The 121,896-nt window shown below is 44.2% G+C and overlaps 1 protein-coding gene across 1 annotated transcript; it reads right to left on the minus strand.

Moving 5' to 3' along the window:
• Positions 1-44,566: 44,566 nt before the first annotated feature.
• Positions 44,567-121,094, minus strand: LOC141092987 (uncharacterized). Its single transcript, XM_073579369.1, has 5 exons — positions 120,896-121,094; positions 61,079-61,211; positions 57,622-57,810; positions 54,452-54,622; positions 44,567-46,136 (listed from the first exon to the last, which is right to left on the minus strand). The coding sequence occupies exons 1-5, from the start codon at positions 121,040-121,042 to the stop codon at positions 45,670-45,672; spliced, it is 1,107 nt and encodes a 368-aa protein (XP_073435470.1). The 5' UTR covers positions 121,043-121,094; the 3' UTR covers positions 44,567-45,669.
• Between the last annotated feature and the right edge of the window lie 802 nt (positions 121,095-121,896).

The raw sequence follows: 121,896 nt of genomic DNA on the forward strand, positions 1-121,896 counted from the left end.
GGCAACAGGAAAGTCCCCTAATTCCTCACCCCTGACCCAGCGAGCATAGTCAAGGAGGGCCGCTCAAGACTTGTCTGGGGGAGAAAGGGGCCCCATAGTCTACTGGCGGTGCCAGGAACCAGGCCATATGATAGCCGATTGCCCCCACCTGGCTGAGCCCATGGACACAAACTTTGGGTACCGCCAATCACAGTAAGGGGCATTTATGTAAGGTTGATGTGAAGAGCACCCCTGCTGTGGCCCTACTGGACTCATGGAGTCTCGTGACCCTGGTACAAACCAGCGAGTACACTGGCTGGAAAATCGGGGGGGCTGTGTATACATGGGGACTTAAAAGACTATCTTACTGCCATAGTGGTGATAAACATGACAGTAGGGAGGCAGTGCCATGAGGTGGGGGTGGTGATTAGTTTACATTATGAACTGATACTTGAAAGAGACATTTCTCTTATTTTCTGTACTTTGGCCAACTTGTCCCACCCAGTGAACAACTGCTGGCACCGGTGGCAAACAGGTTACATTCTCCAAAAGTGGGGCATGAATCTCGTGGCCCAGAGGAAGAAGTGCTGGTGGTAGGGGTAACCTCCACTTCGGCCGGAGATGTGGAAGACTTGCCGCTGGGACCTGAATTCTCAGACTTAAATGTCTCTGGCAACAATTTTGGTACAACGCAACTCCGAGACCCTACTTTTGGCTCAAACCAGGGGAAATGTACTGTTTATTAATGGGGAACCCCAATGACCTGGGGCAGCACCAGTGTTGTCACACTCTGAGGTGAAATGGGGCAATGTTAGAGCAATTACTGGTACCTCAGGCATATTGTAGGCTGGTAATAGACCTAGGGCATGCGCATGTACTCGGTGGGCATTTGGGCCAGAAGAAAACCCTAGACTGAATTTTGCAGTGGTTTTACTGGCTAGGAGTCCATGAAGAAGTTAAACGGTATTGTAATTCCTGTCCAGTCCCCAGCCACACTTTTGGAGTCCTTTGGTGCCTCTACCAATTATAGAGGTACCTTTCAAAAGAGTGGCAAAGGATCTGGTTGGTCCTGTCAATAAGTCAACAAGGGGACACCAACACATCCTAGTAGTTCTAGATTATGCCACCCGGTATCCTGAGGAAGTTTCGCTGCGTCACACATCAGCTAAACTCATAGCAATTCCTCAAGAGATTTTAACAGACCAGGGAACAACCTTTCTGACAAAAATTATGAAAGAACTCTGCAGCTTGTTAAATGATAAACAGTTGCACACACAGGAGCCCAGTGACAAGCCATATCGAAGGAGGTGAAGACTATGCTGCAGCTAGGGGTCATTGAAGACTCACAAAGTGAGTGGGCCAGCCCAATAGTCATAATATCTAAGCCTGATGTGACGCTACAGTTCAATAATGACATCAGAAAACTTAATGAAGTTTCAAAATTTGATGCCTACTCCATGCCCTGGGTAACATAGTAACATAGTTATTAAAGTTGAAGGAAGACTTTAAGTCCATCTAGTTCAACCCATATCCTATCCTAACTTGCCCTAACATGTTGATCCAGAGGAAAGCAAAAAAAACCCATGTGGCAAACAGTAAGCTTCACATTAGGGAAAAAATTCCTTCCCAACTCCACATACGGCAATCAAACTAGCTCTCTGGATCAATGCAATATTAAGGAAACTAGTGTATATACCCTGTAATATTATACTTTTCAAGAAAGGCATCCAGTCCCTTCTTAAATTTTATTAGGGAATCACTCATTACAACATCATATGGCAGAGAGTTCCATAGTCTCACTGCTCTTACAGTAAAGAATCCGCGTCTGTGAGTATGCTTAAACCTTCTTTCCTCCAGACGTAGAGGATGCCCCTTGTCCCCGTCACAGGTCTAAGAGTAAAAAGATCATTAGAAAGGTCTTTGTATTGTCCCCGCATATATTTATACATTGTAATAAGATCACCTCTAAGCCTTCGATTTTCCAAACTAAATAACCCCAAGTGAAATAACCTGTCTTGGTATTGCAGACCCCCTAGTTCCCTAATAACCTTGGTCGCTCTTCTCTGCACCCGCTCCAGTTCAGCTATGTCTTTCTTATGTACCGGAGTCCAGAACTGTACACAGTATTCTAAGTGTGGTCGCACTAGTGATTTATATAGAGCTAAAATTATGTTCTCCTCATGAGCATCTATGCCTCTTTTAATGCATCCCATTATTTTATTTGCCTTTGCAGCAGCTGCCTGACACTGGCCACTAAATGTGAGTTTGTCGTCCACCCATACACCCAGGTCTTTTTCAGTGACAGTTTTGCCCAGTGTTTTACAATTAAGCACATAATTATACATCTTGTTCGTTCTACCCAAGTGCATGACCTTACATTTATGAATTGATAGAGCGGTTTGTGCAGGCACGGTATTTTTCAACCCTTGACCTCAGAAAAGGATACTGGCAGGTGCCCGTAGCAGAGGTGGCTAAGGAAAAAATGGTCTTTGTGATGCCTGAAGGGCTGTTTCACTATAAAGTATTGCCTTTTGGTTTGCATGGCGCACTGGCGACATTCCAGCGGTTAATGGATATTATTCTCAGTCCCCATCGCCGTTATGCCTCTACCTATCTTGGTGATATTGTTATGTACAATGCAGACTAGAAAAGTCACATACCAAAGGTACAGGCGGTGATAGATTCCTTCCAACAAGCAGGGATAACCACCAACCCAAAGAAGTGTTCCATAGGGTTAGAGGAAGCTCGTTACTTGGGTTATGTCATTGGGAAAGGAGTCCTCAAACCCCAAGTAAACAAAGTGGAGACAATTCAGAACTGACCCTGTCCCCTCACAACACATCAGGTGAGAGCTTTTTTAGGTTTAGTGGGATATTATAGGCAATTTATTCCCAACTTTGCCATCTTGTCCGCGTCTTTAACAAACTACTTGAAAGGAAGGAAGTCTATGATGGTCCGCTGGAATGATCAGATAGAGGAGACATTTGTAAAGTTAAAATCGGTACTGTGTGGTACACAGTTCTGGTTACACCCAATTTCAAAAGAGTTCATCGTGCAGACTGATGTGTTGTGAGTTCATTTTCCCCTTCACCATTGAGGTCTGATGAACTCCCTCTTCTGGTGAAGGAAGGTAGTGAGGCTGATTACAAAGCACCTGAGCAGAATGATGATGACTGGGTGACTGGGATTGCTGACTGGATATAAGGCAGCCAACGCCCTTCTGCCTTGCGGGTGATTACTCTGAGGCATTCTTGGAGACCAGTCTGATTCCTGCTCCTCAAAAGCTAAGTTTGCTGCTCTACTTTTTGCATTTGTGTTTTGGTTTTGTTTTGCCTTGTTTTTCTGGATTTCTGCCTTTCCCTGCTGGGTGAGCTGAATTCCTTTTTGCTCTGTCTTCAGATAATACCTGATACTGGTATAGTCTTTTTGAAGCCTAGCGTCTTCAGGGCTTTTTTCCCTATCAGTCTGTTGGCTCTTGTTTTTGAGAGGGTTTTGGCGGATTGCAGACATCAGCTTTTCTTTTCTGTCCTTTTTAGTTTGCTCAGCCTATCTTTCTATCTGTGTGAGTGTTTTTTCATCTTGCTTCACCGTCATTATATGTTGGGGGCTGCCTATTGCTTTGGGGTCTGCTCTGGGGCTGTTTACATTTCACTTTCTGTCTTTAGGCTATGTAGTTCTCCGGCTGTAATCGAGGGGTCTAGGGCATCGTAGGAACCCCCCACGGCTACTGCTAGTTGTTGTTGTTAGGTTCAGGGGTCTGCAATACGATAGTTGCCAACTTCTCTGGTTTTCTGGACTTAGCTAGTATTTCTGTTTTTGCCTCCTACGGTGACTCATTCATAACACTGATGCCTCAGAGATTGGTTTTGGTGCCGTGCTGTCTCAAGAGGTTAACGGGAAAGAGCATCCCGTTAGTTTCCTGAGCCGGAAGCTTACTCCAGCTGAAACCAGGTAGAATATTGTGGAGAAAGAGTCCCTGGCCATTAAGTGGGCACTTGAGTCTCTTCACTATTATTTGGGGAGAACATTTTGTTTGGTGACCTATCATTCCCCTCTTATGTGGATGAGTTAAGCTACGCAGAGGAATGCGCGGGTCACCAGGTGGCTTCTGTCTCTGCAAAATTTCTAATTTTCAGTAGAACATCGGGCAGGCAGACTACAGGAGAATGCAGATGCCCTGTCCAGAGTCCACTGTATGTCATGTGTCCACCCCTATAGGGTTGAACAAAGGGGGAGGTATGTGGTGCAGTGAAAGGTGTAGTGCTGGATGGAAGATATACAGGGTGGGCCATTTATATGGATACACCTAAATAAAATGAAAATGTTGGTGATATCAACTTCTTGTTTGTGGCACATTAGTATGTGAGCGAGGGGAAACTTTTCAAGATGGGTGGTGACCATGGTGGCCATTTTGAAGTCAGCCATTTTGTATCCAACTTTATTTTTTCCAATGGGAAGAGGGTCATGTGACACAACAAACATATTGAGAATTTCATAAGAAAAGCAATGGTGTGCTTGGTTGTAACATAACTTTATTCTTTCATGAGTTATTTACAAGTTTATGACCACTTATAAAATGTGTTCAAAGTGCTGCCCATTGTGTTGGATTGTCAATGCAACCCTCTTCTCTCCCTCTTGTCCCACTGAAAGCAATGTTGCAGAGCATATTTATTTTTCACATGAATAACATATTACTGCTGCAGTCAGCATATGTTATATGTTTGCTTAGTAACATGTTTAGCTTATTTTCTTTATCATAGACAATGTGATAAAGAACTGCATAAACTAGAAATGGAGCACGCTTCATTAAAAAACACCTGTGGAGATACGGGGGATCGGTGGGCACCCTGGTCCGCTAGCATGGACCAGGTGTTAGGCTCTGGGATTTTCCCGCTGCATGGGATAGATCCCAAGTCTTGTCTGGCCCTGCGGTGTCCCATTCGGGTCCAGCCGCTGAGAATGCTTCTCAGCGCAGGCATCAGTCCCAGTGTCTTGCTCAGGTTCTTGCCATGCATTTGGTTACTGATGACTCTCCAGCTAAGCCTTTAGTACGTGTAAGGTCGGAGTTACACTACCGTACAATACGGCCAAGTGCTATGTGATAAAACATCATATAGCACTCGGCTCAGTGTTCTCATTTTCTCATTCTCAATTACAGACCCTCATTTATAAAATTTGACATTGATCACTTTATGAGGTAATAACTCTGCAACGTTTCAACGTATCCCAGTGATTTTCATTGTTTTTCCATGACAAGTTGTACTTCATGTTAATGGTGAATTTTGGTTGATATGATTTGTGTTTATTTATGAAAATATCAAAAATTTGACAAATTATGAACATTTTGCAATTTTCACATTTTTAATTGTGACGCCCTTAAATCACATAGTTATACCACACAGAATAGTTAATAAATAACATTTCCCATATGAGTACTTTACATCACCATCATTTTTTAAACATTTTATTGCTGTTAGGAAGTTAAAAGAATTGAAAGTTTATCAACAGAAAGGCAGATTTTAAGGGACTCAGAAAGATAATTGGAGGGATCCAATGGCTGGATATCCTTAAGGACAAAAATGTCCAGGAAGGATGGGAAATCTTGAAAAATGAGATTCTAAAAGCACAATCGTTAACAATTCTGAAAAGAGGGAAGAATAGGAAGCATTTGAGGAAACCAGGATGGATGAACACAGAACCTAAACACATGCTAAGAAAGAAATGTTTATGAAATGGAAAGAGGGAGGTATATCTAAAGAAGATTATAATGCTGTCTGCAGAACCTGTAGGGGACACATCAGATTAGCTAAAGCTGACAATGAATTAAGGCTTGCAAGAGACATCAAAAGCAATAAAAAAGGATTTGGGGGATATGTCAAAAGTAAAAGAAAAGTCTAAGATGCTATACAATTCTGGGATGTATTAACAGAAGCATACTGTCTAGATCATGTGAAGTCATTATTGCCATCTACTCCTCTTTGGTCAGACCTCATCTGGAATACTGTGTCCAGTTTTGGGCACCACATTTTTAAAAAGTCATCAACAAACTGGAGCAAGTTCAGAAAAGAGCGACCAGAATGGTGATCGGTCTACAAACCATGTCCTATGAGGAATGGTTACAGGATTTGGGAATGTTTAGCTTGCAAAAAAGACTGAGTGGATACTTCATAGCTGTCTACAAATATCTCAAGGGCTGTCACATTGTAGAAGGATCGTGCTATAGAAAAAGAAACGTGGCACAACTGGTGCGGTGCTCAGGTAGGGTCCCAAACCAATAGTGCAAATAAGCAAAACCTGGTACTCAACTTATTTTGCTGGTTTAGTAGAAATTTTATTGAATAGTCAGTGGTACAAATAATAGACGTTTCGGTCTAACTCGACCTTCATCAGTATACTGACAAGAGAAAAAACAGTACAATATACGTATGACTACAATAGCCCTTACATGGGCTAACAATAAATAAATAGGATATAATCATTAGAGAAAACCTATAACCGTCACAAGAAGCGTATATATGTATATCAAAATACCACACAATGCACTTAGATCAAAAGAGTTATACAAAAAAATTAAAAAATTAAAAATAAAGGAAATGAAAAGTAGTAGCCTACCCGACTGCTATAGTGAATAAGTCCTGAATGAGGGATCTAAATACTATTATCCTAACAAAGACACAGTGGGTAAAGTACCATATTGCTGACCAGCTAGATAGTTCAATATACAAAGAATACACTGAAGTCATAGAAATATATACCACATATGCCCACACATAACACACATATGTCAAAGGATTACCGGCGCCATAGTCATAATGGACCGTACTTATTATTTAGGGGAGATTCAGAGACAGATGAATAATGATAAAATATACCAGAAATTACAAGGGGACCCTAGTAGTCAAATTAGACGACTCATTTTTGATGTTCTATCCAGATTTCTTTCAACTGGAGTTGTGGATATGAAAACATGTACATTTTTGACCAAACAACATCCTATTTTACCTGTTTTCTATGTTTTACCTAAAATCCACAAAGACTTACGACACCCACCTGGTCGTCCAATTGTGGCCTCTACAGAGTCCATTCTCTCTCCATTATCTATATTTCTTGAAAAAATCTTCACGCCTTTAACACAAACAGCACCCTCCTTTATTCTTGACACAGGCAATTTTCTTCAAACCATTCGCACACTAGGCCCTATACCAACGGAAGCCATTTTGGTTTCCTTAGACGTGAAAGATCTTTACACTTCTATTCCCCATTCTGCAGGCATAGAATGTGTACGCCAATTGCTCATGTCTTCACACATGGACCCCAATAATATTGACTTGTGTTTGGAACTATTGACGCTTGTTCTAACTAAAAAAAATTTTATGTTCCAGGACTCATTTTATTTACAAAATAAGGAAGAGGAACAGCATCCGGTCTGGGTGAAAAATTGTATCAAAAATGTATTCTGCCAGTACAAAATACAACGTTTCGGCCATATTGTGGCCTTTTTCATTTTATTTACAGACCCAGGGCACAGCAATGGGCTCAAATGTAGCGCCTCCGTATGCAAATTGTTACATGGCACAGTTTGAAACCCAGTGTGTATACCCCAGTGAACGCTTCAAAAACCATATATTGGTTTGGAAGAGATTCATAGATGATATTTTCTGTATTTGGGATGGTACATGTGAAACTTTGGATATTTTCTTCCAAGAACTGAACAACTATTGGCCTGGACTAAATTTCACCATGACGAGGGATACTAAAAAGGTCAATTTCCTGGACACCTTAGTAATCAAGAACCCTGATGGGACTTTCACTACTGATCTTTTTGTCAAAAAAACAGATCAAAATAGTCTACTACATTTTCAAAGCTTTCATCCATCATCTGTGAAGAAAGCTATACCTAAATCTCAGTTTCAACGGGTCCATAGAATTGTAACCAATTTAGAGGCCCATACTGAAAGAGTCAAAGAGATGAAAAAGAAATTTGAAGAGCGAGGTTATCCCCCAAGATTGTTACAGGAGTCCATACACCCTATCAACACAAATAGGAAACAGACTCAAGATCACATACCTTTTGTGCATACCTTTCACCCATTTGTTTTTTTAATACATAAAACCATACATAAAAACACGTCTACCTTGAACTGTCCTCCCATCTCTCTTCTTGCTCCCTCTTCGACCGCTTACAATCTGGCTTCCGGTCACACCACTCCACTGAAACTGCCTTTACTAAGGTCACCAATGACCTCTTAACCGCCAAGAGCAAGCGACACTACTCTGTCCTCCTCCTCCTGGACCTGTCGGCTGCCTTTGACACAGTGGACCATTCCCTATTATTACAGACCCTCTCATCCCTTGGCATCACAGACTTGGCCCTATGCTGGATCTCATCATACCTAACAGACCGGACATTCAGCGTCTCCCACTCACACACCACCTCCTCACCTCGCCCCCTATCTGTCGGAGTCCCACAAGGTTCAGTCCTAGGACCCCTGCTCTTCTCCATTTACACCTTTGCCTGGGACAGCTCATAGAATCTCATGGCTTTCAGTATCATCTCTATGCTGATGACACACAGATCTACATCTCTGGACCAGATATCACCTCCCTACTAACCAGAATCCCTCAATGTCTGTCCACTATTTCATCCTTCTTCTCTGCTAGATTTCTGAAACTTAACAAGGACAAAACAGAATTCATCATCTTTCCCCCATCTCATGTGACCCCCCCAACGAACCTATCCATTACAGTAAATGGCTGCCCACTCTCCCCAGTCCCACAAGCTCGCTGCCTCGGGGTAATCCTTGACGCTGATCTCTCCTTCAAACCACATATCCAAGCCCTTTCCACTTCCTGCCGACTTCAACTCAAAAATATTTCACGTATCCATTCATTCCTCATCCAAAAATCTGCAAAAACCCTAGTCCATGCCCTCATAATCTCTCACCTTGATTACTGCAACCTCCTGCTCTGTGGCCTCCCCTCCAACACTCTCGCACCCCTCCAATCTATTCTAAACTCTGCTGCCCGACTAATCCACCTGTCCCCCCGCTATTCCCCAGCTTCTCCCCTCTGTCAATCCCTTCACTGGCTCCCCATTGCCCAGAGACTCCAGTACAAAACCCTAACCATGACATACAAAGCCATCCACAACCTGTCTCCTCCATACATTTGTGACCTCGTCTCCCGGTACTTTCCTGCATGCAACCTCCGATCCTCACAAGATCTCCTTCTCTACTCCCCTCTTATCTCCTCTTCCCACAATCGCATACAAGATTTCTCTCGCGCATCACCCCTACTCTGGAACTATCTACCACAACATATCTGACTTTCACCTACCATTGAAACCTTCAAAAAGAGCCTGAAGACCCACCTCTTCCGACAAGCCTATAACCTGCAGTAACCACCGATCGACCAAACCGCTGCATGACCAGCTCTACCCTCGCCTACTGTATTCTCACCCATCCCTTGTAGATTGAGAGCCTTCGTGGGCAGGGTCCTCTCTCCTCCTGTACCAGTTATGACTTGTATTGTTTAACATTATTGTACTTGTTTTTATTATGTATACCCCTCCTTACATGTAAAGCGCCATGGAATAAATGGCGCTATAACAATAAATAATAATAATAACCATTAGGCGACATTGGGACATCCTTAAAACAGCATACCCAGGGATCAAGGAATTTCAAAATCCTTTTTTACCCTGTTTTAAGAGGGCACCCAACATTAGGGACTCACTAATAAAAGCTGATGTAGGCACAACACATCCCAAAACTACACAGAGATTCCTACAAAATCCAAAAATGAGCACGTATGCGTGTCTACATTGCCACCAGTGCAACAACGTACTAAAAGGAAGTCATTTTTATCATCCACATTCAGGACGCAGATATCCATGTAAGGATTTTTCTCATGCGACACCTCGTACGTGGTGTATTTGATAAAATGTCCCTGTGGGTTGCTTTACGTGGGAGAGACAACACAGTCCATAAGAGACCGAGTCTCCAAACACAAATCCACTATCAGGTGTAAGAACCTGTTATTACCACTCCCACAACATTTCCATACAGCGGGACATAATGTTGCCCAATTACGTTTTCAAGTTATCATACATGTGCCCCCTCCGAGACTTGGGGCTGACCGTATACACCTCCTGAAACAGAGGGAGGCATATTGGATACACGAACTGCAAACTCTGGCTCCAAAAGGATTGAACAGAGAATATGATTTTGCCGGTTCCTCCTCCTCTCACCTTCCCCTTACTGTTGGGGTTCCCCAAGGATCGGTTCTAGGCCCCCTCATCTTCTCCTTGTACACTGCCCCTATTGGTCAAACAATCAGTAGATTTGGTTTCCAGTACCATCTCTATGCTGATGACACCCAATTATACACTTCTTCTCCTGACATCACGCCAGCCTTTCTAGAAAACACCGGCGATTGTCTAAACGCTGTGTCTAATATCATGTCCTCACTATATCTGAAACTGAACCTGTCAAAGACTGAACTCCTGGTGTTTCCTCCCTCTACTAATGTACCTATACCCGACATTGCTATTTCTGTGGGTGGTTCCACTATTACTCCCCAGCAACAGGCCCGCTGTCTTGGGGTCATACTTGATTCCGAGCTTTCCTTTGCCCCCCACATTCGATCACTGGCTCGCTCTTGTCATCTGCACCTCAAAAACATTTCTAGAATTCGACCTTTTCTTACTTTTGACTCTGCAAAAACTCTTACTGTTTCTCTTATTCATTCTCGTCTCGACTATTGTAACTCTCTTCTAATCGGTCTCCCTCTTACCAAACTCTCCCCTCTCCAATCTGTCTTGAATGCTTCAGCCAGGATCATATTCCTCACCAATCGTTACACCGATGCCTCTACCAAGGGCTTCACAGAAGTTTATAACGCCCGGATGTGAAAATAAAAAAAATCATATTTTTTCCACAAACATGATCTTTTAGTCCCCAATTTTTTTATTTTCCCAAGGGTAACAGGAGAAATTGGACCCCAAAAGTTGTTGTCCAATTTGTCCTGAGTACGCTGATACCCCATATGTGGGGGTAAAACACAGTTTGGGTGCATAGCAGAGCTTGGAAGGGAAGAAGCACCGTTTGACTTTTTCAACGCAGAATTGGCTGGAATGCATCAGACGCCATGATGCATTTGGAGAGCACCTGATGTGCCCAAACAGTGGAAATCCCCCAATTCTAACTCCAACCCTGACTCCAACACACCCCTAACCCTTATCTCAGCCCTAACCCTAGCCCTAAACCTAATGGGAAAATGGAAATAAATACATTTTTTTAATTGTATTATTTTTCCCTAACTAAGGGGGTGATAACGGGGGGTTTGATTTACGATTTATGGCGGTTTTTATATTTGGCAGCTGTCACACGCTAAAAGACACTTTTTATTGTAAAAATAGTTTTTGCATCACCACATTTTGAGAGCTATAATTTTTCCATATTTTGACCCACCGAGTCATCTGAGGTCTTATTTTTTGCGGGACGAGTTGACGTTTTTATTGGTACCATTTTCGGGCACGTGACATTTTTTAATCGCTTTTTATTCCGATTTTTGGGACACAGAATGAACAAAAACCAGCGTTTCATGAATTTCTTTTGGGGGGTGCGTTTACACCATTCCGTGTGCGGTAAAATTGATAAAGCGGTTTTATTCTTTGGGTCAGTACGATTACAGCGATACCTAATTTATGTCTTTTTTATGTTTTGGCGCTTTTATGCAATAAAAACAATTTTATATAAAAAATAATTATTTTTGCATCGCTTTATTCTGGAGCTATAACTTTTTTATTTTTTCGCTGATGATGCTGTATGGCGGCTCATTTTTTGCGGGACAAGATGTTTTCAGCGGTACCATGGTTATTTATATCCACCTTTTTGATCGCGCGTTATTGCACTTTTTGTTCGGCGGTATGATAATAAAGCTTTATTTTTTGCTTTGCTTTTTATTTTTATTTTTTAAGGGGTTCACTAAAGGGACAGTTTTATAGGGCGGGTCGTTATGGAAGCGGCGATACTAAATATGTGCACTCTTATTGTTTTGTTTTTTTTATTTCCAAAAAATGAATTTATTAGGGAATATTTTTTTTTTTATTTAGCGATTTTTTTTTTTTTTTTTTTTTTATAAATCATTTTTACACTTTTTTTTTTTTTTTATTACAATGTCCCAGGGGGGACATAACTGTCACAGGCAATAAAGCAGACTTCCTCATGCCTGCGCTTTGCAGGCAGTGAGGAAGCCAGCTCCCTGCAGGAAGGTCCCCGCCTCCATTTTGGATCCGAGGACCTGCAGGGAAGGAGACCCCCGCAGCAGCGCTGCACATTGTGCTGCTGTGGGGGTCTCAGGGAAGCACGGAGGGAGCCCCCTCCCTCCTGATGCTTCCCTAAACCTCCGGTACACTGCGATCGTGTTTGATCGCAGTGTGCCAGGGCTTAACGTGCCGGGAGCGGTCCGTGACTGCAACTGACACATAGTGCCGGGTGTCAGCTGTGATCAGCCACTACGTGAGCGCCACTGATCGCTATGACGTACTATCCTCTCCATGGGCATAGGGTCCCGGGTCCCATGGACGGGATAGTACGTCAGATGACAGAAAGGGGTTAAAACATTGTGGAAGGATAAAATGAAAATGTTATTTTTTCCCACCAAGATGTTGCTTTAGTCACAAATTTTTCATTTTACAACTGGAGAAAATAGACTGTACAATTTGCTGTGCAATTTCTCTTGAGTATGCCGATACCCCAATTGAGGTGGAAAATTACTGTTTGGGTACACAACAGGGCTCGGAAAGGAAGGAACACCATTTAACCTTTGGAGTGCAAAATTGTCTGGAAGAGATAGCGGATGACAAGTTGCATTTGCTGAGCCCCTGATGTGCCTAAACAGTGGAAACCCACCACAAGTGACCCCATTTTGAAAACTACACCCCTAAAGGAACTTATCTAGAGGTGTAGTGAGCATCTTGAACTCACAGGTGCTGCATGAAATTTTTAAATATTGGACCGTGAAAATTTAAAAAATTGTTATTTTCCCAAAAATGATATTTCGCCAAAATTTTTTCATTTTTCACAAAAGTAACAAGAGAAAATGGACCACATTTTTTGTGCAATTACTCCTGAGTACAGATACACTCCATTTGTGCTCAGTAACCACGACACATGCAGTGGCGGTGCTGAACAGCTGATCAGCAGGAGCGCTCCAGGTATCTGGATTCCCGCAGCGATAAGTGCTATAGCGTGCCGAATAAGGAGGGAGCCGAAGATATTTGCTCATCTCTAGAAGTGAGCATTTTAAACTCACTGGTATTTCACAGAATTGTATAACATTGTGCTGTGAAAATTCAAAGTTAATTTTTTTTTCACTACAATGTTGTTTTAGCCTCAAGTTAACATGCAAATTAACATGCAAATCACCCTTGGGGTAAAGGGGTTAAAAACCTTACCATGTGTTAATGTTGACATCAGTGTGTGAATAAGGGCAGACAAACGGACTGGGCCCATCCAGTGGAAAACCAGTCTGGGGAAGCCTTATATGCAATTTCCAGCTCAGGAGAAGGAGGCAACACCCCAGCTTGCATAGAATGCAATAATACAAAAAAAGAAAAAAAGCACAAAGATTGAGCTTGACTTGAGTTTTACACATGCACAACATAAACGCATGTTCACATTGGCCACAAAACATATAGAACCTAGTTTCTATGGCTGGGTTTAACTGGTCACCATACCTGGCACATCAAGAGGTCACAGACAACCATCAAATTCTTGTGATTTTATTGCAAGGGTGCCAATAGGTGTGAGAAAGGGAGCCCACTCCCTCTCACAACCTTCCAAATCCTGAAATTGCTATAGATCATAGTATCTGAAGGGTTAATCAGACAGGGGCGGTGCAGACACTGGCCCTGGCTTATACCGCAGGTGCTCAGCTGTCAGCTGAGCTGAGTTCCCATCGGTGATCATGGGGGGAAGTGCTGATATTTCAGCACTTACTGACAATCACATGCTGCAATCGGTCTGTCAGATTCATTCCACAGCTTAAAATCAGGCCAAATAATTAAAGCAACCCTTCTGATTTCAGGTTTAAGAGCACATTGAAGTCTAGGGACAAGAGAGGATGGAGAATGAGCGAGGAATTCAGATATAAGCCAGATTGTGTTGTAGCTTCTAGCACATGTATTTCACGTCAGTGTTAGATTCACAGTTACCTTGCTCAGTACAGTTATTGTCCTTCATCTGTATGTGTGCTACAGAGAAAGAAGAGCAGAAATCCATCTATTTGTGTGTATCCTGGGTATAGGCGAAGTCGTAGCAGCTAGTATCCACCGGCTAGCTCAGGGAGAACAGAAAATTAGAGTTAGAGCCTTCAAAGGAGAAAATTGGTGAAAAATGCAGGAAACAAGTCTAATAATATCAGATAATATAATGGTCAGCAGCACTGGAGATCTTTTCCATGTACACAATCCCAACCAAATTACAGAAAAGAAAAGGGAACTGGGAATTAGAGAAATTGTGTTAGTAAGATAAGAAAGGTGGACACAAGATATGTAACAACTCATTATATATGAATTGTGATTTTCTTGAACGAGTAAGAGGGTCACTTCGAGGGTTCATATATTTATGTATTTCACAAGTAGTATTTTGTATCTGTGTATTCTGCATTCACAGAATGACCACATGAATTGACACAGGAGCAGATTTATAATGTTTACACATAGGACTTTGTCTAGCCATTTGTCACTGCCACTGTCTGCAGGGACTGAATCTGTCACTTGACATTGTCCCTAGCACAAAATAAATGTGCACTATGTCTACTGGCCCTGTCAGGTCAGACAGCACATCCCAGAGTTCAGAGAGAATAGAAGAGCAGACGTGATCAGATCTTCCGCCAACATCCGAGAGTCATGAGGCTTTGATCCTAAAGCTTTGAAGCAGAAACACATTGATCCTCATCTGTCTCACAACAGACCAAAGTGACCTAATGACAGCAGTATGTTTATTAGGTTAACGGAATAATTACATCCAGCAGCAACAATAATTAATGAGTCTTTCTTTATATGCAAAACAGTTAAAGACGTGTGCTACTGACCTAATTCAACTGTATATTTAATATTTGTATGAAAAACTATTCAACCAAACATATTTCGATCGATAGATACCAAAAAGTGCAGTAGCACACTTTGTGCATAAAGATACGTGCAAGCATTGAATATATGAATTTTTAGCTGCATTAATGCTATATAGATTGTATTTGTAAATTTAAACTACTTAGTAGAGATGATTGAACTGTTTGAAATTCAAAGTCACCATCTTCACTGAATTTTCCCTAAAATTTGCCAACCTCTAATTACCTTGAAAATAGGTGTATACCTATTGGAGGTCTCCTAGAACTGTATTGTACCTCTTTTGAGCTCTTGTAACTAGTGTTAAATAATAAGCTATTTAACAACACACTGCAGTATCATATTTGTCAAGCTACTTACAAATGGTACAAATGGTCTAAAAATTATCCCTTTTTTAGAGCAATAGCCTGCCTTGCTGGTGATTATACACAGGTGTTGCAAAGGGAAGAAGCAGTGTCTTTTTCATATGGTGTGGTGCAAAAATAGTTTCAATAGCCTTTTTCTTTACTAAAGAAAAAAGCTTTTTCACAAGGTATCCAAAATTGATCCTTTTATTTACAGAGCAAAAACAGTTGTGTTCAGCACATTTGAAAGTGAAGTAGTAATGGCTTCTCAACTCTTAGTGAAAAAAACTATCCCTTTTTTGGACTCTGCAACAGATTTGCTATTCTCAAAATTTAAACATTTACAACTTGATAGCCTTCTAAAAATTATTTCTTTTAGTAGCAGGCTAGCTGTTTTAAGAGTGAAGAAGTAATAGCTTTTTGTCAACAAGCCTTTCCAAAAATTAGCCATACTCTGTGAGCTGTTTAATGCTTGTGTACCTGAAGAGAGTAAGTTTCACACCAGCAGTACAGTCTTTCACTATAAGGCCGGGGTCAGACTTGCGAGAAACTTTCACGAGTCTCGCACACCAATACCTGGCACTGCCGCCGGCACTCGGATTGGAGCATTCAGCTGCATGTATTTCTATGCAGCTGAACTCTCCAGTCCCAAGTGCCGGCGGCAGTGCCGGGTATTGACGTGCGAGACTCGTGCGAGTTTCTCGCAAGTCTGACCCGGCCTAAAACGCAGTGTGCAGCCAGGAGATGTTTGGCTGGCTTGACTGTGCAGTGGTAACAGCAGAAGCTGATTGGTAAGGAATTAGGAAGGGGCAAAAAATGAGATGTTTCTCAGTGTAGGGCAAGCAAAGGCTGCCCCGACAGAAACAATACAATCTGCATACTGTGTTTCTTAGTTATAGTCAGTAGATGTATGTCTGAAGTGGCTGTTCAGTAGTAGTTGCAGAACCCGCGTGCTAGAGAGTCAGGACAGGGCAGGCAAGGAGATGTCTGTCATTGTAGGGCCAACAACGGCAACCCTAGCAGCACTACGGCATAAGTTAAATGAAAGACGAGGAGTATATTCCCACTCAGTGTGGACCATGAACATTGTTGATAGCCATAGGCTATAGAAGATAGACATTGACAATGAACAAGTATGTAAATGGTACAGCATCAGCCATAAGGTGAATGAATGTCAACCATAATCTATGCCTGATTAATTTTGACAAATGTAAGGTTTTTTTTAGGTTTTTTACAATTTCAACAGGTAACCTGGTCTCTTTAGGCATGAGAAAGCCATCAGCTGCATACCCTCTTTTTATGGTACGCTGGTGGTTGGTTATGACAATATACTAATAGCAAACTGAGCCAGTTATTGTCACTGGTACAATCTACTAATGGGATTGGGGCTCAGGGTATCTGCCTTAGAAAAGAAACAATGTATGTATGACTGAATATCCTTGTTCAGCCAGTGCATCTCTCTTTTGATGGATAGAGTCAGGTTGGCAGATAAAACATCTGTTCTGTCATGTCAAAGATACTATTAATTTTAGAGATATTCGGGTTAAATGAGTGTCTGGAGGATCCGCCAGAGAAAAAAACCTTACAAGCTCCGTTTTGAAATCTTTGAGGATGGTGACGGACAGCAAATTTTGGCGGATCCTCAAAAAAAATGGATGCAACGGACGGCAATCCGTCTCAATCCGCCATTAATGCAAGTCAATGGGGAAAAAAAACGGATCCTCAAAAAAAAATTGAGGATCCGTTTTTTTAAAAACCTGGCGGATTGTGACTGATTGTAAAAAACTGAAGTGTGAAAGAGGCCTTAGCGATGTACCAGCGATCCCGACCAGCGATATGACGCGGTCAGGATCGCTGGTACATCGCTAAGTGGTCGCTAGTGAGCTGCCACACAGGCAGATCTCACCAGCGACATCGCTGGGGACGGGGGTCGCTCCTTACCTGTCACACTAGGCGATCCTGACGTCCTCCCGCCCGGCTCCACGCACCGCTCGTCTCTTCACAGGAAGCCCAGCAGGAAGCTGACGACGAGAAACAGTCCAGGACGTTCTCGCGCGATCAGCGATAACCAGCGGGGGAGCCGGTCGTAGGTAAGTATCACATGCAAAACAGAAGCCGCGGAGACACCATCACGTGTTTCTCAACGCAAGCAGTGACCAGCCAGGTCTTTGCCCGGGAAGGAACAACCACGGGAAGGGCAGTCTCCAATGAAGGAAACCACCTATGCCAAAACATGGTATCCATCCACATACAGCTGTTTCGGGGTATTGCCCCTCATCAGTGTGGAGTAGGAAACTGGCTGGTAGGAGCAATGCCTAGTAAAAAGACTATGAAAAGGAGGATGAATGAACTCATGGAGATCAACATCCAACACTGCGGAGACACCATCACTGCGTTGAGAAACACGTGATGGTGTCTCCGCAGTGTCGGATGTTGATCTCCATGAGTTCATTCATCCTCCTTTTCATAGTCTTTTTACTAGGCATTGCTCCTACCAGCCAGTTTCCTACTCCACACTGATGAGGGTCAATACCCCGAAACAGCTGTATGTGGATGGATACCATGTTTTGGCATAGGTGGTTTCCTTCATTGGAGACTGCCCTTCCCGTGGTTGTTCCTTCCCGGGCAAAGACCTGGCTGGTCACTGCTTGCGTTGAGAAACACGTGATGGTGTCTCCGCGGCTTCTGTTTTGCATGTTTTACATATTTCCCATAAGGGATGGGGGCAGTGCTCTAGAATCACTGCGTTGAGAAACACGTGATGGTGTCTCCGCAGTGTCGGATGTTGATCTCCATGAGTTCATTCATCCTCCTTTTCGTAGGTAAGTATCAGACACAGCGATGTCACTAGCAATATCGCTATAACGTCACAAGTTATAGCGATATTGCTAGCGATATCGCTTAGTGAGACAGTACCTTTAAGTCCTAGCACTGCAGGTCTTGATTAGGAGTGAACCCAGTGTGTTGCTTGCTTATAACCAGGAAATGGTTTCAGTATGTTGCTCCTTGTGAGCCCCAGTCTCCTGGAAGTTTACACAGAGGCAAGTGTTTTAAAGCTTGTGAGTGACCAGCCAAGATGTGAAATGTAGCTGGAGAGAGACAACTGAGGGCCTCTCTCTGGAGTGACTGAGGAGTCAGCTGAGGAGCTGAGCAGTCTTTGGTCTTAGAGAAAAAGGATCATTTAATGGTGGACAGTCTACTAGAGTGTGGGAGCTGGAGAGATCTGCTACCGACCTATGTGGGGATGACTCTCATACATATGTATCATCATAATCTATCATGTTAATTACAAAACATTCATATTGCCTATAGCCCAAACCTTGAGCGCCATCTTGTGTTTATCAGTTAATAATGCATGTGATTTTTTTTCTCTCCGATAGACAAGGTTTGAACATTTCAGCTGATTACAGCTATTAATTGCAAATATTTAGAAAAATTAAGTAACTTTTTGTTTTTGCAGCAAATTATTGAATAAATATCCCTGTCCATTATTTTAGTTTAAATTGAATCTGTCAGAATGATTTTTTTGTGCCAAATTATTTATATTTTCATATTGCTCTTTAAAAAGACAAGTACAGAAAAAGCTTTACATGACCAGTTTGCGCCTCCAAATCAGTGTTGGAATAGATATGCCAATGAGACTAAAATACTATGACAAATCAGAAGCCTCTGTCACTCCAGCTCTATTTTAAGCCCAGCACTTAATCCTCCTGCTTGACTGACAGTCTCTATGCTGTGTGACGTCAAGCAAAGGAGCTGTCAGTCAGGCAGAAAGATACATCACTGGGCAAGGAAAACAGCTGGAGTGACATAGTAACATAGTTTTCAAGGCCAAAGGAAGACCTTATGTCCATCTAGTTAAGCCTATTTTTAGTGCAGCTGTTCAACATTGTTGATCCTGGGGAAGGCAAAAAACCCACAGAGTAGAAGCCAATTTTCTCCATAGAGAAAAAAATTCCTTCCCCTAAGCTAGGTCAACCATCTACCTATAATATTCTGTTATTCGTAACCTTCTATACTGTTACTCACAAGAAAAGTATCCATTCCTTTCTTAAATTCATTCAGTGAGTTGGCCATCACCACTTCCTCAGGAAGAGAATTCCAGAGCCTCACTGCTCTTACCGTGAAGAACCCTCTTCTATGCTGGTGCAGAAATTGTCTTTCCTCCAAACGAAGAGAATGCCCCTTGTTCTTGTCACAGTCCTTAGTATAAGCAGTTCATTGGAGAGATCTCTGTATTGCCCTCTGATATACTTGTACATATATTAAGTCTCCCCTAAGTCTTCTCTTTTCTAGAGTCAATAGACCTAATTTTGATAACCTTTCTGGGTATTGTATTGAACCAACTCCATTTATCATTTTAGTAGCCCGCCTTTGAACCCTTTCAAGTTCAGTAGTCTTTCTTGAGCACCAGAGTCCAAAATTGCACACAATACTCCAAGTGTGGTCTGACGAGTGATTTGTACAGAGGGAGAATTATGTTTTCATCTCGTGTCCCCAGACCTCTTCTAATGCATCCCATGACCCTATTTGCTTTTGTGGCAGCTGCCTGACACTGGGCACTCCAATTTAGCTTCTTATTGACTAAGATGCCTAAGTCTTTTTCCATGTCTGATTTCCCCAGCAGTTTCCCATTTAGTAAGTAATTGTAGCATCTGTTTCTCCTTCCCATGTGCATAACCTTACACTTATCTGTGTTAAACCTCATTTGCCATTTTTCAGCCCAATTCTCCAATTTACTCAAATCTGTCTGTAGTTGCAAACTGTCCTCCTTTGTGTTAACTACCTTACATAGTTTTGTATCATCTGCAAATACTGCTATTTTCCTGTGTAAGCCATCCACTAGATCATTAATAAATATATTAAATAGTAGGGGGCCCAATACAGAACCCTGTGGTACCCCACTAGAAGCCCTGGCCCAATCTGAGTATGCACCATTAATAACCACCCTTTGTTTTCTATCACTAAGGCCTGTTTCACACTTCCGTTTTTGTGTCCGCCAAACGGATCCGTTTCCGTTTTTTTGACGGAAACTGATGCAAACGGATCCGTTTTTTTAAAAACGGATCCGTTTTTTTGACGGATCCGCGGTAACCGTAATGGAAGTCTATGGGACAAAAAAAACGGATCCTGCAAAAAATGGCGGATCCGTTTTTTTACGGAAAACAACGGATTTTGACGGATTTGAAAAAACGGAAGTGTGAAACAGGCCTTAGCCAGCTACCTACCCATCTACACACATTTTCCCCTAGCCCAAGCTTTCTCATCTTATCATCTTACTTACCAATCTTTTATGTGGGACAGTGTCAAATGCTTTAGAGAAGTCGAGATAAATGACATCCAATGATTCTCCTTGGTCCGTTTGAGAGCTTACATCCTCATAGAAGCTGATCAGGTTAGTTTGACAGGAGCGATCCTTCATGAATCCATGTTGATATGGAGTTAAACATTTATTAACATTGAGATATTCCATAATGTTATCCTTAGAAACCCCTCAAAAATTTTACCCACAACAGATGTTAAGCTTACTGGCCTATAGTTTCCAGGTTCCCTTTTACACCCCTTTTTGAATATTGGTACCACATTTGCTTGCCGCCAATCAAAAGGAACAGACCCTGTTTCTATAGAGTCTTTAAATATAAGGAATAGAGGCCTGTCTATCACATTACTTAACTCCCTTAATACCAGAGGATGAATGCCATCAGGGCCTGGTGATTTGTCAATTTTAATCTTACTAAGGTGGTTCTGCACTTCTTCCTGGGTTAGGCAGGTAATACTTAATGGGGAGTTAACATTATCACTGCATTTCCCCTGGCAAATCCTTTTCCTGTGTGAACACTGTTGAGAAAAAAGTATTTAAAACATTTGCTTTTCCCACATCGCTCTCTATGATTTCAGACCTCATTGTTCTTTAAAGGGCCAACACCATCAGTTTTAATCATTTTACTGTTAATATAATTAAAGAATAGTTTGGGGTTTGTTTTACTTTCCTTAGCAATGAGTCTCTCAGTTTCCACTTTTGCTAAATGTATGTTTTTTACACATTTTATTTTTTATTCTCTATAACTTTTTAATGCTTCTTCATTGCCTTCTTGTTTTAGCTTCTTAAATGCCTTGTTCTTGTTATTTATTGCCCTTTTTACATCCTTATTTAGCCACATTGGTGTTCTCCTGTTCCTAGCCCTTTTATTTCTGTATGGTATGGCTAGCTCGCAGTGGGTGTGTAAAACTGATTTAAATATTTCCCATTTATTTTCTGTGCTCCTATTTTTGAGGACATTGTCCCAATCAATTCGGCAAAGGTCCTCTCTAAGCTGTCCAAACTTTGCTTTCCTGAAATTCAGCGTTTTTGTAACCCCCTTCCAGGGCACCTTACTGAAGGACAAGTGGAATTGTACAGACTTCAGTTCTACCATTGTCCATCAGCCTCATTTGCATATCATTCCAAACACTGATTTCTCAGTAATGGAGGAACAGACTGGCCATGTAAATGTAAGGGGGTGAAGCACAAGAATAATCAGAAGGGGGTTACCTCATCTGCTCCGTGTCTGGAACCACATAGCTGGGCAGCAGGTTTGCCGAGGGGAAGACATTTAGACCTGCACCGACTACATCATGTAACTGCCAGAAGGAGTGGGGAAGGTGAAGGGGTGCTGGACAGGAAGGAGTGCAGGCAGAAGGCACGAAAGCAGAGCGTGCACGGGTCAGAGCAGCGTGTGCAGCAGACAGAGCAGGTCGCAGCCACGTGCACCAGAAGAGAGAGAACTCCTGGTCAGAGGGCTAAGACAGGAGTACGTGACATAGATACTGCTGTCTGTGAGTACGTGGATGCGGAGTCCCCATTGTCTAGAGGAGTGCGTCCTCCTGACCGTGCAGAGACTGTGACCCGCGCACACAGCCCCGGTGATGGCGGTGACAGGACAGAGCCCCTGATTCTGGCTGAGAGACTTAAAGTGCTGAACATTGTTCCTGCGGAGAGACTGTTAGTTGGAAAGCAGAAACTCAAAGAAGGGGAGACCCAGTTTGACTCAGTGTCCCCCTGCCTTCTGCTTTAACCCCTGAAGCCCCAGTTACCTGCTAACAGAGACTGCAGAGACTACTGCGCTTACGGAGACCACATAGACTACAATTGCTGCTGCTGATGGTGCCTACGTTGGAGAAGACGACTCTTCTATCAAGATTTCATCAGAACTGATAAGTTTAAAGAATACCCTTTTAATTACCGTTATACTGCTTGACTGTTTGATAACTTTGTCTACTTTTCATATACTGTAATTTCACTATTATCTTGCCAGTTTAACTCCCACTGTTTCCTCCCTGCGAGGAGATTCTGTCCCCAGTAAATAAACCCTTTAACTTTTGGTCTTTCTCTGTTCCGTGGTGACATACTCAGCACCTGCACGTTATTACACTTGGCGTAGTTGGCAGGATGTCACATGGTAGCGTGGAAAGGGCAGAACAAGCAATTGGGGGAGGCCCCAGGTCTAGCATTTCCCTGGGAGCCATGTTGAATAATTTGCCAAACTTTTCTGGGAGCAATGTGATGTTGTGGAGTTGGACGGAGCGCATCCGGTGAATGATGCAGATGCATCCCATGACACTGACCCTGGAGGCAGAGATTGCGGTGATGGCCCTGGAGGGAGAGGCGTGGGACTCTGTTATGCTTAGGCTCCTCCAGGCGAGAGATACCCTGGACAACGTTCTGCGTATACTTGAGGAGACGCATGGGGATCCCACTGCGCATGCGACTGTTTCACTGGGTGCAAAGATAGTGGGAGACTGTGACGCAATTTATGAATGCCCTGCAAGAGCTCCAAACCGTCATCATACGGAAGGACGGCGTAGGTGTAGGGTCAATTGACGTTGTGCTTCGAGACCAGCTGGTGACAGGTTTGCGCGATGTCTTGATGAAACAGACCCTGCGAGAGCGCATGCGGGTAAAGCCAGATATTACTTTCTCTGAAGTTGGCAGTGAGGCGCGAGCAAGAGCAGGTAGTGACAGTGCCAGTGGGGAAGGTACGGAGCCGGGAGGTAACTGCCACCACAGACACTGTCCCTCAATGGGTGGAAGACCTGAAGAAGGAAATTGTACAGGTCCATAAAGAAATAGCGGCGTCAAAAAGAACTCTGGCGGTAGAGTCCGGCTCTTTGGTACGAGACAGAGAAGTTGCCCCCCGACGTGAGACTGGTGCTACCCGGAGGAGAAGCTCACCTACGTGTTATACCTGTGGAGAACCAGGCCATGTTACCCGGTGGTGTCCCCGGCAGAGCCGACCATCCCCGCGTCATCCGTTAAACTAGGTGGCTCCGAGCCAGAGATATGCTGCCCGGAGTGTGAAAGTTGGATAAGGAGTGTCAAAAGTCCCACCAGCCTTGTTTCTACATGCCCCCTGGTCTGGGCCAAAATCAATGGAAGAGCAGTGCGGTGCCTGATAGACACCAGCTCACAAGTGACCACCATGCCTGAAGGATATTTCCGCCGACACTTCTTGGAGGCACTACGGCCAGAATGGGGCCCAGTGATCAAGCTTATGGCGGCCAACCACTTACATTTCCCAGTCGCAGGAGTGGTATGCATGAATATGTAGGGAGAAGAGGAGTAGTGCTGGTGGATGGAGAAGCAGCTAAGGACCATTCCGTAACCCTGGGCATGAATGTGCTTAAAGATCTCGGGAGCCTTTCTTCAAAGAGTCCCCAGAACAGTTCCTGCAACAATGGAGCGACCAGACACCTCAGAGAAGTGTCTTTCAGCAGCTGATACGGGCAGGTCAGGTCCAAGAAGCAAACAGTGACGGGAATGAACTCGGCAAAGACATCGCCCCCGACTCGGTTAATCGAGTGTTGCCCCTGGACAGACCATGCTCCCTTTACCTGTCCAAGCTGGTATCCCCCTGGAGGGGGTGGAGGTACAAGTTGAACCCAGCAAAGCCGACCAGCTGCCATTGGGAATATTGGTTGCATGGACCTTGGCTACTGTGCGGGATGGCACTGTCCTTGTACACTGTGTAAATTTGGGGGAGACTGATGTGACTTTGCCCCCCAGGAGTGAAGTTGCCCACATCCCAGGCTTGCCAGAAGAGCTGGTTCCATTTGAAACAGTACAGTTAACTGCAAGGGCAGAAGATCCGTGGCTGGTGACTGTCAAGGCAGAGACAGCACCAGACCCCAGGTTGCTGCAGGAAGGGCGACGGATACTAGAACACATGCGGGCAGAGCTCTCAGAGCTGACCCCTCAGCAGGTTCCCCGGGTGAAAGCCTTGTTAGGAAAATAACAGGAAGTGTTCGCCAAAAATGAGGATGACTTTGGGCACACCACGGCCATCACCCATGAGATACCCACCAGGGATGCGGCACCAATCCGGGAGCGGTATCGCCAGATACCCCCACAGATGTATCAGGAGGTAAAGGGGATGCTGTCACAGATGTTGAAGAAGGACGGGTCTTGGTGTGGAAGAAGGACGGGTCCTTACGCTTCTGTGTGGACTACGGCCAGCTCAACGCTTGTACGATGCGAGACTCGTATCCATTGCCGAGGATAGAGGAGTCCCTGTCGGCGCTAGGGAATGCCCAGTACTATTCCGCGGTTGCTGGCAAGTACCAACGTCTGAACAAGATCGAGCCAAGACAGCTTTTATACTTCCGATGGGATTATGAGTTCAACCGCATGCCCTTCAGTCTAACCAATGCCCTGGGAATGTTTCAACGCCTCATGGAGAGATGTCTGGGAGACCGGAACTTTGAAGCCACTTTGATTTACCTGGACGATATCAATGTCTTTGCCCCCACCTTTGATGAACATCTGCAGAGACTGGAGCAGGTTCTGAGTCGGCTACAGAGGTACAGGTTGAAAGTGAAACCCCAAAAGTGTCATCTATTTCGTACCCAGATTGAATACTTGGGGTACATTGTCTCCGCTGAAGGAGTGAGGCCCTCTCAGAAGAAAATCGCCGCGGTTCAAGAGTGGCCGACCCCAATGACCGTGAAAGATGTGCATGCTTTCCTGGGACTCACAGTATACTTCCGGCACTTTGTAAAAGACTTTACCCACATCGCAAATCCCCTTCTGGAGTTGTTGAGGGGAGTACCCTCTTATGCAAAAAAAAAGGAATATACAGTGGGGAGAGCATCAGGAAGAAGCATTCCGAGCCCTGAAGAAAGCTTTGACGGAGGCCCCTGTGCTGGCCTATGCTAACTTCACACAGCCGTTCATCTTGCATACCGATTGGAGTCTACAAGGGATCAGGGCAGTGCTTTCGCAGATGCAGGATAGGAAAGAGCATGTCATAGCATACGCCAGTCAGTCCTTAGGGTATGTGCACACGGTGCAGATTCTGCTGCGGATCCGCAGCATTTCTGCAGCTGCGGGTCCGCAGCAGATTTAGGTGCGTTGTACAGTACCATTGTTTTCAATGGTAAACTGGAAAACGCTGTGCACATGCTGCGGATTTTTCCGCGCTGTTTTGCTGTGGTTTACAATCCGCAGCATGCCAATTCTTTTGTGCAGAAACGCTGTGGTTTCACACCTCATCCATTATGAGATGTGAAACCGCAGGCAAATCCGCAGATAAACCGCAGGACTTTAGTCCTGCGGATTTTACTACAAAATCTGCACCACCAAAAAACTCCGTGTGCACATACCCTTACATGACTCGGAAAAGAATCCAGATAACTACAGTTCATTCAAGCTGGAGCTGTTGGTGCTGGTGTGTGCGATGACTGAGAAGTTTGTGGAATATCTGGCCGGCTCAGAAGTTCACGTGCATTAGGATAACAATCCGTTGGCTCATCTCGAGACAGCAAAGTTATCGGCCCTAGAACAATGTTGGGTAGCCGGCATGGCAAGGTTCCGATACAGGATCTCCTATAAGAGAGGAGCAGAGAATATTCATGCTGATGCCCTGTCTCGAGTGAATTATTGCAAACCAGCGCCCAGTCAGGATGAAGAGCTGGAGGCTGTGGAAGTCCCAGAGTTTGGAGAAACTGCCAGGATGGTGGCAGCTACGCGGGAAACAGATCAGGAGGAGATCCGTGTGAGTTTGCTGGAGCAGCCCACAATGAGTGGGTTCGAATGCAGCATGAGGATCAGGAGATAGCTCAGTTGAGAAGGTGGGTCACCTCTAAAGAGTTGCCCAGCCATCATGAAAGGAGATCTGCATCACCTGGAATGCTGAGTATGCTGCAACAATGGGAACGGTTTCAGTTGCGAGAGGGAATCATGTTTCAGAAGATGTTCCTTCAATCGGACTCAGCCTTGTCTGGCAGACGGTGATTCCCTCTTCATTGGCAGACCAGGAGGCTACGGAAGTGCATGAAAAAGGAGCACATTTTGCTCTGGAAAAAACCTTCCAATGGTTGCAGTGCCTGTTTTACCATCCCAATCTGAGGAACATCATGGAAAGAGTCTGTCAGCAGTGCTGGAGCTGTGAACTGGTCAAACCCCCTGAACAGCGGGCTCCCACAGAGACGGTGAAGGCTTCTGGATCTTTGGATCTGCTGGCCATAGATTACCTGACGATCGGGCCAGCATATCAGGGCTCTGAGCACTGTTTAGTGATGATAGACCACTTTACTAAATTTGCCGCAGTGACGCCTACACAGCACCAGACGGCCGAATCTGCTGCTCACGCAATCTGCAAGCATTTCATACAAGTCTATGGGTGCCCCCAACGTATCCACTCGGATCAGGGGGCCTGTTTCCTCGGGAAAGTGATGGAGGAGCTGCACAAGCTGTATAAGATCAATAAGTCCCTGACAACTCCCTATCATCCACAAGGGAACGGAGCTTATGAGAGATCCAAATGCTGCAAACCCTGGAAGAGGACTAGAAGGCATGATGGACTGAATTTTTCCCTGAGTTGGTGTGGGTGTATAACAATCGGAAACACAGCACCACCGGCTTCACACCCTACTCTCTGTTCTTCGGACGACCCGGGAAAGAGTTGGTGGAGTTGGAATTAGAGTCCGAGGAGGACTACCCATGGGCGGGGGTGTACTCCTGGGTTCGAGAACACCGTCTTCGGTTGCTGACTCTCCATCATCTAGTGCAGAACCGGCTGCAGGAGTTGGAACATCCTCAAGTCACTCCTCAAAAGGGGACAGCTCTACGGCCTGGAGACCAAGTCTTGGTGAGAGAAAAGCACCCACACAACAAATTGGAGTAACAGTGGGTGAAGAGCCTGTACAGGGTGAAGCGGTGACTAGGCAACAATGGTCCCATCTATGAGGTTCAGCCAGAAATGGAGGAAGGGGCCCCCACTCGCATGCTGCATCAAAATATGCTGCGACCATGTTTGTCTTGAGATCCCGAACCAGTGCAAGTGGCTCCAGTGCCCCCACAGGCTGTTCCAGTGGTAGATATTGATGCTGAAGATGAGGAAGACTCCCAACTTCCCCCCGGGGGACACAGAAACAGGGCCGGTGCCTGAAACTACCAACATGCCGGGAGTAACCCCGACTCCCGTTCTTCCCAAAACAACTGACAACGCTGCTCCTTCTGAATTGCGACGCTCTGAACGTTCAAGGGTTGGTGTACCCCCCGTTCGCTATAATCAAGATCAGTTCGTCTGGCAGCAGATTGTGCAGGGATTGGAGGACTGTCAAGGAGAACTCCAGAAACTTTCGCATATGGAATGGTGAGCAAAAAGAGAGGGGGAATGTAAGGGGGTGAAGCACAAGACTGCATCATGTGACTGCCAGTAGGAGTGGGAAAGGTGAAGGGGTGCTGGACAGGAAGGAGTGCAGGCAGAGGGTGCAAAATCAGAGCACACACGGGTCAGAACAGCGTGTGCAGCAGACAGAGCAGGTCGCAGCTGCGTGCACTAGAAGAGAGAGAGAACTCCCGGTCAGAGGGCTAAGACAGGAGGACGTGACATAGATACTGCTGTCTGTGAGTACGTGGATGCAGAGTCCCCATTGACTAGAGGAGTGCGTCCTCCAGACCGTGCAGAGACTGTGACCCACGCACGCAACCCCGGTGACCGCGGTGACAGGACAGAGCCCCAGATTCTGGCTGAGAGACTTAAAGTGCTGAACATCGTTCCAGCGGAGAGACTGTTAGTTTGAAAGCAGAGACTCAAAGCAGTGGAGACCCAGTTTGACTCAGTGTCCCCCTGCCTTCTGCTTTAACCCTTGAAGCCCCGTTTACCTGCGGTTACCTGCGGTTACCTGAGCGTTTCAGAGAAATCCTTCTTCAGGGAGATAGCTGAGCGATCTCCTTATTTATGGGGCAGTATCATGATACTTAAAAATTTATGGGCATGGTGTCGGGAGTCACTGATGAAGATGGAGAAGTCTGCAGAGGTGACCTTTGGGCATGCAATCTCTTCATGCCATTTGTGCTACATCGAGAGAAAAAATGATGGGAACGAATTCAATCAGATATCATGTATAAGGTACCTGGATATAATAGTTTATTTGTGATACTGACTACATTTCATCAGTCCTGCAGTGTCGATATAATTCAAAGTTTGATGATGACTGTTAATAACAACTCTTAGTATCTCCTAACCATTGTTAAAGACATACTGGGACTTGTAGGTTCATGCGATACAATTGTACATGGGGCTGACTGGAGATTGCAAATGATCACTATCCTAAGCTTGATTATTATTTATTAATGTACTAATGGTGGTTCTGGCGCTGCATTCATGTGCTGACGGTGGTTCTGATCTTGTACACATGTAGCAATCCAAAACTTGAAACATGGCTATGTTAAAACTTAAAAGTCTTCAAAACCTAGAGTTTTGAGATTATGAAGAGGATTTGGCTAGATTGTGCTCAGTTTCTGCTCTAAAAACTCAATGTAAGTTAGCGTATGTTCACACTTATTTATTGGAGCAAAAACTGAGCAGAAACTTTCCAAATCCTGCTCAGACACTCAAAACTTGGTTCTGGTGATGTATTGATATAAGTACCGCTTTAAAATTTTTGCGGCCCTTGGGATCAGTTCAATATGCATTGCGGCCCGAGGGCCCAAAAATGTTGTGCACTCCTGCATATTAGCAACAGTGTTATAACTATATATATATATATATATATATATATATGTGTGTGTGTGTGTGTGTGTGTGTGTATCAGTGTCCAGCTGCAGCAATGAGACTCATGGGTCTTTCCCACCTGGTAATCAAGTACCTGCACGGACTGGTTTAGGAGTAGATCCTTCAATAGGAGAACAAAGAGGAAATCTGGATAGTGATGATAACATATTAAGTGAGGTTAATTTAAATAATGTCTTTAAAACATACAATACACAGTTTTATCCAATTAAATCCAGGCCACCTTCTTTAGATTTTTTTCAGGAAGCTATAGAGAATGAACTGGTTTCATTATATCATGCTGAGGGTTCAGCCCGGGTTAAATACAACTTAAGTATAGCTGAGCACAGGGCGATCCGTGAGTTGAGGGTAAATGGTGACCTCCTTGTCACTTCTGCTGACAAGGGGGGGGGCTATTGTGATCCTCAAATCGGGACTTTATAAAAAAATGAATCTTTCCAGTCTAGAAGATACTAATGTTTATAATGAATTACAATCTAATCCGACCTCCTTTTTCAATTTAAAATTATCCCAGCTGCTTCAAGAGGGTGTTAATGAGGGTGCTATTTCTGAAAAAATACAAAAGTATATCTATTGTGATTCACCTATTATTCCAGTGTACCACTCACTTCCCAAGGTACATAAAGAAATCTTTCCCCCTCCTTTTAGACCAATAGTCTCAGGGATAGGCTCATTTAGTGAAAGATTGGGGGAATGGGTGGATCACTACCTCCAACCTTTGGTACCTTTGACACCAAGTTATTTGAGAGACACAATAGTCACTGTTTCTATATTAGAGAAAATTCAATGGCAGGCTGACTATTCTTGGCTCTCTTGTGATGTAGTAGGACTATATCCTTCTATCCCCCATCATGTTGCTATAAGCTGTGCCGAATACTACCTATCTAAGTACAGCAAATATCCAGCTCATATTCAAACTTTCCTTTTGAAGGCCATACGATTCTTATTAACGCATAATTACTTTTCCTTTGAGAGGTATTTTCTCCAGATATAGGGCGTGAGTATGGGTGCGAAATTTTCTCCGTCCCTAGCCAACATCGTTATGTCCGTTTGGGAGGAAAAATATATTTATATTGAGGATAATCCCTTTAAGGACAACATTATATGGCTGGGCCGCTATATAGATGACTTGATGTTTATCTGGAGGGGTGACACCCTATCTTTGGATGAGTTTGTTGTTTATCTGAATAACAATGATTTCAATTTATGCTTTACTAGCTCTAGTAACATGTGTTCCATCAATTTTCTGGATTTAAAACTATTTGGAGACAGCAGTGGGAATAAAGTTACTGTGACCCCTTATAGGAAAGCCACGGCATGCAACAGCATTCTTATGGCAACTTCTAACCATCCCAAACATGTTATAAAAAATATTCCAGTAGGTGAACTTACTAGATTAAAAAGAAACAGCAGCTTGGATATGGACTTTGAGATGGAAGCCAACAAAACCTGCACTAACCTATTAAAAAGAGGATATTCTAAGTGGTCACTTAGCAGAGATAGAGGAATTGTTAATAATATTGATAGAAGTTCACTTCTTCAGGAAAAAACTGAGAGACGTACAATGAACTCATTTGATTCGAAGGTGGTATTCAGTACTAATTACAGCCCACAATACAATACCATAGTTAGCATTATAAAACGGTACTTGCCACTCTTAACGCCGGATGATGTTTTAAAAAATATTGTGAATAATCATAATGTGGCGTTTGTAGCTAAACGGGCACCTACCTTAGCGTCTTTATTGTCTCCTAGCATGTTTATTGATCAGAATAAGAAGTCTAATAATTGGTTAAAAACTATACAAACTGTGGGTTTCTTCAAATGTGGAGCTAATGTCTGCATCTGCTGCGGCTTTGCTAATAAATTAAAAGGAAGGTTCTAGCTAGAGAAAGAAAATGGATTTTTGAAATGGGTGCAAGAACTCCTTTAGGATTTAATAGCCGCACAGATATTATTCTACATTATTGAGGTTTCAGTGGAGCTTATTTTATTCATGTCTAATATAATAATTATTTTTTTTTCGTTTTTTTTTTTCATCCTATACATCATGTCATTAACTAGGACGTTTATTTGTATTTTTTATTACATAAGAAAAAGTTGTCTTTTTTGTAGCAATGCTGTTAGTTAGAGTTGAGCGACTTTTGGTTTTTTAGGGTCGCGTTTCGTTTCGTGAAACCCGACTTTTCCAAAAGTCGGGTCGAGCAAGATCGTCCGATTATAGGGAAAAGTCGGGGTCGTCCCGAAACACGAAACCCAATGTAAGTCAATGGGGAATAAAAGTCGGCAGTGAGAGGAGGACAGGAAACACACCTACAGTGCCCATTTGAATGCCAAAAGCATCAATTCTTCTTACTTAAGCTTGTCAACCTTAATTAACTTCATAATACAAGTTACGCACTGAAAAATGGGGGTTATTTGGCTAAATTTGTGGGGGGGGAGGGCTGGCTGCAGGTTTTCATGTGCCCTGGGCGAAAGAGCGCCCCTTTAACACATACCACAACTCATCATGCTCCGATACGGCAGAGAAATAGCGGTATAGTACAATGAAAAATACCTCACTTTTTACATCTCATGACGAGGCCCATCTATTTCTCCATACAAAATCATTGGTCCCATATAATGTTTGAAACAGTATATGATGAGCTCCACATAATGCTACAGTATATGTTGGTCCCCATGGATGAAGCTCCACTGTCTTATGGGCCCAAATAATGCTCCAAACATAATGGGCCCCATTTCTAATGCTCTAGTGTATAATGGGCCCTGTAAATGCTGCTCCAGTGTCTGATGTCCACCTTTGGAATGTTCCAGTGTATGGTGGGCCCCATCTATCATTCTCCAGAGTATAGTGCTCCCCAAAAATTGCTGTCCCAACATTGAAAACAATCAAATAAGTCTCCTCGCTAGGGAATCCCTGTACTTGTCTGGACAGGTGCTGTAGCTTGCTTAACAGCTCGCCAGCCGTTCTCACGCCCAGTATGGATTGCACGTGATTGCACAAAGGTTAGAAAGGGTACCGTATCCCTGGATAACATGTATGGATAGCGTACACATTCAAAATATATGTCTATACAGCATGAGGCAGGCTCAGACGGTGTTAGGCCCAGTATGGATTGCACGTCATTGCACAAAGGTTAGAAAGGGTACCGTATCCCCGGATAACATGTATGGATAGCGTACACATTGAAAATATATGTCTATACAGCATGAGGCAGGCTCAGACGGTGTTAGGCCCAGTATGGATTACACGTCATTGCACAAAGGTTAGAAAGGGTACCGTATCCCCGGATAACATGTATGGATAGCGTACACATTCAAAATATATGTCTATACAGCATGAGGCAGGCTCAGACGGTGTTAGGCCCAGTATGGATTGCACGTCATTGCACAAAGGTTAGAAAGGGTACCGTATCCCCGGATAACATGTATGGATAGCGTACACATTCAAAATATATGTCTATACAGCATGAGGCAGGCTCAGACGGTGTTAGGCCCAGTATGGATTGCACGTCATTGCACAAAGGTTAGAAGGGGTACCGTATCCCCGGATAATATGTATGGATAGCGTACACATTCAAAATATATGTCTATACAGCATGAGGCAGGCTCAGACGGTGTTAGGCCCAGTATGGATTGCACATCATTGCACAAAGGTTAGAAAGGGTACCGTATCCCCGGATAACATGTATGGATAGCGTACACATTCAAAATATATGTCTATACAGCATGAGGCAGGCTCAGACGGTGTTAGGCCCAGTATGGATTGCACGTCATTGCACAAAGGTTAGAAAGGGTACCGTGTCCCCGGATAACATGTATGGATAGCGTACACATTCAAAATATATGTCTATACAGCATGAGGCAGGCTCAGACGGTGTTAGGCCCAGTATGGATTGCACGTCATTGCACAAAGGTTAGAAAGGGTACCGTATCCCCGGATAACATGTATGGATAGCGTACACATTCAAAATATATGTCTATACAGCATGAGGCAGGCTCAGACGGTGTTAGGCCCAGTATGGATTGCACGTCATTGCACAAAGGTTAGAAAGGGTACCGTATCCCCGGATAGCATGTATGGATAGCGTACACATTCAAAATATATGTCTCAGGAGGCAGGCTCAGACGGTGTCAGGCACAGTATGGATTTGACGGCCCAGATTACACAGCGGAGGAGCAGGGAGAGGTAAAGATTGCAAATGCTGGGGCCCTGGCCAAGCAAGGGGGGCCCACTCGTGGGCGTCGGTACTGGCACTGGGCCCCTCATAGTACAGCGGTGTGTCTGACGGCGGGTGTGCACCACCACCGTCAGAGACACTTGATTGCACTATGAGGGACCCTGTGCCAGTGCCCGCGCCCAAGAGTCGGCCTACCCACCTGTCCAGGGCAACGGCACTCGCACGGTGTCGTGCGGTAGGTGGTGACCCCGGCCATGGGGGGGGAGGCAGCACAGTTATGGAGTTTTAGAAAGTGGCATATGTTGATGTTGGACATTCAGCTGATGCAAAAGGCGAAATAGGTGAAGTACCAGGAAGAGGTGGACCAAAGCAAGCCATTTTTCTGTCACCCCATGTGTCATCAGGGGAAGGTGGGACAAAATCCTTGGAAACCCATGCGTGGTTCATTTTAATGAAGGTTAGATCATCCACATTTTGGGTTGACAGACGGGTCCTTTTTTCTGTCAGGATTGATCCAGCTGCACTGAAGACTCTTTCCAATAGCACACTTGCAGCTGGGCAAGCGAGCTCCTGTAAGGCATATTGGGCCAATTCAGGCCAGGTGTCCAGTTTAGCGGCCCAATAGTCAAAGGGGAATGACCTGTGTGGGAGAACATCGATATGGGAGGAAAAGTAGTTTGTAACCATAGTTGACAACTGCTGTCTCCTGTCACTTTCCATCGATGCAGTATTACCAGTTGTGTGAGCGGTATTTGAAAAATCAGTCCACAACATTGTCATGAAACCCCTGTCTCCAACGCCACTTCTGCTGTGTGCACCACGAACACCTCTGCCAAGCTGCCCCCGGCCCGTACGGCTCTTGTGAGAACCATCACCGCTGCTGTGTGCTGGGAATGCCTCAAGCAACCGATTTACCAGAGTTGCTTGTTTATTAGCCAATATTAGGTCAAGGTTCTCCTGTGGCATGATGTTTTGTAATTTGCCTTTATAGCGTGGATCCAGGATGCTGGCCAACCAGTAGTCGTCATCGTTCATCATTTTGGCAATGCGGGGGTCCCTTTTTAGGATCCGCAAGGCATAATCTGACATGTGGGCCAATGTTCCCGGTGTCAATGATGCACTGCGAGTGCTGGGTGGAGGAGCACTTTCTGGCAAATCCACATCCCTCCAGTCACGCACAAACCCTGTACCAGACCTTGCCACGCCAACATTTTCACTTGCCCCACGAGATGCATCCTCCTCCCCTAAGTAATCATCCCCATCATCCTCCTCCTCCTCCTCCTCTTCTTCCTCCACCTCGTCCAGGAGAGGTCCCTGAGCAGACAATGGCTGAATGTCATCAAGGATTCCCTCCTCCTCTTCCTCCTCATCAACATTGGCTGCAGACGCCTGCTCCTTAAGGTGCGTCAAAGTTTGCATGAGCAGACGCATAAGTGGGATGCTCATGCTTAGGATGGCGTCGTCTGCGCTTACCAGCCGTGTGCATTCCTCAAAACACTGAAGGACTTTACAAAGGTCTTTCAGCTTCGACCACTGCACGCCTGTCAACTCCATGTCTGCTCTCAAAGTGCCTGGCTGTGTATCCTCCCACAAATGCATTATGGCCTGCCTCTGCTCGCACAGCCGCTCCACCATGTGCAGGGTGGAGTTCCACCTTGTTGCAATGTCGATAATGAGGCGGTGGTTGGGAAGGTGGAGCAATCGCTGCAGCTTCTGCATACGAACGGAGTGTACAGGCGACCGGCGGATGTGCGCGCACAGTCTTCGCACCTTCTGGAGCAGGGCTGTTAACTCCGGATAATTTTTGAGGAAGCACTGCACCACCAGGTTCAAGGTGTGAGCCAAGCAAGGTATGTGGCTGAGTTTTGAAAGGGCTATGGCTGCCACAAAATTACGGCCGTTATCACTAACTACCTTGCCTGCCTCAAGATGTACACTGCCCAGCCATGACTCAGTTTGTCGCTTCAAGTACTCGGCCAGCACCTCGGCGGTGTGTCTGTCGTCCAAACACATCATCTGCAACACAGCCTGCTGACGCTTTCCACTAGCTGCTCGATAGGGGGACACATCGTGTGCAACAGTGGCAGCTGCAGATGGAGTGCTCGTACGACTGCGCTCTGTGGATGAGCTTTCGCTTCTGGAGGAGGAGGAGGAGGGTCGAACGCCTACAGCCAACTGTTTCCTATACCGTGGGCTAGGCAGCACTGTCCCACCACCGATGTCCCCTGTGGACCCTGCATCCACCACATTAACCCAGTGCGCAGTGATGGACACGTAACGGCCCTGGCCATGCCGACTGGACCATGCATCAGTTGTGAGGTGCACCTTTCCGCTCACTGACTGCTTGAGTGCATGGACAATGCGGTCTTTCACATGATGGTGGAGGGCTGGGATGGCTTTGCGAGAGAAGAAGTGGCGACTGGGTAGGTCATAGCGTGGTACTGCATAGGCCATGAGTTCGCGGAAAGCTGTGCTTTCCACCAACCGAAAGGGCATCATCTCAAACGAGATTAGTTTGGCAATGCGGGCGTTCAAACCCAGTGTACGCGGATGAGAGACTGAGTACTTTCTTGACCTACTCATAGTGTCTGGGAGGGTGAGCTGGACTTGAGAGCTGCATATGGTGGAAGTAGCGGTGGACAGGGCGGACTGAGAGAGGGTTGATGATGGTGATGGAGTTGGTGTTCTTTCTGATGGCCTAGAATCAGTATTTCGTTGATATAACAGTGGGATTCCCTGACTGCTGTGGCCTTGCAACGACACCTCAACATTTGCTGCTGTGCTAACCGGTGGGCTTACAGTGGGGGAAACAATGTAGCGTTGCTGACTACCTTCGTTGTGATCAGTTGCACATGTGGCACTTGAGGTTTGGTGTTGTGTCCACGCTTGCAAGTGCATGCTGGTTAAATGTCTAAGCATGCAACTGGTATTCAAATTTTTCAGATTTTTCCCTCGGCTAAAGGTCTTTGCGCACTTCTTACAGATAACCTTGGCCTGATCATGAGGATTTTGTTCAAAAAAGTGCCACACTGCACTCTTCCTACTTTGGCAGACATTTTGCGGCCTAGCACACTGTGATCTTTTGACCCTCTGGACAAGCTGTCCAGCAACTCTTTTGATGTTTGGAACCTGTCTTTGGAGTGCTCTGGGCCTGCCAGATAACAGCTGTTGCGATGTCGATGTCTGCTGTGGATGCTCCTCATCTGAGCTATTGGAAGCAGCACCCTCTTCCCCCAATGGATGCCAATCTGGGTCAACAACTGGGTCATCCATCACCTCCTCTTCTATGTCATGTGCACCTTCCTCTGTGTCACCGTGTATGGTGGTAAAGTGTGCGGGAAGGGGCACCTGAGTCTCATCAGGGTCAGAATCTGGCTCTGTACACTGCGAGGACAATGTAGTGCTCTGAGTGAATGTACCAGCAGAATCATCCATCAGCGGCTGTGCATCAGTGCACTCCATGTCAGATTCATCTTGGCCTGGGTAATTCACCATTTCACTTGATAATCCAGGCATGGTATGTGAAAACAGCTCCATGGAGTAATCAGTAGTATGGCCTGCGTCATTGTCACGGGGGCTTAGTTCAACTAAGGCTGAAATACCCGGGGCCCCTGTGGTGTCCCTTTACTAGGGGAAACCCTGTCTGACCCTCAACCCAGGGTTTTTGCTGAAGGTGCAAATGCCTGAGCCTCCGACCTTTCCTTATCTCCTGCTCAGCCCTGCACTTAACCCTCCACCCTCCACCCAGTGAGAAGTCACCACCAAAGCTCCCACACAAATAATGACAGACAGGGAGAACTTAAACTGCACTGCGCCGCACACACACAGGAATAAACAGTAATGTGAACAGGGCACAACTAAACACAAATATGGGAAGGAGAAAGGATAACGACGGATCATACGACACCAGATATGAATCTCTCTCTCTTGAACACCTCCAGTCCAGACCGGAACCACTTGGTATGAAACACAAGCTATAATCGGCGACGCCCATAGGCCAGCATGACTATTTAAAGACCGTGGGCGTGACTAACCATCCAACCTGGTCTCCAGCAGGATTAACCCCCGAGAGTCTGAAGATCAGGCCGGCGCCACCGAGGCTATAGTGGCTGGAGGTGGAACTACCTCTGCCTGCCGGATGCTGTGGTGTGAACAGCGTCCGACATGACAGTACCCCGTCTTCTACGAGGGACCCCAGGGCCCTCAAGACTCCTAGGACCCGGCTTGTCCGGATGACGACGGTGAAAAGAACTGACCAGCCGATCCGCATGTATGTCTGAGGCTGGAACCCAAGACCTCTCATCTGGACCATACCCCCGCCAGTGCACCAAATACTGAAGAGTACGGCGTACTACTCGAGAGTCCACTACCTTGGCGACCTCGAACTCTAACTCGCCATCCACCATGACTGGAGGTGGCATCGGCGTTGTGTCCACAGAGCCTACCACCTTTTTCAATAAAGCCCTGTGAAACACGTTGTGTATCTTGTACACTGCGGGAAGTTCCAACCGATAAGCCACTGGGTTAATGATGGCAGAAATCCTAAAAGGCCCAATAAACCTTGGACCCAGTTTTAAAGAAGGGATTTTGAGTTTTATGTTCTTCGTAGCTAACCACACCCATTCACCCACACACAGGTCCGGACCTGGCACGCGTCTACTGTCAGCCACCCGTTTGTACCTGGCACTCATGCTCAACAAACGCTGTTTCACCCGCCTCCAGACTGATGACAATTGGGCTCCTAGCTGATCCTCCTCCGGGACACCCCCGGAGTCACCCTGACGTAAGGTACAAAACTGAGGATGTTGACCGTACACACAAAAGAATGGAGACTCTCCTGATGACTCTTGGCGGTGATTATTTAATGCGAATTCGGCCAGAGGAAGGAAAGTAGACCACTCCTCCTGGTTGTCGGACACAAAGCATCGTAAATACTGTTCTAGATTTTGGTTCATGCGCTCAGTTTGTCCATTAGACTGTGGATGAAACGCCGATGAATGTGACAACTTGATCCCCAACCTTGAGCAAAAAGCTTTCCAAAACCTCACCACAAATTGCGTACCCCTATCAGATACTATGTCAGACGGTACTCCGTGGAGTCTGACCACCTCCTTCACAAATACCTGAGCCAACGTCTTAGCATTGGGCAAAGAGGACAACGCCACAAAATGCGCCATCTTTGAAAAACGGTCAACCACCACCAGGATGACCGTGTTCCCTGCCGAGGCTGGCAAGTCAGTGATAAAATCCATGGAGATTTCTGTCCATGGCCTATTGGGTACCCCCAGAGGCTGTAGCGTGCCAGCAGGATGGGTTCGGGGTGACTTAGCCCTAGCGCACGTGATGCAAGCTGCCACGTACGAGACCACGTCCTGCCGGATTTTGGGCCACCAGAAACGACGCGATACCAGCTCTAAGGTGCCCTTCACCCCTGGGTGACCAGCCAGTACCGAATCGTGGTGTTCCTTCAACACCTTAGGCCGAAGATGCAGGGGTACAAATGATTTGTTGGCGGGAAGTCCTGGTGGTACCTCCTCTTGGGCCTCGGCAATCTCCGCCTCTACCTCAGTCGTGAGAGCCGAGACCACTACCCCTTTCTGGAGGATGGGTACTGGCTCTTCCCGAGGTTCTCCCCCCGGAAAACACCTAGACAAAGCATCCGCCTTGGTGTTTTTAGCCCCGGGACGGTACGTCACAAGAAAATTGAAACGAGTAAAAAACAATGCCCAGTGAGCCTGCCTAGGAGACAGACGCTTGGCCGACTCCAGGTAGAGCAGATTCTTATGGTCGGTGATAACTGTGACCTGGTGAGCCGCCCCCTCCAAGAAGTGTCGCCATTCCTCAAAAGCCAGTTTGATGGCCAACAACTCCCTGTTGCCGATATCATAATTCCGTTCGGCCGGCGACAACTTCTTGGAGAAGTAGGCGCATGGATGCATCTCGCTCAAGGACGAGCCTTGAGACAGTACTGCCCCCACTCCCACCTCCGACGCATCAACCTCTACCACAAAAGGTTTAGACACGTCTGGTTGCACCAGAATGGGGGCTGAAGCAAAACTATTCTTCAAACGCTCAAATGCACGTATAGCCACCTCAGGCCAGTTCGCCAGATCGGCACCCTTTTTTGTCATGTCCGTGAGCGGTTTGGCGACAGTCGAAAAGTGTTTTATAAATTTCCTATAATAATTCGCAAACCCAAGGAACCGCTGGAGTGCTTTCAGACTCTCCGGCCTCTCCCATTGCAACACCGCTTGCACCTTAGCGGTGTCCATTTTAAAACCAGCTGCGGACACAATATATCCCAAAAAGGGCAACTCCTGGACAAAAAAATAAACATTTTTCCAGCTTAGCATAGAGCTGGTTCTCCCGGATCAACTGTAACACCTGCCTAACATGCTGCAAATGAGTGTCCCGATCGCTAGAATAAATGAGGATATCATCCAGGTATACAATCACAAATCTCCCCAGGACATGAGCAAAGACATCATTAATAAAATGTTGGAAAACGGCAGGCGCGGTGGTCAACCCAAACGGCATAACCAGACTCTCAAAATGACCCTCAGGAGTGTTAAACGCCGTCTTCCACTCATCCCCCTGACGGACCCTTATGAGGTTATACGCCCCCCTGAGGTCCAGCTTGGAAAACCATTTTGCCCCCGCTACCTGGTTGAACAAATCCGGGATCAACGGCATTGGGTAGGGATCACGGATAGTAATCTGGTTTAACTCTCGGAAATCCAGACACGGGCGTAACCCCCCATCTTTCTTCTTAATGAAGAAAAACCCCGCGGCTACAGGCGAGGACGAAGGCCGGATGTGACCTTTGCTCAGACTCTCCGCGATGTAGTCTTTCAGAGCTTGTCTCTCAGGACCAGAAATATTAAACATCCTGGCCTTAGGTAATTTGGCCCCGGGTTTTAACCTAATAGCACAGTCATAGGCTCTATGTGGAGGCAGTTCTGAGCAACCCTTCTCAGAGAAAACATCCGCGAAATCCTGCAAAGCCTCCGGCAGGCTGGGCGTCACGGCGGACACACATGTGGCCAAGCAATTGTCTTGGCAGAAACCACTCCATTGTACTATGTCCTGAGTTTTCCAATCAATTACCGGGTTGTGCCTGGACAGCCATGGAAAACCCAGGACCATTTGAGCTGGGAGATTACGGAGGACCCTACATGTAACCGACTCAGAATGTAGGACCCCAATGTGGAGTTTCACCTCTGCCACAAACTCAGTAATCTCCCCTTGAGGGAGGGGAACAGCATTAATGGTCACCACTTGTATGGGGTGAGGAAGTTTTTCAATCTTAAACCCGGCGGTGTGTGCAAACTCCTCATCTATGAGATTGGTAGCGGAACCGCTATCCACAAACACTGATATAGGTAGCTCTCTGCCGGCGACAATAACCTTGGCAGGGAGCATACATTGAGATACCATCATGGAGGATATGCATACGCTCAGTTGGGTCTCCTCCATACCCTCTGAGCTTAACAGTTTTCCGCCGGTGTGACCCTCTTAGGTAGTACCGGGCAAACGTTAACATAATGACCACCTTTACCACAGTAAAAACATGCTCCGGACTTCCGGACTCCCGGAGCGCGAGGCTGAACCTGTGCCACGCCAGCAATCTGCATAGGTTCAGGGGACTCATCTACTTCAACCACACCTGCACCTCTGTTTTCCCCCAGAGGTAGCGTCTCCTGTGCCCCCTGACGAAAACGGCGATCAATACGTATCACCAAACTCATGGCAGACTCCAATGATGCCGGAGTCTCATACATCAGGAGGGCTTGTTTCACCCTCCCTGATACCCCATGAATAAACTGGCTCCGCAGTGCTGGGTCATTCCACTGTGTGTCTACAGCCCAGCGGCGAAATTCCGAACAATAGTCTTCTGCCAAGCGCTCCCCCTGGCGGAGGGCGCGGATTTTAGATTCCGCTAGAGCCAGTCGGTCAGGGTCATCGTAAATGAGCCCGAGGGCAGAAAAAACATTATCGACCGAATGAAATGTAGCAGAGTCAGGTGGTAAGGAAAATGCCCATGCTTGGGGGTCACCACTCAGTAATGACAACACCAGCCCTACTCGCTGGGCCTCATTACCTGAGGATATTGGCCGCATGCGGAAGTATAATTTGCAGGCCTCCCGAAATACGACAAATTTGCTGCGATCGCCTGAAAATCGTTCTGGCAGCGGAAACTTCGGCTCTGCACCGATACCTGCAGATGCCGTTTGCACCTTTGCTACTACCAGGCCCTGCTGCTGAACTGCCCCATTCAACTCGGAGACCTGTATGGACAGCGCCGCCAACTGGTGGGTTATGGAATCTAATGGATCCATGGACTCCTGAAAAAATGTGGGCCGATTATAATGTCACGGGGGCTTAGTTCAACTAAGGCTGAAATACCCGGGGCCCCTGTGGTGTCCCTTTACTAGGGGAAACCCTGTCTGACCCTCAACCCAGGGTTTTTGCTGAAGGTGCAAATGCCTGAGCCTCCGACCTTTCCTTATCTCCTGCTCAGCCCTGCACTTAACCCTCCACCCTCCACCCAGTGAGAAGTCATCACCAAAGCTCCCACACAAATAATGACAGACAGGGAGAACTTAAACTGCACTGCGCCGCACACACACAGGAATAAACAGTAATGTGAACAGGGCACAACTAAACACAAATATGGGAAGGAGAAAGGATAACGACGGATCATACGACACCAGATATGAATCTCTCTCTCTTGAACACCTCCACTCCAGACCGGAACCACTTGGTATGAAACACAAGCTATAATCGGCGACGCCCATAGGCCAGCATGACTATTTAAAGACCGTGGGCGTGACTAACCATCCAACCTGGTCTCCAGCAGGATTAACCCCCGAGAGCCTGAAGATCAGGCCGGCGCCACCGAGGCTATAGTGGCTGGAGGTGGAACTACCTCTGCCTGCCGGATGCTGTGGTGTGAACAGCGTCCGACATGACAGTCATCCTTCAATCTTGGTTGGGGTGAAGGACACAAGGAAAGGTGTGGTTCATGAACATGAGCCTCCAATGACGACTCAGTGCTTTTACTCAGTGCAATGTAAGACAAAACTTTTTCCTGATGCTCTGCCTTTAAAAGCGGTTTGCCAACTCCTAGAAAACTAAGCGTTCGAGGCCTTATGTAGCCAGACGATGACGCAGGGTCAGCACCTCCTGCATTCGGTCCTATTTTGCTCTTGCCACTACCATCAGATCCACCACCAACACCATCATTACCAGCTGCCAACCCCCGCCCAATTCCACGGCCTCTTCCACCAGCCTTCCTCATTTTTGGTAGAAATGTAGACAAAATCCAACAAACTATATAGTAATGTAAAATAAGGTACAAGGTGTCTATAGGACAGGGGAGTTTTAGAATTTCTGCACACACTTGTGGACAGTGGACACTTGTGGATTGTGTGAGGCCCACTGATATCTGAGCGCTATGTGACACGCTCGATGGCACAGCTGCCTGTGACCAAAGTGACGAGAGGATAATGGAGATTTTGAATCTCTGCGTACACTTTTGGACACTGGACACTTGTGGATTGTGTGAGGCCCACTGATATCTGAGCGCTATGTGACACGCTCGATGGCACAGCTGCCTGTGACCAAAGTGACGAGAGGATAATGGAGATTTTGAATCTCTGCGTACACTTTTGGACACTGGACACTTGTGGATGGTGTGAGGCCCACTGATATCTGAGCGCTATGTGACACGCTCGATGGCACAGCTGCCTGTGACCAAAGTGACGAGAGGATAAGGGAGATTGGATTGCTTTTAAAAAAGCAGTTTGCGGAGCAGTGGGTAAACAGCAATGCCAGCGTGTCAGGAAGCCTTAAAAGGCAGCCCAACAACCAACACCACTGATACACCACAATATAGCCTCCCCTTGCACTGCACACACAGTGACTTGTGTGTTGTGCAGGCCAAATCGCTAGCAGCAGAAGCAGTTTTTTTGTCTTCTTCCCTGCCTAACGCTCTCCCTACAGAATCAGCAGCAACCTCTCCCTATACTAAGATCAGCAGAAGTAAGATGGCGGTCGGCGTGCACGCCCTTTTATACCCCCTGTGACGCCCACCAAAGCAAGCCAATCACTTGCATGCCCTTCTGAAAGATGGTGGTGACCCGTGCCTATGTCATCACGTTGCCCACAGTGTCCGTGGATCCTGATTGGCTGAAAAAGAGCGCAAAACAAACTTTTGAAACGCGACTTTGGCGCATAAGTCGCCGACCTCGTGGCCCACCTCATCCTAGGGTCGGGTTTCGTTTCATGAAACCCGACTTTGCCAAAAGTCGGCGACTTTTGAATTTTTTGACCCGTTTCGCTCAACTCTGTTAGTTAATCCACAATAGCGAATTGGTTAAACCCTTTTTCTGCACACATGTTTGTAATTATTTGCACTAATTTTATTCAGGATTGCCTTTTATATGGCTCCACATACAAGGAGCAGATTAGGTTTGGACCGTGAAGAAGGCGGATTAGGCCGCCGAAACGCGTAGTCCCATTTGCGCTTATTTCTGCCATGTACTCTAGTTTCTGATTCTTGTGGGTCGTTTTTATACCTTGTTGAAGAAATAAAGAAAAGCATCATTTTACTCCAACCCTGGTTTGCTGAGTTCTTGCTGGATTTCCTCTTTGTTTTTTATATATATATATATATATATATATATATATATATATATAAAGTATAAAAAGTATATATATATATATATATATATATATAGTTTAGATAGTGGTGGGGGGAGCATAATGGGAGGCCTATCTCATGGAGTTTGTGCCCCTGAGCTTTCAAAACCCTAGCAGTGCCCCTGCTCTATATGGAAACTGTAAAACGATGAATGAAGCTAGGAATAAGCCTTCTATCAGTTTCAAATTGAATTGTTTATTTTGGCTATGTACTTAGTTATACAAAACATTTCTACTAAAATATTGACAAGTGTGTGCAACTCAAAACAAAGACAGCTTACCATCAAATCACAAATATATTAATGCAAAACAACCAAAGAATACAGGAGGGCATCATTGACAAATGCACAAGGAGTGCACAAAAACTGATGTCACTATAATCAATATCCAGAAAGCAGAAAAGACACCCCAACAAAAAGTAGAAAAACTTCTGGTGGATCCAATAAACACACATATACAGCATCAATCTTTTTTAGAAATAAACATACCTGAAGATGACACCACAAACTATAGTTGCAAACACCTAGAACTGCACCAATAAGGCATAAATGGTAGAAACGGCTTATAATGAAGTCACAACTAGTAAAGGGGCAAATTTCGAAGAGACAAATCCTTATCCCTTTGAAATAAACAAAAATCCAAGTGTAATAATAAAAAATAAAAGAAGCGTAAAAAAAATATACAGTGAAAATAATTTCATAGTATACCCAAATCAAGGGGGCAGAAAAGATCCCAATCGTATAGCTGGCAACTCAACGTCCTCAGGTGCCTCAGTGTCTTGATGTTGTATTTATTTTTGCTCCAGTTGGCATCATGGTAAGCTATAGCTGGCATTTATGCCTTATTAGTGCTGTTTAGGTGTTTTTAACAATTGTTTCGGTTGTGAAATTCATGTATGTTTATAGCCAATATATAGATCGATAGGTAGTTATTGATTGGATGTCTCAGAAACTTTTTCTTTCTACTAGTAAATTTATAAGTTTACTAAACATGCACATATGTATCTATATCTATCTTTCTATCTATTCAGAATTACAATATATATCAGCAATACAGTATTATGATTACAATTTTCTGTTCCTCATTTTAGTTTTGTGTAGTGTAAATCATCTGAGAATCAACATAAATAAATTTGACAGAAAATTATTAAGACATGTCAAAGAGTAATGTTCACTTCATTTGAAAGCTCCTCACTTTAGTTGTAGTTTTATTTGTAAGCAATTTGTGATTTGCCTTTTCCGCATTATGGCATATAAGGCATGCCTTGGCTTTTGCTAGTATTGCAAATTAGGTCTCCATCCATCTCGGAACTTCATAAACTTAACAACATTAAGTCCATTCATGCCCAGGCAGCTGGTCATCATTTCATGGTTAAGGTCGTACACCAATTGACCATCAACTTGTGCTGATTTGAAGGCTTCCTCATACTGATTCATGTTCAGTAATTTCAGACATTGGCACACTTGGCTGACAGTCAGATTCCGCAAATCCTTTGGGATATCATTGATGGATGAGAAGGTGTCTTCAGACGGAATCAAAGTTTTAGCAGCCTTTTCAGAACTCGTATAATTCGGCTTTGGCAATGGTACTGGATGCATTTGGTAAACATTACATTTTACTTTGTTCTCCAGAGGTATTTTCTTGCTTTCGTTCAATTCACTAATGTCAATGTATATTGGCTCGATGGTGTTGTAGCTATGATCTTGTGGCGAAATATCCTTTTTATCTAGCATATATATTTCTGTGAAAAAGAAAAAAAAAGACATGACAATGTAACGTGCATATATATTATCAATTCACGTCTTAGATGTGTATGCAGTATATCTTTGCCAATGCAGTGTTCCTCATCACCACTCCTCAAGGTCCCTCAACAGATTATGTCTTTTAGGATTTCCTTAATATTGAACTGGACAAGCCCAAATATTCAGGATATTTTTTTTTAATATTGCTCCTGTGTTTTGTGCAATACTAAGAAAATCCTGAAAACATGATGTTTGTTGGGCCTTCAGGACTGGAGTTGAGGAACACTCTGCTAACGTATAAGTTATATAGTTACAGAACTTGAAAATGACAAATACCAACAAACACAATGGGCCTTATGAATTGTGCAGTTGTGAGCAGGTTGCGGGATGCAGTGAGGCACGAGAGGCAGAGCAAGAGTTAACAACTTTAATTCAACAATGGAATATTCCACACAGGGAGATACAGTTGAATGAAAGAACAGTTCAAATGCAAAAGGATATGCAGGGTTGAGGAATAATGGATAAAGTAACGGCAGTTCTTTTGGATAACTTATCGTGTCAGCAGTTTTTCAGGCTGTGGAAGCTGTTGGGAAGTCGATAGCGCCAACAATGGCTTGTCTGGTGCTTGTCCAATGAGGACCTGTGGGCAACAATGTCCCGTCTCCTGGTGGCAGCGGTCAGTCTCCAGTACCTTCCGCTGCGCCCCTAGTCTATAGATTGCTGCAGCTGGGACAGTGAAGGCCGCAGCACTGTCCAGGTCCAACGTAGACCGGCAAGTGTAAACTGGCAAATCAGGGCACAATCGTCTATCCCGTATCCGGTCTCTCTGGCACTGTAGTCACGGACGCAGAGCGTACATCACTTTGCTCTTAGGTAGTCACTGGGCACACTTCACTTCTCTCTCTGTTATCCCAGCGGGTGATGGTGGGAATCCACGGACACAGGCCGGTACAATCCCATTGCTCACTGCCAAATAACTTGGTGTTGTTTGTAACGGATGGGGGTATTCCAGCTGTTGCTTGTTTTGTACGGCGTAAGTCAGGTTGAGCATTCAACTCAGGTTGAGTAGAGGAGTCAGGTTGAGTGGGCGAGGACAGGGATGTGCCCAGGTTCAATGCAGCAGCCATCTTGAGAGTTTCAGGCTCCTGTATAAGGGAGTGTCTCAGGAACGTTTCGCGCTCTCTCCGGGTCTCATGACAAACAAAGATGTAGCATGTTTCGATGGACCTCTCGAGTGGGGGCACCTTCTTCCCCTTCAGGTTGAACCTCATCGACAGGACCATTGGATCCAATCTGGTGATTCACCCGGTAAGGGATTTTTTCTCACCGATACTCCAACTTGCCCCGAGATCGCTTGTCTTGAATCAGTACTCGGTCTCTGGCCTTGAGAACTGTCCCTCACAGGGGCATTGTTTCATGATGTTCAAGCTCCCAAAACTGTTCTGTACCAGTCGATGTAGAGTCTGTAAACGATGTCGATGGTTAACGGACTTATGTGGACACCCCTGTCCGTGGGTAGTCCTCCTCTGGGTCCAATTCCAGCTCAATGATCTCTCGCCCTTTTCAGTCAAACACCAGGGTGTATGGCAAGTATCTGGATCACTCCCAGGGCAAGTGGGGTTCTTACTCGGTACCAGGCTGGTGTCTTAAAGGGATGTGTCGTAGTGGCAATGACCCAGTCCATGGCCCTGGGTGTCTATGTAAAATTAGTGGAACAAAGTTTATGTGTAGATTAGTTCGTGACGCCACCTGTGGTATCTGGTCAGAGGTGACCAGTGCTGCAGTGCAGATCCTCTGAGACAGATGGTGGGATGCAGCAGAGGTGTAATAGCTCTCCACAGGCAGAGCTGTAGTCCCAGGGCAGTGGTAGTAGATGTTGAGGTAGATGGTGTAGTGTTAGACACAGAGATGTAGCAGTGCTGAGTAGGTGATGCAGGAAGAAGGCAGAGACACAGCTGAATGCAGTTCCAAAACTTTACTCACATTTCTGGCATACACAGGTGCCCGCTTCAGTGCTGTGCCTCCAGGTGAGGGGCTCAGCCAACTCCCAGGCAGATGGAGCACACCCTTCCAGCACTCCATTCCAAATGTGCCTTTTCTGAACGTCTCCTTACTAGTGCTAATCTGAGTATTTGCAGTTATGAAATACACTCAAATTCTTCTTTCTTGCGGTTACTTAGAACTCCACTCGCATGACAGGTAGCTGTAGCCTTCTTCGGGGACTCCTTACTATCATGTCCCGGCTCACACTCGTGGCTACTGTGTCGTTGAGTCTTAGATGGGAATAAAGTGGTCACAACTTCTATTCCTCCGGTTTCTGCTGTAGAACCATTAGCATTCACACAGTCTCGGATACCGGCGCCCGGCCTTTGGCAGATTAACTTAGGGAAGGGCTCTGCTCTAGCCCTAGTCCCCCAGCTCTCCTCCACATGTTCCGTCATTATCCATCTTTCTTCTGAAGAACTGATCTTTCTCTTTCTTTCCTTGTCAGCAGCTCCAGCTCACAGGAGGCTGCTGCATATCTGTCCTCTCACTCCCTCCCTCTCTCGGGAACTGAATCTAACTTCCTATCAGCTTTCTCCCCCTCTTGTGCAAACTAAGCTCCACCCACCTCCCAGCACCCTTCATGAACCAAGCAGGGGTCATAGAGGGTGCCCTGCTGTTCTAAGGTTTCTGTGCTGGGTGCAGGTGCTGGAGTCTGGTCAGGTGTCCCCATCTTACCTGGATAGTGGGGTACCACACCTCAGGAGGAGGTGCAGTACCTCTGTGGTGACTGAAACCTCAGGGGCACCACATATCCAGTTGTGCTGTGCACCCGATTGTTGTACACCCAGTCTAATTCTGCCCCATACTCAGGCCAACGGACTTTCCTGTCCTCTTCCAGCATTCTTAGCATCTGAATCAGCGTCCTATTGAAACGCTCACAGGCCCCATTTCCTTGTCGATGGTAGGGCGTCATTTTGGATTTCTCACTCTGATACAGGCGATGTAGTTCTTCCATCACTCATCTTTGGAAACAGGTGCCTTGGTCAGAGTGAATTCTCTTTGGACAACCGTATAATCGGATGACGTCCCTGAAAATGGCCTGTGCCGCTGATTTGGCAGTCTGATCCCGAGTCACAGCTTCCACAGCAAATTTGGCTATCACCAGACAGTGTTCATATCCAAGGTGAGCTAGACCCACTGTCAATTAGTCGATCATCAATACCTCTAGGCATTGTCACGATGGTCTGCGTAGGGGCCCTTGTTGTGAGCTCATTTTCGGGTTTGCCTCTGGCTTCTGGTGAGGGTTATGGAGCTGGCTGTGCTTACAGAGGAGTAGTGAGTTCTCTATCTGGACTCCCTCTGTTGGTGAAGGGAGGTAATGAAGCTGATCAAAATGGCAGAGACCGGCCACCTGAGGAAGAGGACTGTGATTGGACATCAGGAGTTTCTGATTGGATTTAAGGCAGCCGACTCCCTAGTTTCTTGCTGGTGATTTTCCTGACTGTGGCTTCTGGTTTCCAGTTTGGTTCCTGCCTTCCTAAAGCTAAGTTTTCTCTGCTGTTGTTCATATGAGTTTTTGTCTGGTTTACTTAGTTTTTGTGTTCAGCCAGCCCTGGCTGGGACTGGGCTGAATCCCCATTTTGTCTCTGATCAGTTGATCACTTTTGCTCTGTCTTCAGAATATACCTGAGTGCAGATATAGTGATTTGAAGTCTAGCGACTTCAGGGCCTTTTTCTATCAGACGTGTTGGACATTTTTTGGGGCAGGGTTTTTGCGTGATTGCAGACAGCAGCTTTTCTTTCCTGTCCTTTCTAGTTAGTGAGGGCCCCATCGTTTGCTCAGCCTATCTTTCTATCTGTGTCTGTGTTTTCATCTTGTTTCACCGACAATACATGTTTGGGGCTGTCTATTGCTTTGGGGTCTGCTCTAGGGCAGTTTAGAGTTTCCCTTTCTTTCTTTAGGCTTATTTAGTTCTCCGGCCGTGACGAGGCGTCTAAAACCACCGTAAGTACGCTCCACGGCTACTGCTAGTTGTTGTGGATAGGATCAGGGGTCTACAATCCGCTAGTTACCAACCTCTCCGGTTTTCTGGCCTTAGCTTGGTTTTTGTTTTTTCCTCCCCGGTGACTCATTCATAACAGGCCCTCTTTTCTGGAGGCTTAGCTAGTTTTCAGTTTCTGCATTGCTGACAAGCTTCACCTACTGCAGTCTTTAGCTAAGGATGGTAGACCAACTGCTGCAGCCACTAGAACATCTTCTCCGGGCAAAAGTGGGCCCCTCTCTCATGAGCTTCAGTGGCCATCTCACTGAACAACTTTTTGGGAGCACAACTTGCCAGGTAATTCCCCTCTCTCAGGCTAACTGCACTTTCTGGTACAACAAGCCATCTTTCAATTGGAGCCTCTCCCACTGCTAGAGGATCTTCAGTGTTCCCGAGGACAGGGCGTCTCTCTCTCTCTTCGGCTGGGAAGTTGCTTCAAGGCCACCCATTGTTTCAACTGAGCGAGTTCCCTATCCTCCTGCTGAAGCCATACCCAGTCATCACGGGGTTGTCCCACGGTGTGTTCTCTGGATGCCTCCCCGATCTGTCCCTGCACTGCCTCCAACGTCCTGGCGGAGTCCCAAAATCTAAGGATCTCTTCCGTCTCCAGCTCTTCATCCCGGTTATGCCCAGGTCACTCTGGATAGAGCATCGTCATATGTATTCTCAGCTCCTCTCCGATATGCGATCTTGTATCGATACTTTGCAATATGGGTCACCCATCTTTGCTCCAGGGCCCCCAGTTTTGCATTTTCTAGGTGGGCCAGATGATTGTTATCGGTACGTACTAAGACTTCAAACCCGGACTGGTACTCGGCAAATTTCTCTGTCATTGCCCACACTAATGACAGCAGTTCCAGCTTGAAAGAGCTGTAATTATCTGGATTTCGTTCAGAGTCATGGAGAGACAGGCTCACATAAGCAATCACTTGCTCTTTTCCATCCTGCATCTGTGACAATACAGCTCCTAGTCCGTGTAGGCTTCCTTCGGTGTAATGGGTGAAAGGTTGAGAGAAGTCTGCATAGGCCAGTACGGGTGCTTCAGTCAGAGCCATTTTCAGAGCTCGGAAAGCTTCTTCCTGGCTATCTCCCCATTGGATGGTCCGGTTCTTTGCACCGGACGGTACTCTCTTCAACAACTCCAGCAGTGGATTAGCAATATGAGTGATGTTTTTCACGAACCATCGATAGTACCCAGTAAGTCTCAGAAAGGCCTGGACATCCTTCACAGTCTTCAGAGAGGGCCAGTCCTGTACTGCTGTGATCTTCTCACATGCCGGTCTCACTCTTCTGAGCCTGTGGACTGCATCCTGCCGACTATGCCAAGTGTGAGCAGGTTGCGGGATGCAGTGAAGCACGAGAGGCAGAGCAACCGTTAACAATTTTAATTCAATAATGGAATACTCCACGCAGGGAGATAAACAGTTGAATGAAAGAATAAACAGTTCAAATGCAAAAGGATATGCAGGGTTAAAGAATAATGGATAAAGTAACGGCAGTTCTTTTGGATAACTTATCGTGTCAGCAGTTTCTCCGGCTGTGGAAGCTGTTGGGAAGTCGATAGTGAAAAACGGGCTATTTTATTGCTGGAAAGAGATAAGGTATAACAGTTAAACCGAATCTAACCAGCTAAATCTGCCAATCCAATCATATGGTCAGAAAAACCTGAATCATAGCAGTTAAAAACTGCAAAATACTATTATAGCCCAAAAACCTCAAAAAACGAAAAAAAAAAAAAGGGAAATGGACATAAAGAAGATGTATAAAAATTGATAATATGTGCTACCATCTGATAACAATTTCACGCAGCCGATGTGAAGAAAAGAGTGACCTGGCCCTATACAAAATGACTATCTGAACACCTACCTAGGTGCGGAGGTTGGCACCATAAGAAATATGAGAATGGCACCCCCGCTCGTGCGATGGCGATCCCTAATCTCCTATATCATCCTATAAGACGACAGATTAGAAACAAAGGGCCAGATGGCCTGTATCCATTTGCTTAGAATATCTTCATGAATGCAGTAAAGCAGATTTATACAATCATATATGCATGTGAGGAAAGGTGGAAAGTCCAGACAGTCTGAATAGATGCATAACACTCACACACAGTAGAACCAGTTACATATAAATTTGTAGCAAATTATGCCCTTTCCCAAAACCACTATGCTATGTATATGAAGTATATATAAATTGTCACATCAAGTACCCAGATATAAAACTGCCCATTAAACATAATGATGAATCAATGGTAGGTAAACAGGAAAGGCTTATCTGATAACAAATTGTCAGAAATCATGAAAGCAATCAAAGACAAAGGGATTGGAGTAAAATATCTGGTGTAAGTTACACCACAACTTTTTCATTCGTCATTCGGGCTTTGCCACGCCCAATCTCAGCTCCACCCGCTTTAGCAGAGCTAACCCAGACGGGCATAAAACTGCACCAGAACTCTGTCAAAAACACTTTCATAAAATAAAATTCTTCATGACTATACTAGGACACGTAGTTCCACTAAATTAAGTTCAATCAACATGAATTATAAATTTAAGAGTTTTGCAGCACCACTGAATTTCACATTGCTGTTACAGGACCTGTAAGTATCACTCATTTCTGAGTGATAGGATACCTACAGGGTTCTAACTAGTATGCAGCACTGTCTCTCAACAGTCTTTTAACTCCTTCATGCTGCAGGCCATTTTTGTTTTTGCATTTTCTTTTTTGCCCCCCTGCTTCCCAGAGCAATAACTTTTTTTATTTTTCCATCAATATGGCCATGTGAGGGTTTGCTTTTTGCGGTACGAGTTGTACTTTTGATTGACACCATATTGTGTATTGGAAAATAGGAAAAAAATTAACGAAATAAGTGCAATTCCACAACTGTTTTTTTTTTTTACCATGTTCACTAAATGCTAAAACTGACCTGCCATTAACAATAATAATCATCTTTATTTATATATAGAGATAACATATTCCACAGCGCTTCACACATTATCATCACTGTTCCTGATGGGGCTCACAATCAAAATTCCCTATCAGTATGTCTTTGGAATGTGGGAGGAAACTGGAGAACCTTGAAGAAACCCACACTAACACGGGAAGGGCATACAAACTCCTTGCAGATGTTGTCCTTGGGGGGATTCGAACCCAGGACTCAAGTGCTGCAAGGCTATCCACTGAGCCACCGACCTGCCATTCTGATTCTTCTGGTCATTACGAGTTCACAAACACCAAAATTGTCTAGGTTCTTTTTTATTCAAAGAAAAATCCAAAGTTTGTTAAAGAAAAAAAATTGCGTTATTTTCCGAGACCCGTAGTGTCTCCATTTTTCGTGATCTCGGGTGGGTGAGGGCTTATTTTTTGCGCATCGAGCACCCATTTTTATTGATACCATTTTGGTGCAGATACAAACTTTTGGCCCCCTTTATTACATTTTAATGCAATGTGGCAGAGACCAAAAAAAAACACAATTCTGGCGTTTTGACATTTTTTTTCAGTTCGACATTTACCGATCGTATTAATTCTTTTTATATGTAGAGAAAAATGTCAGGGCACCAATTTCTGAAGCTTTTTTAGTGTCTGAATGACCCATATAGCTTTTTCACAACCTCATGCACAGAACTTTTCAGGGTGGTGTAAGATCCAAAACATATATTAAACTTTTAAAGAGAGGAAGAAATGTCAGCACTCACCCAGTCAGCAGGTAAATCAGTCCATTTTTATTTTCTGAACATCCTGAACAATACCATAAAGTGCGGTAGTGCTAATATTGCAAATGCAGGTGCAGGGATTTCAGGAAGAAATGTGAGACATGGCGGACAAAGACCGTTTTGCGCTTCACTAGCTCTTCTACAGGTCCATAATAATATTAGAGATGACAGCGGCATTTAACACGCACCGGCAGGGTGGCATGTCATTCCATGCACCCATCGGTGCGCCCGTGATGTGATTGGGGGCACTGATGGGTTGCCGTGACAGCTGGGGGTCTGCTGAAGGCCCCTGTGCCTTTTCATTACAATCCTGCTGTGAAAGCCAGCATTTAGCCGGCGTTCATAGGAGATCATGATTTTTACTTCAAGTCCCCTCAGAGGACTATTAAATACAGTAAAATGTGAGGAAAAAATGTTTTTAAATATTAATAATAATATTGTTTTCTTTGGTATATTTTGTGGCAAGGAAGCATTATCATAGATTGGTAGTTGATGTAATCACATGTGAATGTATCAGCCAACCTATGTGTAATCTCACAGATTCATTAAACTGGGCATCCACCAAATACAACTTACCCTCACATGTATCATTTAGAGTTTTTCCTTGGGTTGTCACTTGTTTAGTGAATAAGTCACACAACATATTCCATTTTGCATTGTCTCCATTTTGGAATCCCACAGCCACCACCAGTTTCAGCTCCGTCATGTACATTGGAATAATTATTGGATCTTCAATAAATATTTTTCCTTTAAATATAAGAAACAAAAATCAAATTCTTTAAGAAAACTAATGTCACACTTTTTACTATTTTGTCCAATCTTCTAAAAATTCTATCTACCTCCCAAACTCCCGCAAATTTGACTTCTCCTTTGTGCTTAATAACTGCAACCAGGGTCAATATATATTTAATAATCTTATTTTCACTGTCACATTGGTGTGCACAGTTAGCCCATACCTCTACTATTGTCTATGTCTACCATCCGCTGGAGAAGTGTGAGCATTTAATAGATAATTAAAATTATTAAAGAGAATCTCTCAGCAGGTTATTGCTATGTAATCTAAGGACACCATGAGGTACGGGTTAAACACAGAATTCAAAGATGTGTCACTTATCAGACTGTGTGCTGCTGTTTAGTTACAGTGAAGGTTTTATCACCATGTGATTATTACTGCCAGGTGTTGTGAACTCATTTTCTGGTCTGCCTCTGGTTTCTGGTGAGGGAGCTGGTTGTGCTGACAGAGGAGTTGTGAGTTCTCTTTCCGGGCTCCCTCTGGTGGTGGCAGGAGGTAGTGAAGCTGATCTAATTAACAGAGACCTGCCACCTGATAATGAGGAAGAGGAGTGGACATCTGGAGTCTCAGACTGGATTTAAGACAGCCGACTCCCTATTCCCATGCTGGTGATTTTTCCTGCCTTCTGAGGTCTTAGTTTCCAGCTCAGTTCCTGCCTTCCCAAGCTAAGCTGTCTTTGCTAATGTTCACATTTGATTTGGTTTGGTCTATTCAGTTTTTTGTGTGGTCAGCCCCGGCTGGGGCTGTGCTGAATTTCCACTCTTATGTCACTGTACATGCCAGTTTGCTTTTTGTCCCTTATTAGATTGGTCTCTTTTTGCTCTGTTCTCAGAATATGCCAGAGTGCTGATATAGTGGGAGAAGTCTAGTGACTTCAGGGTATTTTTTGCTATCAGAAGTGTTGGACATTTTTGCAGAGTTTTTTGGCGTGATTGCAGACAGTATCTTGCCTGTCCTTTCTAGCTAGTGTGGGCCCCATCGTTTGCTCAGCCTATTTTCCTACCTGTGTTAGTGTTTTCATCTTGTCTCACCGTCAATACATGTGTGGGGGCTGTCTATTCCTTTGGGGTCTGCTCTGGGGCAGTTTTAGATTTCCCCTTTTCTTGCTTTAGGCTTATTTAGTCCTCCGGCTATGGCGAGGTGTCTAGAATCATCGTAGGTATGCTTCACGGCTGCTGTTAGTTGTGTGGTTAGGATCAGGGGTCTGCAATCTGCGTAGTTACCAACCTCTCTGGTTTTCTGTGACTTTGCTTGGTCTTGTTTTCCTCCTTGGCCACCCATTCATAACAGCCAGGTCTGATGATCACATGCTAGTGTGATTCTGCCCCCTCCTGTGATAAGCAGCTCACTGTCAATAGACAGTGTAAACGGAGAGCCTGGTGTGGGTGGAGTTAGATTTCTCAGCTCTGCTGCATGCAAAAGCTAAAAACTCTGCTTGTATCACAACTGTTGAACGCAGTTAACTAAGTAATATATCGTTGGATTCAGGGTCTATTTACCTACATCATGTTACTCTCAGATGAGATAGCAAAAACCTGTTGACAGATTCCTTTTAAGCATATTATGCCTCCTAACGTGTCATTAATCGAAAAACTTATACCAATGAATATGCAGTTGTCTTAAAAAAAAGCTAGAGTCTTATCTTGATCTGAAATTGTCTTCTTTTAAAGGGAACTACTTATACCACAGGCATACATGTACTATTCAAATGCATCCATTATTATGACCTTTCCATCTTTATAAAATTCTGCATATATCCCTACACTATTAATCCTATAAAGAACAAAAGGGTTTGGGGGATTGGCCACGTAGGGGCTTCTTACCAGAATATCCTTCAAATTTCTACCTCTCCTTGCTGTCAAGAGTGGACGATCCGGAAGCACCCGTTTAAGGGTAGGTTCTGTTTTGAGCACTGACCAGTGTCTTTGTAGAATCTATACGAATGGATCCCCATTGATCGTTAAATGTAGTAATAAAATGCACTGGTGGATCTTTTTTGACACTGGTTCCTACAGAGAAGTTGATCTCTCGGTGCTCTCCTAGCCCATTGATAGCCCTGTCTAATGCTTCTCTTGCTATATCCTCGATCCCGGAACCTGCTAGAGAGGTCACGAGCCTGGGCCTCAAACATCCCATCCAATGAGCAAATGCCTATATTATTTATGTAAGTGAGTTTGACTAATAAAGCCTTTTTGTACTTTACTATAATTGATTTGTATCACGACCAGCTTTACCCTCGCCTACTGTATTATCACCCATCCCTTGAAGATTGTGAGCCCTCGCGGGCAGGGTCCTCTCTCCTCCTGTACCAGTTATGACTTGTATTGTTTAAGATTATTGTACTTGTTTTTATTATGTATACCCCTCCTCACATGTAAAGCGCCATGGAATAAATGGCGCTATAACAATAAATAATAATAATAATAATTTGTCTCATCTCACTTTATATACATTTTTCGCTTTAAGGGCTATTGCTCCTTTGTTCTTTATAGGATTAATAATGTTTGTGGAGTTGCTCTTGCTCTCTTGATAGGGCTTCGGCTCAGAGATAGTACATTTATGTGTTTCCAACATGTCAGTTATTGTTCATTATATACCGCTACACTGTCATAAGCCATGCTTAGAAGTGATAGTAATGTATCAACAGGCGATCTGTTGACAAAGTGAACATTGAGCCTCATGGAACTTGAGAAGGATAAGCATCAGTGATAAGCGAACCTGCTAGAATAAGTTGATATCTGAGCATGCCCCTGTGCTGACTGTCCTTGGCGTGCATGAATAATATGTTCGTCTCCGTGCTTGCATGTCTCACGGCTGTTCGACATCACTAATTAGGACGTATCAGTAAATACATACTTTTTAAAAAATTCTACAAAATATTAATGAACCAAACACGGCAGATAGGTTTTACTATTTCTAAAATCAAATTTTATGATTTGTTGCATTCAGTTACCCTTGTCAATGGGATGTCCAAACAGGAAATTTTCCTCATATCTGTCTTGCAATGTTAGCTCGCTAAGTAGTTCGTCTTGTGACTTGACATTTCCTTTTTGCTTATAGGATAAAGCAGAGGATGATCGGACAGTAAGGGGGAGAACATATCTAGACAATATGTCTTCCAGAGTCATAGGTAGCCTTGTAGCTGTAGAGAAAATAATGTAGAGAAATAAATAATAAATATGTGCATGCACTAGGAATAAACACAGGTAGGTAGGTGCTCCTAATACAGCCCGTGAACTTTTCCACATTTTTTAACATTATGCCCACATACTTACATTTATTTTATTGGAATTTTAAGTAATATTCCAAATCTAGGTAGCAAGTACTTGTTAAGTATAAAAGAAATGATACATGGTTTTAAAAATATAAATCTGAAAATTGTCATGTGCATTTGTACTCAGCCCACTGTAATCTGATACTCCAAAATAAAATTCTGAATTACCAACTGCCTTCAGAAGTCACATAATTAGTAAATTGAGTCCACTTGTGTGTAATTTATTCACCTTATAACTACACAGTTGTTCTGTAAAGGTCTGGGTCTCAGAGGTTTGTTTAAGTACATTAGTGATCAAACAGCATCATGAAAACCAAGGAACACACCAGACAGGTCAGGTAGAAAGTTGTGGAGAAGAATAAAGCTGGGTTAGGTTATAAAAAAACATAGCCTACAGTACGCTCTGAATATCTCACAGAGAACTATTCAACTCATCATCCATAAAAGGTCCTTCCTTTTATGGCACAACTGTAAACCTACAAAGACATGGCTATCCACCTAAACTGACAACCCAAGAAAGAAAAACACTAATTAGAAAAGCAGCCAAGAGGCCCTGGTCACTCTGGAGTAGCTGCAGTCTTTTGGGGTATGTCTTTACCAGTTTTGCACATCTGGAGGCTGACATTTTTGCCCATTCTTTGCACACTCTCTCTAGCTCAGTGAGACTGGAAGAGGAGCATCTGTGAACAGCAATTTTCAAGTCTGGCCACAAATTTTCGATGGATTTATGTTTTGAATTTGACTGGACCAAGAACTTGAATATGCACTTAGCTCAAAAAGATCTAGTTTGGTCTCATCTGACCAAAGCACATTCTTCCACATGCCATGTAGTGGACACAGCTTGCATTTGTAAAAAGGTGCTCTTGTTAGATGAGACCAAATTAGAAGTTTTGGGATTAAATGCAAAATGCTGTGTGAGGCAGAAAATTAACTCTGCACATCACCCTGTATACACCATCCCCATCGTCAAACATAGTGGTGGCAGCATCATGCTGTGGAGATGCTTTTCTTCCGCAAGGACAGAGAAGCTGGTCAGAGTTGATGGGAATATGTATGAACTAAATACAGGGCAATCCTGGAGGAAAACCTGTTAGATTCTTAAAGCCTTAGGTATACGTTCCAGCATGACACTGACCCTAAACATACTGCCAGAGCTACAATGGAATGGTTTTGAAAACCTACCAATAGGGGAAATAACCACAAATAAATCAAAAAGATTTCATAATAAAAAATATTATTTTATTAACACATATAAATGAAAAACACTTTAGAAATTAGGGAATGGTGGAAAGCGGTAAAGCTATGCGTTTTGTGTGCAATAGAATGGTTTATGTGTTTTCTGTGATGGATTTGTGTCATGCATATTTTTATATTTTCACATTGATGTCATAATTAATTTCATTATGTGTTCGTAATGTCCCACTCCTCATTGGTGTACTGGGATATTTAGGGCTGTTGGGAAAAATTTCTCATCAAACTTTGATAGAGAACACCAGATTGTGTTCGAAATGCATAGCTTTACCTTTTTCCCCAAGCCAATTTTTTAAATGAATTTTTAATGCTTCAAATAAATTTTAGTAACCTTCCTTTTTTGTTTGATATAACCAAATAACACAGTCAAACATTGCACAAAATAATGTTAACACAATTCCAAAATAATGGAGACATATACCGTATATACCCGTGTATAAGCCGAGATTTTCAGCCCATTTTTTTGGGCTTCCACCTCTCAGCTTATACGCCAGTTATATACCGAGGGGTGGGCGGGGGAGGGGGAGCAGGGGTGTCAGAGACCATACTCACCTCTCCTGGCACTTCTCTGCAGCTCCTGCTTCTTCCTCTGCCGTCTGCTTCCTGCATTCAGCGGTCACGTGGTACCACTCATTAAACTCATGAATATGCGCATATTTATGAGTTTAATGAGTGGTACCATGTGACCAGCTGAATGCACGAAGCAGACGGCAGAGGGAGAAGCAAGGACTGCCGCTGCAGAGAAGACCTTGCGCCAGGAGGGGGTGAGGGGGTGAGTATGACAGGGGCAGAGTGATATTCACCTGTCCCCGTTCCAAGCCATGCACTGCTGTGTCTCTGGGTCCTCCTGCTGTGACAGCAGAGAGCACAATGAGGTAGTCAGTGTGCGCCCTCTGCTGTCACTGCAGAGACCCGGGAGACACAGCGATGGATGTGATGGAACAGGGACAGGTGAATATCGCCAGTGACAGGGTCTCAGGACACCGGTACCTGGCCCCCAGCGACGGAGAGGTGAGTATTTTCTTTTATTGCAGCAGCAAATAAGGGGTATTTATGGAGCATCTTATGGGGCAGTATTAACCCTTGTGCAGCAGCATATGGGGGGTATTTATTGGGCAGCATTAACCCTTGTACAGCAGCATATTATGGGGGGTATTTATGGAGCATCTTATGGGGCAGCATTAACCCTTGTGCAGCAGCATATTATGGGGGTATTTATGGAGCATCTTATGGGGCAGCATTAACCCTTGTGCAGCAGCATATTATGGGGGGTATTTATGGAGCATCTTATGGGGCAGCATTAACCCTTGTGCAGCAGCATATGGGGGGTATTTATGGAACATATTCTTGAGCCAGCATTAACCCTTGTGCGGCAGCATATGAGGGGGTTTATCTATGGAGCATCTTCTTGGACCACCATTTAACCCTAGGCTTATAGGTGAGTCAATAAGTTTTCCCAGTTTTTTGTGGCAAAATTAGGGGGGTCGGCTTATACACGGGTCGGCTTATACACGAGTATATACGGTAGTTCCCTAAGGAATAATACTATAAAGTGCTAGTCCCTATTATAAATTACCCTGCATAGCATGGTAGGCACACAATGTTGGGCATTTGCCGTTTTGCCTTTCTTATTTACCAGTTTTGAGGGTAGCAACAAGGCTACATTGAATTTTCCAGGCAGCAGATTTAACTTGTATGATTACGATATCACTATTATAGAGGTTATTTTTATTTTATTTATTTTTTTATTTGATATATTTTTGTATTATTTAAAAGATTTTCTGAAATTAATTATAATAAGGGAACCAATATAAGTCCTAATTATTCACCGTAACAAGCTCTTCTTATTTGAAGCTAAAAAGAAAGATATCAAATTGTCACTTACTTTTACTAGGACCACTATCTTGTCCAACAATGAATTTCAGCCTTGTCAGATTAGTGGGTAAGGAAAAAATCTTTCCACTCTTGGTTTCTGCAGCTATTCTTTGCTGTGTGCAATGAGAGTGGACTCTGATTACCTGCAAGGAGGAAAGAGCACTTCATTAATTATTCTAAAGCTCTGATGGTATTCATTTTTTAACCATGTGACCTGCATAGTGGATAAACCTACACACCAAACTTGGTGAAATCTGGTCCCTAGTAAAGCCATCCATAATAGATAAAGTCAGCCAAACTTTTCAACTTGTGTGGAAACAGGCAATCATCTAATCTCCGCTAGCAAAATGTAAAAATTCGGCCGGCGGGTCCCATTTCCAAAGTGCTGGGAGATCGAGTCCCGCCAGTTCGTGGACATTCCCCGAGTCCCCGCAGTGCTTCTCACCTTTGTCCAAATTCCCGCAGCGCTCCTTCCGGCTGCAGCCTCGGCCTGGCCTGTCTCCTCTGCTCCCCTGCTTCCTGGTTGCAGGGGAGCGAGCATAGGCCCACTGTCTGAACATTTAAAGGGCCAGCGCACTCTTTTTCCTGAAGTGTCCTCCCAGACAGTCGCTGTGGGATCTATGGGTATTTTAGGTCCGCACTTCCTTTTGGAGGTACCTGGGCAATTTTGTGTCTTGTTTTCCAAATTGCCTTCCCCAGGTCGCAGTCCTGCACTTGTGCTTACCTGTGCTGTTTATTTTGTTGCATGCATTTAGACTCTGTGCCTTTCTCCTAGCACTGTCCTGTCGGTCCGCCACCTTCCCTTGGATTCTGGCAGTATCCTCCGGTCCTCCTGTTACCTCTCCTCCAGTTTCCTGGACCTCCCGCTCCCTACCACGGTGTCTCTCCATCCCACTCGGGTTTGACCCTTCGGTCTTGGAACGTTCACATTCCAGCCTTCCTGGCTGTCTTGGGACAATTCCTGTATAGGGGGTTTGCTCTCTGGTACTCCCTCAGAGGTATTTGGTGTCTCATAGAATCATAGAATCATAGAATCGTAGAGTTGGAAGGGACCTCCTGAGCCATCTGGTCCAACTCCCTGCTCAAAGCAGGATTCGCTAAATCATCCCAGTCAGATGCCTGTCCAGCCTCTGTTTGAAGACTTCCATTGAAGGAGAACTCACCACTTCTCGTGGCAGCCTGTTCCACTCATTGATCACTCTAACTGTCATAAAGTTTTTTCTAATATCTAATCTGTGTCTCCTCCCATTCAGTTTCATCCCATTGCTTCTAGTCTTTCCTTGTGCAAATGAGAATAAAGTTGATCCTTCTACAATGTGACAGCCCTTTAGATACTTGTAGACAGCTATTAAGTCTCCTCTCAGTCTTCTCTTATGCAAACTAAACAATCCCAAATCCTGCAACCTTTCCTCATAAGACAGGGTTTGCAGACCGGTCACCATTCTGGTCGCTCTTTTCTGAACTTGCTCCAGTTTGTTGATGTCTTTTTTAAAATGTGGTGCCCAAAACTGGACACAATATTCCAGATGAGATCTGACCAAAGAGGAGTAGAGGGAAATAATGACTTCACGTGATCTAGACTGTATGCTTCTGTTAATACATCCTAGAATTGCATTTGCCTTTTTTGCTGCTGCATCACATTGTTGACTCATATTCAGTCTGTGATCTATTAGTATACCCAAGTCTTTTTCACATGTGCTGTCACTAAGCCCTATTCCTCCCATTCTGTATATGCTTTTTTCATTTTTATTGCCCAGATGTAGTACTTTGCATTTCTCCCTGTTAAAAATCATTCTGTTAGTTGCTGCCCACTTCTCCAGTTTATTTAAATCTTTTTGAATCCTCTCTCTCTCTCTTCTCTAGTATTAGCTATCCCTCCTAGCTTTGTGTCATCAGCAAATTTAATCAGTTTACCCTCAATTCCTTCATTTAAATCGTTGATAAAGATGTTGAACAATACAGGGCCCAGGACAGAGCCCTGTGGTACCCCACTTGAGACATTCTTCCAACTGGATGTGCAGCCATTTACGACCACTCTTTGGGTCCGATCACTAAGCCAGTTATGCATCCACCTAACAGTTGCCTTGTCCATTCCATACTTAGTCATTTTTTCAATAAGGATTGTATGAGAGACTTTGTCAAATGCTTTGCTGAAGTCAAGATATACTATATATACAGTCTCGGTCTGGGGGGTCCTCCCTGTGGGCACTCCTTTGTTGTTATCCCTAATAAAGTCCTGCATTCACCTTACGTCCTTGTCTGGCTGGTTCCTAGGGTTCAGTTTCCAGAGAGTCCTCTGTGGTTCAGTGGGTCCACTAACATTATTCCGCCTGCCTCGTCATGACACAGAAGATGTTGGGAGAAAGAAGGATTTGGCATGTTGGATTATCACATGCCCAATCCATTGTTTCAGTGGGAGAAAAGTCACTGTTAATGGTGTTTGGTAGAGGCTTATGTCTCTCTACCCATTAAGAAAACATGTATTATTGGCTTAGTTCATGATAGAGTTGGAAAAATAGTTGCTGGCCAAATTAGTTGAGTAGTTGTATGGCCAGCTTTACATTTCCTTGTTTCAACCATATTCATACTTTTTGATATACACATAAAAAATATGAATTATAAAATAAAAATACATAACTAGTGGTGAGCGGACCTGTGGATGTTCGGGTTCGTCAGGTATGGCCGAACTTGAGAAAAAAGTTTGTTTTAAGTTAATGGGGGGGGGGGCTGAACAACCAGCGGTTCCCACGCTGTCCTCTGTGTGATAGCATTGGAAGCAGTGGCTCTGACTGGCACTAACCATACTCAAGTTACCGCCGCTAACACTTCTGGGTATCATGATTCCCATGCTGTCACACAGAGGTCAACGTTTAAGTCAGCGTCTGAGACAAGGTTACTGACTGACACCTCTCCATTGCTAATCCTAAAAATAATTACCCTCATTTTCACTGCACCAAGACAATCAGGAAGATCTGCAGTTAAGCACCAGAATTGGCGCATCAAATATAATGCTATTGTACACTTCTGGGGCAGCTGCAGGCTGATATTTGCAGGTTGGGAATGACCCAATAACCATGGGCATTTCCAGCCTATTAATATCAGCCTACTGCTGTCTGCTTCCTCTTAGCTGGTTATTAAAAAATAAGGGGTACCCCAAGCTGTTTTTTCATTTATTTAATTATTACTAATAACTTAATAAATAAATTAAAAATACTAAAAATAAAATGCAGGGATGAGTGAATGCAAGTCTGGCACTTGTTAGTCCGGCACTTGAGCTACAGCGAGACCCAGTGGCTGTGAACTCTGGTAACCTTTACCATAGTTCACAGCCAACAGGTCTCCCAGGAGCAGTGGGGCCTGGAAACCTTAAGGGAGCCTTTAATGGAGACTTTAAGTTACTGGAGTTTTCAGCTGCTAGAACAACTGAAGGCTTTGAACTAAGGTTACCTTGCATGTGTTTCTAACTGTACTTATACTAATACACAAATAAATAAATGAAAAAACGATGTGGGGGTCCCACCTATTTTTATAACTAGCCAAGGGAAAGCATACAGCTGTGAGCTGGTCTTATTATTTTGGGAAGGCGAAATTATCCATGACTCTATCTTCCTATCAGAGAAATCTGCTTTTTTCTTTCACAAAATTGATCAGTCATTATCAAAAATCTCAATTCTGAAGTAAAATCTGTGATCTAGACTGTATGCTTCTGTTAATACATCCTAGAATTGCATTTACATTTTTTGCTGCTGCATCACACTGTTGACTCATATTCAGTCTGTGATCTGTTAGTATACCCAAGTCTTTTTCACATGTGTTGTTGCTTAGCCCTACTCCTCCCATTCTGTATATGCTTTTTTCATTTTTATTGCCCAGATGTAGTACTTTGCATATTTCCCTGTTAAAAACCATTCTGTTAGTTGCTGCCCACTGCTCCAGTTTATATCTTTTTGAATCCTCTCTCTCTTCTCTAGTATTAGCTATCCCTCTTAGCTTTGTGTCATCAGCAAATTTAATCAGTTTACCCTCAATTCCTTCATCTAAATCGTTGATGAAGATGTTGAACAATACAGGGCCCAGGAAAGAGCCCCGTGGTACCCCACTTGAGACATTCTTCCAACTGGATGTGCAGCCATTTACGACCACTCTTTGGGTCCGATCACTAAGCCAGTTATGAATCCACCTAACAGTTGCCTTGTCCATTCCATACTTAGTCATTTTTTCAATGATTGTATGAGATACTTTGTCAAATGCTTTGCTGAAGTCAAGATATACTATATCTACAGCATTTCCTTGATCCACCCAATCAGTGATTCCGTCATAGAAGGAAATTAAGTTAGTCTGACATGACTTATTAGTTACAAACCCATGCTGACTCTGTTTAATAACTTCATTCTTATCCAGGTACTGACATACATGTTGTTTAATAATTTGTTCAAAGATCTTTCCTGGTATAGAAGTCAGACTCACCGGCCTATAGTTGCCTGGGTCCACCTTCTTCCCCTTTTTGAAGATAGGAACAACATTTGCTCTTCTCCAGTCTTCTGGGACTTCTCCTGTTCTCCAAGAATTTTCAAAGATTATGGAGAGGGGTTCAAAAATTTCTTCTGCTATCTCCTTCAGTTCTCTGGGGTGTAATTCATCTGGACCTGGAGACTTGAATTCATTTAGGTTAGCTAAGTGTATCCTCACTATATTTCTGTTTATAGATATCCTGGATTCTTCTATTCCCTTAATAGGACAGTGAAGAACAGTTGATGTTACATTTCCTTTCTGAGAGAAAACAGATGCAAAATAGGAATTTAAAAGTTCGGCCTTCTCAACATCCTGTCTTACCATTTCATCATTTTCATCCTGTAAAAATCCTATAGCATCTTTGACTTTTCTTTTACTTTTGACATATCCCCAAAATCCTTTATTATTGCTTTTGACATCTCTTGCAAGCCTCAATTCATTGTCAGCTTTAAATAATCTGATTTGTGCCCTGCAGGTTCTGCAGACATCATTATATTCTTCTTTATATATTCTTATTTCTTCTTTAGATATGCCTCCCTCTTTCCATTTTATAAACATTTCTTTCTTTCTTTTTAGCATGTGCTTAAGTTCTGTGTTCATCCATCCTGGTTTCCTTAAATGCTTCCTACTCTTCCCTCTTTTCGGAATTGTTAACAATTGTGCTTTGAGAATTTCATTTTTCAAGATTTCCCATCCTTCCTGGACATTTTTGTCTTTAAGGATATCCAGCCATTGGATCCCTCCAATTCTCTTTCTGAATCCCTTAAAATCTGCCTTTCTGAAATCTAACCTTGACGTCTGAGTCTTCACAGGTCTTCCTCCTCTAGTTATCCAAAATTCTAAAATAGCATGGTCGCTACCTCCTAGGGTCCCAGCCACTTTTACCTCCTCAACCATTTCCTCCCTGTTTATAAGGATTAGATCCAAGGTAGCAGTTCCCCTTGTTTTCTCCCTCCCCTTTTGGAAGATAAAGTTGTCAGCAAGAGAGGATAAGAATTTCCTTGACCTGTTAGTTTTGCCTGAGAGAGATTCCCAACAAATGTCTGGATAGTTGAAATCTCCCATGACAACTGCACAAAGAGGAGCAGCCGCCAACTCCCAGCACAGAGCCGCCACACTGGTGAAGGAGGAGCCACCGCCGACCCCCAGCACAGAGACCCGCAGATAGCACCGCTGCCACCAATGAGATAAAAGGGGGATGATAACTCCACTTACACCTTCCCTGTGAGACGCTCCCTCCCTTCGTCATCGAGACCACTGCCCCACCATATGCAGATTGGTCTGCACTCGGTGTATAAGATGACACCCGGCGTATAAGACGATCCTCGACTTTTAAGAAGATTTTCAGGGGTTAAAAGGTCATCTTATACACCGGAAAATACGGTAAACTAATTATGGAGTGCTATATTCAATGCTCCATGGGAAAAATGTATGGAAATTAGTTGTCTAGCAGAACAAAGTAAATTATATTTTAAGTACCACCTACAGTTGTGGCCAAAAGTATTGACACCCCTGCAATTCTGTCAGATAATACTCAGTTTCTTCCTGAAAATGATTGCAAACACAAATTCTTTGGTATTATTATCTTTATTTAATTTGTCTTAAATGAAAAAACACAAAAAGAATTGTCCTAGAGCCAAATTGGATATAATTCCACACCAAACATAAAAAAGAGGGTGGACAAAAGTATTGGCACTGTTCGAAAAATCATGTGATGCTTCTCTAATTTGAGTAATTAACAGCACCTGTAACTTACCTGTGGCACCTAACAGGTGTTGGCAATAACTAAATCACACTTGCAGCCAGTTGACATGGATTAAAGTTGACTCAACCTCTGTCCTGTGTCCTTGTGTGTACCACATTGAGCATGGAGAAAAGAAAGAAGACCAAAGAACTGTCTGAGGACTTGAGAAACCAAATTGTGAGGAAGCATGAGCAATCTCAAGGCTACAAGTCCATCTCCAAAGACCTGAATGTTCCTGTGTCTACCGTGCGCAGTGTCATCAAGAAGTTTAAAGTCCATGGCACTTTGGCTAACCTCCCTAGATGTGGACAGAAAAGAAAAATTGACAAGAGATTTCAACGCGAGATTGTGCGGATGTTGGATAAAGAACCTTGACTAACATCCAAACAAGATCAAGCTGCCCTGCAGTCCGAGGGTACAACAGTGTCAACCCGTACTATCCGTCGGCGTCTGAATGAAAAGGGACTGTATGGTAGGAGACCCAGGAAGACCCCACTTCTTACCCCGAGACATAAAAAAGCCAGGCTGGAGTTTGCCAAAACTTACCTGAAAAAGCCTAAAACGTTTTGGAAGAATGTTCTCTGGTCAGATGAGACAAAAGTAGAGCTTTTTGGGCAAAGGCATCAACATAGAGTTTACAGGAGAACAAAAGAGGCATTCAAAGAAAAGAACACGGTCCCTACAGTCAAACATGGCGGAGGTTCCCGATTGTTTTGGGGTTGCTTTGCTGCCTCTGGCACTGGACTGCTTGACCGTGTGCATGGCATTATGAAGTCTGAAGACTACCAACAAATTTTGCAGCATAATATAGGGCCCAGTGTGAGAAAGCTGGGACTCCCTTAGAGGTCATGGGTCTTCCAGCAGGACAATGACCCAAAACACACTTCAAAAAGCACTAGAAAATGGTTTGAGAGAAAGCACTGGAGACTTCTAAGGTGGCCAGCAATGAGTCCAGACCTGAATCCCATAGAACACCTGTGGAGAGATCTAAAAATGGCAGTTTGGAGAAGGCACCCTTCAAATATCAGGGACCTGGAGCAGTTTGCCAAAGAAGAATGGTCTAAAATTCCAGCAGAGCATTGTAAAAACTCACGGTTACCGGAAGCGGTTGGTTATTTTGGCTAAAGGTTGGGCAACCAAGTATTAGGCTGAGGGTGCCAATACTTTTGTCTGGCCCATTTTTGGAGTTTTCTGTGAAATGATCAATGTTTTGCTTTTTTCTTCATTCTCTTTTGTGTTTTTTCATTTAAGACAAATTAAATGAAGATAATAATACCAAAGAATTTGTGTTTGCAATCATTTTCAGAAAGAAACTGAGTATTATCTGACAGAATTGCAGGGGTGTCAATACTTTTGGCCACAACTGTACTAGAGGTAGCTACTCAATATGTTTATTTAAGAGTCTTGCAACATGTCAAGGGTTAAATACAATGCCAGAAACTCATCTACACACAACTGTTTTGTGGAGATTGATCCTCATTTTTGTAGACCAGTGTCTTACTGGATGAATCAGATGAGGATATGTGGGGGAAATTCTAGTTCTCCTTAAGGAGATCAGCTAAGTTGTGAGATAATTATTTTAATTCTGCAACAGCTCATTGGCATGCTTTTCTCCCATACAACACTATCTGTAATGTCGGGGTCACACATGCGAGAAACTCGCACGAGTCTCACATCTCAATACCTGGCATTGCTGTCGGCACTCGGGACCAGAGCACTCAGCTGCATGTATTTTTATGCAGCTGAGCGATCCGGTCCCGAGTGCCCGCAGCAGTGCCAGGTATTGAGATGCGAGACTTGTGCGAGTTTCTCGCATGTGTGATCCTGGCCTAAGAATTCATTTATTGAAAAATAAAAAAATAATCTTACTGTTTTGACACTAGCTACTGCAGCTATATTTAAAGAGAATCTGTGAGCTTGATTTATCAATGTAAAGTAAAGGTATGTCATAATGGTGCTGTTATGCAGATTAAATCAATGCCTTTAAGGAATAAATCCACTTTGTGGTTGTTCTCTAATCAGCAAGCATTTGAAGTTTTTGAGTAATAAGCATTAGGTGTATAGGTGTGGGAGGAACGGCCCCCGTCAAGTGTCCGGGCCGGAACCAAGGGAGCCATCATCTAGGTTCCGGGGGAGACGATTCCCGGGGGACAGAATTTGGGGACGGACCGTTGTGACAGACAGATGGGCTGGGGGAGGGACCAGTATAAAGGGGGTGGGGAATCCCCGGGATGATGAGTCAGCAGACCGGGACAGAGGCAGCAGGAGACCGTGGGAGCGACTGAGAGCTAGAGCGGCTTGCCAGTGCCAGGGAAGACGCTCACTGAGGACTCCAGAGGGACGGTGCCAAGACGATCATCCGGGACTTGCTGCCCTGCTCCAACCTGCAGCCACTGCGGCCCCAGTCCAGCCCGCGGCCGCTGCCTCCTCACCTCATCCCACGGCTGCGGCCTACCCACGGTCGCCCGCTGCCGCCTCACCTCAGCCCCCGGCTGAGGCCTGTTCCCCACCGTCCACAGCCGTCCTGCTCTCACCAGTGGCCACTGCAAGTACAGCGCCGTTGGTGGCCACCAACCACTGTCCCACTTCGGTCCGCGGCAGGGGCAAAGCCTCTGCTCGCTGCGGATTCCCCGTCGCAGTTGTTAGCTGCGCAGGTGGCCTGCCCTTCGCCACCTCACATCGCTGCCGCTTGCCCCAGTCCAGGGGCTGCGGCCCATCCGTCCAAGGACTCCGCCGGGGCCTGTGGCGCTCCAGTGTCATCAGAGCGCCAGAGCGCTGGAAGACTCCGCCAGCGCTTCAGCAACTGGGCCCAGCAACTGCTACGCCGAAAGACCACCATCCCGAACAGCCAGGGACATCTGGACGGCTAAGTTGACTATATAATTAAGTATATAATTAAGGACCCATAATCGGCCATACCACAGGCCTATAGTAACCGGCTATTGCCGGACGTAGTCATGTTCTACCACGTTGCTGTTTGCTTGTATAGAGCCCCTGCGAGGGCAACTCTTGTTACCCCTCTGGTTGATCAGGCCGTGACTGAGGAAAGTCACCTCCAGTCTGATAAACGTTATTATTAATAGCACCAAACCAGCTCGCGACTCGTCACTGCATCCTGCGCACCTGTGAGTACCACATAGGGGCGGGACAGTGGGAAGGGTCTTCGGTTCCTGCCCCAGCCCCTACACCTGCCTGTGGTGTCTATATAACAAGTCACTGTTTTGTGAGTGACCTGCCTCATGTTTCAATAAAACTGACGTAATTGAGCCGAGATATCAATTCCACCAACGTCATTTCATTGAAGACAAACCGGGAGGTCAATCTGCACAAGTGCTGTTTTATTGAACACACGCGCACTGCCTGTGGCAAGAATGGTGCTCACACAAAATTTTAAACAGGATGCAGGTCACTTAACTTCGACCTATCACACAGACAGAGGTAGTCAGAGGGGCCGGGGCAGGAGCCAAAGACACTACCCACAGTCCCAGACCTATGCACCTAAAGCTAATTACTCGACGACTTCAAAAGCGGATGAATGAATAACTACAAAGTGGATTTCTTCAATAAAGATATAAATTTAATCTGTAAAACAGCACCATTACATTGCATTTCAAATTATTATGCAATTTTTTTCTCATATTTTTCTAAATGTTTGATTCAAATGAGTTAGTATAATGTTCAAGTAATCTTCCCTTAGAATATAAATCAAATTTAATTGGACAAACCTCCCAATCATAACAGGATTTGTTCAAAACTAAAGAACTCAAAATGCAATGTTCTAGATTATTATGCACAACAGAGTTTCCAAACATTTTATAGGTTGTGATGACCTGAAAATGGTCAATTTTTTAATTTACAGCATTAAAAGTTCACATTTACTGAAAACAAAAGCTTTTTCGATTAAAAACATCTTAACAGGCCAAGTTACATGTTAACACAGGACCCCTTGTTTGATGTCACTTTTGCAGTTGTTGCATCCATTTAACTTGTGAGTTTTTGGTCTTTTCTGCTGGAACTTCATTACAAAATGTAAGCATAGCCTGCGAAAGCTGCAGTTTTGATTGAATTGCCTCCCACTCTCATAGATCTTTTGCTTGAGGATGCTCCAAAGGTTCTCAATATTTTTCAGGTCAGGGAAGAATGGTGGCCAAACCATGAGTTTCTCTCCTTTTATTCCCACAGCAGCCAAAGACTCAGAGGTTATCGTTGCCACATGAGATGATGCATTATTATGCATCAAGATGATTTTGCTAAAAATGGCACAGTTCATTTTGTACCATGGAGGAAATAGGTCAGTCAGAAACTTTACTGTTGTGTGAAAAAGTGTTTGCCCCCTTCCTGATTTCCTATTCTTTTGCGTGTTTGTCACGCTTAAATGTTTCAGATCACCAAACAAATGTAAATATTAGACAAAGATAACACAAGTAATCACAAAATAAAGTTTTTAAATTAAGGTCTTTATTATTAATGGAAAAAAGAAATCCAAACCTACAGGGCCCTGTGTGAAAATCATCTTTGCAGAATTGTTGTAATTCAGCCACATTGGAGGGTTTCCGAGCATGAACCACCTTTTTAAGGTCTAGCCACAACAACTCAATCGGATTAAGGTAAGGATGTTGCCTAGGTCACTCTAAAGTCTTAATTTTGTTTTTCTTAAGCCATTCAGGGGTGGACTTGCTGGTTTGTTTTGGATCATTGTCCTGCTATGTAACCCAAGTGCACTTCAGCTTGAAGTCATGAAGATGGCAGGATATTGCCCTACAGGATTTTTTGGTAGACAACAGAATTCATGGTTACATTAGCCACAGCAAGTCTTCCAGGTCCTAAAGCAGCAAAATAGTCCCAAACGATCAACACCATATTTCACTGTTGTTATGATGCTTCTTTTCTGAAATGCTGTATTACTTCTACCCCAGATGTAATGGGACAAACAACTTCCAAAAAGTCCAACTTTCGTCTTGTCAATTCACAGTATTCTGCCAAAAGTCTTAGGGATCACCAAGTTTCTAGCAAAACTGAGAAGAGCCTTTATGTTCTTATTGCTCGGCAGTGGTTTTTGTCTTGGAACTCTGCCATGCAGGCCATCTTTGACCAGTCTCTTTTTAAAGGTGGAGTCATGAACACTGACCTTAATTGAGGTCTGCAGTCCTTGGGAAGTTGTTGTGTGGTATTTTGTGACCATTTGGATGAGTCGTTGCTGCACTCTTGGAGTAATTTTGGTTGCTGGCCATTCCTGGGAAGGTTCACCACTGTTCCATTTTTTTTTTTGCCATTTGTGGATAATGTCTCTCTCTGTGATTCGCTTGGATTTCTTTTTCCCTTAATAATAAATACCTTCATTTTAAAACTGCGTTTTGTGATTACTTATGTTCTCTTTGTCTTATATTTACATTTTTTTGTGATCTGAAACATTTAAGTGTGGCATACGTGCAAAAGAATAGGATATTGGGAAGGAGGCAAACACTTTTTCACACAACTGTATACACTTTGCTGAGGTCATTTTTCACACCTTCAGGAACCCTATAAGGGCCTACCAGCTTTCTACCAATGATTCTGGAACAAAACATGATTCCGTCACGTCACCTCCTTCCTGATGTTGCAGCCTTGTTGAGACATGGTAACATCCAACAATCATCCATTACTCCATCCATCTGGACCATCCCAATTGCTCGGAACTCATAAGTAAATAAGCCTATGTACAGACTATAAGACGCACCCCCCATTTTCCTCCCAAATTTTCTTGGGAAAAAGTGCGTCTTATAGTCCAAAAATATGGTACTCATTAGATGCTTAAATTCAGAAGATAAGGTTACAGAATGGTCATTGTGGCTAATGTACATGTGAATTTCCTGAAACAGGTAGTATGAGTCTAAAAATCGATAGTGGAGATTGGGAAAATTGCAAGATTTCTTTTTTTTTTAATAAAAGATTGTGATATAGAAAAAATTCCATCAAAATAAAAACATACATGTAACACAAACCCTGTATTAAACATTAGGTCATTTTCAGATGGCACATTTCCTTTAACAAGATCCATAGCTCAGTGCTACTACTAGTATTGTTAGGAGTCGGAAAGTGAACAAATAATACTTGTTGCAGAATGTATAGTAATGGCCCGGACTGTATCCCCCATAGGGGCTTAAGGTGAGGGCCGCATGACTCAGGAGGTCTCCTAGGCTGTAGTTTTGGGTGGTAAGGGGTTAATGTGTGGAATAGAGTTTGGGCACGAATTTATGGTGGAGTAGTATAGGGTCAGGGAGATAATGTAGGATTATTTGATTCGCCAGTGGGAGGTATCCCTGGGGGGGTATATAGGGTGAGGGGTAGTTTGGGGTAGGTCATTCGGGATAGTCTAAAGGCCCCTTTACATTTAGCGATGCACCAGCGATCCGACCAGCGATCCGACCCGGTCAGGATCGCTGGTGCATCGCTAAATGATGGCTAGTGAGCTGTCACACAGGCAGACCTCACAGTGATGCAGCAGCGATGCAGAGAACGATACTCAACTTTCACACATAGCGATCCTGACGTCCTCTCGCCCGCCTCCATGCGACACTCGTCGGCACCAGCAGTAAGCTGACGACGAGAAATGGAGCCGGACATTCTCGCGCAATCAGCGATGGACAGCGGGGGAGCCGGTCGGAGGTAAGTATCACACATAGTGATATCGCTAGCGATATCGCTATAATGTCACAAAATCGGTAAAACCCCCTTTAGCGTACCTTGAATATCTGTGGAATCCTGAAGAATGGAAGCTCTTGTCCAGGAGATTCAAGCCTTGGACGATAGCAGGGTACAGCAGTGGTTCCAGGACCAGCTGCAGCAGTGCAATACTGAAGAGAGGACAACCAAGGTGGCTGCAGCCACAGCATCTCAGAGAAGTACCAGGAGGTCCAGACCGTCGGAGAGATTCAGCCTGGAAGTGACTCAATGGACCAGGCACAGACTGTAAAGTCCCTCCAGGGACCTCTCTGGTTCGACGGTGCAGCCCCGGCCGCCATCAGCCGCACACTGCTCTGGGGGGGATTCCATGGTGTTGGCCTAGTCCAGGTGCCAGGGTGAGTAATGTCTTTGGCTCCTCCCCACTGTTATGTCATCCTGGTCATATGATACCACTGACCCGAAGTTCGGCTGGCGCAGATGTGGGATCTCTGCTGCTGAAGGGAGGAGGGAGCTTTCAGAAGAGCGGCTGTTACAGCCACACCAGGCCCAGGGAGCAGGCAGGGAAAGGAGAGCGTAACTGGGTCGCCCTCGCACACCCAGGGCAGCGGGGTACTCGGTACCGGGCCGGTGTCAAGGCGGGAATGTGTCACAGCAGCGGTGACCCGGTCCGTGGCCCTGGGCGCCCAATATCAATGGCGGTGATGTTAATGGTGTTAAAGTTTGTATGAATAGTTTGTGATGCCACCCGTGGTGTTTGGCAAGTAAGATGGTAAGCCAACGCTGCATATAGATTCACTGGGACTGATGGTGTGCTGCAGCGAGGATGGTATAGCTCCCCACAGGTAGAGCTGTAGTCCCAGGGCAGTGTAGGTGCAATGGATGAGGAGAGGCGCAGAATGGTATGGAGGCTGGTACCCAGGTGTAGTGGTGCAGGAATAACTGGAGGACACCAGAGTATGCGGTTCCAAAGCTTTACTCACTGTTTGCAGTTCACACAACTGCCTGCCTCTGTACTGTGTTCTCCAGGGCAGGGCTCCAGCCAACCTCCAGGCAGGATAGGATTCTCCCTTCCACACTCCGCCATCATGTACTTTACTGAACGACTCCTCCAATGCATCTTTAGGTGCGAAGCACTCCAGTACTTAGTTACCCTGGAATGCCTCTCTCTAGGTGTTCCTAGTCTTTACTTGTATGACAGACAGCTGTAGCCTGCTTCAGGGACTCCTCACTGCGTCCCGGCTCTCTATTCAGTTGCTGTTGTGTCCCAAGTCTATGATGGGAGCAAGGCGCTAGCGGCTCACTACTCCTCCGGTATCTGTTTCCGGACATAAAGATCCAATCAACCTCGGGGACTGGGCCCCGGCCTTTGCGCTCTCTGGACTGGAAGGGTTCTCTCTTTCTCAACCTGCTTCCCACCGTCCTTCTGTTCTCCTTCGTTCCGATCTGTTCTATCTCTCTTATGGAATCTGTAGTCTCCAGTCTACGTCTCTTTCTCCTCTTCCTTCCCTAGGGAGCTCGTTCCACTAAGACCAGTCCTCAGCCTCTCCTGACTGACTGCCTTCCTCCGCCTTGAGCTCCTCTCAGGCTGACCTGCTGTCAGCCTGCTCTCTCTCTGGGACTCACCCCAGACTGACCTGAAATCCTACACCTTCCCTCTCTTTTATATCTAACTCCACCCGCCTCCCCAGCACCTCTCGTGTTACGAAGCCAGGGACCACAAAAGGCACCCTATGACCTTTCCAGCATAAAGCATGGATGGGTCCCTGCTGAACTATCCTGTGTGTGGGGTGCAGGTGTTGGAATGCGGAAAGGAGTTCCCAGCCTACCTGGATGGTGGGGCACTACACCTTAGGAGAAGGTGCAGTACCTCTGTGGCGACTGAAGCCTCAGGGGCGCCACATAACGATCAGTTGGGGCTGACCCTGAAGAATGCCGGGCCCAGGGAGATCAAGGAGGTAGGAGGGCGAATTGGTCAGCTGTAGCTGACACAGAAGAGCGGAAGGTGTAGCCATACCAGGCCCATGCAGCAGCGGGTGGCAGGAGGATGACCCTGTCAGCTGGAGCTGACCTAGATGAGCGGCTAGTGCAGCGGATGAGCGGCTAGTGCAGCCCCACAGAGCACAGTCTTCAGGAGCAGCAGGACCTTGGCGGCGGAGATCTGGAATACCAGTGCAGGGTGCTAGGAGAAGAACCACCCTGGATGTCGGCAGCAGCAAGGACTGGTGTGACGTCCGCAGGAGAGGGCAGATCGCTGCCAGGGATGCAGGCTGCAGGTGTGCAGTTGAAGTCTCTCCTCCTCCCAGACAACGCGCTATTGTGGATAGGAGGTCCAGGTCTAGCAGTGGGTTGACTGTGTCGGGTTTACCTGGCAATGTCCCCAAGTCTGAATCTGCCTCTGAAGAAGAGGGCCATATTTCATCTGGCAGTGAAGAAAGTGAGGGCGATCGCCACAGAGGACAAGAAACGGCTGTTCCGAGGTTTCCTCGTAGTTGGCCTGGTAAGTTATTTGGTTTACACGCGCCTCGGGGAATGTAGATGATGTAGATTGGAGTGAGCGGTATTTTCAGAGGGGTATGGCAGCTAATAGTGTGGCGGGTAATGAACATATGAGTGATGTGGTATCAGAATTTTTTAGTATTGTGCAGGGTTTTCTGTCACAATTGGCAGGTCCTAGCAGAGTTTCAGGGTTTGCGGCGGTTGTGGAGACCCCGGTAGTTGTTAGTGGAGAGATTCCTGCACCGGTTGTGTTTACTTATGTTGCAGTACTGTTGGATGACAGACTAAGGGGTGAAGTTTATGTGTGCTTTGATGGCCACTTAGGGGCTCATTTGAAGCAGGAAGTGTGAGAAAAAATATGGAAGGATCAGTATGTGGAAATTTTTTCCCTACTACCATTAGAGAAGTTTACTCTGGACAGAGTAAAACCTGATGAGAGTAAAAAGGATGAGGCGGAGCATAGGTGTTATCGCCTTATTCCTCACCTTTTTCAGAACTGGCTGCAGGTGTTTACCACTTTAGCGAGTGTCATTGGGGAGAAAGCTTCGGAGAACTGTTCTGCGTTGTTCTGTTATTTAGATTCCATTAGTGAAGCATACTGGGCTTATGGCATGACGGCCTGGCTGAGGTATGATGAACAGTTCAGGCAAAGAAAGGCGGTCCGTCAGAGTTTATGGTGGGACCACAAGGAGATTAGTTTGTGTTTGCGGTTAATGGCAGCACTGAAGTCGGCCTCGCAGTCCTTTCCCGGAGTACAATGCGGCTGCTTCCTCGGCAGGTTCCAGAAGGGGTGTGTGCTGGCAGTTTAATGAGTGGGAATGCCGTTTCGGCACATCCTGTAAGTATAAGCATGAATCTTCAGGCAGAGGAGGGTCTTACAGCCATTCCAAGTGGTTTAAAAAAGGAAAAGGAAAATCAAGCGAGGCTTCTTCAAAAAGGGAGGACACCAGTGAGAATAAATTGGATGCTTCCATTTCTAAATAGGTATCCGGATAGGGAAGCGGCTGTGTTGTTAAGCAATGGTTTTAATTTTGGCTTCAGGATTCCATCGGCTGTGATGCCACATTTGGTGCGGCCTAATAATTTTTTTTTTTTTTAAACCAGTTATTTTTATTTAGGTTTCAAAAGATTTTAAACAATAAACAGTGGATATCAATATACATGTAACAATTCACATATCTTGTAGTAATACAATCAAAGCCATCCCCCCTCCCCCCTCCCCCAATACTCCTTATGCCGGGTATACTTGAGAGAATTAGCAATCATATCACTGCCATCCAGGCGGACCATATTTTTTCGAAAGTGCTTTCACCATGCCTTCGCCTGTAAATGCTTTCCTCTAAATGCATTACCGTACGTGTCTGAGCAATAAATTCCCTCCTAGTGGGGGGTTCCGAATCCTTCCATTTTCGTGCTATTAGTTTGCGTGCCACATACAGCAACCTCGCTATTGCCACTTTGTAATGTTCTGAGACAGGTATCCCATCCACCTCCCCTAAAACACACAGCACTGGATTCCTGTCGAGCGTACATGCATAAGCTCTCTCAATTTTGTTGATAACGACCAGCCAGTATGCCACCAGCCGCGGACACGACCATAGCATGTGTAACAGTCCGGCCTGGTCTGTGCCACATCTAGGGTAGCTAGAGTCTCCCCTCAAGCCCGCCTTAAATAGGACCAGCGGTGTTTTGTATGTTCTATGTATTACATATAATTGGGAGAGCCGTGCCTGCTCGCTTAGAGAGATCTTCGGGACATATTCAAGAATAGCCTCCCATTGTTCTGTTGTGAGGGTACCCACCTCCCTCTCCCATTTACTCTTTGCAGTGAGGTGATTGTCCCCCAGATAGGAGTGTAGTAGATCATGATATATGCTCGATATAACTCCCCTCGTCCCTCCCTTCATACACACAAAGTCTAGTACAATGTCGCCCTGAACCGTCATGGCTCCCAATCTACACTGTGCCCTCCAAGCATGTCGAAGCATATAGTATTGAAACCCCCATACCGAAGGCAAATCAAATTCCTCTCTCAATGTCTCAAAGGTCTTCAGGTCCGTTCCACTCTGCAGCTGGCACACATATCTCACTCCTTTCGCCTTCCAATTGCCCATTTGACGCAGTTTATTAAGTTCCGGCAGATGCTCATTGTCCCACACCGGTGAGTACCTAGTCAGCTCATCCACCCCTCTGATCCTTTTAATGGTGTCCCATACCTTCTGAATCATGCCTATGGTAGGATATGGTGCTCCCAGTTTCTTAAAGGTACCATCCTCTAGACCCTGGATAAGTGGGCGTCTCCCCATCACATGTACCAGCACCCGGTGAGCTGCTCCTCCACAATCGAGCTCTCTCCATCCCCTGACATGCTGGCCCTGTACTGCCAAGAAATAGACCCATGGATTTGGTGCGGCCAGTCCTCCCTCTTCCTTTCCTTTTTGCAGAGTTCCAAATTTAATCCGTGCCTGCTTCTTGCCCCATATCAAGGATCTGAAGATAGAATCAATGCCCCGAAACCGTTTTTTTGGTAGCCATATCGGCGAATTGTGCAAAACGTACATTAGTTGTGGCATAAGGACCATCTTAATCAGGTTAGTTCTACCCGTTACCGTTAAAGCCAATTTGCACCATGCACCTATTTTCCCTTTAAATTTCTCTAGCAGATGAACCAAATTCAGACCCGTGAATCGGGACAGTGGAAGAGCTACCCATATCCCTAGGTACTTAAACTGTGAAACTAGCTGGAATTGTTTCCCCCTCTCATCTATCTCCTCCGCTTCTATTGCTCTATCCACAGCCATGACATAAGACTTGTGCCAATTTATCTCCAGTCCCGAAATGCACCCAGATTGTGTAATTACATCCATCTCGCACCCCAGTGTCTCTCCTGCACTTTCCAAAAACAACAGGATGTCGTCGGCATACAGTGATATTTTTTCTTCCAGCTTCCCAAATTTAAATCCGACCACTCCCCTCTCAGCTCTGATCTTGGCCGCCAGGGGCTCCACTGCCACCGCGAACAATAGTGGGGACAGCGGACACCCCTGCCTTGTGCACCTATGCAAGTCAAACATCCCGGACTGTTCTCCATTCACCTTAACTACCGCCTTTGGGGATGAGTACAATAACTTCACCCAGGCCATGAACGCGGGGCCGAATCCCATCAGTTCCATGATTTTCCATAAGTATTGCCATTCCACGCTATCAAATGCTTTCCTAGCGTCCAATGACATCACTATTCTCCTGCCACCATTATCAGCAGGCAGTTGCATATTAAGAAATAATCTTCTTAAGTTAACAGCCGTGGAGCGGTTAGGCATAAAGCCTGACTGGTCCTCGTGTATAATGGTATGCGCAACCCCGGTGAGCCGGGTGGCCAGGATCTTAGCGAGTATTTTGACATCCGTTGTCAACAACGAAATGGGCCTGTACGACTCCGCATCCATGGGATCTTTTCCCTCCTTCGGCAGAACTACTGTCACCGCTTCCTCCATTGATCTCGGCAGTGCCCCGTCACTAAAGCCTCATCAAACACAGATTTCAATTTCGGAGCCAGCAGTTCCACTAACTCCCTGTACACCTCCCCAGGTAGACCATCAGCTCCCGGTGATTTGTTATTGGGCATAGACAGTATTGCACATTCCACCTCCTCCACACTCACAGGTTCTTCCAACCTCAACCTATCTTCCTCAGACAATTTAGGTAGTGAAATGCCTTCCAAAAATTTCTCCACATCCCCCTCTGTGTCCCATGCTCTCGAAGTGTACAGTGCCATGTAATATGCCTTGAAGACCTCCAGTATGTCCTTTGTGTCTGTCAGAGTCGCCCCTGTTTGATCTCTCAGTTTATACACCCTGGAAGACTCCCTTTGTGCCGCAGATATCACCGCCACCCACTCTCTCTCCTTCTTCAAAGAATTGGGCTTGCTGAAATTCCCTTTTCCTCTCAGCTTGCATCATGTGCAGTTTATCAACTGCCTTCTGAGCCAATTTTAGTCTATTGTGAGCTTCACTCGTTGGCGCCAAAATCATGTCTGCCTCCGCTCTTGTCAGGTCATCCTTTATTTGTTGATCTGCCAATTTAGTTTTTGTCTTACACCTCGCAATCTCACTTATAAAAAAGTCCCCTCATAAACGCCTTCATGGCATCCCATACCTTTGTGGCCTCAGTACTCCCTTCGTTCATTTGGAAGAAGTACTCTAGCTCTTTGGTTATGCCACCCATGTCCACCACTTTAAGCCACGTCGGGTGAAGACGCCAACCTCCCCTCTGACCCTGAGCAGATCTCACCAGAAGCGTGACCACCATAGGACCATGATCCGAGAGAGTCCTCTGTAGGTATTCCACCTCCCCCACCATCCCGTCCATAGCGGTATCCCCCAAAGCCAGGTCTATCCTCGACAGTGTTCCATGTGTTGCCGAATAACATGAAAAAGTCCTCTTACCCTCATTTCGTACTCTCCACAGATCTACCAGCCCAAGTTCCCCTACATACTTGCCAAAGGCAGTCATCCTGTCCTGTCCAGCTTCCGTACCTGCCGGTCTTACTTTATCCCAATAATCATTCATAGTGTTGTTAACATCTCCCATAATCAACAGCGGAGTCTCCCCCCATCTGCCCGTCAGTTCCAGTACTGCTTGTAGTTTCTTTTTAGAGTAAGGTGGAGGGATATATAAAGCCACTAAAATCATTTTGTGTCCGAACAATCTGCAAGCAATCCATACATACTGCCCTTCACTGTCTACATGCACTTCCAGCTCTTCATAATGTGTGTTTTTGTGTATTAGGACTGACACCCCCCTGGAGTACGAGGAATAAGTAGAATGATATGTCTTTAGCATCCAGGCTCTTGACAACCAGTGCATAGTGTCTCTAGTGAGATGTGTCTCCTGCAAGCACGCGATCATAGGTTCACAGGATTTGATATGATTCAGAACAGCCGCCCTCTTAACCTTATCAGATATACCACGCACATTCCAACTTAACATCCGAACAGTACGGTTACTCATTGTGCATTAGAAAGAACAATCCATCATCAAGTAACATCATTACATTGTGGTCCCAATCATACCCGGTCAAACAGCATGAAAACCCCCATCTCTCTACAAATCCGCCCCACCCACCTCCCCCCATCCCTCTCCGCTTCCCCTCCCCCCACCCTTCCCCTTTTGCAGTTGTCACTCTCTCCCCAACGTGAGAGTGGGAGCTCAAAGAACCTGAGCAACTTCTCAGTATTCCGCACTTCAACATGCGTCGTGTCCTCCTCCATCATTGGCAGCCTCTCCGCCATATTGTCAACAGTATGCATAGTCCCGAACCATTAGTCAAACAATTAACCATAATACGTAGATCCCAGTGGGGAGTTCTCCCCCTCCTCTGCGCTCCTATTTCGCAGAGTAAAGCCGCTCCACAACCCTGTCCAGTGATCAGTCTAGCAGGATCATGTGGTCATATTGCCATTATCTTCTCTCAATTTGCTCCGGTTGCGCTCCAACCACGAAGCAGCCTCAACTGGTGATGGGAAAAAAATGACCTTTCCAAAAGCTTCCACTCTTAATTTAGCAGGATAAATTGTAGAGTATTTCAAATGCAAAGAGCGGAGTTGTTTCTTCACTTCGCCATACCGCAGTCGCAACTTTTGCACCTCGGCTGAGTAATCCGGGTATATTTCGATTCGTTTGCCCTCCAGGTTAAGATCTTTCAACTTTCCAGCCTTTCGTAAGATAGTGTCCCTGTCTCTGCAATTCAGGATTCTGGCTAGCATCGTGCGAGGTCCATCTCCCGGCACTGGGGGTCTCATGGGTACGCGATGGGCACGCTCCACCGCAAACACTCTCGACAAGTTATCAGCACCAAACTTGTCCAGCACCCAGGTTTCAATAAAGGCTGTGGGGTCCACACCCTCAGCTCTCTCAGGGATGCCCACAATGTGCAAATTGTTCCTACGTGACCGGTTTTCCAGGTCATCATTTTTATTGGCTACTACCGTGATCCTCTGAGTGTGCTGTTGTTGTGTCTTTTGCACTGAGGTTAAGTGATCTTCTGTTACACCAACTCTGTCCTCCACCTCAGTTAATCTGGCTGTAACTTTCTGCATAGATGTTTTTATGCCTCCCATTTCTTCTTTCAAGCAATTCACCTGCTTTGTTAGAGAAGTTAAGGCAGTCTTGCAGTATAAGACAGCTTGGAATACATCCCGCAGGGTGGGCTCTGCTACATCTGCACTTTCAGCTAACTGCACAGTGTCACCATCCCCCTCTTCCTCCTGCTCCAGCTCTGCATTCAGCACAGGCATCTCCTCATCATCTTCCTCCTCATCTCTGTGCTTCTCACTCCCTCCATTTCCTTCTTCATCTGTCTCTATGCCCCTCACATACCTGTTCAGCCGGGCTGAGACTTCCAGCCTCTGTGCAAAGGCTGTGTTTCTTCTTCCCGCCTCCTCCTCTCTCTCAGCACCATCTTGGACTGAGGCACTGCTGCAGGCTCCGACATCTTTCTGCCTTTTGCGGCCCATGTCTGTCTCTCTGAGTCTGGCAGAAGCTCGCCCCTGACTCCTGGGACCTTCAGACATCTGATCCTGGTAAAGGAATTAGCTGGTTCGGGCTCTGTGCAGGATAATTGAGGCTAATGATGGCAGAGAAGCACAGCCACCCGACTTCTCACATCAAGAGCTAGGCCCCGCCCCCGGCCTAAGAATTTGATTTTGGCTCGGACGCTTGCGGCAGTTGTTAAGGACAAATCGGATGAGATTACATTGGGTCACCTGGCTGGGCTGTTTTTGGAGCCCCCGTTACCGTGGTTATGTGTTTCACCACTGGGCGTTGTGCCCAAAAAGGAGACTAAAGGCCCCGTCTCACACAGCGAGATCGCTAGGGAGATCGCTAATGCATCACCGATTTTGTGACACAACAGTGATCTCGCCTGCGATCTCGCTACATGTGACACGCAGCAGCGACCAGCCCCCCCTGCTGGATATCGCTGATTGTGCAGGAATGTCCTGGGCCATTTTTTTGTCATCGGCGTCCCGTTGGCCAGCATGCATCGCTGTGTTTGATCGCTGGATTGTTGCTGCGTCGCTGAAGAGATCTGCCTGTTTGGCAGCTTACAAGCGATCATTTAGCTACGCACCAGCGATCCCTACCAGGTTGTATCATTGTCGGGATCGCTGGTGCGTCGCTAAGTGAAACGGGACCCCAACAACTTTCGGTTAATCTATCACTTGTCGTACCCTCAGGGCAGTTCAGTTAATGATGGTATTGATCCAGATTTGACGTCCATATCATATGTTTCTTTTGACAAGGCTGTGGACTGTGTAGGCTGGGAAAAGGATCTGGCAAAAATGGACATTGAGTCCGCTTTTTGTCTGCTTCCTGTGCACCCTGAGAGTTTTTATTTACTTGGTTGTTTTTGGGACGGCCAGTATTATGTGAATTGTTGTTTACCAATGGGTTGTTCGATCTGTGTTCCTATTTTGAAAAGTATAGTTGTTTTATTGAATGGGTAGTGAGGGAGGAATCCGATTTGGATTCAGTCTTGTACTATTTGGAATATTTCTTGTGTATTGGGCCTGCTGGGTCCTCATTTTGTTCTTTGCTGCTTAGGACGGATGAAAAAGTAGTATTCTGACTCTTCAAGGCAGTATGAGTCTCTAAATCCTTAGCCATCAATCCCTTAAATAACTGTATGATTGTTGTACTCACATGCCAGGCATCCTCAGATAGTGCCAACTCAGCCAGCACTAACTTGTAATAAGAGTCCAGGAGAAACAGAGTTGAGATTCTCTGAAATCTTGTATTAGGTACAATGCAGCAAGTGTAAAGAGCAATCCCAAACAGAGAAGTATTCATGTGCATCCAAAGATGGCTACAGCAAACTGATAATGAAGAACAAGGGAGGAGCAAGAGCTAACATCATCAACTACAGAGGGGAAGAAGGGACAAACATTTCAAGAGCAGGGCTTCTCCCTAGCAACAACAGAATGCAATTCATAGCATAGAAATACATAACAAGTTGTTTCCATTCATGGGACACAACAGGTAGCATCTCGTTTTGACATTCCTTTGGCCCCATGGTTTTGACGTTTTTAGGAATTGAATTGGATTCTGTAAGGCTGGAATGCCGCTTGCCAGAGGACAAGTTGGTAGATCTGAAGTTTTGTGTGCAGGAGGCATTGCAGGCGAAGAAATTGGGCCTGTGCCAATTGCAGTCTCTTTTGGGTAAGTTGAATTTTGCATGTAGAATTTTACCCATGGGTCAAGTTTTTTCACGGCAGTTAGCTCAGGCGACGGCAGGCATTAAATATCCATTGCATTTTCTGAGATTAAATTCAGAGCAAAAGGCGAATTTGTCTGTCTGGGCGGATTTTTTTCAATCTTATAATGGCAGGTCAGTACGGATGGATCGAATTGTGTTTAATGTGAATCTGGTTTTGTTTACAGACGCGTCAGGTTCTTGTTCGTTTTGGGGCTTCTTTCAGTGGAAAATGGTGTGTTGGTGAGTGGGCGGAATCATGGAAAGCTGGCTTTGTAGGTTTGGGGCACTGAGCTGAGGAACAAGAAAGTGCGTTTCTTCTGTGACAAACTGAGTGTAGTGCATTGTATTAACAACTTGTCAGCTGGATCATTGCCGGTTCTGTCTCTCTTTCGCCACCTAGTGCTCAGGTGTTTGGTTTTTAATGTCTGGTTTTGTGCTGATCATGCACCAGGTGTTCAGAATTCAATAGCTAATGCATTGTCTCACTTCCAGTGGGATCGTTTTCGAGAACTGGTGCCGGATGCGGAGCTGTTGGAGACCGATTGGCCCCTGTGGTTGTGGGATCTAGAGTCCGCTTGGCATTGAAGCTGGTGAGGTGTTCTGGTAACCCCAGTACATGGTCTCGGTATGTTTCTGCGTGGTGTCTTTGGAAGGAACTCAAGGAGTCGGCTGGGAAGCGGACCATCCCTATTTATTGTTGTTTGATTGGCCGTGCATTTCAGGAGGGTTTGTTGTTCTCAGTGGTAGCTGGTAGGTTAGCAGGTTTGGAATTTTTCTTTAAATTACTGGGTTGGGTTGGCTTTACCAAGGATTTTTTTGGTTTGCCAGGCGATGAAAGCATACCGGAGGAGCTATCTGGTAAGGGATTAGTGGTGTCCAGTGTCGTTTGACATATTGGGTCAGCTTTTGCGTTGCCTTTGCGCTGTGTGTAGTTCGGAATATGAATATCGGCTATTTGGGGTGGCCTTTGCTTTGGCATTTTTTGGTGCATTTGGACTGAGGATGTAGTGTACTCAGAGAAGGCTGTACGGTGCTATTTCAGGCAGTCAAAGACTGATACGGCCGGTAGGTGTTGTTCGGTGGAATTGTGGAGTGTGGACGTTTTGTTTGAATGCCCGGTAAGATGGGTTTCTTCGTTCTTGGATGTTTGAGGTCCAACATCGGGTTCCTTTTTGTTACAAGATTTATCTGCGTTATCGGTGTATCAGTTTATTTATTATTTTCAGGCGTGGATTGGCTTGTTGTGGTTTGAATGGTTTAGAGTTTGGTTCTCATTCATTTTGGATTGGGGCAGCCACTAAGGCTGCTCGCTGGGGTTTGGAGGTTAAAGCTGTGAAAAAGATTGGTTGCTGGGAGTCTACAAGGTACCGGTCTTATGTCCGGCCTCATATGTTATAAGATTCCCCCCCTCCCACATACAATTTTTAGTAGTGTTTTTTATTAATTATTATTATTATTATTATTATTATTATCCTCATCATAATATACAGTATATAAGGGTTTGTTGCATTCCACCTTTTTGTTTTATGTTTCCGGAAACCCTTCGTTGATCTGGGTGTTAGGTCATTCGTATGTATATTGGGGTTCTATTCGGGTGGATGCAAGACCGGCGGGGTGTCATTTGGGCATATCAAAGGAGGTAGCATGGTGCGGTAGATCACTATTAGGGGTTTGCTGTGGAGCTGGGTAATGCCCGAATTTCATTTTCATGCCACTCTGGATAGGCCCCTGGATATACTCATTTTTCACGCGGTAGGGAATGATTTGGGGTCCAGGACTTCTAGGGACTTGATCCGTGACATCAAGTTTGATTGCTGAGGCTTTTAGTGCTTGTGTGGTCAGACATCGTCGCACACCTGGCTTGGAAACATACCACGTCAGTTGAAAGGATAAATAAAGCCCGGAGCAAGGTGAATAGGGAGGTTTCCTTTTTCATTGCTCTGCACGGGAGGGGGATGTGGTTCATCATCATGATCTGGAAGTTTCGTCCAAGTAATTTTTGCGGTCAGATGGGTCCTTTTAAATGTTATTGGTATAGATATGTGGGCATTAGGACTGATGGAGTGAGTCGAAAAGGCACATTTGATGTGGTGGGACTCACAAGCATAAGGGGTCATGCCTGCTCGCTGTGGTGGAAAAGGAGGGGGGTTTTGAAGGAGGTTGCTTACACCTAAGCAGGACTGGGGAGCCCACTGCAGGGATTGGTGACTCCCATCAGTGTTAAGCGGGTGTTAAAATTGAAAATGGGTCTCTATTGAGAGAGGTCTCAGCGGGACATTTTTGGTATGGGCAACAGGCAGCTGGGTCCCCATGGACCGGTTGCGGTGCGGCTGGGGGTGGCATGGTGGAGCTGGTCGTTGCAGTTTTCAAAATGGTTGAACTTTCAATTCCCCTCCTCCTTTTCAGAGTCAAGTTAATGTGGTTTAATGTTATTTCATGTTATTTATGTTTGTATGTTATTTAATAAATGAGGCTGCTGCGGCCATTATATCCAATGTCACGTAGTGTGGTGTTTTTTAATTATAGTTAAGTGGGGGGTTAAAGTGGGTTATTTATAGAATGCCACATAGTCATACATTCTGAAGTCATGTAATGGTAAAAAGAGAATGTCTAATGGGAAAACGCAGGTTACTATAAAGAGTGGATGAATCATTTACTTTTACGAGTAACCTGTAAAGGCATGACGATCTGTGCTAGGAATTTATAGTGTTTATTGTTGCAGATATAGAATTGTTTTTCAACATTATTGAATATACATATTGTATATTTCAACTGCATAGTATAGTGCTTGTATTTACTTTCATCCTGTTATTCTATCATTTTATGACATGCACATGAGAAAAGGCAGATTTTCTATAGTTTATTGGATGTTAAAGGGGTCCTCCTGTACACTGGCTGCGCTTGTTTTTGAAAAACAAACTGCTTTACTCAACCTCCCCAGGTCTAGTGCTGAGTCTTTGTAAGTGAAAAGACGCTGACACAACTCGGGTATCGGTGGTGCACAAGTAGGGGCCCAATCCGTGATAACTGATACATAAACTTGGCACACACACTTATATGTTTGTTGATGCGAAAAGTGGAATTTTAATAAGGTATAGTACATACAGCTAAAGACGTTTCGGTCTTATGACCTTCATCAAATTACTGAAATAAATAGATATAAATCGTTTACCAAAAAAATAAAAAAATAAAGTATATACAACGGAATGCTGGGTATATGAAACAGATACAGTAATATATGCCGTGAAACATCATACAACAAGATAGCACGCGGGCAGTGAAACAAACATGTAATGCTGAGGATTACAATAAAAAGAGCAGGTAATGGAAAAAATGCACATACCCCTGTAATGTACTGAATGCCTTGAGTGTGTGAGAAAAAAAAAAACCTGTGAGGACAGATCAATGAGGCTATGATAAATATCGTCGCTAGTGCCAAAGTGTATAAAAGGATAATCTGCAAGTCTTACCACAAAATATGCAATAGACTGCTTGTGGCTACTCTCCTGAGAATATAAAAGGACCACATCATTATATAGAATGCCCCTGAGATTGTGAACAATACCGCAAAGGAATAAGGCAGTGTCTTACCGATCCGTCGGTGCACAGTGCGTGCCTGCGCTGTGAACGCGGCGTCCGCCGTTAGTTCTATGTGCTGGCTAGAGTATGGTCCATGGCTTGCTATATAGAGAGGGGCAGGGCGGCAAGTGAGGTCGGGCGTGTGTGTCACCGCCGCCATCTTGCGTTCCACCAGCCCTAGAGTATTGTGGGAACGGGGCGGTGCGGTGAGTCAAATGACGCTCTAGTGGGCGTATCTATACCTGCCTCTGTGCCGTCCTATTCAGTGATGGGAGGGGGGAGGAGATTCTCTAAGGAGCAGAGACAAAGTGTCATGCGTAGGAGTGCAGTCGACTAGTGCTCAAGTGAAGGCAGCGGCATTCAGGATTGCGGGTTCTGAAATAAAGAATATATGCATAAATACCATATACACACATGAGGACAAATTGCTTAGGAAAGGAAAAAGGGGGTCTGTTAGTACATCATGAGAGATTGGATATCATAGTCCCTATTTAACCCTTTGGGTGCCATAGTGTTCAGTTCATGGATCCAATACGCCTCTCTCTTTTTGAGGAGATAGACACGATTGCCCCCTCTGCGGGGAGGGTGGACCTGTTCAATTATCTGGAATTTTAATTGGGCAATGGTGTGTCCTGCACTGACAAAATGGAAAGGGATTGGGAGCAGCAGGTTTTTGCATCTTATAGTAGATTTATGCTTTGAGATGCGATCACGTATTGGTTGCGTAGTCTCCCCTACGTAAAGTAATCCACATGGGCATTTGATTAAATACACTACAAAGGATGTATTGCAAGTAAAGTAATCCTTTATGGTATATTTCTTTCCCGTATAGGGGTGACAGAAAAAACTGCCCTTTTGGACATTATTGCATTGCACACACTGTAAACAAGGGAATGTCCCAAATTTGGGGGTTGAAAGAAAACGTTGAAATGTAGAAGGCCGAGAAGGGCCAATATCTGCTTTCACCAAAACATCCCTGATATTCCGTGGTCGTCTAAAGCAAGGGAGGAATGGTACTGAAAATTCTTCGATATGTGGGTGCGCTGTTTGTAAAATCTGCCAGTGTCGGCGTATAGTGGTGTGTAGTCTATAAGCCAACGGATGGTATTGTGGACAAATGGGATTCGCTTGCTTGCTTTAGATATAGAGGAGGCAGTTGCTCTAGGCACCTCTAATGTATGGGGGGATAACCCCTTTCCTTAAATTTCTTGCGCATCTCACCCATGCGTAAATCCCTAGTTTCGATGTCTGAGACTATTCTTTCTACTCTCTTCATTTGGGATTTCGGAATAGAGTCCTTCATCCTTGTGGGATGAAAGCTCTCATAGTGCAATAGACTGTTGCGGTCCGTGGGTTTCGTATAGATGTCAGTACTCAAATGTCCCTCATCATCCTTGATGACGAGGGTGTCAAGGAAATTGATCTGTCTAGTATCATATGACATTGTAAAATCTAAACCCGGCCAGGAGGATCTTAGGAAGGAGAAAAACTCATCCAGACTATCCAAGGGGCCTCCCCAAATGCAGAAAACATCATCAATATACCTCTTCCACAATAAGACGTGTGTGCGGAAGAGGTCATTGTGATAAATGAGGCTCTCTTCAAAATCCGACACGTAACAATTTGCATATGGACATGCGGCATTAGAACCCATGGCGGTCCCTTTTATTTGCAAGTAGTATTTATCCTCAAATAGAAAAAAGTTTTTGGTTAAAATAATAGAAAAAAGGTCACAACAGAGGTTAGCCTGTTCTGGATCAAAGTTGGATTGTTGTAGTAGTTTCCGTATTGAGTTTATCCCCTCCTGATGTGGTATAGACGTATACAAATCCTTGATGTCAAAAGTAACTAGGATGGCGCTAGGGGGGATATGCCCGAGGTTATGTAGGACAGTTAGGAATGCCCCAGTATCAAGTAAGAAGGATGGCGTGCATTTGATAATGGGTGTCAATATTTTTTCCAGATACTTGGAGATGGGCGAGAAAATCGACTCAGTGGAGGATTAACCCTTAGAACTGTGCACACTCTGTCTGGGCAATGTCATCACTCACTTTCTCCTATAATGCTGAAGAAACATCCAACATAATAGCACAATCTACCCTACCGAGTGATTTCCTCAGGGTCCCTCCTAAGGAGACTAGGGGGCGTGATCTGGAAAAGGAACTTAGACGCTGTACTAACTATGAACTACACTGCGTCACTCTAACGGAATATTTAAAAGTCCAGAGAATTCCCAGGGGTTTACGAGTACCCTTACGTCCAACTCTCTTTAGCGATTCACATGACTTTTGCTCACGTTTTGAACAAATTATTAACAAATGTTCTTTTGACCTTATGACCCTTACGTTAGAGCATCTACACCGGGGAATCACCAAATGTAAGGAGGAGATATCTAATATCGAAAACCAATTGGCAGCTTCCACCTCGACTGAGGAATTCAACAATCTAAAGACCAGGATCAACGAAGTGATTAATCAACACCGACGGGACACAGAAACCAGGAAAAGGAATAAATTCGCAAGGGACACTGAAGACTACGAACAGAATAGGGTCTAGAAATGGCGAGAAACCCGCAACTCAGGCAACTTCTCTACGCGACCAAGTTTCAGATCTTCCACAGACATCTCCACATCCGGGTCAGACTACGAAAGGCAACCTTCGGGCAATCATTTTTTAGGCCAGCGGCGCAGGTCATCAAGAAGAAGAGGACCCGCCGGGGAAAGAGACGCTCGCAGAAATATGGACTTCCAACGTGTGACTCGTTCACAGGTAATAACCCCATTGTAGTAAATATTTCCTCCAAGAGTCTGAGCATAGCCGAATACCAAGTCTTACAAAAAGGCCTCTCTTTTTGCCCTAGCTATAAATTTGATACTTTTAGTTTGGATATGGATTTACAGACATTCTATAGAGCCCTAAGATTAAAACTATACTTCTCTGACAGTACCAACACGAAGAGTACCGTAACATCTACCTCAGGGATCTCCTCTGATAGTCTAGGCCTTAGAAACAAAAGTATTTTTAGACCACCTTTGGGGTCTCATGCCTTGGAGACCTTCATTTCTTTCGTAAACGACACTTTCCAAACATTAAGAGACGACATAGGTAGAGGTAGGATGCATTTTCCTTCCAACTTAACCCCTCTTGATCAACAGGCACTCCATAACCTTCAAAATGATAAGGAAATTATTATTAAACCAGCAGACAAGGGGGGAGCAGTTGTGATCCTGGATAAAACAGCATATCTGAATGAGGTTTATCGCCAGCTCAGTAACACATCCACCTATCAACCACTCTTGGGTGATCCAACTTATGAGGTCGCATTAGTCATCCAAGAAACATTGACGAAATACCTACATCGTAGAATCATTGATTCCAGAACGTTCGACTACTTAACCAAAAAATCCCCTATAACACCAGTTTTTTATATATTTCCGAAAATACACAAAAACCTAGAGAATCCCCCCGGTAGACCCATTGTAGCCTCCACTGAGTCGATTTTCTCGCCCATCTCCAAGTATCTGGAAAAAATATTGACACCCATTATCAAATGCACGCCATCCTTCTTACTTGATACTGGGGCATTCCTAACTGTCCTACATAACCTCGGGCATATCCCCCCTAGCGCCATCCTAGTTACTTTTGACATCAAGGATTTGTATACGTCTATACCACATCAGGAGGGGATAAACTCAATACGGAAACTACTACAACAATCCAACTTTGATCCAGAACAGGCTAACCTCTGTTGTGACCTTTTTTCTATTATTTTAACCAAAAACTTTTTTCTATTTGAGGATAAATACTACTTGCAAATAAAAGGGACCGCCATGGGTTCTAATGCCGCATGTCCATATGCAAATTGTTACGTGTCGGATTTTGAAGAGAGCCTCATTTATCACAATGACCTCTTCCGCACACACGTCTTATTGTGGAAGAGGTATATTGATGATGTTTTCTGCATTTGGGGAGGCCCCTTGGATAGTCTGGATGAGTTTTTCTCCTTCCTAAGATCCTCCTGGCCGGGTTTAGATTTTACAATGTCATATGATACTAGACAGATCAATTTCCTTGACACCCTCGTCATCAAGGATGATGAGGGACATTTGAGTACTGACATCTATACGAAACCCACGGACCGCAACAGTCTATTGCACTATAAGAGCTTTCATCCCACAAGGATGAAGGACTCTTTTCCGAAATCCCAAATGAAGAGAGTAGAAAGAATAGTCTCAGACATCGAAACTAGGGATTTACGCATGGGTGAGATGCGCAAGAAATTTAAGGAAAGGGGTTATCCCCCCCATACATTAGAGGTGCCTAGAGCAACTGCCTCCTCTATATCTAAAGCAAGCAAGCGAATCCCATTTGTCCACAGCTACCATCCGTTGGCTTATAGACTACACACCACTATACGCCGACACTGGCAGATTTTACAAACAGCGCACCCACATATCGAAGAATTTTCAGTACCATTCCTCCCTTGCTTTAGATGACCACGGAATATCAGGGATGTTTTGGTGAAAGCAGATATTGGCCCTTCTCGGCCTTCTACATTTCAACGTTTTCTTTCAACCCCCAAATTTGGGACATTCCCTTGTTTACAGTGTGTGCAATGCAATAATGTCCAAAAGGGCAGTTTTTTCTGTCACCCCTATACGGGAAAGAAATATACCATAAAGGATTACTTTACTTGCAATACATCCTTTGTAGTGTATTTAATCAAATGCCCATGTGGATTACTTTACGTAGGGGAGACTACGCAACCAATACGTGATCGCATCTCAAAGCATAAATCTACTATAAGATGCAAAAACCTGCTGCTCCCAATCCCTTTCCATTTTGTCAGTGCAGGACACACCATTGCCCAATTAAAATTCCAGATAATTGAACAGGTCCACCCTCCCCGCAGAGGGGGCAATCGTGTCTATCTCCTCAAAAAGAGAGAGGCGTATTGGATCCATGAACTGAACACTATGGCACCCAAAGGGTTAAATAGGGACTATGATATCCAATCTCTCATGATGTACTAACAGACCCCCTTTTTCCTTTCCTAGGCAATTTGTCCTCATGTGTGTATATGGTATTTATGCATATATTCTTTATTTCAGAACCCGCAATCCTGAATGCCGCTGCCTTCACTTGAGCACTAGTCGACTGCACTCCTACGCATGACACTTTGTCTCTGCTCCATAGAGAATCTCCTCCCCCCTCCCATCACTGAATAGGACGGCACAGAGGCAGGTATAGATACGCCCACTAGAGCGTCATTTGACTCACCGCACCGCCCCGTTCCCACAATACTCTAGGGCTGGTGGAACGCAAGATGGCGGCGGTGACACGCACGCCCGACCTCACTTGCCGCCCTGCCCCTCTCTATATAGCAAGCCATGGACCATACTCTAGCCAGCACATAGAACTAACGGCGGACGCCGCCTTCACAGCTCAGGCACGCACTGTGCACCGACGGATCGGTAAGACACTGCCTTATTCCTTTGCGGTATTGTTCACAATCTCAGGGGCATTCTATATAATGATGTGGTCCTTTTATATTCTCAGGAGAGTAGCCACAAGCAGTCTATTGCATATTTTGTGGTAAGACTTGCAGATTATCCTTTTATACACTTTGGCACTAGCGACGATATTTATCATAGCCTCATTGATCTGTCCTCACAGGTTTTTTTTTTTCTCACACACTCAAGGCATTCAGTACATTACAGGGGTATGTGCATTTTTTCCATTACCTGCTCTTTTTATTGTAATCCTCAGCATTACATGTTTGTTTCACTGCCCGCGTGCTATCTTGTTGTATGATGTTTCACGGCATATATTACTGTATCTGTTTCATATACCCAGCATTCCGTTGTATATACTTTATTTTTTTATTTTTTTGGTAAACGATTTATATCTATTTATTTCAGTAATTTGATGAAGGTCATAAGACCGAAACGTCTTTAGCTGTATGTACTATACCTTATTAAAATTCCACTTTTCGCATCAACAAACATATAAGTGTGTGTGCCAAGTTTATGTATCAATTAGTGCTGAGTCTTTGACGCTGCTCCTGATGTCTGTTAATGTCTGAGCAATGAGCTAACGTTGACAGTGCCACAGGCTGAAAACTGGATTCTGCAAGAGTTGATGACATGACGGTTGGCTGCAAAACTATTGTCGTTGAGAAAAATTAAAGTCCAAGACATCACCTGAGAGGCCAGCAATAGGGGCAAGGCACGGGATCGCCGCCATCATCTACTAGTACAGCTTACCACAACAACTCTACTGATCTGAGGATTATACAGCTCTCTACCAATAATCTTGCATACTCGGGACCACCTCTGTATAAACAACAGTTATCTCCAGCAATAAACAATGAGGTAATGAATAAGACCTAGGACGGGTCGAAACATCTGTAATTGAATATAGTCGCTCTGTAACATTACCACTATTTCTCTGCGCTTTGCTTTTTTCATGATTCACTGACTCAAATAAATGAGATTTCCTTGCATCACCTAAACAATAGTGTGTGGTGAATTTTGATTGCATGGACTAAGGGTCATTCGGCCCGTTACACCAGCACCTCACTACTTGACAGAATGCAAGCCAAACCTCTTCAAACAAAGAGACAAAGTGAAGTAGACCAAAAGATCCTAGAAAGCTAGACATCATGCTGTGATCCAAAGAAATTCTGGAACAAATGAGAAACAAAGTACAGTATATACTCGTGTATAAGCCGAGTTTTTCAGCACATTTTTTTTGTGCTGAAAAGGCACACCCTCAGCTCACTGCATCCCACGTTCCAGCTAGTACACAATGTCAATAAAAACTGGTGGAGAACAAAGGGAGCTTTAACCAAAGGATATCTAACACATGAGTAGGGTTTTTTCACCAATTGGATATGTTCACATGCAGTGTTTTTGCTTTGTATTTCCATGCGTTTTTCACGTGGAAATCACACAGAGTTTTAAAGAAGCAGGAAAATGAATTTCTAAAATTTCATTTACACAGTATTTTTGCTAGCATTTTTTCATCTGCAGTGTTTTTTTTAAATTGCAGCATGTCAATTTTTTCAGCTGCAGTTTTTGCTGCATTTTTTATCCATTCAATTGAATACACAAAAAAATGTACTTAATGTAAGAAGTGTTTTTCCTGCCAACATTGTGCATTAGTCAATGCTGCCAAAAAGCACTGTGTGAGCAATCCTTTAGACAATCCCATTAAATCATATCCCTATTGGCAGGTAAGGCAGAGGACACTGTATGTATGGCATGTGTCATAGGATTGGTATCATAGAGGATACATTTTGACTGATGTACATAATTATATTGGATACACTGAGATGCTGCTGTATACATCACATATGATACCCGGAGACTGCTGTATATCCCATAGGATACACTGAGACTGCTATTTATAAAACAAATAAGAGACACCAAGACTACTGTATATACATCACATAGGACTGCTGTATTAAGCACATAGGATACACTGAGACTGCTGTATACATCACATAAGATACAGAAAGACTGCTATATATACATAAAATAGGAGACACCAAAGTTGCTGTATAAATATGAAATACGATGCACTGTAACTCTGCTGTATACATCATTCAGGATACACTGAAACTACTGTTTACATCACATAGGAGACATTAAGACTGCTGTACATACATCATGTTGGATACACTGAGACTGCGGTATATATATTTGTCTAAATATCAAATAGGATACACTGTAAGAATTAAAGGATCTGGGAATGTTTAGCTTGCAAAAAAGAAGGCAAGGCTAAGAGGAGACTTAATAGCTGTCTGCAAATATCTGAAGGGCTGTCACAGTGTAGAGGGATCATCATTATTCTGATTTGCACATGGAAACACAAGAAGCAATGGTATGAAACTGAAAGGGAGAAGATGCAGATTAGATATTAGAAAAAACTTTTTGACAGTGAGGGTGATCAATAAGTGAAACAGGCTGCCACAAGAGGGGTGAGTTCTTCTTTAATGGAAGTCTTCAAATAGAGGCTGGCAGACATCTGTCTGAGATGGTTTAGTGAATCCTGCATTGAGCAGGGGGTTAAACACGATGACCCTTGAGGTCTCTTCCAACTCTAATATTCTATGAGTCTATGGTACAGTATGTGCACATGTTGAGTATTTGATTTCAGAAATTTCTGCAAAGTTTCTGCATCTCTAGGAATTTGTTGGCAGCAAAAACACAACAGCAAATACTGTAAGCATGTTTTGGGGCTTTTTTGCATGTGTTTTTTGCATGCATTTTTTATTTGTTTTTGTACAGCAAGGAATGCTTTTGTAGCTAAATAAAGATATTTGAAAAAAGAAAAAAAAAGTTTTGTGATGTAATTTCCCTGTTCAACTCCTTCTTTTTCATGCTTATTTGTCCAATCCAAGGCTAAAAATGCCAGCCCTCAGCTGCTCCAGAAATGGCATTTCACATTTGAAGCACCAATTCTGGCACTTAGCCCCAGCTCTTCACCATGCCCTCGTGCAGTCCCATCTGGGAATTGGGATAAGGGGTTAGTATCAGCAGCTCTTGCTGACAACAAGCCATAGGTTTAGTAATGAAGAGTCTTTAATTTGTCAAAAACTACCTGTGCCTCTGATGACCAGGAACGGAATATGGAAACCGGTCTTAGGAGCGCAGGAAAGAGACTCAGAGGAGAGATGGGGTTAAACCACAATGAGTTTCGACGGAGGATCAGGAAAACACTTTGGTTTTCTTTGTGAGTGAAGTAATTGGCAAAATAATTTTTTTTTAATGAGTCTTCTGTAGAAATTTGCAAATCCTATAAACCACTAGAAGTCTTTTAGATTTATTGGGAAAGGCCAGTCAACTACAGCTCTGATTTTACGGGAATCCATGCTCAGACCTTCTGGGGAGATGAAGTATACCCAGGAATTGAATCCTGGTTTGTTCAAATTCACATTTTTCAAGTCTGATAAAGAGCTGATTCTCCTGTAGACGTTTCAGGACGAACTGAACATGCCTGCGATGCTCCTCCATGGTACATAAAAATATAAGTATGGCATCGAGATAATCAACAACAAATCGATCCAAGAAATCTCAAAAACATCATTAATGAAGTGTTGAATGCTGGCAGGGGTGTTGCTACGGCAGAAAGGCATAACCAATTATTCAAAATGTCCATATCTAGTTCTAAAAGCGTTTTCCACTCATCTCCCAGGCATATTTATATGAGATTATAAGCCCGTCTTAGATCGATTTTGGTAAAAATCTTGACAGCAACTCAGGAATTAAAGGAAGTGGGTAGTGATTTTTAATGGTAAGCTTATTTATTTCTCTGTAATCAGTATATGGCCGTAGGGGTCAGTCCTTCGTTTCTACAAAAAAACAAATGTGCTCCAGCTCACAAAGAATAAGGTTGAATGAAGCTTTTCTATAAATTTTCATCTAGGTATTCGTTTAGTACTTTCAACTCCAGTTCAGAAAGATTATAAATTTGCTCAAACAAAATGGATGCTCCAGGAAGAAATTTAATGGGACAGTCATAAGAACAATGAAGAGGCTGTCTACTTACTGCAGACCTCACTGAACCGTTGGTACTGAGTTGGCAGATAATCATCATGCTGATGAGAAATCTCGGATACTTGAATTTGAGAACAGATAAACTAGCATGGCAATTATTCTTACAATACTCAAAAGGAAAGGTAATGGTCCTCGATGTCCAGTTGATAGATGAGTTATGAATAGAAAACCAGGGAATTCCTAGAATAACTGGAATTTTTGGAGATGAAATAAGATGGAAACTATCAGCTTCATAATGATTCAGTTCAATACAGAATTCAAGTTCAATTGTCTTATGAGTAACAGGTCCAGAAGATAAAGGTGATCCATCCACAGTTTCCATATTGATTGACATAGATTAAGTCCTACTTGCTATGTTATTATCAAGTGTAAATTCGAAGTCTATAATATTTCCTCCTGCTCCAGAATCTATCATAGCAGAGCATTGCATTTTTGGCTTCCAATTATGACTTGTATGGGGCCTACAAAATGAGACGATGATGATTGCTCTTTGCATTTATCCTGCATTACAGATGAGATGGTCTGCATAACCAGGATCTGGCCATTCAAAAAGGTCTAAATCGCTTTCAGTTTTGGCATTTGTGAAAGCTATGGTCCTTTTATTAGGACAGTTGATGGCAAAATGTCCAGTGTCCCCACAATAGAGACATACATTTTCTGTACATCACCTCTCCTTTACTGTAGAGAGAGGTTTATGGATTGCATCAATTTGCATAGATTCAGGAACTCTTTCCTTTTCCTGTTTGTGTTTTATGGCTGGATGAATAAAGGAGTAGTGAGGGGTGTTTCCAAATACTCACAGTCTTTCCTTTCTTCGTTCAGTGAATTTCTGATCAATTCAGATGTATGGTCGAATGAAGTCCTCTAGGTTATCAACCTTTGCAAGTTCATCCTTAATTAGCTCTGATAATCCTTGTCGAAACTGACTCTTCTGGGCAGCTAAATTCCATATGATGTCTGCCACCTAGCAGCAGAATTCAGAGATATATTCAGCTATAGTGCACCGCCCTTAGTGTAGGTTGTGCAATTTGGTTTCAGCTGTAGTACAACGATTTGGGTCATCAAACACTTGAGCCATAGTAGTGATGAAGGAAACTAAGTCATTTAGGAGGTCAGAGTTCTTTTACACATAAGATGAGGTCCATGCAAAAGCCTCTTCAGTCAGGAGATTAATGATAAAAAGAACATTTTTTTATATTACTGGTAAATGGAGAAAAATATTCAGAATTGAGAGTCCTCAGTGGTACCTTTTAATGGCTAACTGAAAAGATGGTAACACATTGCAAGCTTTTGAGACTACTCAGGTCTCTTCATCAGGCATAGACTAATACAAAATCTGAAGAGTCACATATTTATGCACAATACAGCATAGAAAAAATGCAATAGATGAGACAAGTGACGTGAAGCAGAATTATGATTATGGGAGAGGGAGAAACATAAATATTGGACCAATTCATAGATAAGGAGTCTGGATGTTTTATTGTCCTCTGATTGGGGTCTCCTAATGTGTTGTGATGCCCCCACAAGGTCTTAGGAGCAAATTCCTTAATTGATGTAAAAAGACAAATCCATGCGACACATTCATTCCAGCATTGAGAGTATCAAAGGTCGTCATAAATTTATACTTGGCCCCATTCCTATCTTGATATGCATGGCCCCATCCTTATTTTGGTATGATTGTCTCCCACCCCCATCCTGGTATGCATGGCCCCATCAGAAAACATTAAAAAAAAAACATTACACTTACCTTCCTGGTAGGGATGAGCGAGTATACTCGTTAGGATTCGGTACTCAGCAAGTAATGCGGTACTTGCAGTACTCGAATCCTGGTGAGTATTTCACTACTCGCCTCGCAATATTCGGCACAGCCCACACAGTCCCCGCACAGCCCAGCACAGTCCCCGCACAGCCCATCACCGTCCCCCACAGTACCTGCACAGCCCAGCACAGTCCCGCACAGGCCAGCACAGTCCCCACATAGCCCAGCACAGTCCCACATAGCCCAGCACAGTCCCACACAGCCCTGCACAGTCCCGCACAGCCCTGCACAGTACCTGCACAGCCCAGCAGAGACCTGCACAGCCCTGCACAGTCCCGCACAGTACCTGCACAGCCCAGCACACTCCCGCACAGCCCTGCACAGTCCCGCACAGTACCTGCACTGCCAAGCACAGTCCCGCACAGGCCAGCACAGTCCCCGCACAGCCCAGCACAATCCCGCCCAGCCCTGCACAGTCCCGCACAGTACCTGCACAGCCCAGCACAGTCCCACACAGCCCTGCACAGTCCCTGCACAGCCCAGCACAGTCCCGCACAGCCCGGCACAGTCTTCTCACAGTCCCAGCCCAGCACACACACACAGCCCATTTCTTGCCTTTCCCATTGACTTACATTGGATTCGCTACTCGGTATGAGTACCCGAGTATTAGGAGGTACTCGTAACGAGTACAGGGAGTCCGAGTATTTCACTACTCGCTCATCCCTACTTCCTGGCGCACCCTTGTGCTGTCCTGTTCCGATGCCAGCAACTGCTTTATGCTTGTAAGCAGCGCATGGCAGGGATGTCATGCACTGCTTGCAAGCCTAAGGACACCTGCTAGAATACTCAATGGTCTGCACACTGGGACTGTCTGTGCACAAAGCAGTGAGTATTCATTGCTCTCTAGCAAGCATAGTGTCAGCCGGAGCCTTCCTGGAATATTCATGGAATGGGATGAATATTCATTTCTCTTAAATATCGGTACGCGAGACCGCCGGCAGCAGCAGGAAGGCTCCGTCTGATACTGTGCTCGCTAGAGAGCAATGAATACTCACAGTCCAGGCGTGCAGAGCATTGAGCATTCTGACATCTGTTTTCTGATGGGGCCATGCATACCAGGATGGGGGTGAGGGCAAATCATACCAGGATGGGGGTGGGGGCCAATCATACCAGGAAAAGGAAAGATTGGGACCAATCATTCCAGGAATGGGATGGGGCTAATCAAACCAGGATGCCATTAAAGAGAAATTAATATTCATTGCCCTCCATGCCCATGAGTGTGGAATGCAGTGAATATTCATTTCTATTTTGCAGTGGGCACAGGAGTTAGCTGCAGCAGCCGGCTCCTGTCTATGTGACCCACTGCTCTGCCAAAACCGCTCCCCCAACTCCCCACCATAGACAGAGCCAGTACATCCGGACTATAAGACGCACCCCCTGTTTTCCTCCACATTTTTGAAGGAAAAAAAAGTGCATCTTATAGTCTGAAAAATATGGTAAAATAATAAACAACCATATTCTTCATCTGTCCACCGAGAAAATAATCCAATTGTGCCACGATTCCTCTAGCTCTGCTACATGCACATGTAGATGGCAGGTTGCATTTTTGCATGATGCGGCTATACAGCCTGTCATCCAGCAGAATCGCTAAGCTGCGCATGTTTGCTCAACTCAGTGTCTCATGGTGACGTGCTAAAGTTGAGTGAAGTTCATATCCAATGAACTCATTTCACCTCACTGACATCACTGCGAGAGTGATAAAGTTCTCACACTTGCGGTGCCGTCAGAAAGGTGATTGGAGTTGAGAGCCAATTAACTCAGTTCAACTCAATGTCATTAGCGCTGAAGTCCGATTACCTTTCTGACGGCACCACAAGCATGAGAACTTTCTCACCACAGTTCAGCACTAAACACTGCAGGAGCTATTACACGCTCCTGTCATTATGTAGCCAGGTGTCGAGTAGAGCAGCCACTGATGTGACTGCTCTACAAGTGATACAAATCATTGTGGAACAGTATGGATTATGGCGGATACGTGAGGGATATTGAGGTTTATTATTTTTCTCTTTTACATGTGACATGTGCATCAGTGATTTGGTGTTAAGGTGAGTATTGGTGTTTTATTTTTGATTTTTTACAGGGGACAAGGACTTTAGGGATTAGTTGTTATGGTGAGTATACCTGTGTTTTTCATTTTTATTTCAATATTTATTTTACTTTTCTTTATACTTTGAGTAAAGGCACCAGCTGATGACTATGCCTATCAGTGTGACCTGCTCTCGCTGTTATCAGCAATAACAGATGTAGGTTGATGGGAGTAGTAGTCTCTTATCAGCCGACACCTGTGACTGGCGGTAAGCTTTTTCCCGCTGGTCACAGTCACACCTGCAGACTCACGCTGACATCTGACAGCATGACCCCGCAGCACTCTGAATGGTGGTAATGATCTATACCGCCGATCACAGCCCCGGTGTTTCTCGCACTATCACACAGATGACAGAGCAGGAAACACCCGATATAGCAAAATTATTTGACTGGCTCTATTGAAGTCAATAGTGAAAAAAGCACAAAGAATTCACATGCTGCGGATTTAAAAGCACAGCAAATTCTGAAAGGAAAAATACTGATCATGTGCACAGCACTTCAGGATTCTCAATGACTTTGCTGGCATAAGGATTCGCTAGCATTTTTAGGCCAATTCTATGTGGAAAAAAATCATCAAAAATGCAATGCGTGCATACAGTCTAACTCTGCTAAATACATCACATATGATACACACGGCTGTAAACATCACATAGGATGGATACACTGAGACTGCTTTATGCATAATATGCGATCAATTATGACTGCTCTTTATATATCACATATGATATACTGAGACAGCTATAGAAACAACACATAGAATGCCTGAGACTGCTGTGTATATATCACATAGGAGGCACAATGACTGCTGTATATACATCACAAGGAATTACATGGCACATGCAGTGTTTGCTGGCTACAGTTGTGGCCAAAAGTATTAACACCCCTGCAATTCTGTCAGATAATACTCAGTTTCTTCCTGAAAATGATTGCAAACACAAATTCTTTGGTATTATTATCTTCATTTAATTTGTCTTAAATGAAAAAACACAAAAGAGAATGAAGCAAAAAGCAAAACATTGATCATTTCACACAAAACTCCAAAAATGGGCCAGACAAAAGTATTAGCACCCTCAGCCTAATACTTGGGTGCACAACCTTTAGCCAAAATAACTGCGACCAACCGCTTCCGGTAACCATCAATGAGTTTCTTACAAGGCTCTGCTGGAATTTTAGACCATTCTTCTTTGGCAAACTGCTCCAGGTCCCTGATATTTGAAGGGTGCCTTCTCCAAACTGCCATTTTTAGATCTCTCCACAGGTGTTCTATGGGATTCAGGTCTGGACTCATTGCTGGCCACATTAGAAGTCTCCAGTGCTTTCACTCAAACCATTTTCTAGTGCTTTTTGAAGTGTGTTTTGGGTCATTGTCCTGCTGGAAGACCCATGACCTCTGAGGGAGACCCAGCTTTCTCACACTGGGCCCTAAATTATGCTGCAAAATTTGTTGGTAGTCTTCAGACTTCATAATGCCATGCACACGGTCAAGCAGTCCAGTGCCAGAGGCAGCAAAGCAACCACAAAACATCAGAGAACCTCCACCATGTTTGACTGTAGGGACCGTGTTCTTTTCTTTTAATGCCTCTTTTTTTCTCCTGTAAACTCTATGTTGATGCCTTTGCCCAAAAAGCTCTACTTTTTTCTCATTTGACCAGAGAACATTCTTCCAAAACATTTTAGGCTTTTTCAGGTAAGTTTTGGCAAACTCCAGCCTGGCTTTTTTATGTCTCGGGGTAAGAAGTGGGGTCTTCCTGGGTCTCCTACCATACAGTACCTTTTCATTCAGACGCCGACGGATAGTAGTACGGGTTGACACTGTTGTACCCTCGGACTGTAGGGCAGCTTGAACTTGTTTGGATGTTAGTCAAGGTTCTTTATCCAACATCCGCACAATCTTGCATTGAAATCTCTTGTCAATTTTTCTTTTCCGTCCACATCTCGGGAGGTTAGCCACAGTGCCATGGGCTTTAAACTTCTTGATGACACTGCGTGCGGTAGACACAGGAACATTCTGGTCTTTGGAGATGGATTTGTAGCCTTGAGATTGCTCATGCTTCCTCACAATTTGGTTTCTCAAGTCCTCAGACAGTTCTTTGGTCTTCTTTCTTTTCTCCATGCTCAATGTGGTACACACAAGGACACAGGACAGAGGTTGAGTCAACTTTAATCCATGTCAACTGGCTGCAAGTGTGATTTAGTTATTGCCAACACCTGTTAGGTGCCACAGGTAAGTTACAGGTGCTGTTAATTACACAAATTAGAGAAGCATCACATGATTTTTTGAACAGTGCCAATACTTTTGTCCACCCTCTTTTTTATGTTTGGTGTGGAATTATATCGAATTTGGCTTTAGGACAATTCTTTTTGTGTTTTTTCATTTAAGACAAATTAAATGAAGATAATAATACCAAAGAATTTGTGTTTGCAATCATTTTCAGGAAGAAACTGAGTATTATCTGACAGAATTGCAGGGGTGTCAATACTTTTGGCCACAACTTGTTTGTAGTCCCAGCTCCCCAGGGAAGTATTATCTTGCTGAGGTTTTCTCTCTAACTTCTCCTGAGGTTTGTTTGTGTATTCTGCTTCTCAGCTGCTTTTTCTCAATTTTGTTAAATTCAGTGTCTGAGGGTTTTCATGCATACCAAAGGTCTTTTTGGGTTTGTTTCTTTTCCTTCTGTCTTTCATATATGACTGTGTGAACACGTTTTTATCCTTGTGTCGTACACTATGTGTGCACTCTGTTCTGTTGTTGTGGTTTTGGGTTACACTCTGTATATAATAGAGGGTGCAGTTAAGGACATTAAGTGTCAGCCAAAGTTGAGTGGGGGTGCCATTTAATAATTTTTTAAGGTGCCAATCTCCGCGGTCAGGCAGGGACAAATCAGGGTAAAGTTAAGGATTTGTCTATTCTGTATGTAAGGAGGTGGACAAAAAAGATGAGTATAGTTGATGCCTACCTGATTATTTGCAAGCGAACACTGCGATCTGCTGCGAAAGTAAAGGTAAAGAAGGAATTATAGTAGTAGGAACCCCAAGAGTGGAAAAGAATTTTCCAAGTGAAGAGGTTAAAGACGATGCTGTCAGGTGACACCTGTACCACAGTTACTATTTATAAAAGGCAGTTCGTGTGGCCACGAAGTGGACTTAAAGTCACCATTGCCACAGAAGGGTCTGAGAGCGGTCAAATACCGGAGAAGGCCTGAGCTGTGAGGAAGAACTGTGACCAGGGCCAGTAGAAGAACCAGAAGCAGCGCCAGTAGAAGATTATAGGCAGCACCATTAGAAGGCCTTAAAGGTAACCTGTCAGCAGGATTGTGCTGAGTTACCTACAGACAGTGTCAGGTTGGCGCCCTTATACTGATTAAAATGATACCTTGGTTGATGAAATCCAGCTGGTGGTTGTTGTTCAATGTTTATTTTTAGTTTTCAGTTAATGAGATTCTCATGCTCCAGGGAGGGCCTGTGGGGGGTCTTTTTGTAGTGCTCTGCTTACATATGCATCTGTATGGCTTATGACAGGTCACTGACTCCTCAGTGACCTGCTTCCTATTTTACATACTGAATATTATATGTATTGGAAAAAAAAATCGCATTCAGCAGGAACAACCACAAGACTGGTTCCATCAACCAAGGTATCATTTTAATAAGTATAATGGCACCAACTTGACACTGTCTGTAAGTTACTCAGCACAATCCTGCTGACAGAATCAATTTAAGCAGCGCCAGTAGAAGAACGTAAGCAGCGCCAGTAGAACACCAATAACAGATCCAAGCAAGGCTCGGGAGACAATCTAGATATATCAAAGGACCGTTCCTAAGGGCCTTTACTTCCAGCATAGCTGTATGGTACAGGGTATGAACTTTCTCACGGCATTCATGCTGATGTCATTGAGGTGAACAGAGTTCATTGGATATGAACTCTTCTCACCAGTGTCTCTGCTTCCTGACATGTTGAACGCTCGCATCATGCCAATGATCAGCATGCTAAGCTAGAGTCGCCTATGGGCAAATGGATTATTATCTTCCTGTCAGAGAGGTGAATAATATGGTTGTTTATTTTTTTTAATTCTTTTGTAGAGGACATGGGCATCGGAGGCATATTTTCGCATCGCGGACAGGTGAGGATTATGTTGTTTTGTTATTTTTTTACAGATGACATGAGCTTCAATGGATTGGGCGTAAAAGTGAGTGAAAGTGTTTTTTTATTTTTCATTCGATAATGGAGTCTTTGTCATTATTTCAAACTAGCTGAAGAGCCCGGTACTGCCTGGGCATAGTAACTAACTACAGTTAGTTATAACAAATTATAATAATTATATTTATATATATAAAGCTCAGTGTCGAGCCCTGCCCACTCCGCATAGCCACATTCCTTATAATATCCCACATTGTCCCATCAGCCTGGGGTCAGAACCAGAATGCTGAGTGGAACGGTCGTAATTTCCATACCGGGGATCCCTTTAAGAGAGGCCTGGCGTCAGAACCAGAGCACTGAGTGGATTTGCCCTGACTTCTATACCAAAGATCCCTTTAATAGAAGCTTGGGGTGAGAATCAGAGCACTGAGGGATTTACCCTAACTTCCATACTGGAGATCCCTTTAAGAGAGGCCTGGGGTCAGAACCAGAGCGCTGAGTGGATTTGCCCTAACTTCCATACCGAGGATCCCTTTAAGAGAGCCTAGGATCAGAACCAGAGCGCTGAGTCGATTTGCCCTGACTTGCATACCAATGATCCCTTTAATAGAACCCTGGGGTCAGAATCAGAGCACCGAGGGATTTGCCCTAACTTCCATACAGGAGATCCCTTTAAGAGAGCCTGGGGTCAGTACCAGAGCATTTGAAGGCAATTGCCCTGACTTCCATACCGGGGATCCCTTTAAGAGAGGCCTGGGGTCAGAATTAAAGCGCTGGATGGATTTGACCTGACTTCCATGCCGGAGATCCCTTTAGGAAGGGCCTGGGGTCAGTACCAAAGTGCAGAGTGGATTTGCCCTAAATTCCATACCAATGATCCCTGTAAGAGACCCTGGGGTCAGAACCACAGAGCTGAGTGGAACTGTCCTAACTTCCATACCGAGGATCCCTTTAAGAGAGGCCTGGGGTCAAAACCAAAGCCCTGGATGGATTTGCTCTGACTTCCACACCAATGATCCCTTTAAGAGGGAAGATGTGCCAATGGGATGGAGGATGTGTGATGGGGATATGGGCAGGGAGGGGGGATTCATTTCTGTCATGTGCTCTCTGCTCCTTTCTGGCTGGGAGCTTATGTTCCTGGGGATGCTATATTTCTCCCACCATGTCAGTGTCTGCTGAGGTGTTGTCAAGTGGGAAAACTGTTGGTCATAGCAACCAATCACAGCTCAGCTTCTTTTGAACAGCTCTGGTGAAATGAAAGATGCTTCGTGATTGGTTGGTGATACACACACACACACACATATTCATTTTTATATAGAGATAATGACTTTTTTCAGGTTTTTTTATTTACTATATAACTATGGGATTAGTAATGGGGATGTTTTATAGATGCCTCTTCATTGCTAAACTTTGGGCTTGGAGTCAGCTGCCAATATAAAGCTGACATCAACCCCCCAACTATCACCGCACTTGCCACCGCCACAGGTCAAGTTGGAAGAGGGAGGCTAAGTACCAGATTTTTCTCATCTTATGGAATGTGCCATTTCTGGGGCTGCTGAGAGCTGATGTTTTTAGTGTGGGAAGGGGCCAATATCCACAGCTGTTTAATTAGCCTTTGCTGGTTATTAATTATTAATTAAAGGGGGGACCCCACATCATTTTTTTTCAGGGTCCCCCAATTTAATAACCAGTAAAGGCTAAGTATACAGCTGTGAGCTGACAGGAAGACCTGACAAACCCTGGCTCTTAACCCCACGAACATCGCGTCCTGGATGGATTGCTCCTTCGGGGTTTCCTCGATCTGCATCGTATTCCTCACTGCACTGAGGAGCTCGTCCGTGTTCTCCGATGTGAAGAGGTACTTTTTCCCTGTCTCCGGGGGTTCAGAGGTGATCTCGCCCTCTTCCTCCGAGTCCGTACCCCGCATCTCCTCCTCTGAAGACTGGTCGGACTCCCATCTTGGTCTTTTGGATTGGGACCGGTCGGCAGACTGCGTGGGTAGCCATGCAGAGACGGAGGCCTGGACCTCTTCTCTGACCACTGGGCGCATCTCCGTGAGGAACGAGGCCTGCTCGCCTCTGATGATCCGCAGGGTGCAGTCCTCACATAAGGGCTTCTTCCATGCGCTCGGCAGCTTGCTGGCACAGATGGGCATTTGGGTTTGCCTGATGCCCTAGACGTTGCTGCCGTCGGGGTCGGCGTCGTCTTGTCCTAACAAAGAACAGGAGTCCGTTTTTACTAACAGCTCCTGTCTTTGGAATAACAGCCCGCCATGCCCCCTACTCACGGACGCTGGCTCTGGCTGATCGTTCCTGCTCCCGTGTTCTCCGTCCATGATGGCACCGCTGAGAGGACCACAGGTCTGTACCGCTGCCCCCGCTTTCCCCCGCTCTCTTATCCTACCTTATCTTGTGCTGGAACGCTTCTCTATGCCTCCGCTTCATCCTGACGCCGCAGGACCTTGTGACCGGAAGTCGTCATTCCCAGGCGCCCGGAAGTGACGCGGCCGCCGGCTCTGGCACTGTCTCGCGGGAGCCGCGCTGGGGGGAAGCAATACAACGTCCTGGAGCGACGCTCCACGGGACCGCAGGCGGGAAACCCCCTTTAGGGGGGTGCCGCGCGCACCGTCCGACCGGAGGAGTTGGCAGTTGGGACCCCGAACCTCCTGGCCCCGGTAAGTTGCTGCATGCCACGGCTGCGGCGCTCTCATGCCTGTCTTTACAGGGACAGGAAAAACACTGTAGTGCGGTGTGGGAGGGGACCTTTTAACCTCTCGTGTATTTCCTGTCCCTATAAGGATGAAAGGTCAACCCCATGGTGCTGTCAGGATAGGACGTCCTGGAAATATGTGCTCAGGCACATGCATCCTTCTAAAGCAACATATAGTAGTCACCCTTCCCAGGTCCAATGCCAGCTCCTTGACAGTTATCCGGTCTTTGTTTACTGGCTGCAGAAGTGATATCACAAGCACCATGTACATAGATGCTGCAGCCAATCAATATACTCAGTGGTTCTTCCAATGTGTAGGCAAAACAAGTCACTGATTAGCTGTAGTGGTGATGTACACTGAAGTTATGCCTTCACCACCACAACCTGTAATCAATGACAGGAGAGCCATCATTGGACCTGAGGAGGGTGTGTACCATCTGTCTTTGTTTTTTGAGGAACATATTTTGTGATTATGGAAAACCCCTTTAAAAATTACACTACATAATCCATTGCATGAGTTGCATTGTCAGAATTTCTTGTTTCTGGTCCAGAGGGGATTTAGAGTATTACGTGACTGTATAAATAGGATTTACGTCAATCATCTTTAGGGCTGGGCTACGACCTATGGTCATCTTGCATTCTTAGATTGGTAGACATAATTGTATATGAAAGCGCTTGATCACATAAGGGGGACAACAGTAGATTCATCAGTTCAGATTTAGCCCTTGTTTCATATTGTTTTACTCAGTTTGACAGGACATATTATTTGAGGTTAATGTGATCTTTACAGATCAATCATTAGTCATAGAATCATAGAATCGTAGAGTTGGAAGGGACCTCCTGGGCCATCTGGTCCAACCCCCTGCTCAAAGCAGGATTCGCTAAATCATCCCTGTCAGATGTCTGTCCAACCTCTGTTTGAAGACTTCCATTGAAGGAGAACTCACCACTTCTCGTGGCAGCTTGTTCCACTCATTGATCGCTCTAACTGTTAAAAAGTTTTTTCTAATATCTAATCTGTATCTCCTCCCATTCAGTTTCATCCCATTGCTTCTAGTCTTTCCTTGTGCAAATGAGAATAAAGATCCTTCTACAATGTGACAGCCCTTTAGATAATTGTAGACAGCTATTAAGTCTCCTCTCAGTCTTCGCTTTTGCAAACTAAACAATCCCAAATCCTGCAACCTTTCCTCATAAGACAGGGTTTGCAGACAGGTCATCATTCTGGTTGCTCTTTTCTGAACTTGCTCCAGTTTGTTGATGTCTTTTTTAAAATGTGGTGCCCAAAACTGGAAGCAATATTCCAGATGAGGTCTGACCAAAGAGGAGTAGAGGGAAATAATGACTTCACGTGATCTAGACTGTATGCTTCTTTTAATACATCCTAGAATTGCACTTGCCTTTTTTGCTGCTGCATCACACTGTTGACTCATATTCAGTCTGTGATCTATTAGTATACCCAAATCTTTTTCACATGTGCTGTTGCTTAGGCCTATTCCTCCCATTCTGTATATGCTTTTTTCATTTTTACTGCCCAGATGTAGTACTTTGCATTTTTCCCTGTTAAAAACCATTCTGTTAGTTGCTGCCCACTTCTCCAGTTTATTTATATCTTTTTGAATCCTCTCTCTCTCTTCTCTAGTATTAGCTATCCCTCCTAGCTTTGTGTCATCAGCAAATTTAATCAGTTTACCCTCAATTCCTTCATCTAAATCGTTGATAAAGATGTTGAACAATACAGGGCCCAGGACAGAGCCCTGTGGTACCCCACTTGAGACATTCTTCCAACTGGATGTGCAGCCATTAACGACCACTCTTTGGGTCCGATCACTAAGCCAGTTACAGTCATATGTAAAAGTTTGGGCACCCCTATTAATGTTAACCTTTTTTCTTTATAACAATTTTGGTTTTTGCAACAGCTATTTCAGTTTCATATATCTAATAACTGATGGACTCAGTTATATTTCTGGATTCAAATGAGGTTTATTGTACTAACAGAAAATGTGCAATCTGCATTTAAACAAAATTTGACTGGTGCAAAAGTATGGGCACCCTTATCATTTTCTTGATTTGAACACTCCTAACTACTTTTTACTGACTTCCTGAAGCACTAAATTGGTTTTGTAACCTCATTGAGCTTTGAACTTCATAGCCAGGTGTATCAAATCATGAGAAAAGGTATTTAAGGTGGCCACTTGCAAGTAGTTCTCCTATTTGATTCTCCTATGAAGAGTGGCATCATGGGCTCCTCAAAACAACTCTCAAATGATCTGAAAACAAAGATTATTCAACATAGCTTTTCAGGGGAAGGATACAAAAAGTTGTCTCAGAGATTTAACCTGTCAGTTTCCACTGAGAGGAACATAGTAAGGAAATGGAAGAACACAGGTACAGTTCTTGTTAAGCCCAGAAGTGGCAGGCCAAGAAAAATATCAGAAAGGCAGAGAAGAAGAATGGTGAGAACAGTCAAGGACAATCCACAGACCACCTCCAAAGACCTGCAGCATCATCTTGCTGCAGATGGTGTCACTGTGCATCGGTCAACAATACAGCGCACTTTGCACAAGGAGAAGCTGTATGGGAGAGTGATGCGAAAGAAGCCGTTTCTGCAAGCACGCCAGAAACAGAGTCGCCTGAGGTATGCAAAAGCACATTTGGACAAGCCAGTTACATTTTGGAAGAAGGTCCTGTGGACTGATGAAACAAAGATTGAGTTGTTTGGTCATACAAAAAGGCGTTATGCATGGAGGCTAAAAAACACAGCATTCCAAGAAAAACACTTGCTACCCACAGTAAAATTTGGTGGAGGTTCCATCATGCTTTGGGGCTGTGTGGCCAATGCCGGCATCGGGAATCTTGTTAAAGTTGAGGGTCGCATGGATTCAACTCAGTATCAGCAGATTCTTGACAATAATGTGCAAGAATCAGTGACGAAGTTGAAGTTACGCAGGGGATGGATATTTCAGCAAGACAATGATCCAAAACACCACTCCAAATCTACTCAGGCATTCATGCAGAGGAACAATTACAATGTTCTGGAATGGCCATCCCAGTCCCCAGACCTGAATATCATTGAACATCTGTGGGATGATTTGAAGCGGGCTGTCCATGCTCGGCGACCATCAAACTTAACTGAACTGGAATTGTTTTGTAAACAGGAATGGTCACAATTACCTTCATCCAGGATCCAGGAACTCATTAATAGCTACAGGAAGCGACTAGAGGCTGTTAATTTTGCAAAAGGAGGATCTACGAAATATTAATGTCACTTTTATGTTGAGGTGCCCATACTTTTGCACCGGTCAAATTTTGTTAAAATGCAGATTGCACATTTTCTGTTAGTACAATAAACCTCATTTGAAGCCCGAAATATAACTGAGTCAATCAGTTATTAGATATATGAAACTGAAATAGCTGTTGCAAAAACCAAAATTGTTATAAAGAAAAAAGGTTAACATTGATAGGGGTGCCCAAACTTTAACATATGACTGTATGAATCCACCTAACAGTTGCCTTGTCCATTCCATACTTAGTCATTTTTTCAATAAGGACTGTATGAGATACTTTGTCAAATGCTTTGCTGAAGTCAAGATATACTATATCTACAGCATTTCCTTGATCCACCCAATCAGTGATTCCATCATAGAAGGAAATTAAGTTAGTCTGACATGACTTATTAGTTACAAACCCATGCTGACTCTGTTTAATCACTTCATTCTTATCCAGGTACTGACATACATGTTGTTTAATAATTTGTTCAAAGATCTTTCCTGGTATAGAAGTCAGACTCACCGGCCTATAGTTGCCTGGGTCCACCTTCTTCCCCTTTTTGAAGATATGAACAACATTTGCTCTTCTCCAGTCTTCTGGGACTTCTGTTCTCCAAGAATTTTCAAAGATTATGGAGAGGGGTTCAAAAATTTCTTCTGCTATCTCCTTCAGCACTCTGGGGTGTAATTCATCTGGACCTGGAGACTTGAATTCATTTAGGTTAGCTAAGTGTTTCCTCACTATCTTTCTGTTTATAGATATCCTGGATTCTTCTATTCCCTTAATAGGACAGTGAAGAACAGTTGATGTTACATTTCCTTTCTGAGAGAAAACAGATGCAAAATAGGAATTTAAAAGTTCGGCCTTCTCAACATCCTGTCTTACCATTTCATCATTTTCATCCTGTAAAAATCCTATAGCATCTTTGACTTTTCTTTTACTTTTGACATATCCCCAAAATCCTTTATTATTGCTTTTGACATCTCTTGCAAGCCTCAATTCATTGTCAGCTTTAGGTAATCTGATTTGTGCCCTGCAGGTTCTGCAGACATCATTATATTCTTCTTTAGATATGCCTCCCTCTTTCCATTTTATAAACATTTTTTTCTTCCTTTTTAGCATGTGCTTAAGTTCTGTGCTCATCCATCCTGGCTTCCTTAAATGCTTCCTATTCTTCCCTCTTTTTGGAATTGTTAACAATTGTGCTTTGAGAATTTCATTTTTCAAGGTTTCCCATCCTTCCTGGACATTTTTGTCTTTAAGGATATCCAGCCATTGGATCCCTCCAATTCTCTTTCTGAATCCCTTAAAATCTGCCTTTCTGAAATCTAACCTTGACGTCTGAGTCTTCACAGGTCTTCCTCCTCTAGTTATCCAAAATTCTAAAATAGCATGGTCGCTACCTCCTAGGGTCCCAGCCACTTTTACCTCCTCAACCATTTCCTCCTTGTTTATAAGGATTAGATCCAAGGTAGCAGTTCCAGTTGTTTTCTCCCCTACCTTTTGGAAGATAAAGTTGTCAGCAAGAGAGGATAAGAATTTCCTTGACCTGTTAGTTTTGCCTGAGAGAGATTCCCAACAAATGTCTGGATAGTTGAAATCTCCCTTGACAACTATGTCATATTTTTTGGAGAACTTGGCCATTTGATGCATAAAGAGTTCATCCATATCTTCAGCTTGCACAGGCGGCCTGTAGTAAATGCCTACAATGGTGTCCTTTCCATTGTTCTGTCCTTGTATTCTTACCCAAACAGTTTCCACAGAACTCCCAGTCTCTGAAGCTTCAATCTCTGTGCAGATATACGCGTTTCTAACATACAATGCGACACCTCCTCCTCGTTTATCAAGTCTGTTTCTTGCAAATAAATTGTATCCTTCTAGTCTTGTATTCCAATCATGTGTATCGTCCCACCAAGTTTCAGTGATTCCAATGACATCATATTTCTTTTCCTGTGTTAGTAGTTCCAATTCTCCTTGTTTGTTGCCCATGCTTTGTGCATTAGTATAGAAACATTTTAGTTTGTGATTGGTTTCTCTTTCTCCAATATTTTTATTAATTAGATTCTTTTGTCTTTGTTCTTCCTTTCCACTTCTAATAGCAGAGTTCTCAATAGCATTTGTGAGGTGTATGGCTTTTTCTGGTCTCTTGCTTCCCTTCCCATGTTGTTCTAGTTTAAAGCTCTCCTTACAAGTGTAGCAAGGTGACTTCCAAATACATGTTTTCCAGTCTTCGTAAGGTGCACCCCATCTCTAGCAAGTAGTCCATCGTAAAGGTAATTCACTCCGTGATCCATAAATCCAAATCGTTGCTGACGGCACCATCGACGCAGCCAGTTGTTCACCTGCAGAATCTTATTCCACCTCCTTGTTCCATGGCCATCCACTGGGAGGATGGAAGAGAAGACCACCTGCGCTCCCAGTTCCTTCACTTTCTTGCCTAAGTCTTCAAAGTCTCTGCAGATGGTTTCCAGGTCATTTCTTGCGGTGTCATTTGTCCCCACATGTAGTAGCAGGAATGGGTAGTCATCTGTAGGTCTGAAGAGTCCTGATATCCTGTCAGACACATCTTTAATTTTTGCACCTGGAAGACAGCACATTTCTCTTGAAGTTATATCCGGTCTGCAGATAGCGGCCTCTGTTCCTCTCAGGGAGTCCCCCATGACCACCACTCTCCGTTTCTTCTTCACAACATTTTTCTTTCTCCATCCAGGAGGACTCAGGGCGTACAAGGTTGCTGTTTGTAAGCAAAGTCTTATCCTGATGTATTTCTTCATCGTTTTCCTGCATGAGAGCCTGGTACTGGTTCCTGAGAAGTATGGGTGCTGACTGCCTCCTGATCCTCCTGCTTCTCTGGGTCACATGTCTCCATTCCTCTGTTTCTTCAGGTGCACTTCGAATTTCTTCTCTTTCTGTAACATGAAGAGATAATTCTGCTCTAAGAACTCTTCACCTTCCTTAATGATCTTCAACGTAGCTACCCTCTCTTCGAGATTTTGCAACTTTTCCTCCAACAGGGACACAAGCTTGCATTTGTGGCATGTGAAGTTTGGCTTTTCCACTGGTAAGTCTGTGAACATGTAGCAAGAAATGCAGCTCACCAAATGGCTCCTGGCCTCTTCCATATTGAGATTTCTTAAAAACGATGAAAGATGAGGCAAAATTCCAATTAGTGACCTTCTGTAGATAGAGACGAGGGGTTCTCAAAGAATACAATTAGCTCATTCTTATGGTCCTGAGATTTTCACCAGTTCAGAAAATCAGAAGGTTTATTTCCCTTTATGACCACATATGCCATAAATTTCAGTTTTCTTACACCTTCTTGCAAGCTTGGATCATCAGCATATGACTGCAGTGCCAATGCAGGTTCTCTGCAGACCACCACAAAACAATCATGAAGTCGAATATCATAAAGTTGTTGTGTTTTGGCATTAAAGGGGAATTTTCGTCGGATCACATTATAGCATATCGCTTTGGTAATTATGGTTGTTGAGAGTCTCAGTAACTGTGCAGGAAATTCAGTACAGCTCCATTCAATTGAATGGATTTTTGTGCTCAGAAGGTAGATAGGAGCATGGCTGTGTAGGAAAAATCTGTGAAAGATATCAAGCATCGATCAGTAACTGATAACTATCTGGGATACTGCCTAGGTCCCGGGTGGTACTGGGAGTCATGGAGGACTCTCTACCACACTGCTGTCTGTCATGTACAATTATATTTGTACCTTGATACAGATATAACTTCATTTAGCAGCTGATCTGTAGTCAGGGGTTGCTCCATGCCCAGCACCCTCTTTATGACGCAAGTGGCGTTGCCTGCACCATTTAGTCAGATTCAGGCCCAAAGAGGCCAATGTCATGCACAGAATAGGTGGTACAAAGGAAAATAAGGTGATTACACGCTTCGTTACTAACTAGTGGAAAGCACAGTAGCAAATTAAATATTAAAGGAGACCTTTCAGCAGATTTTCCCTTTTTGCACTGGTGCCACCACCTAACATGCATCTGGCATTTCTAGGCCTTCAAGAAACCATGTTTCAATGGCATAATGCACTACTGTAGGTACATAAAGAGGTTATAGGGATGCGGATTAAGGAGCACATAAGGTAGTGGTAGAATTTCTTAAAGGAAAAACTGATAACAAGATTCCCTTTGATGGTGCATTGCATATTTCTATTGAGAGGCGCAACGTGAGACATATTTTTTAATCAAGAGGCATTTATATAGTACATGTATTTGCCATTGTTATTTTAAGAGGTGCAGTTATCTGTGTGACATACTCTGCAGAGATAAGTCGAAGCTGGATGATGTCAACATGAAGATCAGACGAGGTTGAAAATAAATTAATAAAAATAACTGTATCAAATGAGACGTTACCAGTAAGTATACTGTGTACTGTATACTGTGTAAGGGATGTCTAAGGCCATGATATACGTGCCTTTTATTTATGTTATGTATATTTAATGTTGATTAATGTCCACTGTATAATTCTCTGTATGCATTGATATTATCATATTTAGGGCAAGCGTAGTTCCCTAGTAGGCCCACTAGATGGGGATATAGTTATGCTCAGAATGTAAATAGTTAATGTAGGAGGGGCTAACTGTGGTTAAGTCAGGGAGCATCTGGCATTTTAGTCAGTTGGGCTTAGTAGCCCTGACAGGGCAGGTAGCCATGTAACGTTTAAGGACACAAGCCCAGCCGTTCAGGTCTTGAGGGCAACAGATGACAGCAGTGCAGTACATATTGCAATTCCGAGCACTTCACTGCAGATGGTAGTGAGACAGTTGGCAGCAGTACAGCAGCACAGATTGTTCATTATGAGGCAGCTTGCTACGTGGGCAGATGCCCTTTTGTCTGGGGTAAAACAGAGAGGGGAACTCCCAAAGATGGTGAAGCTGGACAAGAAGGATGCTGAGATGCTGACCAGGATGGGACGACTCAGGAATGTTCTGGAAGGTGACTGTGAGAAACTAGGTAAAGCGAAGAGGCCAGGCAAATTGTGTGTTACCTCATGTCAATGCTGTAACTGAAGAGAACTGACTGAGAATACAAAAGAGTAAATTTTCTTGTTTAAAGTTGAACTGTGTCTTCTTTTTTGCCAAAAGAGTTGAAAAAAAGCAGCCACCTGGGGAAGGCCCTGAAGGTGAGAAGAATTGAGCAACAGGTATGCTGACAGAGAACTTTCATGTCTATGTGAAGAAAGACCAGGGCGTGCCTGAGCTGTTTATCTCAGCCATGACTACCGCCCTAGCCGACCCTTACAACTGCATGGTCTGCAGTGAAATGATGGGAGTAAAAGTCTTGGTTCTAAAATTATCTCTCTTATTATATTAATGCCATCTATAGTTATATTATGTCTTCTCTTATCATGTATACTGTTCCTAATTATATAGTGTCCTCTCTTATTATGTACTGCATTGTCCACTGTTATGTAGTGTACCCTCTTAATGTGTATAGCTTGTCAATAATTAGTGTCCGCCTTTATTATGTGCAGTGCCATCCCTTATTACATAGTGTCTTGCCCTATCATGCATAGCACTCTCTGTTATTAGATATTGTCTGTCCCTCATTATTATATATGGCGTCATCCATTGCTCTCTTACTAGTAAAGTACGGTCCATTATTACATAGTTTCCACCCTTATGTATAGTGGTGTCAATAATTACATCTTGTACTCTCTTATTACAAGTTGTAGAGTCTGCCTGATTAATTGAGTCTGTGGACAGGAGTCTTTTATAAAGGTGACTATGACACACGGGGACGCATCCACATGCCACATCCCGCCCCCTCTCTGTTAGAGTCCCCCAAGGCTCTGTCCTGGGGCCCCTACTTTTTTCCATCTATACTCTTGGCCTAGGACAACTCATAAAGTCCCATGGCTTCCAGTACCACCTGTATACAGATGACACTCAGATCTACCTCTCTGGCCCAGATGTCACCTCTCTGCTGTCCAGAATCCCGGAGTGTCTATCAGCCATATCCTCCTTTTTCACCTCTCGCTTCCTAAAACTCAACGTAGACAAAACTTAACTCGTTATCTTTCATCCATCTCACGTATCTTCCCTACCCGATCTATCTATTATGGTAAATGGCATCATGCTCTCTCCCGCACCTGAAATCCGCTGCCTTGGAGTAACTCTCGACTCTGCCCTGTCCTTCAAACCGCATGTCCAATCTCTTGCCACCTCCTGTCGCCTCCAACTCAAAAATATGTCCTGAATCCGTCCCTTCCTCAGTCCTCAATCTACTAAAACTCTTGTACATGCCCTCATCATCTCCTGCTATGACTACTGCAACACCCTCCTCTGTGGCCTCCCTGCTAACTCTCTTGCACCACTCCAGTCTGTCCTCAATTCTGCTGCCCAACTTATCCACCTCTCTCCTCGCTACTCCCCTGTCTCTCCCCTCTGCAAATCCCTCCATTGGCTCCCAATTCCCCAACGAATCCAGTTCAAACTACTAACACTGACCTACAAAGCCATCCACAACCTTTCCCCTCCCTATATCTCTGAACTAATCTCCCAATATCTTCCCTCACGTACTCTTCGATCCTCCCAAGACCTCTTACTCTCCTCCACACTTATTCGTTCCTCACACAACCGCCTCCAAGATTTCTACCGAATATCCCCTATCCTCTGGAATGCCATGCCTCAACACGTCCGATTATCCACCACCCTCGAATCCTTCAAACGGAACCTGAAAACCCATCTTTTCAGGAAAGCTTACAGACTGCAATAACCATTCTGCCGCCTCACCACCGCCTGAGCTGCTGCCTCATCACCACCAGAGCTGCTGCACCCCCGACCTGCTGTCTTTTCCCCACTATCCCGTAGAATGTAAGTCCGCAAGGACAGGGTCCTCTCCCCTCTGTACCAGTTTGTCATTGTAAATTTGTTGTGGAAACTTGTTTACTGTTAACGATATCTATAACTTTGTATGTAACCCCCTTCTCATGTACAGCACCATGGAATTAATGGCGCTATATAAATAAATAAATAATAATAATAATACAATGCATGTCCCTGCGTACACAATGTTATATATAGGTACACATGATGCATGTGGATCTATGCGGATTTTAAGGACAGAAGTACGCAGGCCTACGCTGCGCACACAAACGCTAATGTGAAACCAGCCTTAGACAGCTGTCTTTAATGCAGGTAACGAGTTGATTACGAGCATCTAACTGGTCTGTAGGAGCCAGAACTCTTAATGGTTGGTAGGGGATCAAATACTTATTTCTCACTGCAAAATGCAAATGAATTTATATAATTTATACAATCAATGAGGTAAGATGATAAATTGCCAAAATTAGATAGATTAAAAATAATCTTTATTGATTCAACATAAAAATGAGAAATAATGAAATGTAATAAAATCAGGCTTCAGGAACAAAGAAAAATGGAGCACGAGAGCATGTGTACGTGGATGTGCCTGAAAGTGACTGCGAACAAGTAGATCTCTAAGGTTATTGGCCTTGCTATAATTAGTATTTATTGTTTGCGCTATGCACTTTATACTTTGATATGTCAATGGGCATTACTAATTCCCACTTCAAATACCTGTTTTTTGGTCTTTTAAGAGCTTTTGCTGTAAAACATTATTTGTGCAGTATGTTTTTTTGCGGGTACCTACTAAGTATCCCCATGCTCTCGTGCTCCTTTTTCTTTGTTCTTGATGCTTGATTTTATCACATTTCATTATTTCTCATTTTTATATTGAATCAATAAAGAATATTTTTAATCTATCTAATTTTGGCAATTTATCATCTTACCTCATTGTTTATTTAGCAGAGGTTGTGCATATTGATGTTATGAATTGATGTTTTTTGCTCCATTATTTTCTAATAGACTATGTTAACTTATAATTTATACAATGTGATTTTCTGAATTTTATTTAGCCAACCTTTAGATTGTTCATGTCTTTGTCAGTGGGCAAACTTACAAAATCAGCAAGGGATCAAATACTTATTTCCCCCACTGTATGCATTAATTTTGAAAAGTTAAATGCCATATTTTGGGCAATGCATAAGGCAAAAATCTTCCTCCTGCCTTGTATTGCCTCTCAAAGATACATCTTAGCAAATTTGTTCATCTCATGACCTGTGTGATGTGTGACCTATCGTCTCAGGTAATAAAATGCAGATGAGTTATAAATCATTATATCAATATTACAGCGACAAAAGATTATTGTGTTGACAATTATGTTAACTTGTTTGTTTTTTACAAGAAGCCAGCAGTTGTCTCATTGATAAAAATCAAAATCATGAAAAATGGTTTTTTTTCTCGTTGCACATTTAATTGTAGCAATGTGAAACAAATAGTTGAGTTTGTAGACATATGAAAAAGGGGATATCTACAAAAGGTATTTATGAGTTTTATAGCTTCCTAATCTAATAACCTAGACTGTGATGAAGGCTCCCGTTAGAGTTGCCAATGTACGTCAAATGTATTTTGGAATACTGTATCTAATGTGTATAGGGACCCTCTTGGGGAAAAAAAAAGCAGAAGAAAAACCTTTTTCTTAAAAAAAAGACCACAATTACACCTCTTTTAAAAATGTAAGTATACAATAAGCAATCTGAGCAACACCTACAACCGGGAATTAAAGGGGATTACTAAAAGTAACACTGAACAACTGCTAAAAATACTACTACTACTCGTACTAATAATAATAATAATGGCGTTTTCCAGACTTCTACTGACTACAGAACCACTCCAGTCTGTAGCGGATAGCATCAATTACCAATCTACCTAGAGGAACGCTTACGCTAACATATAACTTTATGTAGCATAAAACATTACAGAAGAAGCAGTCAGAAAACAAAAATGTAAAACATTATAGCCAAATATTAAAAATTATATTAATGAGAACATCTACCAACAATGAAAAGGAAGATCATAGAACTGTGCATAGTTCAGCTAATGTTCAGAAAATCCAGACAGCTTTACATGTAGCTATACCCAGCAGGTTATAACACCTGTATATAATGCTGTTCTCACCGTGCTGGAGCTGACACTGTCTATCTCCTGTTTTCCCAGGAACCCTTCTGTGATCTTGACGATGTTGGGAAACGCATTATGGAAGGTGGTCACATAACCTTGAAGGCTAAATTCAGTTGAAGTCCATTCGACCTTATTAGAATCCATTTTTACAGGTTGCTGCAATTTGTTGTAAGGTATACTCCGGTCATACTACAAGGAAGAAGGAGAGCAGGAAGTGATAGAAAATAAAAAGGCTACAAAGGAAAAAAACTGCAAATAGGCGGAGTACTCTGCATAGTAACCCTTTCTGTTCATAAATACCAGCAGAGCTAAAAGATGTTTTTTATGTCTAAATGAAAATGATTCAGTTTTATTATTCAATATTATTATTTTAACTCTTAGCAAGTGAACAATACCGCCAAACTAATTCTTATGCATACTGCATTTTTCCAAATGATGTCACTTGCTAAAAATGAAGTATATTATAGGAGAATACATTTACTGTGTCTTCCTGGCAGGCGTATACCACTAATAGTGAGAGAACACACGGCCACGATCTGGCCCGTAAGTCAGGGCCTCCCCCACCATCACTGTCACACTACCTATGGTATTTGCATTCTGGATGCAGATACTGTTGAAAACAATATTAAAACAGGGAGACATTATCTATTTTTACAAAGTGTGGGGAGCTTTAGGGGTCATTATATATGTGTGGAGGGCTCTGTGAGGGTAGTTATGCTGTATGCAGGCCATCCTACTATGTAGACGGCTGTGCTGAGTGCATTTTACTGTGTAGAGAGCAGTGTGTTGGGTCATTCAGCAGGAGGGCTGTGGGCGCCATTACACTGTGTGAAGGGCTGTGTGCCTGCTATTATATTGTGTGGAGAACTGTGTGGGCACCATTATACTGTGAAGGGCTGTGTGAGGGCTAGTATACTATGTTGGGGGAATGTGGGGGCCATGATACTTTGCTGTGGGACTGTGGCGGGTGTCATACTGTGTTTTAGGACTGTTATGGC

The sequence above is a fragment of the Dendrobates tinctorius genome, unplaced genomic scaffold (genome assembly GCF_039654945.1).
Source record: "Dendrobates tinctorius isolate UK_male_01 unplaced genomic scaffold, ASM3965494v1 ptg000062l, whole genome shotgun sequence".
NCBI classification, from domain to species: Eukaryota; Metazoa; Chordata; class Amphibia; order Anura; family Dendrobatidae; genus Dendrobates; species Dendrobates tinctorius.

Excerpts from the sequence above, each read along its gene's own strand:
- LOC141092987 (XM_073579369.1), bottom strand. The coding sequence starts at position 121,042 with ATGGATTCTAATAAGGTCGAATGGACTTCAACTGAATTTAGCCTTCAA. Across the intron at positions 61,212-120,895 it reads ACAGTGTCAGCTCCAGCACG|GTAATCAGAGTCCACTCTCA; the intron begins GTGAGAACAGCA and ends TCCTCCTTGCAG. Across the intron at positions 57,811-61,078 it reads AGATAGTGGTCCTAGTAAAA|CTACAAGGCTACCTATGACT; the intron begins GTAAGTGACAAT and ends TTTTCTCTACAG.